This window comes from Rhinolophus ferrumequinum (assembly GCF_004115265.2).
Source record: "Rhinolophus ferrumequinum isolate MPI-CBG mRhiFer1 chromosome 15 unlocalized genomic scaffold, mRhiFer1_v1.p scaffold_54_arrow_ctg1_1, whole genome shotgun sequence".
Classification (NCBI taxonomy): Eukaryota; Metazoa; Chordata; class Mammalia; order Chiroptera; family Rhinolophidae; genus Rhinolophus; species Rhinolophus ferrumequinum.
This window is the reverse complement of record NW_022680357.1, coordinates 18855476-18998112: the sequence shown is the minus strand read 5'-3', so window position 1 is coordinate 18998112 and position 142637 is coordinate 18855476. Positions and strand designations below refer to the sequence as shown.

Here is a 142637-nt window from a genome sequence, read left to right as displayed (position 1 = left end):
CAGGTAACCCACATCCCAGTCAAGACCGAGGGCAGTGCCACCTTTCGGAAGGTTTCCTCATGCCCCTTCCAGCCAGCTTTGACCCCTGCTCCAGGAAGCAGCCACTGCAGTGGTTTTCATCACCATCGACTTTGTTCCTGAACTTGATGGAGGTGCAGTCGCCTGGTGTGAACTGTCCCGTGTGAACTGTCCTCTTTCAGTCGGTGTGAGCCCTGTGGATTCAGACATGCTCCCAGTGTCCGTCCCTTTTCATTGTTGAATACTGTTCCCTGGTGTGGCTATGTCAGGACTTGTTCATTTACCCTCTCTCGGTGGACACTTGGGTTGTTTTTAGTTTGGGGCTGTTGTAAGGAGTTGGACAGCTCTTTGGGCATGTTTTCATTTCTTGTGGGTGACGCCCAGGGGTAGAATTGCTGGGTTGTAGGCTGGTCTGTGTTGAACTGTAAGACAGGCCACCCGAGGGGCTGCACCGGCTTAGCCCTCCGCTGCAGTGGGTGACACTCCTGCCGCCCCACACGCTCGCTAACACCAGTGGAATAAAAGCAGAAGTGATCGGCAGGAGGAGGGTGAGTCTGATGAGAGGGACTGGCTGAGGTCAGGAGGGGCCTGTGGGGGCTTCAGAGATGCAGGCGATGTGTGATTCTCCCGCGGAGTGTTTGGTGCACAGACGTCGGTGGCGTCGCTCCCGGTCTCACCCATGCAGCTGCCAGAAGGGTGCTGACAGAGCTGGACAGCCACATTGCCCGGTGGGCGAAGCCCACGGGAGGCCAGGCACCCAGGACTGGCGGGAGAGGCAGTGGGTGGACATCCAGCCTGGAATCAGAGCAGAGGTACCAGGCTGCCTGCTTTTGTGTGGGCCACCATTTAAAAATGGGGTTTCCACTTTTAAGTGGCTGAAAAAATCCAAAAAAGAATAATAATTTGTGACGTGAAAATTGGATGCAATTCAAATGTCAGCATCCATAGATTCCGCCCCATTCATTGGTTTATGTCTGTGGCTGCTTCTGAGATACATGGCAGGGTGGGCCAGTTGTGACAGAGACTATAGGCCACAGAACCTACAATACTTACTCTCTGGCCCTTTGCGGAAAAGGAGGTTCTAAGGACGCTGTGCAGAGTGGAAATGAGGACTGAAGGAGCTAATGGGTGCAAAGTGCTTATTTTTAGCACACAGCAAGTTGAGCCATGAAACTGTGAAACCGTTACTAGCCTGGACCGTATGTCAGACGCGAGGCTAGCTTTTGGGGTGCTAGAGATGAATAAGGCATAGTTATGACTTCAAGGCGATCCCAGCCTGATAGTGGTGAGGGAGGGGTAAGTCAGAAGGGGAAAGCAATGTGGCTCCTGCGTATTAACACCCCACTGTTTGCCCTTGCTGTGCTGGCTGCGGGGCGGGGGCCACGGGAGCAAGTCCTGTGTTGGGCCTGGGGTGTGGTCCCGCCATGGCCACCCAGAGACTGCTGGGGACCTCTGTGCCCAGGACCCTGTGTGTCCTCCAGCCGAGTGGCCGTGTCCATAACTGCAGATGCTGTACTAACACATAGTTGACAGTAGGCCTCATAGTATGTTTTTTCCATGACTGAATGGACAAAATGGGGAGCAGCAATGGTACATTCAGAAGGCACGGCCCACTTAACCCGGTCTCTTCACACGGAGAAACTGGGTTTCAAAGAGCATGTGCAACTCGCCCTCGGGATGGTCGGATGAGAGAAAACTCTGCCCTTCTCAGGGCGGATGCAGCCCCGTGCCAGGCCGCAGCTCAGTGGGCGGAGCTTAGGCCGGAATTTCAGGGGGGTCTTGCGCAGTGCACAACCTGTGCAACCCTGTGGGGCAGCCCACCTGCCCGCCTCACCCCTCTCCGGTGTCTGCCCACCTGTACCCATGAGCCTCTATGCTCAGTTCCTGCACCTTTTCCAGAACGTCTGGGGTACAGCTGGGTGGGGATGAGGTATCTACAGTGTGGGGTTTGACAAAGATCCGTTGCTGAGGGAGACCCTCAGTCTTCCCGCTCTGAGTAGCCGACTGTGTCAGTATTAACAAGGACCAGCCGCCTGGGGCCTCGTTTCCCACTAGTTAGGCTCTGGCTTTGCTGTGCGGCATCCAGGATGCTTCGCGCCGTCACAAGCCTTTGGCGGTTACCTGCGAGCGATACTCATCGCTCCCATGTGGACGCTTGTCGGCGGCTCTGTTCACAGTGTGATTAAGGAACTAATTGATTTGGATGGGGTTGGCCATGCGCTGTGACACGGAGGGCGTGCTGCAGCTCTCCAGGCTGGGCGGCCACGGCTCAGCCCTGGGCGTTGGGGACCAGGCCCAGGTCCCAGTGACGCTCGGCTCGGGCCGGGCAAACCTGTAGGTCCTCCCAGAGGTCCAGAGCACAGCTTTGCCTTCCTCCTCCCCTCCCTGAAGTTTGACCCCAGCCCATGTGCACCCAGGCCCTGACTTCCAGGTGCCCCCACTCACGAGTCTGAGCTGCTTGCCGGGTGGGAATGGCGGGTTTCCCGGAACAGAGGCTGGAGGGCTCACATGGGCTGTGTGACTAAGGCAGACGTGGGCTTAAATGAGACCAGGACCCCCTGATTCTAGAACAGGGTCTCTCACGGGTCTGCCTTGGGGCACAGGCTGTGGAGACGCTGCCGTGTTTCCCCGAAAATAAGACCAGGTCTTATATTAATTCTTGCTCCAAAAGACGCATTAGGGCTTATGTTGAGGGGATGTCATCCTGAAAAGTCATGCTAGGGCTTCTTTTCCAGTTAGGTCTTATTTTCGGGGAAACACAATAGCAGTTCCCAGACGGAGGGGGGTGGAAAGAGCCGACAGCCTCTGCCCGCGTTTCCTGTCACTCCAAGCAGAAACGACAGCTGCTGACTGGATAACAGCGGATAAGAGGGGGATTTGGTGAGCGCGCTGGGGACGGGCTTTAATTAGTGCCAGCTAGTGCCAGCGTGAGAGGAGAGAGGACAGTCACTGACTCCCACTTCCTCCCTTCGTGTCACCCCTTTTATCAGGGATCTTTCGACACTGGTGGCAGGAACTCCAGCCCAAACTGGTGAAGGTCCGGTGAGGGGAGTAGAGCCTGGCTCCCGGAGCTCACACACGGGAGCTGGGAAAATTACTTAACTCGTTTGCAAAGTGGGGTTCGGCCCAATGGCTCTGGGGTGGTTGGAGGGAGCTCAGTGTGATGCGCGCCCCGCCCCGTTCCACAGTGAATGGGGGGCTTTCGGTTACTGGTGGCCTCTCCTGGGAGTGAGGGGCAGGGCCAGACCTTGACCTCCTGACGTCCGTTCCTCAGATTCCTGCTTTCAGACAGAGAGCTGCCCTGAGGTGGTCGTAGTGCTTCGGAGCCTCCGTGCGGCGACACAGACTTTCAGAGACGTTCACGTGGTGATGCATTCAATTCTTTTCTCCATTGATTTTAATTAAGTTCCCGAGCTGTCTCTGAGCCCGGGGAGCAGGAACAAAACATGAGACCCTGAGAGCCAACTGCTTTTCTTTTGCAATTGAGTTTTTCCCAGTTCTTCAAGTGCTTTGCCGGAGAGGACGAGAGTGGGGTCTGGAGGCTGAGTGAGGCATGTCCTCCGCTCCAGCAGTCCCCAAATAATAAACATAAAAATTAAAATTGGTTAAGAAAGACCGCAGAAGTCATTACAGCTTGGCGGCTGGTGGGGCGGGCCTTTGATCCAATCTTTTATGCAATTTCACAGTTTCTGGGGGATGGCCGAGCTGTATCGATTGCGTTCTGACCGGGCAGAGTGTCTTCTCCCAGCAGATGCAGCGCGGAGAGCATGGGACCTGCCCCTCCCGAACCAATTCCATCTTTTGATCTCAGTTCAGTCATGCTTTTTAAAGGAAATGCCATGTGGCTTCTGGACCTGTTACTTGGATGGCCGTCAGGCCCTGCCCGAGGTCTGGAAGGCCAGCGAGATCCCAGAGCCAGTCTCTGACCCTTGGGCCACAGAGGCCACTCAGCAGGTGGCTGACCGCAGGCCTGCACTGCCCTTCATGGAAATCATAAGGTGCAAAGGTCAAGTGCCTGGGGGGCCAGCCTGCACCCTTATAAGAAAAACGCAAGGTGGTGACCACAGCCCCGGACAGGAGTTCATGTGGGAACTGTGGCCGTGGCCATGTCAGAAGCCAGAAACTATGATACTTTTAGTGAAACAACCAAAATCTTATATTTAAGAATTGGCCACCAGTTCAGGGAATTGAAGGCTCTCTGTGGGGCAGACAAAACACACCTGCAGGCTGGGCTTTAGCACTGGACACCGGTTAGTGGTCGCAGGCGTGTCGGCCGAGAGTGAACGTCCAGGTACCGCCGCCTGCCCAGTGCGTGAGGTGGGCGAGACTGAGTTCTGAGCACTGGTAGCATGTGTATCATGGTGCACAGGCCGCGGGAAGGGCCTGGAGACAGTGTGTGACCCACAAAAGCTGCGACTGTCGGTGTCATTCTCACCATCTTTGTCATTGTGACACTGGTTTTTATAATAAGATACCTGTGTTGGTCTTAGCTCCATTCCTGGCCCAGTGCTCCCCAAACCCTTGGAACTGCCTGTGATGAGAGTGGTAAAGGTGTGTTATGCCAATGAGCTGACTTCTGGAAAGCCCCCCCATGAATATGGACTATGTGAGCTGACGGGGGTGCTGACTGACCTTATTGTACTCATTTCACAATATAATTGTACATTCAGTCATCACGTTTCATGCCTTATACGTATGTTGAGCGTGTGTCAGTACCGCTGGAGAAAAGCAACGTGATGAAACAATGCATTTTCTACATCAGACCTACTGAATCGGGGGTGGGGCCCAGAAGTCTGTTTCTGTTCGAAGCTAATTCTAAATTCACACACAGGTGTAAGGAATAACACAGAGCAACCTGCTGCACGCATTTCGTCAGTTTTCTCACAATAGTAACGTTTGGCATTGATCATGGAACAACCGCCTGCTCTCATCAGATTTCCTGTCTCACTTGCACTCACCCATGTGTGTAGGGTGTGAACTCTGCACTTTCATCCCGTGTGCCGTCCGTGTCCACCGCCGCACGCGAGGTACTCAGCAGTTCCCACGCGGAAGGGTCCCCAGGGACCTTTTATAACCACACCCACAGCTGTTTCTCCCCTGCTCTGTTGAGATACAGCTGACATCTAACATCGTGTAAGTTTAAAGTGTGTAATGTGTGTATTCGGTTCACCTGTAAATTGTGGAAGGGTTCCGTCCATCCATCATGTCACGTAACTAACAATTCTCTTTCCTGGTGGGATCATGACCAGCACACAGTATTTTTAGCACACTCTCCAGTTGATTCGGGTGGGCTGGAGTTTGAAACACAGGGATGCCTTGTTCTTTAAACCATGATGGTTGCCAGGCTTTTGCACGAGCGTCGTGCCAGGCACCGAGCTAAAGCACCTTACGTGTGTCACCTGATTTGGTCCTTGGGGCAGCCGATGGGGTAGGTGCCACCATTATCCTCACTCACAGGAAGCGAGTGTCCACTACAGGGCAGGAGAGGTGATGGCAAAGAAGACAGAAATAATAGTTGCACAGTTAATAACTGGCAAGATCCTGACTTGAATCCAGGTCTGTCTTACTCCAGGAACCAGGCTGGATTCTACCCAGGAGCCCCTGCACAGTGGGTGGTTCTGCCATCGCCGGCTCTCAGCCAGGCCCCTTTGAGCATTTCCTCACTGCTGCTCATGAAATTTCATCCCGTGAAGTGTGATCCTCTAGGACCCTGGTGAGTGTTTCAGAGCTTAACGACCGTTTTAATAATTCTCCCAGCCGAGCAGCTCCTTTGATAGATGGCAGACACAGACCCCGGAGGGCCTGTGACCTGTCCTGGGGTGGGACGCTGGGGCACTGGGCAGGTGAAGAGGGCTGAAGCTGCGAGGGTGGCCCAGGCCAGCGTGGGGAGGAGCAAGTGCAGCGCCCTTGAGGATCTGCCTTCAGCAAGGAGACTCTGGCATCTGGAAGCCCCTGGCCCCTGAGTGTAAGTTAGTGCCATCAATTCATTGTAGGCTGCAACCAGGTGTTGGAATTAATTGCCGAGATACTCCTAGACGTGGACAGGAGAGCTTGAGCCTTTAGGAGACCCTCTTCCCCCAGTTTAACTATGGGTGTGTTGTCAGCTTTGTGCTTGGTTCAGCTGGGAAGGGGCTGAGGGCTCCGGGAACAGGAACGTAAGTCCTTTCTGGGGATGGACTCACTTCACACACGGCACATCCTGTCCTCTCCGATGGACAGCAGCCGGTACACATTGTCTCGGTATCCCGTGCGATACACATTTTGGGGCCGAGATTCCCACTTTTTGGGTTGGGGTCCACATGTGACCCACTGAGCCTAAAGAGCCAGGGGAGGCTGAAGAATATTCTTTGCTTCTTTGTAGAAGTCAAATCATTGAGTTTCGAGGTCCCCTGAGTGGGGTTATTTCCTGCAAGTAAACACTGTTAGCACCGGTGGCAGATACTTCCAATTTACTGGGGACACAGTCGTCCTGCCGTCCCACCCAGGCCGGCCCCTTCTCTAAAGGGATGTCCTTTTCAAATAACTTATTGTGCTGTGACGCCCATCAGTGCTCCCATTTATTAATAATAGATAAGGTAGCTGGGGCCCGGAGAGGGCCGGTGACGTGCCCAGGCTCACACAGCGGGAGCACCACAGCCAGGATTGGGACCTGGGTAGACAAACCCTGGAAGCATAGTTTGCTCTCACGACCACCTGCCCCTCTCCTTGTTAGAAACACAATGTAATGAAGTGCCTTGGGCTTGCTGTAATTCAGAATATACTTGACAGCACAATCTCCTCAAGACTAGGAAACTGAGGCTCATGGAGATTCAGTGCCTGCCCTGAGTCACACAGCCACTAAAGGGCTGGACGGGACGGCCCCCAGCTTCCAAGCCTTTGGCCTCTCCGGTGCACTGCCTCCTGGTGAGACAAAGGAACGTGCAGTGGTTTGGGGGTGAGGGATGCATTGTGGGAGAAGGGACACATGACATGAGATGTAAGGAACCCTGGGGAGAGCATGTGCAAAAGCCACGTGGCCAGAGGCCACGGGCACAGTAGGGAACCCGGTGGGAAGCGAGGGTGGTGGGGGCGGGGCGAGCAAGGCCACAGGCTGGCCGTGCAGGACGGTGGGCGGCTGGTCCCACATGGTTGCTGAAGACCCCCAGTGGCTGCTGAGGGCAGAGAGGGCTGCTGGGGCCTCAGGAGAGGGAGGGGCAGGAGGGAACTGCAGCGCTGGGACAGCTGGCAAAGGTGGGGCCCAGTGGGCAGAGGTGGAAGTCCTTCGGAGGAGCTGGGGCAGGTGCTGGGGAGCGCTGGTCCTGACGTCTGGGGAACTAACCCAAAGGCTGTTCAGGGACAACCCCGGAGGCCGCTGGCCCCACCCACCCCACCCTGAGCCGCTGCCATCTCTGCTCACAGTCCCAGCTGCAAAGCACAGGAGCAGTGCTGCCGCCGCTGGGCTCTGCTGACAGTCCTCTGTTTGTGTTCTCAGATGTTCTAACTCGCAGATAATTAATGTCAGCCGGCTGTCACCGCACCCCAGCTAATCACAGCGCGTGGGGGAGGCACACTGGTCGATGAGCAGCCCTGGGATCTGTCAGACCCAGGAAAGGGCGCGTCACTTGTCCCGTCGCTAGAGTGCCATGCGTTTTAGCGCGTGTCTGTCTGCTTTGCACGCCTGACAGTCTCCGTCCCGTGGGAGCAGACGCTCAAGGTCAAGGCTGCAGGTCCAGAGACGCAGGCTGGACAGAGGGCGGGGGATGGGAGGGCTCTGCTCCCGAGGGTGTGGACGCGGCCCCTCCCCACCCATTGCCGCCAGCCCCGCTGGTCCTATTGCAGACTCAGGCTGTGCTCCAAATGCAGGTAATTTCGTGCGTTTGCCCAGAACTGAAGTGCTTTCGGCAGCCGCACGGTAACACCTGTAGCTCCCGAATTTCCGTCTTTACCAGGTCCCTGCCTTTGTCTGTGTGGTCCCTTCTGCTGGGTTGCGTGTCCCCATCTCAGTGTCCACACCCACTGGCAGCTGCCTCATGAGGTTAGATGTGTTGTCCAACACCCACTGTCCCAGGCAGCTGGCATGTGCCTCTGTTCCAGCAACACCACGTTGGGTAGACCTCTAGGAAGCTCACTCACTCATTCATTCATTCATTCACTCATTCATTTGCTTACTCTTTTATTCACCTGCCCGGCACTGCGCTCCCACAGGCACTGGCTACGTGGAAGGGGAACTGCCCAACGAGGCAGACACGGGCGGCCGAGCACACAGGTTCTGGGCGTGGCGGCATTAAATGAGGAGCGATGCAAAGAACTACTGAGTTGTAGTGTGACCAGTCCCCGCTACTGGCATTTTTGTTGTGTTTCCACTTCTGTGGCCCTGAGTGCATGGGACTCTCTCTGTGGTCAGGGACTGATTTATGTCTGGGTATTCAGTGCCCAGCAGGTTATATTCACAGTGAGTATTTGATGGAAGGAAGAGCAAATGGAGTGAATGCCAGCTGGATTCACTCGCCCAGGGTGGTGCGTCTCTGCTCATCCAAGGAGCCGTCTGCCCACCCGGCCACACAAGGGAACCTGTGTTTAAAGGGACATTCAGCTGCACCTGATACAATCGGGGCCGAGCAGAGGGCCCCTCCTTCAGCGGTCTGGCTGCCCAGGCTGCGCCCGGAGCTGGCCGTATTGAGTGAGCATCTATTACGTGCCTAGCACGGTGCCAGGCTGGTCTCTGTGGTGGGAGGTGGGGGCAGCAGTTACCCACCTGACTTGGGAGCTCCGAGGAGCATCAGCTTGCTTACCAGGGTGGTGAAAGCGAACTAGAGGGGAAGAGGTGGCGAGAGAGTGAGCTCCCCGTCCGGGGAGGAATTCAGAGAGGTCGTAGGACATGTGTTGCCCAGGATGCTGCATTCCCAGGTTGGAGCAGGCAACCTGACAGCTATTAGGATGGGTGAGGCATTGTTGTGGGTGAGCCGGTGCCACAGGTGTCATAGCTTGGGGTTCACATCCCAGGTCTTGGGATCAGACGGACCTGGCTTTGGCCTCTTCACAGCCGTGCGGTAGTGGGAATGTCACTGAACTTCTCTCGTCCTTGGTTTTGCTCTTTGTAAAATGTCACACTTGTGAAGTGTTGGGTCCAGGCTGGACAAACAGGGACTGCACATCTTTTTTGTGAGAGATGGAAGCCCAGTGCAGTGAACTGGGCCGATGTCAGGCGCCGGGGAAGAGGGACAGTGTAAGGCTGTGTGTGCCCAGACTGGGACAGGGTGGCACCCAGGGGCAAGCCACACCAGGAGAGGGATGCTGGGGCCGAAGGCTGGTGAGCAGAGGGTCGAGGCCAGCACCGGCCTCTAGGAGGAGGTGGTGGGTGAGGGCTGCCCGAGCAGGGTCACAGAGGACACGGGTGCTGAGCTCTGGCTCAGCTTCTGAACTCATCTGAGTCCCCACTAGGGGTCTGCTGCAGGATGGACGTGTGGCCTCTGGTGTCATTCAGCTCTGGGAGCTTTGCGTTGCCCAGGTTGCAGTCATCAGCAAGAGTGGCGCCTGGCTGCTCTGCCTACTCCGTTTCCTCTGGCAGAAGGCTCCTCACTCATTTGCTTCCGCTTCTGAGAAGGTCAACACACCTTCTCAGAATGGCTTTCTTGCTGGTTTCCAGCCCAGGGCTGGCACTGCAGGAATATAACAGAGATGGACACAGAAGGGTGGCGGTCAGTTGTCACATAGTGTGACAACCATGGCCACAAATGCAATCACATTGCTAACACTGCATGTTCACTGCACACAGGTACCTTACTCCATCCCCTGTGGGGGAGGAATTGGGTCTCAGAGAGGTTAGTTCACATTTCCAAGGTCACACAGCCCCATCAGTTCTGCCTGACACCAGCGTCCCTGCTCTTAACCACTGTTACACACCTTATGGCTCCTCATGCACTCGCCACACATTTTATCGAGCACCTACTGTGTGTTGGGCACCATGTTGGGTCTGGTCTACAACAGAGAACAAGGTCACAGGGCGTTCCACGCTGCCCAGGGAGGGCGGGGGACTCCAAAGGCACATTGTCAACGTCTCCCTCCATCCCCTGCACGTAACCACTTCTTCGTCTCCAAGGTCCCTCTAGACTTGCTTTATGCAGATGCCAGCATACGTGAAGATGTTTCCTGTGCCCCCCTTTTATTTCAGAGACAGCAGCAGCTCAGAGGACCTGGGCAGCAGGGCGTGGTGTATTGTGACGCGTGAGGGACCTTTGGAGTGGGGGCACATTTGGGTAATTTCTCAGACATTTCTCCAAGTCATGACACTTTCAAGGAAAGTGCAGACCCAGCCCGAGTTACCAGGCGCTGTCTGACTGACTTCATTAGAAACAAAACAACAGCCACACCCGCCCCATCTCCTACCCCAAATTAAGAAAAATGAAACTGGGGGTGACAGTGGCACCCGGAATCTGTGTCACAGTGGCAGTTAGCTGCCTCTCCTGTTTTCTCCTTAATTTATCTTCCGGAAGACAGTCACCGACTCACAGAATGGCTCCTGTGCCTTTGTCAGCAACCAGCCCTCGGAACCAAATTGCAGGCTAAAAATAATATATTTTTATTAAAAATCACTTTAGATTGGTGCATATTTCTAAGACAGAGTCACATATGGATAACCATCCAGTATTGCTTGGATAAGTGATGAATTATTTTAATCAGAAATGGATTTAACAGCACTGCAAAAATAAATTTGGGAGATTTTTCACAATCTGGTTGTCTTTCCCGATCCTTCATATTTATATTTAGTATTCAATGAAGACTAATAGTGATGAGTGGACATTCGGTCCGACTGCCCCAAAGCGGCCACATGCCCTCCCGCCGCTCTGGGGCACGTGCCCAGAGCGAAAGGGACGTGCACACAGGAGCGTCCGCCCCAAGCACGGTGGGCGTCCTGGACTGTGTCTGAGAGGAGCACAGTGCTGCGTTTGGTCAGTCGTCACCAACAACTGTGGACGGGCGCCTACTGTGGCCATCGGGAAGGTAGAAGCCACTGTGTTGGAAAGGGCTCAGCCTCGCCCCCGCCCCGACCCACTGCCCTCGATGCAAGAAAGATCTCTGGCTACTTGGGGGGCCGAGCCTTGTTTTACCTCATGTCCCAGAGTGGAGCTGCTCTGTGACATTTGGGAACAGAAGAGGCAGTGCCTGGGAGTTGGGGAGAGCCGAGAACCAGGAGTGCATCGGTTAGGGGACTTGGCGTGGAAGCCACAGAAGCAGAAGGGCCGCGTTGGGGCACAGGTCCTGGCACAGTGGCTGGGAGTTAGATGTGGACGTCTCAGTGGGTCCTGTGCATTGTTACATGTCCCTAACTTCCGCCCGCTGTAACGGACAGAGCTAGCGCGTGTCAGACTTTTACGGCTGGTGACATTTCGCTGCAGCAGCAAAGTTTTCATTGTTGTCCTTATGGTGACTTTTTGCTGGAGGCAAGTAATACCAGTTTTTCAAGTACAGTAGTGACCTCAAGAGTCCTCTAAAAGTTTTTTTTGCGATAATGAATGAATCAAATTAAAGATAATATATTAAGTTAATAATAGAACAAGGAGTGAAAGAATGGCAGAAACCCCGAAGATGTATTCAGTGGAGTGAAGAGGCCTTATTCGCATTGGTTGCCGGGGCCAGGAGGGCATCGAAAGGCTGTGCAAGGAACGGAAACTTTGCACAGGCGTCTGTTGTGTTCTAAGGGTTCCAGGCACCTTCCAGGAAGTACTTGGACTCCAGCTTTAGCTTATCAGCAAGTGGGCTCAGTCTCCCCCGACACGCTCCACGTCACTGAGGGACAGGTCGCTTGGGACAGGACCGAGAGCCGAGCCCAGTGACACTGCACAGCCCCCAGCTTGATGCCAATCAGTTATTATCACCTTTGGCCATGTGGGTACAACTTGTCCCCATTCTAGGGGCTTGGAGAGGGAAGAGCTGCTTTCTGAGGGTCTGGCTGAATCTGGAGCCCTAGGTTCGGCTGTCCTACCCGCCATCCCCACCCAGCAGACCAGTACGGCCAGCTTGTACTGACGGAGACGTCGCCTGAGTTTCTGCCGCTGACATTGGCAGCTGGATTAATATGCTTCCCCCTTCCATTTATTTGGAGAATCTCATTAAGGCAGGTTTCCTTCAGGAAATTGATGCTTTAATATTCTGCATTGTCAGCTGAGGGCCTGGATTTTATTTCTCAAATAACATTTAATTAAACGTGCAGACTCCCTCTCGGTGGCGTCAGTGACCAGCACTGGGCCTGCCTCCACTGCTCTGCAAAATCATGAAAAGCTGAGCTGGGGGCGAGCGTCCTGCAGGACGACGAAGCCTGTGGCCTGTACCCAGAGGCCTGACCCAGGGGCGACCTCTTGGCAAGCGCTGGCCTGGGTTGTCACCTGCGTTCTGTCCCAGAGGTGTCCCCGAGGGGCCGCTCATGGACCAGGCTCTGTGGGTCGACCCAGCCATTCTGTGCAGAGAGCCTTGTTGGAACCCAGCCACGCCCGCCCCTGATGCGTGGTCTGTGACCTCTTTCGTGATGTCACCGTAGTCTGAGACCCTGGGGCAGGGCAGCAAGGGTAGACCAGAGCTTCCTCCAGCTGCCCAGGCTTGTTTCACAGGCTCTGCGTTGGGCATTCTAGGTGCTTCACCCCTCTGCCAGTGTTCTTTCCACACATATTTACTGAGCACCTTTCCCCTCATGTTCCAGGTGTTAGGATAAAATGCTGCACGACACAGGGGAGGCCCCGCTTTATCGGCCAAAGGAGAAAGAAAGACAGTTACCAGGTGCCCACATACGTGTGTAGACAGGAGAGTTCCAGGCAGTGACACAGACCTGGGAAAACAGGATAAGTGTGCTGACAACATGCAGTGGCGTGTGTGGCCGCGTTTGGAAAGGTGGTCAGGGAGGGCTTCTCTGAGGAGGTGGCATTTGAGCTGAGCTGTGAATGAAGCGTGGGAGTCAGATAGAGAAAGATCTGCAGGGAGAACATCCCAGGAGGGGGGTCAGCTAGAGCAAAGGGCTGGCGGCCTGAGGACAGTAGGAGAGAGGGCAGGGACCTGGTGGGAAATGAGGTCAGGCGGGGAGAGGCCCTGGCTGTGCAGTGGTGTTCGAACTTCATTGTAAGCGTGATGGCACGTCTGGGAATATAGGCCTCACTTACTTTTAAAAATTCCCCTTACTTTCCAGGATGTATTAATGAGATCCATATTTTTATTATATATGTCCTGCCTCTGATTTTTTTTTTTTTTTTTTTTTTTAGTGGTTGAAAAGCTTTCTGTTTTGTTTCAGAGAAGCTCTGAGTTGTCAGAAATGATCCTTGCCCAGGATCAGCCTGTGAAGCACGTGGCAGAGCTGGCACTGGAACCAGGCTCTGTGGGACACTAAGGCGGGGACAGGACAGGGGACGGGCCATGCTGGTCCTGGGGACACGGGGACTCCTGCGTGATCCCGAGTTGGCGTGGTCCGACCTCTTGGCCCCCAAACCTGGGCTGGGCCCCTCTGAGCAAGTCAGAACATCTCTGAACCCCAGTTTCTTCAGTCTGTGAAATGTGTGGGTACTGGCTCCCCCTGGCAGGGGGTGAAATGTGTCAGTGCACCCAGGGCATGTGAGGAGTGTGTGTGTACAGGCCACATGCATCGTGTCGTCTCTCCCTGATTGTGGAAGGAGCCAGAGGCAGGCGAGGGGGAAGCCCGGGGTACCCAGAGACCCCCCAGCGCGGTGCAGTCGGGGGCAGAGGCCTTTGGGCGGTTTTGCCTGGGCTTGTTAGGGAAACAACCCCTCCCAGTCCAACCAGCAAATGAAATGGCGAATGTGGTGGGTGGGATCTGGGGACGGGTGAAAAGAATCTGCCGATAAGAAGACCTGGCCAGACAGGGAGGCTCCTAGCCCCGTCCCCAGTCTCCAGCCCTCCACCGAGCTCCAGCTTGGGAATGTGACAGCAGGAGGGAACCAGCACCACGCTTTCCTCTCCTTTGTGGGTGCATGCTCGGGGCGTGTTACTGAGTCACCCTCTGAGGCAGCGTCTGCCCTGTCCCACCGGGCAGCACCCAGGAGAACCCCCGGGAGCCTTCAGGTACACCTGATGGTGAGGCCTGGGCGTTCCTATCTTCAAAGGCTCTCTGGTATTTCCAGCATGCAGTGGCCTCACAGGCAAGTCTCTGCTGCAAAACTGGGACACGAATGGTAAAGACAGGAGGCCCTGTGGACCAGAATTTCCATGACTCCCTGCTGCCTGCCCGCCATTTCTACATCTACACATCAGAAAAGCAAGTGAGTGTAATGCTGACTTCCTTCCACCACTGACATGCAGTCGTTTCTTAGAAGCAAACGCAGGCTTTATTCTACTTCAGTTTGCAGCCAGGACTTACAACTGGGGCATCATTGTAACACGGCCTTCAGAGGGTCTCAGGCAATATTTTGATGATTTTTCCAAGACCCTCCCAGGTGAAGAGGAAACAGAGGGTGGAAGAGCATCCTAGAAGGTAAGAGCAGCATGTGCAGAGGTCCTGGGGCAGGTGGAATCGTGGCACATTCATGGAGCAGACGGAAGCCAGCAGGGCTGGAGCTCAGGGAGCAGAGGCGAGAGGGTGCAACCTGAAGCTGGGAAGTAGACAGAGCCTGTGCAACCCGGAGGTCCTCCCTGACACCACTCCCCTGTCCGTGTGCCTCTCAGCCACCCCGATGCTTCTACAGCAACTGGGGGACGAGGGAAAACCTTCACCTGCTTCTCAGACACAGGCCTGGGAGCGTGTGAGGCAGTGCCACAATCAGAGGCACACTCTCCCAGACCATAGCACTGGGGACCCCCCCATCCCGGGACAAACACGGAGGAAGGCAGTCCGGGAATGTAGAACGTGAGCTGCTTCCGAGCAAGGGCACAGCCCACCGCGGGCGTGGGGTGTTACCCAGGGACAATGACAAGTTCCCTGCCCCATCTCCACAGCGAGGGTGGCAGGCAGCATCGCTCACAGGTCCTGGGCACCCTGTAGGCTTTGCACTCTAGGGAGACGACACAGGTTAGCGTGGTGGTGGCTGCTTGGCCGGTAGCCGAACGGGGCTCGGTCCTGCTCCAATCCCCCTTCGAGAAAGGAGTTTGCTGTGCAGCCATGAGCCGTGTGGTCAGCCGTTAGCGCCTTACATTTCTTCTGGGGCAGGCGCTAGCGCTGGGCATGGCCATTTCCTCCCACGGGGGACTCCTGTGACGGGTGACCTTTGCTCTGGAGCTCGCACTGGATGACAGATAACTTGTGAGGCCAGCAAAGCCCTGAAGGCTGCAGCAGCCATCCCTTCTCCTCTCAGGTATTACTGCCTGCAACCCGCTCGCACCCCAATTCTGCCTAGCATCTGGTTTTGGAGGACCCCTCGGCCTCAGTGTGCTCATCTCATAACTGGGCCAACAATGCCCATCGCCCGAGACAGCGAGGACAGTGTGATCACACATGGAGACCAGGTGTCACAGTCTCTGCTGTGGGAGCACGCGTGTGAGGTCTTTGTAGCAGCTCGTTACATGTTTTAGTAAGACGATAACTTCACTGCATCTGAGAACCCAGAGAAGCTCGTGTTGGATTTTGCGGAGTTGCCTCTCCCATGGGGCCTGTGTAGGAGTGTCTTGTGTTCCGGGCCGGACCTGCCACTAAGTCCGTCCTGCAGGGCATGGCGGCCCAGAGGCCCAAAGTGGGCGGTGAGGGTGGGCTGGGGAGGCTGGGCCGAGCATGTTCAGGATGATGTATGAGGCCGGTCCCGGGACCGATGGCTTCAATTGTCCTGGAAGCGTGGCCGAGCCCTGCTGCCATCCGTCTCCCGGGCTGTCAGGCATGTCACAGGCGTGCGCCTGGCCTGGAGACAGTCTGTAGGCTGCGTCTCTGCCTTGTTGCTCTGGCATTTTGAGTTGTCGCCCTGCTGGGGGCCACAGTGCATCTGTAACTGCAGGGGTGAGGCCAGGCAGGGGAGGGAGGAGGACCACCTGGAGAGAACGGGGTGTCACAGAAAGAGCACTGTGCCCTGAGATGTTGGTGCTGAGGCCCCTGCATGACGTGGGCCTGGCCCTGGGAGTGTGCACGTGTGTATGAATAAGGGCAGCTAGGTGTGTGCTTCCTCACCGGGGGGAGGACGGGGGACAAAAAGGGGGTCACGGTTCAATTTGAGAACCTAACGAAGGCTGTGGCCCCGAGGAGACACACCCAGAGTCCTTCTCCGCAGACCTTGTCCCCACTGGCTGGCTTCCTTCCTGTCATGTCAGGTGTCCGCTCACCTGTCACCTCAGTGAGGCTGTCCTGACCTGCCTGACTGTTGTCTGGAGTAGCATGCTGCTTCTCCCTTGAAGGCAGTTATCACTGTTTGTGATGATACATGCATGTGGCTGTTCCATTTTTTTATTATTAAATTTATTGGAGTGACATTGATTAGTAAAATTACACGTATGTAAGTTTCAAGTGTACACTTGTATAATACATATCTGTATATCACATTGTGTATTGACCACCCAGAATCAGTTCTCCTTCTGTCACCATATATTTGACCCCCTTTACCCTTTTCTACCAGCCTAACAGAAAATAATCAATAATGGGACTTCATAAGCACCATCCGTAAAAGAGAATAATCAGTGATGGGACTTCATAAAAATTGCAACATAGGTCTTTGCAATACATTGTTAAGAGAATAAGAAGACAATTCACAAATGGGTTGGGAATAGTTGCAAATAACACATCTGAAAGGGACCGCATCTAGAATAAACATGAAACTCTCAGATTTTAATAATAAGAAACAATTGCATACTAAGGAGCACACGCCTCGTCAAAGAAGACAGATGGCAAGTAAGCACATGAGAAGGCGCACATCACTAGTCGGGGGAGGAAATCAAACACCTACACTTAAAAAGACTCACCGTGCCAAATACTGGTAACGGCAGAGAGCAATCAGAGCTCCCAGACACTGCTGGGCGAATGCGAGGAGGTGCGACCACTTTGGAAACAGTTTGGCAATTTCTTCAAAAGTTCAACATCCCTTACCACCCGTTCTTTCCATTCCTGTGTATTTCCTAACAAGCCTGTGCCCGTAGAAAGGCCTTCTACATAAGCATTCGTAGGTAGCATCTCTATCTGTTATAGCCATGAACTGGGAACAACCCAAGTGTCCATCCCCAGGTGAATGGGAAAACAAACAGTGGTCTGTCCACTTAATGGAATACTATTCGGCAATAAAAAGGAATGATTGATACCTGTAACAATGCAGGTAAATATAAAAGACAATCGTATTGAGTGAAAGAAGGCAGGCCAAAAGAGTATATACTACATGATTCCATTTTTATAAAATAATTGAAATGTGTATCCACCTCTAGTGACAGAAAGCAAATCGGTGGTTGTTTGGGGATAGATGTGGGGAGGGATGTCACTTTTGGAGGTGTTGGGTCTGCTCAGAGCTGTGATTCGGGTCCGTTTCATAGGTGTGCACATGTCACACATCAGCTCATATGCTTTGAATATGTACAGTTTGTTACATGCCAGTTATGTCCCAATGAAAATATTAAACAATACAAAAAATGCCACGCAGAATATTTGACCCAGAAAGTTCTCGAAAGGATTTGCATGCAAGGGTATTTACATGCCAGGATATCTACTTCAACATTGTAATGTCAAACTAGCTCAATGTTACAACATAAATACATATTCATAGCACACGTGTTAAATATAATGAATAGTGTGTCCATGTCATGGACCATGGTGTTCTGTTTAAAAGTTCTCTGTGCTAAAAGTAGGATGGTCGTTAAAATCCATGGTTACAATGGTGGTGAAAAAGATAATATACACAATCTAACATTAGACAAAGAAATGGGGGGTATATATATTGTATATTTGTATAGATGTAGACTATTTCTGTAAGAATATCCAAGAATTTAGTGATTGTGGTTGTTCCTGGGAATGGAAGCTGGGAACTGGGGTTAGGGACAGAAACTCAGTTTTTACTGCATGTAGACTTATAATTCTGATATTTTTACTTTATGCAAGTATGCCGATTTTTTACAGTACCCCCCAAGATACCTAAACCATAAAAGTTAAAAAATAAAAGATGAAAGGCTCCAAACTAGAAGTTCCCGGCACGTTTCCGGCTTAGCTCGCGCAGCCGCGTTGTAGTAACACAGGGACCACACGCGTAGTGGTCACACATCAGGTGCGTTTTCTCTCGTGCACAACAGACCTGAGTGCGTGTCCCGACGAGCAGGGCAGCGGTCCGTACAGACTCATTCCTCCCGCGGCCCTTCCATCCTTCCTCCTGTTCCTTAGGCCTTAGAACGTGGAAGGGGAAACGAGGACGAGAAGCAGTACGGAGCGGGGCTTAGGGGCCGGGGCGGGGCTTAGGGGCCGGAACCGGAAGTGGCTCTGCGCACGCCGCTCCCGCTCCCCGGGCGCTAACTTACCACGTGGCCGCACCACGTGCCGGGACTCTGGGAATGGCCGCGCACCTCCCTGGTGCCTGGAGGGAAGAAGAATGGACTTCGGGGGTGACCGGAAGTCTCTGGCGGTGATGGTACGTCACAGGCTCGCAGCCTCGTGTCCTTCCCCAGCGTCTGCGCCTCAGCCCCGCGTTCTGCCCTTTCGGTGGGGCCCGTGCGGACGGACGGACGGACGGACGGACGCAGCACCGGGAGGCCGGGGCTCTCGTCGCCGTCGTGACTGGGGGAAGCCTCAGTCTTGCTCCCTTGTCTGCGAAATGGGGTGAGGGCGGTTTCGTTCCTGGAAGTATCCGAGCTGGTGGGTGAGGGGAGAGAGAATGCGGGGAGGGAAGGGGAGGCTAAGAGACGGAGGCGGGGAGGAAAAAAACCTTATATTTTTGTGAGAACTTGCGTGTGGCAGAGATTCAGCGAGTTGCTTTATGTGCCTTCGTGCTTTTAATTCGAAAGACTGCGCCGTGAACTGTCACTATTATAAACCTGTGGACAAACCTGTGGCGGCCGAGGGGTGACGTGGCCGGGTCCCTCCACTTCTGGGGTCGCGCAGCTGGCACAGGACAGCGCTGGGCGAGAGCCCAGATATTTATGTCTGCGAACCCCACGCTCCGAGCCAGTGAAATGCGGCCCTCGGGCTTCCTAGTAAATCCACTTTTCTTGCCAGACCTTTGAGTTATGATCCCCTCTCTGCTCATAAACACATCGGCCCAGAGAGGTGGAGGGTCCTCCTGCTGTTGATTTAATATTTTGGAAGAAATAGGTTTATGACCTAAATATATTTCTCCCTGTTAAACGTTACGACTTCTTTGAGCTTCACGTTTGGCTTGCCACGGCTTTATGGGTGGTGTGGAGTTTCTGCTGCGGGTTTGGCTGGGGTCCCTCCGGGGCACGGCTGCCCCTTCTCAACTCCCCTGCCACCATTCGTCCTAAGTCTTGTTCTGTATCTGGATTAATGAGGGGGTGCATTTTGGAGCACGTAACAGAAAACTCAATCACGTGGACCTGGAAACAAAGAAGAGGTTGATTTTTTTCAACTAACAAGAAATATGGAGGATGACGCCAGGTTCAGAGCTCTGTGATACGGTCAGCGCGCCAGGCTCTCTCGTCCTTTCCTCTCTTCCGTTCCTAGCGTATGGCATTTGGCAGTATGCTTATCACCTCGTGGCCCAAGATGGCTGCGACACCTCCTGGCATTGCATCCAGATTCCATGCAGGACGAGGGGCAAAGCATGAAGGGAAAGTGCAGACATTGAAGGCAGTCAAATCTGTTTCCTTTTCAAAAGCCCAGGAACCTCACCCAGTGTCTTCTTATATTTTTTTGGTCATGACTGAATTACATGGTCTCCTGCATCTGCAAGGGAGATCAGAAAGTCAATATTTTTAAACACACACTTTTCCCACCAGAATGTATCTGGGTTTTATTAGTAATAAAGAGAGTGGGTAGTGGACTAGGCAAGTATTGGTATGTGTGACAATCTTCTAAATGCCTTTCGGACGTGTCCGTTCCCCTTCATCTGCGCTGACACTCCAGGCTGTTGTTAGTTCTCCCTTGGATTCTGCAATAGCTTCCTCTTTGTATTTCCACATTCCCTCTTGACACCCTCTTCCCCCACATAATCTATTTTCTACACTGAGGCCAGAGAGGTCTTTAGAGAACGTAAATCTGACCATGTCACTCCCCTGCAGGATAATGTATTGAGTTAGCGCGGTGTGTTTTATTTTTTCCTGCTGTTAAAGAGAAAATGAGAACTATCTGCCTCCCTTCTCCTCAGATGGATGTGCATGCAGGGTCTTAACTGAGTCTTAGCTACCTGGAGCGTCTGGTGCCCGAGGGAAGATGTGGGAGCTGCAGCGCTGCTCAGTGCGTGGAGATGTGGTCCTGAGTTGGGGAACGTTCCCCAAAGATACGGTTGAGGACAGGTTTGGCTACTGCTGCATTAGAACCGTGAGCCCTGATTCCTTGCAGTGCTCTGGGGAACTGCCTGACTTAGGAGGAGAATGGGCACGTGGGACATCTGGGGCGTTAGCCTTGGCAAAGGTGCTGTGCCAGAGGGCAGGCAGGCAGGATGAACGTGCGGCTTCGAGGGACCACACGGAATTGTGAAAGTATCGTATGGTAGGCAAGGCCAGCCTGTGGGCGTGCGACCTGCACATTCACGAGAAGAGCCCTGCGCGGCTCACTGCCTTTCTGCCACCGTCTTCAAATGCTTAATAATCGTGGAACAAGGGACCTTGCGTTTTCATTTTGCACAAATTATGTAGCGGGTCTTGATGCCAGGAGACAGGTGTAATCCAGAAGCATTTGGGGAACTGGACAAGAAGCCCCAATAATAAGTGAGACTGAGTTTCCTTCCAGGCGAGGGGTCAGAGTCAGATTTAATTGGATTGTTGGGACAAAGAGGAAATAAGACGATATTGCTTGTGCCTGACTATGGTGGAGTAAAATTCGAACCTGTTCCACCTGCAGAGGGTCCTCATGAAGCTCATGACATGCTGTACTTCCCCAGAGTCTACACAGAGCAGAGTCTGTACAGAGTGACACAAACAAAGATCCTTTCGATACAAACATGACATCTCGTGGCTGGGAGGACCCTGAGGGAGACGGGGATCCTCCCAGAGGAAGAGGCTGAGAGATGAAGAGAGGGGAAGTGGGATGCGGGGACACAATGTGCACCCCTTGCCCCACAGGAAGCCCAGTAGGAGAGAGCAAATGTCCTCAGACAGATTGCGGGGAAAAGATGCTTCCCATCTCCTCTGTCTGATTGGGTCACGGGCACGTGTTGAAAGCAGTCGCTGTGGCCAGGGGACTAAGATGTACTGAATGGCTCTTAAAGCCGTGCACACTCGGGGTGGGTGTATGAACCAATCAATCATCTTCTTGCATTCACTGCTTTGTGTTGGGTTTTCTGTTTGCAGCAGACAGGGTTTCACCTGGAATTCAGGTCTCAGGAGTCCTAGTTCTTTGCACTGAGCCCCATAAGAATGGCACTCTCCTCCCCATGCCCACCTGCGCTGGATGAGACAGACCCAGCAAAGAGTTGAAGGGCAGCACTCCTGGCCTGTCCTCTCCCCGCACCCCCAAGCGTCCTGCAGGAAAGGGAGGCGTGGGTTTTCTCAGCTTTGAACAGCCTATTCCAATGAACATTATTTCCCCTTCACTTTAACACTTAATAGAAAATAGTTTAAAAGATTTAAAACATTTAAGTAGGTTGATTATTTTCAAAAAGGACAGCAAAGTTTTCAAACTTGCTTCTGTCAGTAAGTTTAAAATACAATAAATAATTTAGGGTCCAATTTTCCCTCCACAGTGAAGAATTAAGAAGCTTCAGTGTCTCAAATATTCTCTTTAAAAAAAGCCATAAATTTGTCCTCTCCTTTCCTGACCTCAGAACTTGGCAGGATAGTAACCCACTAAGACTTGGGGGTGGGCTGATTAGCATGTTTTGGCAGCTGAAATTCCAGTAAGAAACAATTCTTTTCAGTTGGGGTGTGTGGGCAAAACAGATGAGCTATTTGAGGCCATTTTGCAGATGCAAAAGCTGAGACTCAGTGAGGCGATGTGACTTCACCAGGCACGGACGACAATCTGAGTAAATCCACTTCTGAGAATCAGATTTCTTTTTTCTGAGAGAGAAGGTTCTAGCCTCATTCTAAAGGGCCCAGCAGTCAGGGTTCACTCTGGGAGAAAGGCACACAGGAGTGAAGGGGTTTTTAAGAGCAGGTACAGGCACAGATGGGAGCAGTAAGGGACAGTGAGGCAACCAGGGTCTTGCTACAGTGAGAAGCCCTTAGCCTCCTGGCATTGAAGACACAGGTGGAGGAAATGGGGTAACGGGCCCAGAAAGACGTGGAGTCGGGGCAGCCCCAGCAGGAGCAGTGGTGTGGTGTGAAGGGGCACCGACTCCGTCCAGAGGCCTCGGTTGGCCAAACCCACTAGAGGGCGGAGGGCAGAGGAGCAGGTGAGGTGGCCACAGGGGACACCTCCTGGGACGCGGAGCAGGGCATAGATGTAGAGAAAGGTCAGAGAGGTGGGGGGCAGAAAGACAGTGCTGATGCATTCACCCTTAAAAATGTTACTGTCATTCAGACTCAGCTGAAGTGCATTGCTTCTCATGGTACAAACATGTTTCTACTATGATCAGACGTTCTTAGCACATGGCTCTTTCTCAAACCAAGTCTTGTATAAACCCATAAAATGTGGAGTCATTGCGGCTGTGACTTGCCCTCATCCCATCTTGGAGCCCTCGGCTTCTGCAGGACACCGGGCTTCTGTGGTCCGCAGAGCAACCCAGGGTGACACACACCCATTTTACAGGTGAGAAAACTGAGGCTGGAGAGTTGGCGCTTCCCCCAGTTATACAGACAGTGACGGCAGGGGAAGGGCTAGAAAGGCCTCGTGGTGACCAGCAGCAGTCAGCACCCCTGTGAGGCAGGAGGAGGAAACGGGGGTCGTGCTTACAGCCCATGCTGCTTGTGGGAGACGCCAGCCTCGGGCATGGCCCCTCTCCTCAGTGACGTTCCGCCTGTGGCAAGGGGCCTCTCCCTTTTGCCCCAGAGTATGCCCACACGGAGGCTGTGTCAGACGTCCTGACTTTCTAGCCCATCGATCATTTGTCTAAAAGCTGTCTTCATTCCCTAATTACTGTGACAAGTTTAGATTTTGATGCCGGCCAGACTAGGGCCCAAGATAGCAGGACACTTTGGATTGCTTCTGTCAGACCGTGGCCTTTGTCCTTGGGAAGAGCACCAGCCTGCACCCATCGCCATCATTCCCACCTCACCCACGCAGCCGTCTCCTTCCCACCAGCCACGCTGCCAAAGTCCCAGCATGCTTTGCTCACCTGGATCCTAAAAGGTCATTAATACTAAACAGGCGTAACTGTCACCCTGGCTCCAGCTGGTTTTGTTGCCATGGAATTCTGCGAAGTGCAAACCAGGCAAGGACTCTCCTTCCTGGGCTGAGCCCCGCTGAGTTGGTCAGCTTCGCATCAGTGCTGGGAAAGAAGACCACGCCCCTCCAGCCGGCAAACACCGCTTTTTGTTGGCTTTTATTACTGAGACTGTTGTAAGCAAGAGGGGGTGTTGGGAGGAGGAAGGCCAGGTGATTGAGAATCCTGAGCGTCATTTCTGTCACTGATCGGGGCTTTTGAGCTGGAAAAGAACAAAGGCAGGGAGAACGGCCTCTGAAAGCTCGAGTCACTTGGCATTTACCACTTGGACAGCGCAAGTGGTACGAGATCAAGTTCTTTTCCAGATGGAAAATGACGGATACAAGGACAGAAACGCATGAGTTGCTGATTTTTGCAAGTTATTAGATAGAGTTCGTTAGCTGACTATGACCCACCCCTGCCGTTTGCAGAAGAAACTAGGTTCAGCGAGAGGAATAGAATTTTGTCCATTCATTCTTTCATTAGTTGAACCAGTCCACCATTCATTGGTACCCAGTGTGTGACATTCCTGGTTGGTGGGGAGACAGAGGAAAGTCACAAATGCCACCCCCAAACAGTTGCTTTTCCGACTTGGGAGGCTGGCCAGCAGTGTGGCGGTGCAGTCAATACACAGGATTTGTGGCCAGACATGCCTGGGTCCGACCCCAGTCGGGCTTTGTCCTGGCTCCCAAATCCAAGCAACTGACTCAGCATTCTGCTCTGACTTCCCTCATCTTCAGAATGGGCATACGGACGTCTTCCTTTGAGGACCTGTCATGAGCATTAAAGATCATTTGTTCAAAAAGCTTACTACATAGGAAACTCAGTAACCAGTGATTTTCAGTGACAAGTGGTCTGCGCTGGGAGTGGTCCACGTGGGGGCGTCGGGGAGGGCTTCCAGGAGCAGGGGACACGAAGGCCCTCCAAGCAGAGCTGGGAGCACATGGGGGGGGCTGCACGCTGGGTGAGGATGGAGAACAGAGTGCGTGGCAGAGGGAGAAGGGTGTAGAGTGAGGGCGACAAGGCCTCGTGGTGGTGGAGACCAGACGTCACGGATGAGAAACAAGGCCTGAGGGAGGGTGGTGCCATTTCCTGATCCGAGCCCTGGTGGGTGACAGTGCCGTCCACCTGACTAGGATTGCAGGGGACACACAGGTAGAGGGAAGTGAGGAGTGTAGCCTGGGCTTTGTGGTTGTAGTGGGACTTGGCGTTGGAGATGCCTGGTGGGCCTTGGTGACATCTGGGCAGAGGGGAAGCCTGAGGGCAGTCCTCAGCACCTGGGTGGTGACAGGACAGAGGTGAGGGCAGGACCTCACTGAGGATGGGAGGAGAGACAGGGGCACCTACCCTCGCGAGAACCCTGAGGAACAAGGTATTCAGGGCTTGGCTGACGACAACCAAAGGGGGAGAAGGAGGAGGTGACCCTCAAACCAGAAGAAAATTTGTTCACCTATGATACTGAAAAGCTGTGCCATTACCAGGCTGTCAGAATGGCTGGGACCAGGGTCTCAAACAATGTAACGATGCGATATAATAACCTACAGAACAGAATGTACGGTTTCCTCCTCTGTCCTCTCCTCCTCGCCTTTGATCCCTCCTGCTAGCCGTCCTCCACCTCCTGTGCTGACCATGTCTCAGGCAGATTTCATCCTTGGGGTGGCAGAGATAGCCTCAGGCAGCTGCAGGTTTTCGTCATCCCACGTCCCACCCTGGCTGACGAGAGTCGGATGCGTTGGCCCCACAGCGTTCTGGGCTGACCACTGGGTCTCTGCCCACGTGGCTAATCAGGCCAGACCTGGAACTGGATGAGCAGGTCCTGCCCCACCCAATGCTGAAAGTGAGCGGGGACAATTTGTTCTCTGAGAAGAAAGGATGCTGGCCAGTCAAAAACACAGGTGTCTTCTGGAAAAGTAGGAAAGACAGAATCTTAAAATGAAATACTGGCTGAATTAGCATTAGGAAAATCTGAGCACATGCGCCTTTGTTTTCTCATGTTGCTCCAGACAGTGAATAACTCTGTCACAAACGAGTCTGGGTGTTAGGAGACCAAAGGGCAGTGCAAGGACCAGGTTCTTCCAGGAGAGAGTGCTCGTCACTTTTCTGTTTTCATACAGAGAGAAAAAATCTGCGAGTTTGTACACTGCTGCAGAACAAACATAACTGACTCAGGCTTTACAATTTCTGTAGCCGACTTCACATAGCTGATGGTTCCATCATGTTCTAGATACTGCGAGATCTTTGTTTCCTCCGTGAAGCTGGGGTGGCAACGACCCACCTGTTTCCCGACTCCTGACATTCTGGGCTATGGTTTGCCAGCCTCTGCCCTACCGACCTTTGGGGCTGTGGGAGGGTGGGTGTCCTGTGCATCGTAGGCTGTTCAGACACAGCTCTGGCTTCTACCCACTGGGTGCCAGTAGCAAGCCCCCAGTTGTGACAACCAGAAGGTCTCCAGACATCATCAAGTGTCCCCTGGTTGCAGAATTGGCCTTGGTTGAGAGTCACTGCTCTTCAGTGTGGTTTGCAGCTGTGTCCTCCGTGGGACGAGGACTGGCTGGTGGGTGAGAGCGGGCACCACACAGGGACGTCTCTGTCCCTTTGCCGAAGTTGACCTTGATGTGGGGCAGCTGCCATAGCCCTGACTTTCCTCTCTCGGATCTCAGGAGAAGGAAGACACAGCGGGAGGATAATTACAGTCTAGGTCTAAAATGAGATCCTCAGAATTGGAGCCAGTTGGAGCTCTTCAGTCAGCGACTGGAAGCGCCTGCCACCTATAAATAGCACAATTGGCAGCCAAAACCTCTGAAACACACTCAACATGCCAGTGTCAGAGGGAGATGTGTCCGATGCTTTACAGACTGAAAATAAATACCGGGAGTCGACAATAAATGGCATTATTAGCATAAAGGGAGTTCCTAATTAACTAGCAATCGTCCATTACTGCAGCCCTCAATTCATTAAACTGCATAATTACATAAAAACTCAGTTGACGCTCCATTCAGTCAGCGTATCTGGTATTGTCTCCTCAATAATTACTTCTGTAATTGTCAGCTTGACAGGGCAATTAAAAATGTTTGAAGACATTGTGTCAGTGTCGCCGTGGGAAGCTGTGCTCGTAGGACGCGTCTTGGAGAAGCCGTCATCTGGGCTGCGAGATGGTTCCAGCTCCTGGACGAAGGGGAGCGCAGGGACTAGGGGGTCAGAAAACATCATGTGCAGCTTTGTGGGGAAAAGCATTCGATTTGGGTGAATCGCGTGTGTGTGTTTGAGGGGCCTCAGCTTTCACCGCTGCGACGTAGAAGGGGGAGCTGGCGGACGCCAGCAGTGGGTCCTGTGCAAAAGCCTGATTCTGGGTCTGACGGAGTGGATGCCCATATGCGGTGTTGGGTCCTGGGAGTCTGGACCCGCGTGGGGTTTCCTAGGTCAGGCTGGCTGACTGTGTCCTGTCCTGGGGTTTCAGTACAGTTAGGGTCAGAAGCTCTGTGGGTGCCCAGCACTGTGGAAATGGCATCCCTCGTCGGAAGGGGATGGCCACAAAGGCTGTGTGGGTGTGGGTGTGTGTGTGTGTGCATGGACATGTGTGTGCATGTATGTGTGTGTGCATGTGTGCGTGTGTGCATGCACACGTCTTGGGGCTCCAGGCGGTCAGACGGCTTCAGCGTTCCCAGGTGTGTGTGTGTGTGTGAGGGAGACCACGGCTAGGTGCTTGGTGCTCAGGACCCACTCCAGGTGCAGAGATACCAGACCTATGACCACAAAGCTGACTCTCGGCCCCACGTCACTGGGAAAGCTGTCCCCGTGGCCCCTCCCCTGGTCACAATCGGCTCAGCAGTGAGGGGGCACAGCTGTTCGAGAGGCAGACCCCCAGGCCCCCTCCCTCCCTCCCTCCCTCCTGTCTCCTCTTTCTCTCCCCCCTGCTTAGCTATTTCTATGCAAGACACAGATCCCGACGTTTAGAGGGAGAAAAGACAGGAGTCTGTCACCACAGGTTATGGAATGAAGGGCCTTTATGATAGAAATTACCTTTAACTCACATCTTGGTGAATGGATTGTCTTTCTTGGAGGGAACAATTGCACTGGTTCTGTGGATCAGACTAAGTTTCGATCTTGGCTCAGAACCTTTCTTTTTTTTTTTAAAGATTTTATTGGGGAAGGGGTGGCATCATTTTTGATTGTGAGTCATTCATGCCATAGTCCAGTCTCCTCATTGTAAACCTGGAACTAGTTCATTCTCTCGACAAGTGGTCGTTGACTCCCTTATGAGCCTTGGCTCCGTTTCTGAATAAAGCAAGCCCACGTTTCCAGTCTCTTGGAAATTACATACCTGGTGCATGGAGATAGGTAATGAGTCACAAAGGTAATAAATTGTAAGTTAAGGGCTATAGGAAAGGAGAGCAAAGGAAAGGGCGTGAGGAAGCCGGGCGGTGGCCGCCATGTGAATATAGAATGTTCACTGAATTATTTAAAAGAGGGATTGGAATTGGCCTCTTCAGAAGGTGAGGTGTGAGCACGTGGATTGTACGAGGGGAGTGAGTTAGCCATGTGGTACCTGGGGGTCGGGGGGCTCCCTTCTGGTGGGGACGCCATTCTCAGAACACCGAGCAGGCCAGCGCGGCTGGAGCGGAAAGCCAGGAGGAGGGGACTGAGAGGGACACGGGGAGTGGGATCGTACAGGCTTTGTAGGCCAGAGGACGGGCTGAGCACAGACGGGCTGTTGGAGGGTTCAGAGCAGAGGGGGACATGCTGTGTTGTACGTTTCGGGGAGGTCCTTCTGTGTGACGCACCCTCAGAAAATTCTAGGAGGGCATGAGTGACATCAGGGAGACCCGTGAGAAGCCCATCACAGCAGTTCAGGCAGGAGGGGACAGGTGGTTAGGGCCAAGTGTCATAACAGTGCCTGTCTCACAGGTTTATGGCAGGATTCAATGAGATAAGGTCGGCATGAGCTCGGCAGGTTGGCTTACGTAATGTCAGCACGCAGTGAATGGCAACTCCTACTATCTAAACGTGACCTCGTGTCGAGGTGGAGCCACATGGAGCCCTAGATTTTGTTCAGGTTTTAACTCCTCCTTTTTAATTTTGGAAAAATTTCCCAGGTGATTCTGCTCTGCGTCTCAAAGTCATACTAATGGTCCAATATGTTTGTACAAATTATCCTCAGCTACGTATCCATGCAGATTCTCCAGAGAGAGTTATATAATGTTCTTGAAATAATAGAGTGGCCCAGTTATTCTAGAATATTAGCAGCATAGAATGTGCTCAGTATTTCTTTGGTTTATTAAAGCTACCACTACCCATCTCTTCCTTTTCCAAAGCACTCTGTTCCCACAGAAGCATCAAAGATGCAAATAATACAGAGCCAGTTCTCGTAACTCCTAACCTTCTTATTCTGCCCAAGGTGCCTCACGCTGGCACCTGGGAAGATGCTGACTGCCTGACGGGGCAGCTTTCATTCCTTTAGCCGCTTCAAGTTAGACACTTCAAGACCCATGTCTCTCATACAGCCCATCTTTGCAAAGTTTTAAAACTATCAGAACTATAGGGGGGACACAGGTTTCCTTGTACAATACCATCGCCCCCACCCCCACGAAAAATATTTCCAGACAGACTCCAAATGCTTCTTACAGTTTCCATCTGACTGCTGTTACCAACCACAGACTGTTAACAGTCCTGCTTTCATTTGAGGGAAGTTAGGGAAAGCAGAGCGAACGCAAACAGGAGGGCATTTCGGTTTCAGAGCGTTTGGGTCACTTGTCCATGCTGGCTAACGCCCAGTTAGACACCTCCAGTCGCAGCCTGAGGGTGGCGTCATGCGTCTCAAATCCCAGAGAGAGCCGTCACTGCGGTTGGCCTTTCCTGCTGACATGTAGATGAAGTGCTGTCACCTCTGCCCGGCTGACTTGTGCCCCTGGCCCCCGTCACCCTCGCCACTCAGTCCTGTTCCAGCCGAGGTCGGACACGTGCAGCGGGGTGCCTCCAGGGTCCCGTCTCTTTATTGACCCCTATTTCTCACATTTAAAACGCTCTGTTCCCTGAACTCGTCCCGACGCCGGGCTGTGTGTGAGCTCCGTCCTGGGTCCTTAGCCTCCAGGTCTGCAGGTGTCAAGAATGGGGCTGCTGTCAGGTGACACTTCCCAGGTCCGTGTGTTCTTGGGTTTCCTGAAAGGCACTTTTCTCCATCACTTGCTTCTCCTTACTGATTCGTTTCTCTCTGCCTCTGAGTTTCTCAGACCTTGGGGAACCTTCCTAGCTTAGATGTGAGCACAAACACTTCCTGTGGCCGTGGCTGTTCCTGCTGCACGGAGGCTGTTCTCCACAGCCTCTGATGTTCCTTGTCAGCCTCCCTCTGGCATCCCCTCCTCCTTTCATGCGGATGCTGCCAGGATCTCAGAACTGAAAGCTGCCTCTCAAATTGGCCCCAGACTTCCTCTCCCACAGGCAGGGCTGAGGTGGTTTACTGGGCCCTATTGGCATCTGCCTCACCGCCTGTACTTTTATTTCTCTTTCCTGCTGTTTGCGTTCTAACTACAAAATAACACCTTGTTTTTGTTTTTTGTTTTAAATCCCATTCATTAGAAGTTCTCCTTTCAACGTCCAAGCTGAACTTGCCTTTGTCTCTGTTTCCTCCCTTGGGTTTGAGATTAGTCTGCTGAGCCACCAGCAGTCGCGCCCCGACAGCAGGGTCCATCTGTTGCTTTTCACGAGCCAAGCCCAAGGCTTTGTCTGGGTGGCCATGGCCCTACTTTACAGGTGGGGACACGGAGGCCACACTGGTGGGGCAAGGTGCCCTCTCTACGGTAGCACCCCTCTCCTAGCTGTTCTCTGTTTCTGCAATTTCCCACCCTTTGTGCTTGAACCTACCCTCTGGGTCACCCCCGGTTTGCCCCCCCATTCTGAATAGGCCTTAGTAGTGTGTTAGCTGCTCAGATGTGCATCAAGTCAAAACAGAAACAAGAGGAGGAGAACCCGAGGTAGGGGTCCCCGTACCGTGCCCCGAACCTCTGGTTCCAGCCACAGCCCCAGCTGGACTGAAGCGAGCCATCCTCGGAAGGAATGGGCTTAGCACCCCACAGGCAGTGGACCAGGTCTCCCTCTCTTCAGGGGACTTGGTCTAGGACACAGCTCAGGGACCAAGCCCTCCCGCCTGCGGACCTGCCCCCAGGTCAGCAGAGGCGTCTTGGCAGCCAGCCAGAATTGCCGGGTCGAGTCATCTGTGTCCTGTGCATGATGACGTGCTTCCCAGTCCCCTAAGAGGCAGGTCTGCGGTTCACACAGCCCAGCTGGCCGAGGGCTGGGGGCTGGCCCGTGCTGTCACAGAGATGGGTGCCCACAGGGCTCGGCTTGGGGCCGTGTGCCTGGCTGTTGCTGTCATGGTCATGCTGCCTCCTCTCAGGGCTCCTGAGACGTCGTTACACAAAGAACAGAAGCGTCACTGCTTTCGGGCCCAGTGGGCGCCTTGGTCGGTGCCCAGCACATGGATCTGAGGGAGAGCACGTGGTCCCCAGAGGTCGGCATGAAGCACCATCATGCTCTTGTGGGTGGGGGGCGGGCCCACAGCATGGAGGCTGCCGGCAGGAGACACACGTCCGGTTTGCAGACGTTGGTGTGTGACACTGAAAACACACCCATCAGAGAGGCAGTCTAGAACGACCGCACTGGAATCCGTAGTTTTCAGTCCAGGCGATTCTGACACAGCGAAGCTTGAGAACAATTAATGTTTGCGACGCCTTGTGTGCAGTCCCTTCTGTGTCCTGGGATCCGACTCAGGCCCCTTGGCAGCCCCCTTTACTCAGTATGAGGCAGGAGGCAGGGACAAAAAAGCGTCCCCTCCAGCTTCTTCATGCGTGAGGACTCCTTAGGTTGGAGGGGACCAGGCAGCCTGCCTCTCCTCCTGGTCCGACCTGTTCTTTATTCGAACTGCTGCGTGGCTGTCCTCCAGGTTTGTGGGAAGCCACTTCCAATAGGGAGAAAAAGAGAGACCTTCTGAAGCAGAAAACGCCTTTTTAAGTAAGTGAGCCTCTGAGAAGAAGAATGTTTCACCTATTGGATCCTCCCATAGGAGGTCCACCCCATATCCCATGGCCCAGGGGTTCCCGGGGCCACATTCCACATGCACGGGATGGGTCGGGTCCCTCCTGGTGTGTGTCGGTGGCAGGAAGCTGTGTCCTCTGCTGGGCCGTGCCCAGTGCCCGGTGCAGGACCAGCTTGGTCGGTTCGGTGAGCACCAGCTGGCCGAGGGGATGGCCTGGGGCGCATGTCCTCAGCCTGTCACATGAGCCCAGCTCTGAGGCCCAGATCTCGGCGTGTCCCCTGACCACTGCGGCTCTCAGGCTGCTCCCCTGGAAGGACGAGTAATGATCGGCCGACCTCAGAGGGCGGCTCTGAAGGTCGGTTATTACAAGCTCCGTGCGTAGTGTGGGTTAGGATCCAGTGTCCATTAGTGTTAAACTTAAAAAATAAAACTATAAAATGTTATCAATTTTTAATTTTGCTGAATAGGCCATTAGAAGGATAGAAGAAGTAGCATTTATTATCATTAGTTAATGTAGAAAGGACATCTTCACATAAAAAATAGAGGAAGGGCATATGTCAGAGTCATGACATTCCTTTAAGATTTTGATAAATGTAACTTTATAAAAATTATCCACACTGTCTTGATTTAAAAAAACAACCATCAAGGACTAATGGAAATGTTTCCCTGTGGTTTGTGTATGTTTTCTCGTAAAACCTCTGGACCTGACTGCGGCTCTGTGTGAGGGGCTGACACACGAGTGCTTCCTCCTGGTCTCAGAGGGCCTGGGCCACGTGGTCCTGGCCGTGGTGGGGGGGAGGGCATGGTCACTGCTGCCTTGTGGGGGGGGCCTCTGCACAGGACTCTGTCTTGACTCAACCAGGAGAGTTCTTTGTCCCTAATTGTGACACTTGGCCACACTTACCTCCTCTTGAGGTCTTGTTCAGTCAGCGCTTTCTGGAATAAACTCCCTTTATTCTTAGCACTGCGCTGGGTACCACGGAGGCTCTCAGGGTCAGCTGGTGGCTTCATGGGGACTGGATGCCACAGGCCTAGGGGCTGTGTCCACGTGGGCTGGGGTGCTGAGCGTGTGTTGTCATCGAGCAGGCTAGTCGGGACTCATTCATATCACGACCATGAGGGGTCCGAGTGCAGCAGGTGAGGACAAGTGCCACCACCCAGGCACCTTCAGGTTTGTGACGGCGTCATCCTGGCCCTGGTTCTGGGGCCACAGCCAGTCGCACACCCAAGCTCAGAGGCGTGTGGGAGGGGACAGCCGAGGGCCTGGGAACAAACAGGCGTGAACAGACTGCAGGTCGCCGTGAGAACATACTCGCCGGTTAACGCAGGACGCTGTCTTGAAGTGGCACGGCCACCCCCCAGGTGCAAACAGCCTGTTCAGGGCAGACTTCGGGCGAACTGCAAACCCAGTGAGGTCTCTAAGATGACACGATGTGTAAGACCCGGGGCCCTGTGTCTGCCCTCCTGCGTTCGAACCCCAGCGCCCACAGTTACTGGATCGGTTTCCTTGGATACATTTGACCTTGCCCGACTCCTCGTCCCCCGTTCTTCAGTGTCGTCCTCTGTCATAAAAAGATACTGAGACCACCGGCATGCTGTGGGTATTACACGTAATGCGTGCACGGTGCTAAAACTGCTTGGCACGTAGCATAAGCGACAGCTAAAAGTATTGCCACCAAGGTTCCAGTGCCACGTCGTGTCCCCAACCCCGCGCTTTCCTGCCACGAATCACGCGTGAGCGCACTCACCACACAGGTGTGCGACGGCCCTGCGGGTGCCGCCTTCCTCAGCCCCTTGCAGGGCCATTGGAGCACAGGTTGGTGATCCTTCTGTCACTGCAGAGCATGGCCCGTGTGGGAGGGGCTCAGACTTCCCTACAAGAGCCCATGCCTCTGGCATGTCCTTCAGACGTAGATTCTCGTCACGTTGGAAGGTGACGATGGGGAGACTGTGGCCAGAGGAAGGGAGCTGTGGGCGTGTCTGCAACGCAAACTGGGGTGCTGGTGCCCCAAAAGGGCCAAGGGCCCGTGCTCCCACCTGTTTATGTCCCCTCCCAGACAAATGCTGCTTCTGGCCGGAACCCACACCTGTCCCACGCCCCCTGCCTCTCCCTGGGGGCTGCCTTTCCCGTGGCAGGGGCTGGGACACACGGCTTGAACGGAATCCTGTGTAGCCAAGCCCTTTCTTTATTCTCAGGATCCTTTTGCAGAAGGAAATGCTTGCTCCAGCTCTCCCTTCCAACAAATAAGTCTTTGCGGGGAAGGCAACGCCTTCAGAGCTTGGACAGTTCTGGCTTTTATGGTTAACATTAGAAGTTGAACAAAATTAATGAACGTGTCAAAATTTCTGAGGGTTTGAAGACTCAGACTCATTGGGCAGAGGTTTCCATGAATGAGCCAGCTCTTCCCACTGATCATAACTGCTGGTCATTGAGCAGACGAGGCAGGTTGGGGCTCCTGTGGGGACAGAATGCTGACGTGGGGGGAGCCGGAGGGCAGCAGAGGTTTTCCAGCATCTGCAAAGTTCGGGGCTCAGAAAGGTTAATTAGAAGTACGGTGTGAAATTCAAGCAAGTTTTTGTTTTGGAGACTTGGGCTCAGCTAAGGACAGCTGAAGTCGGACCACAGGTTCTGGTTTAGGTGAGGGAGTCTGCTTCCTTGGGGGGATTAACCAGCAGGTTAAAGAGAAACCCTGACCCTATTTGGGGATAACTCTTAAATTCAAACACCTAAGAAGAGCTAGACAAATTTACGGAGTTCCGACTGTCCAGTGTCACCCCAATAAATTTGATTAAAAATACGTATTTCTGGACTCACTCTTGATATTCGGATTCAATACGTAACTGGTGTAGGATGCAGAAAGCGGCGTTTGAAAGGTTCCCTGGGGAATCCAGGTGTGAGAGCCTCTGCCTGGGCTCACCTGCTGTATCAGTGCATGCTGGTTAAGAGCTGAGCTCCTGCAGTTGGCCGGGGGGGAGTGAGAACTGCACCTCTGCTCCCCGCTACCCCCGGGCTGGGAAAGCTCGGGCAGTGAGACACTTAAACTCTCCGATGCTTAGAAACCAGTGAAGACGAGCACAGTGGTCACCCCACAGGGTCATGTGAGGTGACATGTGCAGGGCCCGTAGCAGACGGCCTGGGGTCGCTCACGGCCAGGGGTGAGTTACTACCGCCAGCGTCCACCTGCTACAGACACGGGTGTGTCTCACTTTGTACAGCTGGCTCTAGAGGAGAAATGAGCCATCACGCCTTAACGACAACAACAAAAAGAATGTACAGAGCGCTTGTGAGGCCCAGTTCTCAGTGCTGTCCAACCCTCTGCCCATTTATTCTTACAACAGTCCCGCGAGCCAGGAGCATTATTCCCATTACACAGATGAGGAAAGTGAGGCCTGCCGAGGTTATGAGGCTCCGCCCTGGGCAGATGACTTCTCCACAGGAGCCGTATGCAGGGCAAATGTTTATTTGACCTCTGCCCAGAGTGAATGTCATTCTATTTAGCAGAATTGGGCGCAAGCACAGTGGTGACTTTTAAAGCTGCCTTGTCCTAGGGTCGTGCCGCCTAAAGGGTTAGGTGACGATTTCTGCTTTTCCTCCTCAATTCCCACGGGAGGCGCTGCTTGGAACGTCCTGCCCTGAGATAATGTGGGTACCTGCTCCCAGCTCCAGCGTCTCCCCCCTGCTGGGTGGTCTCCCCACTGAGCTGTTGACATGTCAGGTCACGGCCACTGTCCTTCTCAGAACCTACCCATGGCTCCCGTGGTTCTCAGAGTAAAAGCTGACATCTCATGACGGTTTTTTTTTTTTTTTTTTTAAAGATTTTATTGGGGAAGGGGAACAGGACTTTATTGGGGAACAGTGTGTACTTCCAGGACTTTTTTCCAAGTCAAGTTATTGTCCTTTCAGTCTTAGTTGTGGAGGGCGCAGCTCAGCTCCAGGTCCAGTTGCTGTTGCTAGTTGCCGGGGGTGCAGCCCACCATCCCTTGCGGGACTCGAGGAGTTGAACCGGCAACCTTGTGGTTGAGAGCCCACTGGCCCATGTGGGAATCGAACCGGCAGCCTTCAGAGTTAGGAACATGGAGCTCTAACTGCCTGAGCCACCGGGCCGGCCCCTCATGACAGTTTTTACGGCCCTGTGTGGTTTTGTCCTCCTCGCTTACTGAACCTCACCTTTTGTCGTTTCATTATCATTTTTTTTTATTGTCCCCGTCCCACTGCTGGAGTGTGAGCTTCCTGAGGGCAAGGGCTGACTGCCTACAGTCGGCACAGAACTGGAAACAGGAAGTCTTTGCTGAGTTAATGAGAAATGCAGCGCCCAGCAGATACGTGAGATTTCTTCCTTATTGACCCGTAGGAGTTTCTGGATCTCTGCTGAACTTCATCTTGAATTGTATTCTGCTTTGCTGGGAGCTTCCTCTGGTTTGTTCAGCAGCCGACCAGTGCACTCCTTAAGTGGGAAGGCTCCTGGTCGCTTTTAGGGCCCCAGAGCCTTTTCCTGCTACTGTTTCTGGATCAGACCCATTTGGTGAAATGGGCCACGTGATGCAAAACACCAGATTTCAGTAGCCGACACCTTCCTATGTCATTTGCATAAATAACTTTGCTCCGTGAAAGAGAAGGTTAGGTCCCCCACACAGCACAGTGGGGAAGGAAGCAGGTTGGTGCGAGGCGCCCTGGTGAGGGCGGCCTGAGGGGCATCTGTGCGATTCAGCGCCTCTGAGCAGACCGAAGAGGTTAATGTGGTGAGACCATGTCAGGATGCTTTGGGCACAGGACCTGCTACGCGGTAGCCACCGACTTAATAGCAGCAGTTACTTAGTTTCTCTCTTGGTTCCACATCACTTTCCTCTCACAGCCAGAAAAAAATGAGATGGAAAGTCTTTTTTTTTTTTGTGAGGGTGATTTGGGACTCTGCATTTGCCAAAAATTTGTTTTATGTTATTTGTTCAATCAAAAAAGAATGTCTTTGTCCATAAGCTGATTCCAGTGGAAACAGTGTTGCTTTTCACTCAGGCTACAACTGAATGATGTTTTTCCATCCTGAGCACGTGTGGGGCTGTGAACGCAGGTCTACATTATCTTTATTCTCAGAAAATGGCATCTTGAGAGAGTTGACCTTTCGGGACATATCGAGTCCCTATTCGGCGTTTAGTCATGCATACCGGCAATTTGATTTCTGCAAATACATTTCGGAGCTGTCTCTTAATGACTGTGTGCTGTGCAAATACCCTCCAGGCAGTAGGACTGTTGTGTGCATCTGTGCAGGCTGCTGCTGGGGAGATTCCTGGTCGAGGGCCAGGGCGCTGAGTCGTGAGCACTCGTTAGGGAGATGGCTGGTATGGGAGCAGTGACCAGTGCTTCTGTCTGTGATACGCGGGACAGCTACAACATAATTTCAAGAGAAATCCCAGCTTTACCCTTAATCCATTTACAAGCACTAGTGTACACGAGGTCTCTAGCTATGTGCTAGGGACACGGGCAGCAGAAGCAGCGGCCATAACACAGCTGCCAGTTTCTCGGCCTGGGCACCTGTGGTGGACCAGGGGTCTCGCCAGGGCCTCCATGGCCATCAGCTCAGACGTGGCAGCGATTGCATTTCTGCAGCAGCTGCTTGTTTCTGTGGGTCTGTGTCTCACCGGAGCACATTATTTTTATCGCACTGGGGAAGGGAGGAAATTGGAAGCCCAAGGACAGTGATACTGGGTTGATTGATGGGATGGAAGGAGAAGCCACAGGTGAGAGATCTGGGCCTGTCACAGGCCCGTCTCTGGAAGGTGAGGGAAGAGCGGTGAGCAGGTGTCTCTGGTCGTGTGAGCCGGCCACAGGCGAGCGTCCTTAGGGCAGTGACAGTGGCTTATTGATTAGCAGGGGCCGTCATCCTCTGGTCTTGCCATGCTGACCGGCCGTCTCATTCCCTCATATAACAAAATGTGTCGGTTTTGCTGAGGTGCTTCTCAGGGAATTGGGGAACATCTGGGGCTGCTGCCATTGGAATCTGAGCACCCACAACCATCTTTCCGCATTTGGAGCTCCCGAATTCAGCACACGGAGCCTCGAGTCGACCGTGGTGCATGGCTGGACTCCACAGGCGCAAAAACCGAGAAGGGGAAGCCCTGGGAGAGGAGAGTTTTTCCTCCGTTTTGGAAAAGTGTGGCTTCCAAGGCGAGCAGGGTGGGGCACTGAGCTGGCAGCTCGGGACTGGAGGAAGCGGGAGGCAGGACGGGGGCAGGTTTCTGAGGCTCAGGTCGTGGGGTGTCCTCACTTCCTGTGCCGGGGGGGGGGGGGGGGGGGGGGGGGGGGGGGGCGGGGGGGTGAAAGGAGCCACGGCTCACACTCGACCTTCCATTCATTTGTCGACTGCTTGCTCAGCCCCTGTGATGAGTGTTGGGTACGGTGACAATAAAACCAGGGTTCTTGGCATCATGGGACTAACATTTTGGTGCAGGGAACAGAGAATGAGCAAAACATAAATAAATAAGACAATCAGTGACTGCGATAAGTTCCAGGAAGGAAATAAAGCTCCTGCTGGCATGAGATGAGGTGTGTGGACGGGCGACGACAAGGGGCCACGTGCCAGGACGGGTGGGGGCAGAGGGGGGCACAAGCCCCCGGGCTTGGACTTCAGAGCAGCGAGGCCCCCACCCCGGGCTGCACGTTGGGATCTCCTGGGAGCTGTAGAGTTTCCTGGTGCCTGGTTCCCTCTCCAGGAGATTGTGATTTCATCGGTCTGGGGTTTGACCCAAAATTTTACGTATTTTAAATGCTCCCCAGTGACTCTCCCCAGTGATCCACGGTTTGGAACCCTACCTCAGAGGAACAGGAAGGGGCTGCATGGCTGGGACCCATGGGGCGGGGATTCAAGACGAGGTGACCTGAGGTCTTTCAGGGCCTTGGAGGACATTCTAAGGAGTTAGGCTTTGCTTTTAATCGGTAAAATCAATTAATTAGTTTCTACTGTGCAGTGTGTATGTGTGTGCGTGTTGTGTGTGTGTGTTGGGGGGGCCTCAGCCTCGTGTCTCCTCACGTTTTTAGTGGCCCCCCCGCCCTCTCCCCTTCCACGTCTCCTGACTGAGCTGTGTCTGTCCTCTTTTCGTGGGTCCACAGGACCCGGCAAGACCCTGCACGCACACCGTCTAGCTGATTCTTCAGCAGCTTCGCTCCTCCCCACTTTACAGATGAGCCCACTGAGGCTGGGGGAGATTCAGCCCTTGCTCAAGGTCACTCACTGTTCAGTGGGGGTCGCGGATGGAGCCAAGCTCTGTGATTCTAGGACCTGTGCTCTTAGCAATGAAGAAACGCTGCCGTCTGCAGGAGCAGTTTTGCAGGTTTCTTACCGGATGTGCTCACTCCTCCCTGAGCCTTCCAGAGCGTTCTGTGTGGCAGGAGGACATTTATGAGATGTCAGCCACTGGAGCTCCCCTACTTCTCTTCTGTCCTCCACCTTCTCAGAATAAAGGAGGGCGGGAGGGAGAGAAGGAGACAGAGAGAGAGAGAGAGAGAGAGAGACTGACTCTCCGTCCTGGGCTAAATGCCTCAGGGTGACAAACAGAAATAATTTGCTGGTCTTGGCTTCTTGGGGAAGAAGGACTCAGAGGACCGGCCATGTGGGCAGGACGGGGGCCGGGGTGATGGCTGACGCACTCACTGTGCCCTGCCCTGGGCTGGGACGAGGACAAGACGACAGCCTGGAGGCCACCCCTGCGTCCCGTGGGTGTCAGTGGAGCACCAGTGAGGAGGGCGGTGTCCTCGGGAAGGTCTGGGGTCCGTCTGTGCAGTTGGGACCAGAAACAGTATAGACAGGACCCCCCTGCTCCTCTGTGCGCAGCAGAAACAGAGAAGCAGGTGGGCGTGAGCAGGAAGGTGAGGGTTCTGAGCAGCCGCCCTCGGCTGATGGCTGAGGGTCGGACGGGATGATGGATGAACCAGGAGGCACCTGCGGCCCCTGGAGAATCTCTAGCAGCCGGTTGCCCCCGGCTCTCAGCCTGTCTTGACGTCCGGAGCTCAGACACAACTCAGGGACAAGATTAAGATCCCGCTGTTGGGGAAGAAAGAGGACTCGCGACAGAAATTTAGTTGAGTTCTTTTTCAGCGAGGGTGGGGAGTGGAGCCCGCCATGGCCTCTGGGAGACCTGTGCTGTCTCCCCGGATCCTGCAGCTCTGGGACCCTGTCTGCAGCTCCTCCAAGCCCTGCCCTGGGCTCAGGGTGTTCAGGAAACAACCCGGGGTGTCCCCAGAGCCCTCCCTGCCTCGCTCTGGGGCATCGCACAGATGTCCCTGCTCCCCCGGGGAGGTGCCCCTCCCCTTGTGCCCCTGCATAATTGGGAAATTAAAAGGGTCATCAATCACCGTGCAGCCAGAGGCAGCTCTCTGGGACCTACTCTTCACGGTGATTAATGGCAGGCAGCCCCTCCCCACTCCCCAATCCATTTTCCTGCCACTGTTCACTCCCTCTCTCTGCCACGTCCTCTTCGTCCCTGTCCCAGGGAATCAGGGTTCCTGGGGACGACGGATGGACTCAGTGTTCAGCGTTTCCTTGCTGCCACTGGCTCAGGAGTGGACCCCGCGTGAGCCCCCAGGAGCACACGGGGCTCTGGTCCCGGCTCTGTCTTGTGCCAGCTGGTGCGCCGGGCACGTCACGTCAGCTTCCTGGTCAATAAAACGGGAGCCGAGCAGACGGCAGTGAGGCTGCCTGAATGCCACTGCCCCTCCCTCCTGTACTGTCACTGTCACTGCTCTGGTGAGCAGTGTCCTGCCCTTCAGTGTCCCTGCAGGAAGGGCTGAGGACCCAGCTGCAGGGTGTCACTGTTTCTGCCACTGAGTGACGCTGAGGATGGAGAAGAGGGTGACAGTCACTGGCGTGAGTGCCCGCATTGCACACCAGGGACCACAACGGCCCTCAGACCCACACCATCGCCCCGTGTGGCCGATGAGAACACTTGCTGAGAGAGGGACAGTGACCTGCTGCAAGTGACACAGCAAGTGCGAGGCAGAGGTGGGTGGGCCTGGTTTCCCAGAGATAAGTGTGTGGGCGTCGGGGGGGGGCGAACTGGTACAGAGGGGCCGAGGGCGCGGGTGTGTCCCACAGAGCTCAGCCGCAGCCAGAGGCACACGCCTCACGTGGCAGCAGGCGGAGGAGGCGACACGCTGGTCTCTGTCTCCTCGTGTCCCTCGCATGCGTGGCCCTACGGCCCCAGCTGGGAGACACGGAGACGGGGATTTGGGTAGAAACAGTGGGGCCACCATAGCACACTTAGAGGAATTCTCAAAAGAGGAGCTGTTTTGGGGGACTGTGACGAGAGGGACTGGGCGGCCCCTGGGTCCGCGCACTGCCTCTGCCTCCCGGAATCAGAGGGGCCCCACCAGGGAATGGCTGCAGGTGCCCTTCCCGAGAGGCTTTTCCCACAGCTCGGGTCACTGGGGGCTTTTTCCCGCCGGTACCGTGGGGGCCAGGCCGTCCACTTTTGCCTCAGACAGGAGACAGTTCCAGGAAGGCCGCGGGCAGGCCTGACAGCTCGGGCTGGCCGGTTCTAAGGGGACAGTGTCCACAGGGCCGAGGGAGGGGAGGGGTCCGGAAAGGCCTCACCAAGGAGACCTCACAGCAGAATTCTTGAGCATGAAGGACGCATTCACGTGCTCCTTCACGATGCTGCCTGTAGGGTCTGAGCAGGGCCACCTCTGTCCCCGGAATGTGTGCCCAGGCCCGGAGTGGGCACAAGGCAGGGGGGTGGGACACGCACAGCGGACGGCTCAGGCTTTGGGCCAGGCAGAAGGAGACTGTCCCTGAGCCAGCGGCACCCAGAAGGCCCGCGGCCAGGGTGGAGTTTGTCCCGAGCCCTGAGACAGGTTGATGTTGATTAGACTGTTGTGAACTGGAGGGTTGTGTTAGGGCTGTTCTGTTGCACACACGTGTGTGGGGAAAAGCGTGGAAGACACAGGCGCGCGCTGAACAAAGAGGAGCCCCCACAACCACGAGCCTCCTGACGTCCCAGTGCCTCCCTGTAACGTGCTCTCGTAGGATCTGCTCTGTCTTCAGTGATCAGTCTTGCAGCGATAAATACATACGTGCACCCCCATTCTAAACAGACGAATCACATTCTCGTCTATGGATACTCCTTGCTTTATTTAATCAACGCTCTATTGTCAGGTTTTTGCATTGCCTGCCATTTTGCGTCATTATAAATGCTGTTGTGATTACGGTCTTTGTACGTGAAGCTTTGTGCAGCCGTTCCGCAGGGAAAGCCGAGTGTGTTTTCAGCAGGTAGGCAGAGTCTGGGGGCACCAGCAGACCCGAGAAGCCACGGAGGGCAGTGTCTGCAGGCCTACTGTGTGCCAGGCACTGCACTCTGAGCTTCCTTTCACATAGGAGCCATTCACTTCAGGAGCCTTGGGCAAGGCCCATGTTTCCTGTGAGGAGCTGAAGCACAGAGAGGTTCAGCCACCTGCCCAGCGTTGTACAGTAAGCAGCCGAGTCAGGAGCGCGTCTCGGTCGGGGGAGCCCAGAGCTCAGGCTCGTCCAGGCAGTGTCAGTGCAGCAGGGGTGCTTGAGGCTCTCCCTGTGCCCTAATCCTCACGGCTTGGACATCATCACTTAGGGAGACGTGTGAAAAGAGACTAATGAGCACCCGGGAGCCTTCATTCCCTTCTCGTCGGGATGGGTGATGTCAGCAAAACTTCTTGCTTGGAAATATATTGTTTTGAACTTGGCAACCTGTAAGCTGGGTTGCCATGGTTACCAGAGAGCCCTAGGGAATGATGAACACAAAGGGTGGGCTTGAAACACAGTCAAGCCCGTCGCCTCCAGCCTCACCCTGAGCTGGTGACAGATCCTCCTGTGCCCAGGGAACCCCACACACAGTCTCCACACACGGCCAGGCAGACAAAGCACCCCAGCGATTTCGGTGTGGAGTGACTCCTGGTATTTATCGGGCACTTCATGAGGGTTACCTATTTAATCCTCCCCAAACCCTGCATGATACATGCTACTACGTTCCCATTTCACAGGGGAAGCCAGACACGCAGCGAATTTCAAAGACATGCTCAGCGTCACACAGCTGGCAAATGGCAGTCTGGGCCCAGAGCCAGTGCACGTATGTAGCCCAGCCCTGCGAGAGCCACAGCTCACGACAAGTCACAACAAACATCATCTGCGGGCATCTAGATGGGACCAGAAGGGCCTGGGTTCCTGGAAGGGCCACAGAGGCTGGGGACGAGGACGACAGGTGTCACTGCACGGCTGTCGTGAAGCAAGCAGGCACCTGGAGGTGATACGGACACGAGTCCTCCTTCCCACGTTCCCAGGCATCTGGCAGTTATGCCTTCAGGTGGCAGAGCCCCGAGCACGGTGCCAGGGTTCTAAGGGTCACCTGTTGGATTCGCCTTCGTTATTTAATGCCAAGATCCTCGGGCAGACCCACATCCCGATGCCTACGGGGTCCTGAGCTGGAGTGGGATGGGGGCTGAGCCGATGGGGGCACCCAGCTTCCTGTAGCCGGCAGCAGACCTCTCCACGCAGCAGTCACTCAGAGTTGCCAGATCTGATGATTTCAGAAGCTGAGGATCTGGGTGGTTCTGTGAATCTCCTGATTATAAAATGTTACAATCTTTTTTTTAAAAAAATGGAAGCTCTGCAGGCAAAATGAAACCGTGCTGTGGGCCCGACTCGAGCTGTGCTCGAACCGCACTGGTGTTTGAACACTGTGCTGGCTGAGCCCTGGTGGAGGCCTCTGGCTGAGCCGGGCTGGGCACCGGCCACACCGTGCCCAGTGGCCCTCCCTTTCTCAGGCCGCAGTCTGGCGTTTTACATTCTGTGAACCACCGTGATCGATTAGTGCATCTTGAAATCATTTAGCTGATGGCGACCAGCACTTAAAAATGATACAAAACAGAACACTTTGGAAAATATCAAAGCACTTTGTATGTAACAGAGGCAGGATTGAGTTGTAGAACATGTGTTGGTATTACCCGTACTGTGAGGCGTATGATAGAACGGCCCAAAAGTTTAAGGATTCACTTTTCAGGGGAGATTACCCAGCTTAGGGCCAGAGGAGCTGTGCACGTTGCACTTGTGTGACCCCGGTGACAGTGCGTGTCAGTCACCGTCGCATAGGCTGAGGAGCCTGAGCTCTGTCCCTGCCTCGCTGTGTGGCCTTGAGGACAGCACCAGACCTCTCTGTGCGCATTCCCTCATCTGTAAAAGAGGGTGAGGCTTCAAGGACTCAGTGCTTGGAAAGTACTCAGAACAGGGCCTGGCACATGGCAGTGTCATGGCTGTGACTTGCTGCGGCATCTGTGCCATCCTGCCTCCAGACGCATTTACTGTGGAGTCTGAGACAGGGCGTCCTCCTCCTCCCTTCTTATGAGTGACAGGAGCTCCTCAGTTACAGGGACCTGCTTCGGCGTTTATCCTGAGTCGTCTGGTTTGTCAGCAGTACGGCCCAGAGAGGGGCGGTGAATTGTGATGGACTTCCGTGGACGGCTGAGAACACCCTCCAGGGCCTCGTCATCACTGTGGGATCGTGGGGGTTCTAGGTCCCCACATCCGGCTCAGCTGAGGCTTTATGAATCCCTGCAGCCCGCCCTGCATTCCCCCAGGCAGCCCTCCTCACACGCCCAACACCGTGAGGACGCCCCATTCTGCCATGTGGAGGTGGGGACACACGTGTGCACGAAGGCCCAGTGACGTGACCGAGGTCCTGCAAGGGGGGGGCATGAGGTGCGGGTGGGTGCCTGGGGCCCTGGGATGACGGGCAGGAGAGAAGGCCACTTGTGGCCCCAGTGGCCAAAATCTCAGTCTGGAGCCAGGTTCTGGGGTGTCCGTTCTGGTGGGCAGCGGGGAACCCTCCGGGGCTGTGTTTCTGCTGCATCCTAATGCGTTAGGTAATGCGAGTGCCAGCTCGGTGAATACAGCACCTCCTTATTTGATCAAGTCTGGTTTCCCTGGATTTGGTTAAGCAGCCTCCCCATTCCTCAAAGATAAGTTTCCCAAGTTACTGTTGGAAATTCAAACACTATTTTCTCTTTAGCTGGGAAGTAACCACAGAGAGACAGTTTTACATAAGGTTGTCACTAAACCACTCAGTTACCTTAATTTTCTCACTTCCTCAACTGAATTTCAAAAGTCATGATCTCCAAGGAGCTGAGCAGTGACAGGGAGCTGTACTCACCGCGACAACCATAACAATGACGACTGTGTTCCGAGCGCGCTCCGTGTGTCGGGCTGGGGCTCTGCCGGCTGCGTCCCCTTCGGTCTGCACAGTGACCCTGAGTGGGGGTGGTTTCCATTTTACACAGGAGGAAACTAGGCTCCCGCGCTGGGGCTTCTTACTGAAGCTGACGGGCAGTAAGCGGTGAAGACGGGAGCTGGACACAGGGCCACCTGACTCCTGCTCTCGGGTGCGGGGAGGACGCGCGCTCCGCTGGCATTCGGGACACCGCAGTTCAGGCTCCGCCTCTTGGCTTTGGACACACTGCTTCCCTTTTTTCACATCTCCATGTGAGCGCTCCTCAGCCCCATCTTCCCTTCATCTGTCTCCTTCTAGCTGAAAAAGATGAGAGGAAAAAGTTCAACACCCTGCCCCCAATCCAGGGGGGGCAAATAGTTGTCACTCGATGGCCGGGTGGTGCCACCCGGGACCAGTAGACGAGAATGCCGGGCGCTGGCAATGGGGGTGTCGCCTGCCGTGAGCACAGGAAGGGCTGTGATGACGAGGCCACTGCACATGTGACACCCCTGCTCCAGTCTGTTCACACAAACCCACATTTTCTTCAGAAGCACAAACAAACGACGTAAACGCATATGTGTGTGTAGTGTGCACATATGGTAGTTTTGCCTGCCTGGGACTTCTCCTCCTCCTCTGGGAAAACAACACAACCGCAACCCCCACAACAAAACAAATGAGGGAGGACCATAACAATGTAAAGCACACACACGTGAGTGCACCCCCCCCCTCTGGCTCTCCTTGGGGAGCTGTCCCTTTCCCGCCATCAGGCTGTAACCCCCCACTCCCCCACCCCAGTAACAGACCCAAGACCAGGTCTGTCCAATCAGAGATCAGAGCATCCCACCTTAGCCACCGTGATTGGTTCAGGGATGTGCACCTCACTCAGAGCAGGCCAATGAGACTCAAGCCTGAAGGCTCCTGCCCCCTGGCAGGGCTCACCTGATAGGCTGCAAGACCGGAGATGGTGGTGGCCCTCTTTGTCCTGGGTTGGGGAGCTCTTGGTGCTGAATGGAGCCAATGAGAGAAAAGCAGAGTTAGGATGGAGGGAACCGTGTCCCAAGGAGGTCGCTTCAGCCCCTGATCCTGGCTCAGCTCGTCCAGAGCATATCTGGTCTGAATTCGTCCAGAGCGAGCTCTACCACGGGAAGTCCCGACCCACCAGCCATCTGTTTTGCTTAAGAGCCAGTTCGACTCGTGTTTCTGGCCTAATGCCTGTGTCCCCTCGCCTGTCCCCCAATGAGATGCATTAGGAGTTGGGGCCTTTGGGAGCTGAGGAGCACCCTGTGATACAGGGGACCCCACGGAGGCCCCCTGTTCTCCTTCCTACATGTGCGCGCCCAGAGAGGAGCTGCAGCCTCCAACCAGAAGCTGGCCGTGCTGACACCTGATCTCGGACACTCAGAAACACACAGGTCCCCCGGTCTGGGGCACTTGTCACAGCAGCCTGCACGGGCTGAGACGCTCCATCACGCACATCCACATTCACCTGCCATCCTTCCCCATGTTCCAGGCTCTTTGTAGCAAAGGACTCGCCATCCTCGGCCCACTGTGGCCTTTCTTCTCACAGCAAGGCCCAGTGTATCTGTTGAGACCTTACGCGTGTCCATCAGTCAGTGGACAAGCCCATACTTTTTAGCGTGGCGTACACAGTGTGGCATTCTCTGGCCTCTGCGTGTTGACAGCAGCCAGCACGCTCAGCCAGCCACCATCCTGCGCACGTCACCTGCATTAACTCATCTAACGGCACGACCAGCCTCAGGGTGCTGGGCTCACCACCGGTTTACTAGTGGGGCCACAGAGGCACCGAATGGGTGAGCAGCTTCCTGGGTCAGACACTCCTGACCCAGCGCCGAGCTCTTAGCCTCAGGCCGCACCGGCCTCCTCACCTGCCCCCACCGCCAGGACGTGCTCTCGCACCTTTCTGCTTTTTACTTCTCCCCTCCGTGCTATAAAGGGTTAAGAGAATTTGCAACTCTTTCGTGGAGCAGAAAAGGCCAAAGCGCAGATGATGATAATTGGGCTTGTTTTGTGGGGAGGAAATGCCTGTCTTGGTGTCAGGACACCATGTAGAAACGTGTTTTATGCCACATAAATTAGTCTGTGTGCTCACCCCACGCTGATGGCGGCCTGGGCATCAGCTTGGCCTGGGGGTGGTTCGTTTGCAGCCGCCGGCTGCATCCGCCTTTGTGTCTCCCCAGGGCAGACTGCACAGCAGTGGGTGAGCCTCGTCCACACTTGCAGAGGGGTGAGCCAGGGTGGGTCAGGCTGCCCTGAAATTAGGAGGCAGAGGCTCAGACACGTGTTTCTGGGACCCTGTGAAACTCGATTCCGAGAATCTCAGTAACAGCTGAGTCATGGACGCTTAGAATCCCGGGGTCCTAGAATCGCCCTTCTTAGAATCCTGGAAATACAGATGCAGCCCACACAGTGCCGCGTCTCAGCGAGGTGGCAGCCCCCATTTCCACGGCTGGGCCTGTTCCCCTCCTTCCGCCAGCCCCCACCCCCTCTGTGTGTGGCTGGTTCATGTCATTTGTGTCTCAGCTGAGTCACTGTGTCCATCTTTGCTGACATGGGCCCCTGGGAGGTGAGAGCTGAGCCCCCAGCTTCTCTCATCGTGGTCCTCTCACTGACCCGCCTCCGTGCTCCCACTCTCCCCCCACGGTTTGCAAGGTCTTTAATGAGGGGCATCCATGCTACAGCGTGTGTCAATGCTGCATTTCCTTTTATTGCCAAATAATATTCCATTGTATGACTGTATCTAATTTTATTTATCCTTCAGTCGGTTGATGGACGTTTTGGCTGTTTCTGTCTTTCGGCTGTTATGAGCAATGCTGCTTTGACCATTCGTGTACAAGTGTCTGTGTGGACTCGTGTTTCCAGGTCTCTTGGGTCTGTGCTGAGGAGTGGGATTGCTGAGCGAATGGTAATTCTGTGTTTACCGTTTGGAGGAATCCCCAGACTGTTTCCACAGCAGTTGCACCATGTGACAGCCCCACCAGCCATGTGTGTGGGTTCCATGCTCTCTGCATCCTTGCAAACGCTTGTTATTGTCCATCTTTTTTATTACGGTCCCCTTCGTGTATGAAGTGTTGTTTTTGAATGGCATTCCTGCAGTGACTAGTGACTTTATGCATCTTTTCATCGGCTTGTTGGACATTTGTGTATCTTCTTTGGGGAAGGAAAGAGCTATTCAGCACTTTGCCCCATTTTTAATTGGATCACAGGTGTTTTTAGTGAGTTGTAAGAATACTTTACATGCTCTGGATGTAAGTTCCTTATCAGATACATTATCTTCAACTACTTTCTCCCACTCTGTGATCTATCTTTCCACCTTTTTATTTTTCATTTAAGTCTAGTTGACATACAATATTATGTTAGTTTCAGGTGTGCAATGTAGTGATTGGGCACGCACGTACCTTACAGTGTGACCCCCCACGTCACCACCTGTCACCACGCAGTTATCACAGTATAGACTGTGACCCCCTTCACGTTCTTGACAGCACCCTTTGCAGCACAAAGTTTTTAAATTTAATGTAGGCCAATTTATCTTTTTTTTTTAATCACTGATTATTGTCATAGCTAAGAAAACATTGTCTAAAAAGTCATAAAGCATGAAGATTTACTTCTGTGTTTTTGTTGAAGAGCTTTACAATTTTAGGTCTTTTTTATGTCATGTTACTTTTTTTTTTTTGGTCATGTTACTTTTTAAAGAATTAAATTAAAAAAAATTTTCCCCAGCTTTATTAAGGAATAATAAACAAATAAAATTATATATATTTAAGTTGTATAATGTGCTGTTTTGATACATGTATACACTGTGGAATGACTACCACAATTAAGCTAATTAACATCTGTCACCTCACAGAATTTTTTTGTGGTGAGAGCACTTAAGATTTAACTCTCAGCAAATTTCAAATATATGATCAGCCTTATTAACTGTCGTCACCACGCCGCACATTAGCTCTCTAGGACTGAATAATTTTGCATAATTGAACCTTTGTAAACTCTGACCAACATCCCTGCCTGTCCCCCACCTCCCGGACCCGGCTGCCACCAGGAGGCAGGTTGGGCAGGTGCAATGCTTGGGACCACGGCAGCACCGCCCGCAGGCTCTGGGGAGCCGGTGTGCGGAAAGCCCTGCTTGGGAGGTCAGGCTGCGGAGAAGTGGGTTCCGTGGCCTCTGGCGTGGCCCTCTGGCCAGGCTTCCCTTTACGTGAGATGAATGATGCGCCTTGATTGGATTTTGAGGTTGTTTGCAGCTGAAGTCATTCGCATAGACCCATCCACCTGTCAGCGTGGATCACAAGCAGACCAAAATCCAAATTTTGTTTTGTTTCCTGAAATTGAGGTTTGGTTAGTGCCAGGGCTTTCTGTAGGTTTGAGTTCGTGAAGCCAGCCAGCTCTCCAGCTCCCATTTATTTGGTCACAGGTGTATGGCCTTGGTCACCTGCCCCAGGTGACGAGAGTTTTCCAGACTCTGGGCATCTCCTGTAAACGGGTGAGTCTTCCCCATGGAAGCCGAAAAAGCAGGGGTTAACTTTCTTTTCCAATTAGCTCTGCATTTTCTATAAAGATATAATCCTTTATTAAGTTAATGAGGCATAATCATTATTAATTGCTAATTATTCATAGTTGCTTGGTCTATTTAAAAGAAATGATGCCATTTAGAGCAAGATTTAAAGATATGCAAATATCAAACGCTTCCTTCAAATATTCAGCTATTTCAAACATTCCTTGAATATTCAGCTGGGGTACCAAGCAAGCACAGTGACGTTTTTGTCAGGAACGTACTAATTTTGCTCCAAATTCCATGACACGGGAGGTCAGCGTGCCCCCCACGTGTCCTTGACCACCTTCCTTACCTTCCGAGTGGCGGTTCCCCCATCTGTGCAATGGGGGCTGTTCGCGCAGAGCTGAGCATGTTGAAAAAGCCAAGAAAAGTGCATCAGGAAAAGTTACCCTTGTTTCTCAGGCTCAGTGCGGGCACCGAACACCCTAACATAGAAACGTCAAACACTCGGCAGGGGCTCCCGCACTCCTGGTCTCCGTGGGTCGTGACGCTCTGGATACCAGTAACCCGTTCCGTTTTGGAGACCGTCTTACATTTAACAATGCATTGTTTTCTGATTATGGAACCATGTTTACTCGTAGAAAACCTAAGGGATTTTAGGAGCATATAAAAATAAAACAAAAATCTTCCATAAAGCCACCCACTAAAGATTTCACCTGTACGTATTGTGCTTCTCTCTTCACTCTCTCTCTGTGTAAAAATATTGGAGTCATCTTATATACATATTTTTCTACCTAACTTTTTTCAATATGTTATAAAAGTTCTTCTCCCTGCGGGTGTTTTACCTTCCATGTTTAACAACAGAAACATTTCAGACTTTGGAGTAGGGTCACTTGGGGCCGAGAATTCACAGCTTTGTCGTGTCTTAGGTATTTGTCCCTGGGAGAGCCTCCGTCTTCTCTCGTAGGGTGAGTGTGGGGTGTAAATGAAATAAGGCCGTTGGGCCACTGGGCACAGTGCCTGAAACGTCGTGGTCGGTGCCTGTGAATGGTGGTGGCTCTTAGGGACACGGATGGTCGGCTCGGTTGTGCTGCCGTGAGCGGCAGCTCTGGATGCAGTGACGTGACCGATGGGAGGTGGACGCCACTCTCCTGGGTAGCGGTCTTCATCTGCTGCTCCTTTCTGCCGCACACACCTTTCCCCGACTGCTAAGCCAGGGAAGAGAACTGGAAGATCTCACCCTTGCAGTTAAACGCTTTGATCCATCTGCTCACAGCCAATTGGCCAGAACTCACTGTGTGACCCCAACTTCAGGCTCTCTCAGGTACCTGGAGGAGGATACCCAGTGCAGCTCCACGGACTCGCCATTACAGGCCTGTCTGCTGTCCTGAAGTCAGTGCACGTGTGTGATGCATCCTCAGCCCTGACCTGATGTCCCGTCAGCCCGAAGCCAGGCTCCCTGTGTCCCCACGCCAGCGCTCTCTGCGTCTGAGTCACTGACCTGCAGCTTTGAGCAAATGGCCGGGCTGACCCCAGTGCAGCATTTCATCAGTGCCCTGTCATGTCACCACCCTGATCTACCGCTCGTCCGAGGGCCATCGGTCCGGAAAGGGACAGTGTCAGGCCCCGGTGTGGCTTCTGGGGGTCACTCAGTGGGCCGCTGAGCCGAGGGGTCGCCGGACCACCTGCAGGAAGGGGTGCTTTTTGGTGTCTGTTCCCTCTTCCTTCTTCCCAATGAATCTCACCCTCTCCTGTTCCCAGACCCTGGCAGAGGGTACGAGGGGAGAAGGTGTTAAGGGCCAGAAAATCACGGGCGTGCATTGTGGCTTTGCCCTCTACTGGCTCTGTGTCCTGGGGCAAGTGGCGTCCCACCTCTGGGCCCTCATCTTTTCATCCATGGGATGGGAACAGGATGAGCACTCTGACTACTGTCATTCTGTGGTTCTGCACCTCCATGTCCGAGCCAGGCCCAGAGCTGCACCCCAGCTGGACTCGGACGCTGGTGTTGGGGTGGTTGGCCGGGGAGCAGGAGAGCCTCGCAGAGCCAGGGAGAGGCTTTTTCATGGAGCATCACGTTTTCTGCTTGAAACGGGAGCTGAGAAATAGTGGGGGGACAACGCGGGGTGAGCAGAGGCTGCGTTACAGGCTCCCAAATCACTCAGTGAAACCCCACTATCCCTCGGGGGGGCATGACACCACACCACCTGCTGTCTGACGCTGGCTGTTTCCACATCTCTAAGATCTGTCTGTGTTTGTAAAAGCACTTCCTTCTCTTTGGATGTAAGAGGAAGCCGAGGCTCGTGGGAAGGGAGGCGAGGCCCACGGTCCCCTCTCCGGGGGGGTGGCAGGCGAGCAGAGGCAGCTCAGGGTCTGAGATGAGCAGTGGCCACTGGTCCCTGTGCCGCCCTCTGTGGAGCAGAGCAAGTTTTGTTCACTGCCTCTGGGCTGCACTGTGTCCCTGGCCTCTGGGGGCCGACCCCTCCGTGGGACGGACTGATTGTCATACCCACAGCCACACTCTGCAGAGAGTTTCATCTCATTAGTCAAATTAAATCTCACTTCTGAACCTGGACTATCTGTCTGATAGACTTCAAGTAAATTATCATTTTATTTATAGCTCCCCGTCTTCCAGAAACTTAAGTGGCAATATGTTATCTGGCTCATAAAAAAATAAAAATAAAATAAAATAAAATGACACCTCGAGCAGGGCTGTGACTAATTAGGGAGACTTCCAAACGGCTGCTAATTTGAGACGCTGAAATAAAATGTGTGCCAGCCGCAGCCCGCAGCCGCCCGAGCTCCAGGGGACCAGGCTCGCGCAGCTGCAGGCTCAGGTTTCACATTAAGTCAGACAATTATCTGACGGGCTGAGCTCGCTCGCAAAGTGCCATTATAATAAAATCCTTCAACTGCCTTGTGGGGGCCAAGACACCCACCGGGGAAGGTTGGTTGACGTCAGGGGTTCTGCCCGGGCACTAGGTGTTACCTGCACTCAGGTGAGGCAGGTGTGTATTGCAGAGGCTGCAATGGAGGCCTCGAGTTTGGGGGCCGGGCTTAGCAGGAGCACGCAGGCAAGGTCTGCATTTGTGGGAACCCACATTGTTTACTTTTTGCCCGCCAGAATTGTTAATTTTTATTTGAAATAATTTTAGATTTGCAGGATACAACAGAGCGTTAGAGTCCCCAGGTACCCGTCACCCAGCTTCCCGGGATGTGAGCCTCCCACGTAGCCACTGTTTATTTTTGTGCCTGGCATTCTGCAGGTGCCAAGGACATGGAAGCCGTCTGTGTCCTCAGGGAGCACAGTTCGGTTACACGAGTGGCCGTGATGCCCAGACGCTCTCAGACGCCGTGGAATTCGGCATCCATGGCTGACGACCAGTGGCCACTGCAGCAAACACTTGCCGTCGGCCACATGCGTGGCCCCGCGTGAGATGCACCCCTACTTGGGGCCAGGAGAGAAGGGAAGGCGCTGCGGGCGAATGGGGTGTGTGTGTGTGTGTGTGTGTGTGTGTGTGTGTGAGGACACGGCACCTAGAATCGGGAAGTGTGTGACAAGCCACCCTGCATGACACTGCAGAATGGGGTGACACCCTGCGGAGAATGGGTGGCGCAGGGAGTGAATGAATGATGGAGTGTGCATTTGTTCATCTGGACGCCGGCAGGCACGTCCTGACAACTCTGCGCGCCCCCGCCCGCTCCCCCCGCAACCCGACCTGTCCCCCCGGGTGTCTTCTCCATGTGGCAGCCAGACGGGCCTGTTGACAGCGTCAGTTGGGTCATGTCTCCTGTGTGTTCAGGACCCTCCTCGGCCTCCGAAAAGAAATCAAAATTCTCAGCAAGGAATGTGAGATCAAGAGGAGCCAAATGGACGTGTCAGCAGTAAAAACATGCAAAGGGTGAGATGAAGACCCAGGAGATGGGGAGGGTGGTGACCGTCAAGCAGGGATTATGCAATCGGAGCCTCTGGGAGCGCACGATAGAAGCAGGTGGGCAAAGCCTCAGGAACCTGCCGACTAACAGGTTCTGACTGTTGGGTCACAAGTCCCAGAGGACAGCGAAAAGGGCGGGGGTGAAAAACTACTTAACAAATGGCTGAAAATTCCACAAATGGACAGAATCCATAAATCTAAAGGTTCATGAAGCTGAGTGAACAAGACACCACCACCTTGAAAATGGCCAGAGTGAAATTCCACGTTACCTGCAGGGAAAACGAGGAGAACAACAGCAGATTTTAAAAACGAGAACCCATGAGGGACAGAAGGAAGAGGTTGAAGCATTGAAAGTAAAGAATTGGGAACCCATACATTATTCTACTTCAGCTTCACGTGTACAGTGCAGTGGACACTCCCTGTGAGGTGACCTCCCTGATGTGTAAAAAAGAAAAAAAATACAAAAATTAGGAAACCAGAATTTTGCATTCAGAGAAAATCTCCATCAGGAATGAAGGACAATCAAGACACATTCAGATGAAGGGAAACTTAGGAGAATGAGAGATGGACTTACCCTGAATGGCTGAAGGGAGTTCTCTGTGCAGAAAGGAAATGAGACGCAAAGGAGACTTGGAGCGTCAGGAGGGTTTAACCACGCAGGCTGTTCTGGGAACTCTGCTGCTCTGTTCTGGAACTCGCGTGTACTCGCCGGCTTCTCCTGGACCCTCAGACATGACTCACGTGGCCCTCCTCCGACCCCCCTCACCCCCCGCCAGCTGTTACAGCACCTGGTGTCCCCCCGCCCGCCTGCCCGCCCTCCCGCAGCACCTTTTCCCTGGAGGCAGAGTGTGAACCGATAGGAAGTGAGAGCTGGGGTGGACGAGACGTGTGGACGGAGGCAGGCAGGGCTCCACGCTATTGGCATAAAGGAGAAAGCTGGCTTGTGTGTGCATCTTACACGGCCATCTGCTTTACATGCATAAAATGTCTCTGGAAGACTTCCCAAGACTCTGATAACACTTGTTTAATTCCAGGAATGAGTTTAACTCTGAGAAAGGAGCCTGGGCTCTAAGCAAATACTGAGGGAGGAAGCTGGCGTGGTAGTGGTTTGGTTTCTGTTCCTCCAACACGACTGAGACCAGGACGCAGACGCAGGTGGTTTATTTGGAAGCACAATGAGGGCGAGGAGGTGAGACCGGAGGGAGGAGGGCCGTCCGGGTGCACTCCTGGGCTGAGCCTGTGGGCTCCCTCTGAGAAAGCCCCAGGGAGTCATCTGTCGGGGCCTGAGGAGGTCGGGCCGCTGGCTGTTTACACCCCGTGTTCGCACACGAGCGTGCATCCAGCTCAACCACCTGCGTCCAGGTGGGCTGAGGGGACCAGGAAACACACTGGTCACGATTTGAACTCGGGTAGTGTTCATTGGAAATACGTGGCGTATTTCTCCTACGTGACCTAAGCCTTGCAGCTAGAGCCGCTCACAGCAGGTGGGTCCAGGGACCCAGTACAATGAATGTCCCTTTCTCCAGCGGGCGGCTTTGTCTCTCACCGCCAAGCTCAGAAATGCTGGGTCCCTGCCACCTCGGCGAGGGCCACTGCGTGCTCCCCAGGTCTGAGCATTAGTTCGTGAACCGCAGCGTCTCCCTGCTCGCCAAGCACTGTTAGTCTTAATTAACCAGTTTGCAGGCAGCGTTTCGGCCTGTCAGGTAGTGAAATGAAATAATGAGCACGGCCAGAAGGGCAGGGAGGCCACGGTCAGCTCTCTGGGGCACCGCGCTTCGTTGCCGCTTGCTCTCAGGGTTAAGCTACCGAGGGTTTTTAGTTTGTTTTTGGCCACTTTCCTCCTCATTGTGCCTTCACGCCAGGGGAGCCATGTCAGGGTGTTAAGGAGGAAGATGCCTCCGTGTCCCCCTCGATGTACTTTACAATCACACCCAGTTAGGGTGCTGCCCTGACGCTCCTGTGCGCAGGCGAGTGCGTCATGCCCACCTCATCCTGTACCGCCTCTGAGGAGTTTCTCTGTTAGAAAACAAAATGTGAAAAACCCTATTCCTCCATTTCCAGCTGTGTATTTGGACTTTGACATCCTCCCATTTTGGTGACGAGTCAACGGGAAGTGTGAGGGAAGTGTGGTTACCTAGACTTGGGGGGCTCTTCTCTCGGTTCATAGTGTGGGCAGACCCCCCCTGTTAAAATCCCCAAGTTCTGTCCTGCGTGGTCTGGCCTTCCCGACTTTGCAGCTGGACTCGCGGCAGGTGCTCACCACCTGCGGCCCCGTCCGCGCCCCTCGGACACCTGGCCCCTGTGCACGAGCGTGTGTTCCTGGTCCCTCTGAGCCACGCTGAGACCGGCTGCCCTTCCATCAAGAGCATCAGTGAAGGCGCCTGTGGGTGGGGAGTAAGCGTGAGATGCCCCCCTTCCTGTGGTCCTCAGAGCACCAACCACGGGGGCCGAGGGCTCTGCCAAGTCGACATGGCCTCGGCTGGCCGGGCACAGCTCGGCTTGGCCTCTGAGCGTCCCGTGGGCACGTGGCCAGAGCTGCCTGTGCTCCGTGTGAAGGGGTGACCTGGGGGACACTTTGTCCCCTTCCTGGGACTGTATCGGGAAGCACCTGTCGCTGTCACTTTGCTCCAGAGCAGAGTTCCCAGGGGAGGTCCGGCCCCAGCAGCAGTGGCGTCACCTGGGAACTCATTAGAAATGCCAGTTCTCAGGCCGTCCCCGGGCCTTCGGAACCAGGAACTGCCGGCATCCCTGACGCGAGCTGAGAGTCAGCTGCCCCCTGCTCCCTGAGCCCAAAGGGCGTTGGCAGGGGGTGGGTGTGTGCAGCTCAGGTGGTTGGGACTGTTGGTTTCCCAGGGCGGCCCTGACATCTCCTCCATGCAGTGGTCAGACCACAGTTCAGGCCAGAACTCCAAATGCTCGGGGGGACACTCCCGTCCACGTCCCTCCCCTGCTCCTGGGGCTCTTGGTTTGTAGTCACGCCGCCCCCATCTCTGCTCTCTCCCCCTTCTCTTCTCGTCCAAGGCCACTTGTCACTGGGTGGGGGGCCTGCCCGAGCCCTGCCTGATCTCATCACCAGATCTGTAGCCTAATTACAATGGCAATGACCCTTTTCCAAAGACGGTCACTTTCGTAGGTTCCAGGTGGGCACTTTCTCTGGTGTGATGGGGGCGCCATTCAGCCCATGAAGGGAGTTTCCCAGGACTGGTTACCTAGACTTGGGGGGCTCTTCTCTCGGTCCAGGCTATGGAAGTTAAACATCTGCAAGGGTCCCCCCATATTCCTGGTGTGCTGGCGACTGCTTACCTGTGCAGACTTCGCACAGCAGCCTGTGGGGTGGGGAGACAGCTGGCCCCACACTTCCGGACGCGGAGCTTGTCAGCCCCAGAAGCAAGGTCTCTGTGGCCATGGGGGTGGGTGCTCTTCTCTCCAGGAAAACCGTGCCCTCTGAAGGACAGGCGAGCCGGGCACGGGCCAGCCTTTGATGGCAGTGTCGGGGAAGTCACGTGGGTGACCCTCAGCCCTCAGGAGGCCAACCACAGCCGTCCAGATGCCGGCCTCCATTTAGAAGGCGGGTGGCACGGTGGTTAAAACTCAGGTCTCAAAACGTCAGCCCCGCCTCCTAGCGGGGGCCTTGGCGGCTTCCCTGCCACCGTGTTGAGTACTCCCAGGAGGACGGGCGTTGTCCATGAGTCACGTCCCGTTCTTAGCCGTGTGGGCTGCAGGAATAATCAGTGCAGTCTAACCACGGGCTCTTTGCAGTTCGGCTCCGATTCTTATGAGGGCTTTTCCTTCTCACGACCCTGCAGGTTCTCCGCCCTCCCCCCCTGCCCCCGCCCTCAGAAGCACAGCACAAGCCAGTCCTGGGGCGCTGGCATTACCCCCTGGTTTGGCTCAGCTTTCCCAGGCGAAGTATCTTTATGTGACACTGCAGGGATGGGCTCTGAGCTTTTAAAATAATGACTCCATTTTTAAAACTATCCCTGCTCATTATAAGAAGTTCACACAGTGCCAAAGTAGGAAGAAGGAAGTAAAATAAATCACCGAATCTTTATACCTAAAAATAACCGTTGTCAACATGAACTGCATGTCATTCCAGACAGACAGAAAGAGATACTGGACTAAGTAGAGGTACAATAGGTGCTATGTAATAAAAATATAATGTGCTATTTAAATAAGTTATGAAATTTTCCCGCGTTCAACAGAAGAAACAATTTAAATAAAACTGAAGGATTTGCTAAACTATAATTCTTCACCATAACTACTGTTCCTTGTAAGAACTCTCTAACCTTAAGGAAAAAAAAAACTGACAGAAGTAGGAACCAGTATTTTTTTTAACTTCACGGTTTAATTTTGGGCAGTATTGAGTGACTCCTGATGTGAAAGATGAAAACCATTAGCACACGTACGTCCCAACCCTGCTGGTTTCTGTTAACTGCCTTTACTTCTACTTGATCACCGTGGATTCATTCATGCTTTGCTCTGGAACCCTCAAACCCAGACTATTGAGTCTGGAGACTATAATTAAATGACTCCATGCTCATGCGGTCACTTACTGAAGTTTGATCTTTGTTGGATCTTTTGATTATGTCATTCTTTCATTTCTGATTTGTTTCAGAACTAACGCAGGTTTGCCTGTTGCCTATATACTGAGTGACATGAAGGCATGTTCTAGAATTATAGCTCCTTTTCCTCGGACCTCTGTGAACGTGGCTCCCTTTTCCTCCTGACGTTTAAAGCTGTGGGGGGACGTCTGAGCCCCCGACATTCCCTCTCATGTGTGACCTGTGAGTTTCTCGCCTGCCCCATGGCGCTTCGGCAAGGTGTGGGCTCCGTACCTTCTCCCGGAGGAGCACGTGCACCTTCATTTGGAAGGTTCCGTTTTGCCTTCTGATCTCAGGTGGTCTGTCCACTAATTTGTTTGCATTTGTTCCTTTTGTATTTCATGCGTCCTCTGCTGCAGGGTCATCAGTGGTCTTCCCGTGGGATCCCTCTGCCCTCCCCAGCTGCCCCCCACCTGTCCAGACACTTTGATCTCATGGCCTTGTTTCCAGTGATAACAGTGTCAAGACTTCTGTGTTGGTAAACTCTTCTCAGCTCCGTCTGCTTTAGTCTCTGATGCTTCTACGTCACTAATTGTGCAGGATTATCACTGGGTCTCAGTTTCTCGCCCTCGCTCTGTAACCTCCCCCGATATCTTGTTTTTTTGAGAAAACCCTTTTGTCTTTGAATTCCCGACCTCCTGTTCTCATGAGGTGCTTCCCCAGGAAGCGCTTGTGCAGTATTTCTTCCTGCTCTTGGGGGTGTTTTCCTCCAGAAAGGGGTCCTCATCTTCAGCTGCTGTTTCCTGTGTCATCCTTTCTCTCCGTCCCCATAGTAGGTTTGCATTACGGCTGTTTTCTTTCTGTCTTGTTCTTATTCCCAGACTACGGCTGAATTTCCCCTCTTCTCTTTCCAGCCCCGTCTGGTTGCTTCACAAGCCACAGCTGGAAGGCGGAATCTGTGTCCTGGAAGCTTTTGTGTGGCATGGGCCAGGTGGGCGGAGCTCTGAGTCAGAACTGCAGACTGGGTCCTGTTCCTGGGGACACCTTCTGCCTTCCAGTTGTTCCCCAGCTCCAGGTGGCCAAAGGAGCCTCCGTCTTCATTGAAGGTGGCAGCCCCTACTGCTTGCTCCCTTCCCACCCGCCCCTCCCCGCGAGGCTCACAAGCCCGTAACCAGAGGAGGAAAGGAGCTGCCACCTCTGTCCACCCACCCGACTGACCCGGGGACGTTTCGGGAACTGGGCCCATCTGTCACTGCACCAGGACCACGCTGGGCAGTGGGTGGAGATGAGAGCGCAGGGTGAGCTGCCCCAAAGTCTGGTTTTCTTCCTCGGGAAAGCAGTTCAGACAGCGCAGCGTTCTGTGATTCTCCTCCCCGTCGTCTCACTGTTACCATCACTATTGTGACCCAGTAACTTTTGGGGTGTCCCTACCATTGTTTCCTGATTTCATTGGGGTTGAGGGACAGTGATTGTGTGACAGTTCACTTTTCTCACCTTTCCCAGGAAATCTTTTGACAAGGATTTTATGAAGCTAATGGAAGTGAGGGCGGACGTGGCCCTTGACACGAGTGGGCACAGCTTTGGCGCTGCGTTTACAGGCTCCTGCCACTGTGACGCGGACGTGCTTCTCCTCGCTGTGGTTATCCACTCCAGCTCCTTGCACGTCCTGGGGGCCCGCCCCTGGTGCACCCCTTTCCTTCCTGGGAATGGTGAAGGGTGGGTAGAAGCAGGGTCCATTGCCAGCTCCCTGCCCTGGCGGTGACACCCTGGAGGGTTATTAACCGTCTTCGGACTTCCTGTACCTGCTGTTGTGTTCCGGCTCTGTGCGCCTCTGACCCTCACTCAGGTGCTGTCACGGCCGTGGCGCTGTGTGGGCGGAGCCATCGTGCCTGCTGCTGCCTCCACCGTCCGTCCCCCGAGCAGTGGTCACGGTCAGGCCCCCGTTCTCCCCTGGGTGCTTCCAGGCTCCATGCCCAGGTCTGTGTGGGACCTTTCATGTGGGGTCTTCCAGCTTTGGCTCTGTGATTCCCTTTGTTCTGAACAGAGACTCCAGGTGACGTGCTAACTTGTCTGCAGCAGTCGTCCCACACAGTGCAGGCGTGTGCACCTTTTATTGTTTTAAGTGGCCTTCAAAGCCCAGGCAAAATACCCCTCCTGAACACTGTGCCTGGTCCTGCATGCGCTCGGACGCTGCTGTGGGTCTCCGTTCTCCAGCTCCACTCAGATGGTGCCAGCAGACTCCCCCAGCCCAGTTCCTGGGGTGCTGCTGCCAGAGTGGGGGCACCCCAGCTGCTCAGCTGCCAGCATGCTGTGTCACGCCTCGAAGTCTGGGCTCCTCCTGTTTACGTCGCTTTCCGGTTCCCGAGTAATACTGAGCTCCCACCCTGCTTGGCTGGGACCTTGTGTCAGTGACACAAGGCCTTTGTCCCCAGAGCCAGCCTGACTTGGTGCAGCCATCACCGCTCTCTGTCCCCTGGATCTGCGCCTGAGTGAGATGAGATTGTCATTCACCCACAGTCATGGCCTTACTCCTCCCACTAGGGTGACACATGCTTCTGAGCCCCCAGATCCAAGGCTGGGCCTTGTGACTTTGGCCTGAGGACCCAGCTGCATGCGTGAGGATACACGCTGTGGTGGTAAGACGCAGAGTTCTTGGTGACGCGCCTCATCGTGGCGATAGCTGGCTGATAGGTCCCCAGGCTGAGATGCAGACACTGGCCGTGTCCCACAGGCCACGCGGTGCTCAGCAGTCTGAGTTCTGTCCCTGCCCCCGCCTGCCATGCCTCAGCGAGCCTGCTCCGTGCCCAGGACAGGTACAGCTGTGCCCGCCCCAAGAGTCACCAGACATTCCGCCACCAGGTGTGAGCACAGGACGTGAGAGCCGTCAGGCAGGGACCCGCTGGAGGAAGGCACCAGAGAGAGGCTTCCGCTGGAAGCCTTGGAGGCTGCTTGTGTAATATCCTCATGCTTTTGTAGGTAGAGGTATAATTATTTCATTATGTTTTCCTGCGAAGTGTGAAAACTCTCTTTCCCAATCCTCTTAAATTAGTTAAATGTAATATTCAGTGAGACAGGAGACAGCAGTGTTAATTGGAAGTGGAGAGGTGTTTGTAGGTTGACACGGTGCAGCCGGCTCGGACGACGATTAGTGTGCGGCTCCGGTGTCAGCCTGAGACCCGCGGGCTGCTCTGTCCTGCAGCAGCTCCAGGCGCCCGGAGGCGTCAGCGAGCCCCAGCTCCAGCGTGCCCTGGAGCTTACTCTGAACTGAGTCAGAGAAGATGTGATTTTAATTACAATCGATGGGTGAGATTTTGCCTGGTAAGGTGTTAAGGACAATGGGACTTTTAAAAATTCATCTCTCGGGATAGGTCATTGGTAAAGGCGTCGGCAAGCCTGCCCCTGGTCTTACCTGCAACAGTCAGGCTTGGGATCTCTGCATGACGGACGCCACACCATGGCTGGACTCTTAGGGACTGCAGCACCATGGAAATGGCCGGACATTAAGACACAAAGACTGGTCATAAAGTTTAACTCGACCCCTTCTTTCTCTAGCACATGTCACGCCTCTTTCTGCGTGGCTCCTGCTGGGAAAGCAGCCCTCTGACCGTGGGGGCAGCCCTGGGCCCCCGTGTTAGGGGACTAAGCGCAGACCCCCACAGAGCATGACCAGTTGAGCATGTCAGAGGACCGAGTGGACGTATCTTGATGGCTTTCCTTCCCTCGTGGCAGAAATTGCAGCCACGCAGGCATGCAGGCACACCTGTCTTTGTTGATCTGGAACACCTAGGGTACGTGGCTAACTAGTCTTTTATGAAACAATCTGGCGAATGTTTGTGTGTTTTTTTAAAGATTTTATTGGGGAAGGGGAACAGGACTTTATTGGGGAACAGTGTGTACTTCCAGGACTTTTTTCCAAGTCAAGTTGTTGTCCTTTCAATCTTAGTTGTGGAGGGCGCAGCTCAGCTCCAGGTCCAGTTGCCGTTGCTAGTTGCAGGGGGCGCAGCCCACCATCCCTTGAGGGAGTCGAACCGGTAACCTTGTGGTTGAGAGCCCACTGGCCCATGTGGGAATCGAACTGGCAGCCTTCGGAGTTAGGAGCACGGAGCTCCAACCGCCTGAGATACCGGGCCGGCCCCGCAAATCTGGTTTCAATGAAAAAGAGGTTTTCATAGAAAATGGAAAGATGATTCAGTTTTTGTCCCTTTGTTAGATATGCAGGCCCTATTGTGGAAGATAAACAGAGGCATCAGAATAGCTTACTTTGGAACAAGTAACAATACCACTTGTTTTATGCCATTTATTCACCGCTGTGACACAGGTATCCTTGGGTCCCAGGCTCATGTGGGACGTTTCCCAAAAGACACCACGACCACTCATCTCTAGCTTTCTGGTAGCTATGGCTTCAGCGTCGGGTCAGGGCTGTGTGTCCCTCTGTGCCTGTCACAGACATGTGGGTGTCCTCGTGGGTCACTGCATGCTGAACATCAGGATATCTTTTTAGCAAAAACCTGTTTTTGAAGATTTTTTTGCATCTTACGGCTCAGGAATCAATCCATCCTGGCTCCGTGTAATTCATTAAGGAGTTTGGTTCTTCATAAAGCTTTCTTTAATCACCTGACTTCAAATAGCCCCTCCCTCCTACTGTGACCACGTTGCTTTATTTGCTTAATTTTATAACTGTGTACACCTATGGCTTTCATTCTTTTGTGTGTTTTGGTTTCACTGGAATGTGAATTCCGTGAGGTCAGGGTCCTGTCTTATTCACGGCTGCCTCCCTGGTACCTGCATGGGTGTTGGCACATAGTAGGTGTTCAATAAAATGTTGAAAGACTCGATGGCTGAGTGAACTGGGTTCCTCTCGTCAGGACCATTTCCAACTGCCGTCCTCTGCAGACAGAGGTATCATTTTCTTTTGTCCACACGTCTCCCTTCCCCTCAGCCCCTCACATCGCCATACCTTCCCCCTCCAGCCCCCTGTCTAGTCCATGCATTTCTTCAGGTCAGACCTAGTGCCCCAGATCCACGTGCCCCAAGAGATGATGAGGCCGCAGGCGAGTCCAATGCTGTCCTGTCCCCCCGACAGGTTCCGATGTTCCTGAGGTGGAGGAGGGAGACTGCCACGCGATGAAGAATTCCCGACCACCTGCTTCTTGTCCCGTGCGCCCCTCGAGCCACCTGCTGCGGGAGGACCTGGCTGCTGGCCTCTTCCCTGTGCGGTCCCACGTGTCTGGCCTGTGGACACACCAGAGCTGGTGCTGGGGTATGTTCCAAGCCCCATTTAAAATCACCTCTGAGCTCCAGGTTTCTGGACTGTGCCTAACGTGTTGCTCCTAAGTCCTGCCTCTGTTCAGGCCTGGATGTGGCACCGATGGGGACGGTTCCAGAGGGAGGGGCCCTGAGATCACAGATGGGCCTGGAGGGTGGGACCTCGAGACGAGCAAACAAAGGGGTGCGTTGAGGGTAATGAACCCCCGCCTTTTACCTCCCAGGACGAGTACCAGGGCCTCTCCCCTGGTCAAAGGGGGGCGGGTCTCAGTGCTGCCCGGCTTCGCACGCCACAGGACCGTCACTTATCCCTGAAGACGCCCATGTAGCGTGGTTGGCGTGCACTGTCTGTGCCCCACCTTCACGTCCAGGCTTCTTCTCCCATCACCCCCGAGGTGCATCCACACCCCACCTCCCTGCACGCACAGCCCGGCAGGTCTCCCTGTGCACGCACGCGCTTTCTCTGCCCTGCGTCCCCCCGCCCACCCCTTGCAGACACGCACTCCTCTGCAGGAGACCCGCTGCGTGAAGACATAGCTCGTGTCCCCTCCCGGTGTCTCCTCAGTTCTGAGCAGACCGTCGCCTGTTGCACTTAGTGTGTTGATCATAATGGCTACTTCAGTATAATTGTTACTCTGCAGGGAGTTCCGGCCCTCAAACTGTCACTGCTCGGCACAGAAGAGTGATTTTCCTTTGGGGCTGACTGGCCCTGACCTTTCCCGCCCTTACCAGCTGCGTCCCCAAGACCTTCTCCTGTAGGCCAGTCTGACCAGGGAAGGGGCCCCTGTGGAGACGGGCCACTAGATGGCATCTCGCTTCCGTCCAGCTGCCTCCGTGGGAGCCCAGGGCCTGTGTGCGCAGGTCTGTGGCCACAGGCCACCTCTGGGCCGCGTTTGCACAGGTGGGCCCGTGTCTCTCCCCCTCCGGGCTCTGTCCTGTCTGCTGCCCTGACACTTGCCCCTCCCCCGACCCCTCACTGCCCCCAGGCTTGTTCCAACACCACTCACCCCCCAGACCACATCCCCTCTGCCCTCCTGACTTAGGGACTCCCCTCAGGCTTGGGAAGCTGCCCAGAAGTGGCCCTGCTGCCCCAGACTGGGCGTTTCGGGACGTGGTTGCAAGGAGGGGCATGGCAGCCGTGGAGCTGTGGTGTGTGTGGTCGTGGGAAGGCGGTCTGGGCCTCAGTGTCCTCATGTGGAGCGTGGGCAGCACCTCGGTGCAGCCTCGTGGGTTTGAGGCAGGGACTGAGTGACATGAATACTTAACACGGTGACAGCCCTGAGCGGGGCTCAGAATGGAGGTGGTGCTGCTGCGGGGGACGGTGCCAGTGAGCTGTGTCCTTCGGCCACCGCCCACGTGGGACCCGCAGCTCGTGGCCGTGTCGGTCTGCCCGTTTCTCTCCCCACTTTTCTGATGCTCAGCCCTCTTCCTCGGGTCATTGTCCGTTGTGCTCCGTGGCCCGTGGGCCCTCGGGTGGACTCTGTCCGAGACGAGGCACACAGGTTGGCCGGCTCAGGGCCAGGGCATTTTGCGTGGGGAGCTGGGTGCCATCCAGCCATGGCACCGGCATTCACGTCTCCTTGTAGACACAATGAGGGTGTCAGGCTTCGCAACAGGGCGAGTTCAAGGTCAGAACAAAGAAACAGAGCTTCCGTCTTTCTTACCCGGGGCACTGGCTCCTTCACAGAGGGCACTGCCCTCCACCCAGGGCTTCCCCGGGAGCCACTGCAGGGGGCGTCGGTCGTGTCCTGTCCTGCTGCCTGCGTCTTTCCTTTTGCTTCTCTCGTTGCTCCTCCTCTGGTTTCCGGAGTCCGTCTCTCCACTACCCCCGTCTCATCTGTCCCCTCCGTCCGCCCCGCTCTCTCTGGGCTTCCCTTTGATCACTGCTGTCCCTTCGGCTCTCGTTTTCAATGTGCCCCCCATCTCTTTCTGCTTTTTTTTTGTCCTCAGTCTTCCTAATTGTCTCCCTGTCTCTTTCATTTCTGTCTCCACAGGGTGGTTTTTCATTTGAGACACGTCTAATTAGGTCTCTCTTTCCACAAAATGCAGGAGGAGCCTGTGGCTTCCCTCTGTCCAAGGTGGGGGTGACCTGGGCGGCTTTGTCTATGGAGCAGGGCTGCCTGAGGAACCTGCTGGTTGTACGAGGAGGAAGGCTTGTCCTTGGGAGGGGGCCAGCCAAGGCCACAGGGCCCTGGGGGCGCTGGGGGCGCTGGGGGCGCAGGGCACAGTGGGTCTGAGTGTGAGCTGTGCTTCTGTGTGAATCACGGCCAGCACGAGTGCCTGTCCCCTGCTGTGGCACGGAGCCGGCTGTATCCCTAACTCACGGTATTTTAGAAACGAGAATTCCATGAAATAATGCACAAGAAGTTCCCGGAACAGTGTGGGACAACAGGTAGGCGCTCATTAAGTATTTGTTGGGTGAAAGAACAAACAGATTCATGACGGACTTGCTGGGTCCACGGGAAGGGCCCTCGGATGCTGTGGTCTCAGCGCAGGGCGATCGGCACCGGGTGCTCTGTGGGGTGGGAACGGGCGTGGGGCCCTTTCTGTGATCAGGACCCCCCGCCAGCATCATCGCAACCTGTGCCCACCAGGAGCGACGCTGACTCAGTGACCAGGAACAAGCTTGTCTCAGAGACGCTGTGCTTTTCCTCGTGTGGTGCCCTGACATCGGCCTGTTTCCTGGTACTGAAATGCCCTCTGGCTCCAAGCAAGAGCCGCACAGCTTTGCGATGATGCATCCTTTGACTCAGTTTCCCCCCCAGCAGCTAACGTGCTCCTTGTTCCTACCCACCGAGAGCTATCCAGATACGCACCTAGAGACAGCCGTAGGTATGGCACAGATGTGTGGTATACACGTAGCCACCGATGGCATCTAGACATAGATACAGACGCAGACAGACACAGATAGACAGGATGGTATAGACAGCTTTCTCTCCAGGAAGAGATTTATGATAATACATTGATCGGCTCTCACCATTCTGGGGGCTGAGAAGTCCCACCATCTGCTGTCTGCAGGCTGCAGACCCAGGAGAGCGTCAGTGCGTTTCTGAGGCCTGAGGTGGAGGGTGTAGTTTGTGGGCTGGTCCGTGTGAAGGCCTGAGAACCAGGACAAGGGCAGGAGCCGGCCGTTCCTGCCCAGGCAGGCAGAGGAGCCTGTAACCTTCTTCCTCCTTTTGTTCCACCCAGAACTCTGGGCTGGTGATGCCATCTGCTTCACCCTCTACTGATTCAAAGCCATGTCTTCCAGAGACACCCTCACAGTGCGCCCAGAGGTGATGTTTCAGCAGCCTCCCTTGGCATCCCTTGGTCCAGCCAAGACGAGGCACAAAACTAACCATCGGCACAGCACCCAGCAGCGCTTCTCAGGCTCCAAGGTGCACGGGAGCCCCCTGGAGAGATGCAGGGCCTGAGCCAGGAGGTCTGCATCGCCAGCAAGCTCCCAGGGGACCACACTGTGGGTGGCCAGGTGACAGCCGGGTGACAGCCAGGTGACAGCTGAGGGTCCCTCAGGCCATGAGAGCCTCCTCAGAGCTGCAGTGAAACGGTCTGCTTGCTTCCTACAAGGCCGCGAGACCCTGCTGTCCCCAGGAGTCCTCGAGGTGACCGTCATGCTCTAAGGGGGCTCTCCTCACCCCGCACCCCCCAGCCCTCCCTTTCCAGCCCACCACCCTTACCTGGGCCCATCTGGAGGGCTCTCCAAGGGCCTGGGGATGGGTCACGGGGCTCTAACACCCAATGTCACCTTCACTCTTGTTCCCACACCGGTAAGGAGGTTCCAGCCTGACGCCAGGTCCTGCTGTCCCTTCAGAAGCACGGGGCTACCGGCCTGTCTTCTTGTGCCCTGTGGCTGCATGGGGACAGAGAGGCGGAGCTCTGGGCTCTACTGCTGTACAGACACAGGGTAAGGTCAGCGGTGTCTGTGGGAAGGGAGACAGCGCCTTCCAGGGCCATTAATTTTTCAGTTTGTGTTCAGATGTGCGGCCGCTTCAGACTGACAGGCTGGGCTGCAGGCCCGTCAGCCGCAGAACTCAAGGATGCCTGTGGGTCTGTAATTTCATTGCAAACAGGGCTGGCCCGACTGGGGCCGCCGAGAGTGGGTGGGTGGGTGCGCAGGGAGGCGCCGGCACTGAAGGCTCCCCAGTACTAGGTACACGGGCACAGGATGTTACTTACTTCGTCTCTTCTCTGAGGGTGACCGTGTTGTCCCGACACAGGTGAGAACACGAGGGCTGCGTAGGTTACAGCCAGTGTTGTACGGTATCCCCACTCATCCCACAAATATCTGAAACTACTTGGTTCTGGGAAGTGCTCTGGGGCCTGTGGGGCCACATAGTCTAGCTAGGGGACTAAAAATGGAATGAGATGACACCTGTGGGGCCGAGAAGGAGGCTACGAGGTGGCGAGTCCCTTTGGACAGAAGGTTCCGCATGCTAGGGGCCCCGTGCGGAATGTGGGCAGAGGCGGGAGGTGAGGGACGCGGCAGGAAGACGCCCAGACCACAGGTCCGTGGTGACCATCGTGGGCTTGGACTGCACTTGGCTGAACACCCATTCAAGGGTGGCATTTCACCCAGGTCTTCAGAATTTCAGAGCCTCGGTTTTTATCCCAGTACAGCCATGGTGTCCAAAGATAAAGCAGCAGCAAAACATTTCTCTCAAGTGAAATCTTGTGTCTTCCCCAGCAAACATGAGGCTTAAGCAGGGGCTTGGGGACCCCTGGACTGACCAGTGTTGCCTCCTCACCCCCTGTAACGAGACTCAGAGCCCGGAGCTTGCAGCATGTAGCAGATGTATTAATTCACTCAGTTGTTTACTTACCTGTTCATCTGACCGGTAGTTATCAGGTGCACGGTGGGCGCCAGGCACTGTCCAGGCACCAGGACAGACGGATGGACGAGAGGGCACCGTCCTTGCTCTCGTGGGCCCTGTTCTGGCAGAGGCCTCATAGGGGACGTGCAGAAAGAACCTGGAATCCAGGAGGGAACCAAAGATTCTTACCACTGCCTCAGAACTCGTCTCCTCCCGTGACACCAGTACCCAGTTTCCAGCCTCATCCTTTTAGGGACGTTGGTCTCCTGCCCGACTGGCTGTACCCACAGTGACCGCAGTAGGGACAAACGTATTATGCAGGCCCATAGGGCTGACCGGTTGCATTGGGGGCATTTGTTTGAAATACCAAGAAAGTGGATTTGAACCTGGACGTCATCTTGTGACCCAGAGAAGGCTGCTGTAAGAGTAACAGGTAAATAAGAAGTGAGGCGACACCGTCCTGCGGTGCTTCAGACCTGCTCAATCAAGTGTACGTGCGGCTGACTAAATAAACCTCTGGGAGTTTTTGTCACATAACTTACAATTTAAAAAAATTAGTGTGATTTGGATTTCTGTTATTTGTAGCCAAATCGTCTAAAAATACAAGCTGGCCTAGTTTGGAGAGAGGAAGGGTAAGGCTCCTGGAGGGAGCTACCTTTAAGGGGTCCACAGACAGTAAGAAAACATTATGGAAATGGAGACATCAGGAAAGGGGTATTTTGGGCAAAGGAAAAAAACAGATTTCTCCCTGAGCTTCACAGTTTGGTGAGGAAGCACTTTGCACTTCCCTCATAATCTTACCTTTTTCTGAAACGCAGTCCGTGCTTGATTGGGTCATTATACCCCAAGGAACGTAGATGCTGTACTGAAACGCTGGCGAGAGCGCAGCGAGGCCGCGGGTCTGTCCTGACTTGCTTTGCAGGTTTGCCTGTGGTTTAAATAACATTAGGCACCTAACAATGCTTGGCACACGTAGGTGTTGGCAAAAGGCGTTTGCTACTTTGAAGAGTGGATGCTTTTGAACTTGTGAATCTAAGGCTTCGGAATGGATGTGGTCGGTGGGTGGGTGGCTAAGGGACCGAGCGCTGGAGAAGTGGCTTTGTGTGGACAGCGAGGGTCCCGTGAGTGGCAGCCGCTTTTCAGAGTCTCAGCTCCCTGGAGGTGGGCCGGGCACAGGGATGACATAAGGGGACAAGGGGGAGGGTCTGAGAGAGAGACCTGCGGGTGTAAAGCTGCGGCTGCTTGTCGGTGATGTGGCCTGAGCCCCATGGACGTGGGGGGGGGGTAGAGGAAGAGCTGGACAGACACACAGGGTCCAGAGGACAAAGGGTGACCCAGCTGAGGGAAAGGGCCTCTGACCACATGGCTGGGTCCCCCATCCTGCAGCGTCACCTCAGCATAACTCAGGTGTGGCCTCAAGTCCTTCAACGTGGGTGACAATGCCCATCACTCAGGAAGTCCCAAGGGTTTTAGATCAGTGCCAGGAACCGGGCACAAAAACGAGTGTATATTCCTTATTTTCACACGGAGGGAGACTGTCGGGTCAGGAAAGGGACCGTGGGCAGAAGCCCCGTCCCGCAGCCTGGCCCACACCGATACCAAGCGCATGCGCGGGGCTGCTAACGACGGGGCGGCACCGGCCGCCTGGCGCCCGGATCTGATTGGCTGCCGAGGAGCCTGGGCGGGGCTGGGTTACGACTGGCGGTCCCCCTCGTCCTTCACGTCCCTTTCCAGAGAACTGGCTTCCTTCCTACCCCCAGATGCCCATCTAATCAGAAATGACCCAGGTGGTGGGATAATCGGAACAGTGGGCGGGGCCAGCAAGTAACTGACAGTCTGAACCCGTTCACAGCAGTGGAGGCTCAGGGGCCCGGAGTCGACGCACCTGGGACACAGACGCGGAGGTGCCTGCGAGGCCAGCTCACTTTGCTCTGCTTCCCTCTGCGCTGCCACCCAGTGTCACCCAGCTTCCGTCCTCCTGGCTTCCGAGACCTCGTGAAGGGTGAGGGCTTCATTCCTGCGGACGCCCGAGGTGCGGGGAACCCACCTTGTGCCGCTGCCATCATGCTTCTTCTACTCCCATCCAATGACCTGGCTGGGGACAAACACCAGGCTGTGGGTCCTCTTCCTCCTGTCTTTCCCGCTCCTCTTGTCACGTGCAAGCAGATGTCCCTGCAAGTAGGTCCGAGGGGGTGGCCTCTGGCCCTGGCAGCTCGTCGTTTACAGGGAAACAAGTCTGGGTCCTTGCTTAGGAGGTGGTGCTGCAACAACAGGTAAACGCAGGTGCTGGTGTGTAGACGCACACACGTGCACACACACAGCCAGAGGCGAGTGTGGCTCTTAGCCAATCACGTGTGAAATGTCAGCCAGGCCTTCCTGTGAGTGTTCAGAAAAAGGCTGGGGAGCCCTTGAGACGCTGTTGGGGGCCTGTTTTCTGTAAAAAGTGCTGCCAGCACGTCTGGCACATTAGCTCCCCCGCCCCCCCAGACAACGGAGGAGACTCCTGGCTGCAGAGGGAGGAAGCACCGGCTGCCCGTTGGGTATGTGGGTAATGCACCTGCGGGCCTATTGCGTTTGGGGCACCAGCTTGGCTTCGCCGCAGGCCACCCAGCTGGTGCCAGACTCTCCTGGCCCCGTCTCCCTGTGCACAGGGCTAAGGGGCAGCCTTCGTTCTTTTCCGATGCTGAGACGCCTGCCTGCATACCCCAGCGTCCCCACATTTGGTGGCACCAGCGCTGCACGTAACGGGCTCACAGCTGTGTGAACTGTGCCCTGCTGACCCAGCTCATCCTGCAGCTGCCCCATCACGTGGGCTGTTATTAGAAATCCTTTTGCACCTGAAGAAACCAAAGCACAGACCGGTTCCCTACCTTTGCCCACTACACACAGGCTGTAAATGGCAACCCACCCTGCCTGGCTTGGGGTGGGGGGTAGGGGTCTCCTCCCACTACGTGGGGAATGGAGATGCATCGCCCGTGAATGACGCGCCTACTGGCATTTCTGGCAGGTTCGGTAAGAGGGGCACCTGTGGACACGTAGGTGCAGCTAAATCGGCCGTGGGAGCAGCGAATGGTCTCCCTCCTGAGCCGCTTCTTGTCTCTTGCCCTAGCACAGCTCCAGAGACATCCCTGCACCTCCGTGCGTGCCTGTCGGCGCCCCCTAACTGCCTGTTTCCTAATCCTGGCATTTCCGCCCCGTCGCCAGACGCTGGGTTGTTAGCGAGTAGTGTTGCTTTGGGAGCGGAGGATGGAGTGCCCTCCTCCCCATGAATGTTTCAGCCTCACCTGGACGCTGAGAGCAGGGCAAGGGCCTGTGTTCTACTGATCAGGGGCCCACTTTGTATCCCTGCACCGTGTGGGGAGCCCAGCCCGACCCTCCGTGAATCGGATTCACAGACCCAGCCCTGAGGTGGGAGGGCCTGAGGGTCCCCCTGCCCGACATTTCATTCCTGTCAAAGAGAACTATCAATAGTTGGAGCTATTTTTCCAAGCAAATTTTACGTACAATCAATACAAGCAATGTCCTTCAGGTGATGGGTGCCTTGCTCAGCTGCAGGTACCATCCTCCCCGTTGGGCCCGAAGCCCCCCAGGTACCGCCCTGGAGCTCTGCCCAGACCACACAGTGGACAGTGGCTTCCCATCACACAGCTTCAGCTTGCAGCTGCCAGCACCATGACGACCCCTGGTTCTGCTAATACAGCCTCCCCTTAACCAGCTCTGTCCCCATTCTTGGCCCCATGTTCGCTAGGGACATGGGGGTCCTTTTACACTAACTGCCCACGTCACACACCTGTTTATAACTCCCTTTCCGGCCATTTCTCACTGACCTGGGGATGAAGGCCAGTCTCCTCCTCATGTGAGGGGCTGCCCTTTTGTCAGCCGTCCTGCATTCAGCTGGACGAGACCTTGAGCTGGACCTTTAATGCACCATGCTGGCTGTGCTTCGGGGCTTTGTTCCAGTCAGCGCTCGGCCATGGCACCCACCACACGCCCAGTCCCGGCACCACGACGCCCTTCAGCTCCTCTGTCCCAGCAGGAGCCTGGCTCTCTGCTCCCAGGGCCCTGTGGGCCGTCTCAGGCCCCTGGGCACCGGCCTTATTTCTTTGTCTGCTGCCCTCGCCAACTGTAGTCTCTCGGGCTGGGACCATGCCCCTTGGTCCTGTGTGTATGCCCTACACCTAAGGCTCCGTGCAGACGGCACTGAGCAGGGGCCTGCTGACCCATGACGGCGGGCACGCTCCCTGACCATCCAGTGGGTTCTAGTCCCGCTCCATCTTCCCGCAGTGCCTAAGCCAGCTTGCCCACTGCTCTTGACCCCTCTGTCTGCAGACCTCACCTGTAGGTGCCACCGCTGCCTTTCCTCCCGGCCCCGGCTTCCAGCTGTGCCCCGTGGCTCTTTCCGTGTGTGAACACGGCCCAGCTCCACGAGCGCGGGCCCGTCTGTCTGGCCCACTGGGTTCTCACTAGTCCCTCGATAGACATGTGTGGAGCCAGCGGCACAACCAGCCCCGTGATCCTGGGAGAGTGCGGGTCCCCACGCTGTGCCCACGGGCGCCTGAGCTGGTCGCTGCCCAACGGGAATGAGCAGTGTGCCTGGCGGCCCTGGGCCACTCGTGGAAGTGCAGTCTGGGCTGACGCTTTTCTAGGGCATAATTGCTTGTCTTGGACACTCTTCTGATGCCATTTAGTCCTGGCGCTGAGTGCCTGGGCCTGGGCAAGCGTCGCTCCTGCCTTCACTGCTGTGTCCCTCTCAGGCCGCTCAAGGAGCCCCACTTCCTGCCCAAGGAGCAATCACAGCTCTCAGGAGAGCTTGTCGCGGGGCTAGACACTGCCAAGCCTCTGATACTGGCTCCGCTAACCGCAGGCTCGGGGATGGGAATGAAACCCAAGCTGTCCCTTTAGAAGGCTCTTGCCAGCTTCAGGAAGCTGCTGCCTGGGCATTTGGTGACAAGGCACATCTTTGCCAAGTGGCTCCAAATAGCCCAGGAAAAGCTGCCACCGCTGCTACAGATTGGGGGTCCTCGTCTTAAAAACTCCCTAGTGCCCACTTACCATCAAGGCCGTTTTATGAAGCGATAACATCATGCAACAAAGCTAAAGGTATCATTTTTAAAAGCAGCAAAAAAGTATAATGCATGCATCAACTTTAGATAAAAAATTAGAGAAAACTGATGAACTAATACATACCTAGAAGGTAAGTAAGCAAGTTCACTTTAAGATGCTTAAATGGAGTAAAAACATGTCACAGGAGGGGGAGCCCTAAGAGGTCGTCAGGAGGAAGTCTCATGGGACACGAGGGACGTGACTTTGGTGGAGGACAGGCCTGGGCCCTGAGCACAACCTGACTGCTTTCCAGGGGACCCCACACCCCGGGTCCTGGCCGAGTCCGTCTGCCCATCTGTACAGTGGGGCTGGACTGAGTGCACTTACGTTGTTTTGCACGTCACTGTTAGTCCATCTCACGCGTCCTCTCAGAAGTTCACTGTCCCATCTCAGCTCAGGGATGGGTGCAGCTCAGGATGGTGAGAGCCGGAAGAAGGGCTGCCCAGGTTGCCAGCCCTCCACCCTCCCTGCTCGCAGCCGCTGCGGCCTTCCTGCCAACGGGCCTGTTCTCCGCCCGCTGGCGTGTGTTTGGCCAGTTGGTTGAAGTCGTGAGGCTCCTGCTCGCGGGAGAACACACCTGCGGGAGGGGGACACACATGGGGAACAGAGCTGAGCCACCCCAGACAGGTGACCTAGGCTACCCAAGGTCACAGAGCCACCAAAGGGCCCCAACGACCCCAAATGCATTAAGAGTAAGTGCGATTTTCTACGTTACTGAGGCTTCCTGGTGCTCAGCCCTCTCGTGGGCGGAGATGACTGACAGCCCGTGGCCGCACTGGGCCGGTCGGAGTTGGGAGGACACTGTCCCTGCAGCATGTGGCACAGGGCATGTGCTTGTATTCTGATAACAAGACACAAGGCCAGAGCAGTGGACGGTCCCACTGCCAGCCTAGGGGGGACTCCCGAGACCGCCACCAATGCAGAAGAACCTGCATTTGAAATGGCCTTTGGAGCCCGGATCCGGCCTCTTGCTCCCCATTCTGGATCATCTGGAAGCAAATCCCCGACCTGACACACTTTCCTCTGTAAACAGTTCAGTCTGACTTTATGAAACATAAGGTGTCTTTTAAAACTGTAGTCACGAGGCCACTGTCATACCGACAATAACGAACCCTTTCTGAACATCACCTGATGCAGGCTCAGTGTTCAAATCCCTCCATTCCGCCCCCGCGCCTGTGTCTGTGGGGTGCTGTCCTCGAGCTGGGATTCAGACGGTGTTTGGCTGATAATTGTTTTGAGTCCCTGGGTTTCCTCTTCCTGTGTTTGGTTCTGTTCCTTGTTCTCCCCGGTGTAATGTACTGAGAAAAATCTGGGCCATCTCTCTTGTATTTTCCCACATTCTGGACTTGGCCGCACAGCTCCTCCTCCGTTCCTTGTCTGTTCCTCCAGGTTGGGCTGCAGACTTCCTGTCATCTTTTGTCCTGACCGTGGAGCTAAGCTGCTGGCTTTCAATGTGGCCTTTGTCTGCTCAGCTGGATAGGACGTTACACATGTCCTTTCAATCTTGTTTACATGTTTTATTTGCTTTGAAAGCGCTTATTGTTATCATGATTTACAGGGACGGTGAATAACCAGGAACTCCAGAACAAGAATGAACGGGAGACCTACTCGTCACTGTATATCCTTGTGTATTTTTAAAATTTGGGGCCATATAACTCCTTTTTGAAGTGCACATATGAGCGTGAGCCAGGCGTTTCAGCTGTTTCTGGGGCAGGGACGTCCTGTGATGCACGAGTGCGTCTCAGGCCCCAGCACCGGCTGGAAATGCAGCTCAGACCGACCGACCAGTGACGGGTTACTGTCTGGCCATGAGCGGGCTCTTCGTTTCCCCAGGCCTCAGGCTCTTCGTTCTGACGTGGACCCTGGGCTCGCTGGAAGGACTACCCGACACAGCGGCTGCCAATGTGGCTTCTTGCTTAGCCCAGCGCCTGACACGACTGACGCCTCCATAAACAGGGCGCTGAGGAAATAGTTCTGTGTTCCTGCTGAACCCAACGGGCAGGTCCTGTGCAAAATACAGTAGAAAAATAGATGCCACAGTGTCCACGCCACCTGCATCAGTGCTGCTGAAGTTAGTCTGTCTCCACTGGTTCTGACTGTAACACCGTCAGACCGGCCAGAGCAGTGAGCTCAGCGCCTGTTCCCTTACGCTGGCCTTCCCGTCCCATCTGGCGACTATTGACAGCCATTTAGAAATCATGTTTACTTTCTATGCAGTCGCGTTTTCAGAAACAGAGAACAAGGAGGGGTGTCTGGTGAGCAGGAAATTGTATTAAGTGATGATTTAATGTCACTCATACATCGCACGCGGGATTGCCCCAATCAATAGGTGTCCACATCGACGTTTCATCTGCTTCTAGCCCGTCGCCAGCGTATTTAAGTAGCTCGTGCTTTGGAAACTGCACAGAAGGCAACAGGCGATGAACATTCTGGAGCTAAAGACAGAAGTGATCGTCCTGCTTCCCGGCTCTTATGAGTGAGAACGGCGGGAAAACGCCGGTCGTGCCAGAGCTCAGAACGGGTGAGCTGCAGGCAAGGGAACTCTGGAAGGAACGCTCGCCTGGGGCTCATCCTCACGCACACGCGCGTTTGTCGTGGGGAGATCTCAGGCCCACCCTGCGGCAGGTGGCTGCTGTCCGTGCTCTGCACACGAGGAAATAAAGCTGGTTTCGGGGTGGTCAGAGGCTTGCTTGGTGTTCGCGCTGGTCACTGCTCTGCCTGTCAGTGTCACTGACCTTGACACCTGCAAGGTTCCCTCCTTTCCCCTTCGCCCCAGGGGCCACGGGAGTCAGGAGTACTGTGCTGGCCACTCTGTCGGCTGGGTGACGTGACAGGCAGAACACGGGCCTCCCACACTGCTTACGTCACAGTCCCTGGGACCTGTGAACACGTTAGGTCACATGGCAAAAGGTAAAAAACTGAAAACGTAACTCAGGTTGCTAATCAGCTGCCTGAGATGGGAGACGAGCCGGCGTTTTCCACGTGAGCCTATTGTGGTTACAAGGTTCTCGTTAAGTGGAAGAGGGTGTAGCACGGGACGGAGGAGGGGCCACGAGCCCAGGAGTGCGGCCTCCTGTGCAGGACAAAGCCAGGGACAGGCTGTCCCCGGAGTCCCCAGCAGGCACCAGCCCTGCACACACAGGTGCAGCCCAGTGAGGCCACGTCACGACTGCAGTGAATAACTGTGCAGTGGCTGAAGTCGCTATGTTTTGGTCATCTGTGGTGGCAGGCGTGGCAGCCTCCTACAGGCACTGCCGAGTCCCCGTCACACAGCCCGCCCTTCTCTCTGAAGGAGACAGTTCCAATCCGACTGGGAACTCGTGTGGGACAGTGGCTGGGCCAGTAGTAAGATGCAGTAACGCACGGTCCTTTCTGCTTTCCACTCACTGAATGCAGGCCTGAAGCTGCAGTCCTGCCTGGGAGAAGGTCCGCCCAGCGTTCTGCACACGTGCACTCACGCCCCTCAGGTCTGCCGTCCCGTGTGGACGGCCAGCTGCTGCGTCGTCCAGCTGGAGGCAGACGGAGGGGCCTGAGCTGCACGCTCCAGCCAGCTCACCCACATGCTCCCCTGACACTGGGTTCACGTCCAAGTTGCACTGAACAGTGAATACACCTGGACTTCCTACTTAGCCTTGTGTTCGCCTCCCCATGGGGAGAGATCAGGGGAGGTGTTGAGGCATCTGCCGCAAAACTGCTGGAATTCCACGGATTCCACTGAAGTCTGAGACGAGCCCACCATCCTTTGTGGGAGTTGAGGAATCGAACCGGCAACCTTGTGGTCGAGAGCCCAATGGCCCATGTGGGAATCGAACTGGCAGCCTTCGGAGTTAGGAGCACGGAGCTCCAACCGCCTGAGCCACCGGGCCGGCCCCCAAAATACATTTTTTTATAGATTTGTATTGGACTATAGCTAACATACAATATTATATTAGTTTCAGGTATACACCATAGTTATTCAACATTTATATGCCTAAGGAAATGATCACCATGATAAGTTCAGCAACCATCTGACACTGTATCACGGTATCACAATACTACTGACTATATTCCCTATACTGTGCATTACGTCCCCAAGATTTAATTGTTTTATACCTGCGCCCCTTCCTTCCCGGCCCCCAGCTCATGGAGGGGCCGCCGAGTGTCAGGGCTTCCCCTGCCCTCAGGCCACTCGTGCCTTCCCGGGGACCCTGTGGGCTTGACTTTGCCCAGGGGCTGATAGACAATGGAACACGGAGGGGAAGCCGGGAGAGGAGAGGACGGCGAGGCGACCGCACTGATTTTAAGGACGGCCCAGTGGATCAGGGAACACGTTCCCACCAGGCTGGGTGGCTTTCAAACGACCACATATGCAGGCACATATGCTTCACTGCGCTTCCCATTTTTTACGCATTGAAGACAAGTCCCTCCACCAGCCGAAAGATGACGACTCGCTGAAGCTCGGAGGGTGGTCCGCACATTTAGCACGTTTCAATTAAGGTCATTACTTTTTAGACTTAATGCTACCTTGTTTCCCCGAAAATAAGACCTAGCCAGACCATCATCAGCTCTAGTGCGTCTTTGGGAGCAAAAATTAACATAAGACCCGGTCTTACAGTAAAAGAAGACTGGATATTATATAATATAGTGTAAGAACTGGTCTTCTTTTACTGTAAGACCGGGTCTTATGTTAATTTTTGCTCCCAAAGACGCACTAGAGCTGATGATGGTCTGGCTAGGTCTTATTTTCGGGGAAACGATACTGCCCAGTTAAAAGACGACAGTGGAGTGTGAACAACTTTTATATGCACTGGGACCAAACATTTCGTGTGACTCGCTTTACTAAGACACTGGCTTATTCGCGACAGTCTCTCTGGGGTCCCAGGTGCTGTGGCTCAGGCTCAGCTAGGCCTCTGGCTTTGGGGTTCTTACAAGACTGTCATCAAGGAGCGGCTGGGGCTGCAGCCAGCATGACGGGTCCTGCTCCAAGTTCCCAGGTGTGTGTGGCTTGGCCAGGGCTCAGTCCCTCCAAGCTTCTGGGATGAGGCCTCAGCCCCGCTGCCCGTCAGCTCCCAGCCCCCTGCCGCCTGGGTATCTCGACCGGGCAGCTCGGAACACAGCAGGCTGGCTCACCAAATGCAGCCAAGAAGCACCAGGCTCACCACACCGTCACAGTCCTGGACTTCCTCACCTCGGCAGTGACATGCCATCGTTTTTGTAGAAGCAAGTTGCTGGGTACAGTGGCACTTGGGTGGGCAGGGGCCATGGGGCCAGGCTGCAAGGTGTCTGCCGCCCTGCCACACCCAGCGTACCAGCCAGAGCAGCAGGCCCCTGAGGACATGTAAGACGGACGGGATGTGGACGTACAGACGAGTGTAGACATACAGACACAGACGATGCACAGACAGACCAGACACACGGGCTTACCACGCGGGCCTGGCTCACGTCAGAAGTCGCACTGTGTGCCCTCCGCAGTGGGAGGCCCAGGGGCCAGTGGTGTGCAAGTCGAGTCTGAAAGCCCGAGAACCAGGGGCTGCTGTGCAGATCTCATCCACGGCAGGAGGATGAGACGGGAGGTCCCAGCTCACTGAAGGAGACAGAAAAACAGGCGCAAATCCTCCTCCCTCTGCCTTTTGTTCTCTTCAGGCCTCAGTGGATTGTGAGCGGCCCACCCTCCCAGGGGAGCCCCCGATTTAAATGCTAATCTCTAGAAACACCCTCACAGATGGGCCCAGAAATAACAGTCTGGGCACCCCGTGGTCAGTCAAGCTGACACGTACAATTAACTGTCACACTCGGCTTCCCGGACGGGGGTCCAGGTGACAGTGACACGTCTTGTGATCTTCATAGACTTGGCAGGACAGTAACTTCCATCACCAGCTGTTCAAATCTCACATGTCCTTCACGAGCCAACTACCGCGTTTCCTCTAGAAGCTTCCCGGCTCCTCTGCCCTGGAGACCGCCCAGCCCCAGCCCCAGCCCCAGCCCCAGCCCCAGCCCCAGCCCCAGCCCCAGCCTCTGACTCCGTGTGCCCTGGGAAGCTTGCTGACTGCCCGTCACCCTAGCGGAAACAGTGCCACATGCCCACAAAGCTCAGTGCCCGGCCCGCAGGCCGGGTCGTGACAGCACACGTCACAGTCTAAACTGTGTACTGCCCCTGCCCCAGAGCCTGGCGCCTGGTTAGCACCCAACGCCATGTTTTTACTGAATGGACGAGTGGATGTACCCAGTGTGACATCATGGGCACCCTCGTGTTCCTGGGCGCTCGCTCCAGGCCCCCATCCCCCTGGGCTCCTGGCTCGGCCCCTTGGTCATGGAGCACCCTCTGTTCCTCCTCAGGTGGCCCTGCCGCTGGCTGCAGGGCTGAGGTCTGTGATGCAGGTGGTCCCATCACTGCGGGGACACGCCCTGTCCCCCACAGTTGTCGGGAGGGTTTGCGGGGCTGGATGTGTCCTCGGAGACGCCAGTGTCTTCCCTCGGCACAGGTCCCGACCCCGCAGGCCCCACGTGTCGCGAGGCGGCCCTGAGTGTGCACCTATAACCTGCTGCTCGCGGGAGTCGGGGGCGGAGAAGCTGCGGCCTGGTTTGCTTGGGCGGCGGAAATGTCTGAGCCGCCTTGGGAACGAGCCTTTTTCCCATTCATGGTTCTTCGCAGCTGACATATGGTGGCGGGAGCCGAGGAAATAGGCCCATCCTGTGTCCCCAAAGAATTGAGCCATCTTTTTCCTGGTTGCTGCCTGCCACCCCTGCTGAAAGGTTAATCTGGCTCCTCTCAACGAGCGCATTCATCACCAGGAAGAGGCCTGTTGTGGGAAATATCGATCAGCGGCCTCCCGGCCTCTGCTCGGCGGGAACCGAGTGTCGGTCAGTCCAGGTCTTGGTGCTGGGTAGTGGGAGGAAGCCGTGGCCTCCGCAGCTGAAGGACAAGGATGGACACAGGGCATCTTCCTTCCAAGGGCCTGTCCTGCTGGCTCAAAGGGCAGGTGGGGTCAGTGTGGCTGGGCCAGGATTGAGACTCTCGGGGGTGTGACCCACAGGTGGGGGCTGGCACATGAGAACGGTGTCCACAGCGCAGCTGGCCCGTCTGTTGGAGTAACTCCTGGATGTAGACCCGGCACTCAGAGGATGAAATTCAGCGGAGACGCTGATGTGGGCTCGCCTCTCCTCCCTACAACTCAGTTGCTTCCAGCCCCTGCCAGCCCCTTGCACACACTGTGCCGTAATTTAGCATGAAGTCTACTGCCCGCCTGCCTGCCAGGCCCTGGGCTGAGCGTCGGGAAGGAGAGAGGGCCCAGTGCACCCGACTGGCCCCCACTCTCGTGCGGAGAAAGACTCTTCAGCAGGAAACTGCTTCACGGTTCAGTAAACTCTCTGGCTGGAGGACCAAGGTGACTCACTGTGAGCGGAAGACATGCTCTGATTCGGGGAAGAGACAGGAGGGCTTCAAGGAGGAGGTGTCTGTGGAGCAGTGTCTTGGGAAGGACTGGGCTGTCATGGAAGGTGCTGGCGTGGAGACAGGCGTGTGCGTCCAGAAGGTCGCCTGTGCACAGAGGACACAGGTTAACAAGTGTTGGCAGGTTTAAACACCACTGGGCCAGAGCGGTCACCGAGCCTCGTTACGGGGTCCTGTGTGACGCGCGGGGGGGCCCCTGAGAAGTGGAAGGACGTAACACGATGCCGGCCATAAAGAGGGCAATTGGAATATTTCATTTCCCAAAATAACTGGGATTATTGGTTGTGACAGGACACTGTCTGGAGCAGTCGGGTCTCAGCTGGAAGCTGACGGAACGTTCAATTGGGGAACACGCTGCCGTTTAATAAAGGAACAGTTTACACCGTGTGAAGGGCGCCACCAGCATAGGTCTGCACCCCAGGGCACAGTGGGGATGAAGGGACAGAGAAAGGGGCTGTCCCCAGCCCCCCTCAGTGACGTGGGGTCAGGGGTCAGCGCAGCAGCCTCTGCTTCTCTCTTCCCGCCCTTTGGCCCCCGCCAGCCTGCCCGGTGGGCTAAATTCTGCTGGAGGCAGAAGCCTGGGAGCTGGTGATGGCTGCCAGCCCCACTGGCCAGCACCCACGTCTGTCACTGCAGGTGGCACACAGCACAGGCAGCTGCTAGCCCGGCCTGAATTCAGCAGAGGACTGGTAGCAGAGCTACCAATGGCTGCAGAGCTGGTGGCAGGCACTGCTGAGGACAAACTCCTCGGGCTCTGCTTCCCGGGCGGCTCCATTTTCACACTGCACAGCCCCACGCGTGGGTGACCGAGACCCGTCTGGGCCACCACATGCAGAGGGCGGGGCCGCCCAGGAGCCCCTCGCTGGGCCCCACCTGTGCGGACCCATGAACATCCTGAGCCCCGTTTTCTCATCTTTAAAATGGGAAACCGCCGCCGTCACTCAGGTGTGGAGAGGGGGAGGCAGAACAACAGCCCAAACCTTGGACTTGGGAGCCACACGGCTGGGACAGGCCTTGGCCGGACCTCGCCGTCCAGTGCGGGCGGGTGGGCGGGTGGGCGGCACGTCAGGCAGGATGAAGCGGGGCCTCGGCTGCACAGAGACCTGTGTGTGTGTCGTGGGTTCTCATCGTCACTGTGACTTGCGGCAACAGCCGTCCCTTCTGAGTTGTCAGGGGGTCCTTCGAGCTGCGGCTCTGCTGTGCGAGGACTGGCCCCTCCTTCCTGGAACAGAACGTGCGGCCGGCCTCCTCTGTCCCTGAGCGCACCTCCTATGGACCCCACGTCCCCACGTTGTCCAGAAGAACCGTCGGCCAGTGGCTGGTTCCTCTGCTCGTGCAGAGGTGGCTGTGACCTGCCCACAGGCTCACCCACCGTTCACTGAGAGCAGCAGGCCCTGGACAATGTGACTGGCACGCCAGCGTCCTCAGGGATGGGACACGGCGCCCAGGCCGGCCTCCCACACTGGAGGGACCTCCTCTCGCTGGGAAAGGAGCAGGCTGGGCAGAAGGGGACACACGCGTCTTTATTTCTTCTGCTTTGTGACAGAACCACTTGTCCATGAAATCAAATCGAGGTGAGATGCCTATTAAACACTGGGCCTCCTAAACGCGGCTAGGTGGGAAGGCGCCGCTGCAGGGTCGCGTCCGGCCGTGTCACACTGCTCCTAGTTCCTACAGAAAGTGCGTGAGCTCACATGTCATCTGGGCCCCGTGCTGCGCTGCTCACACACACATACACACACACGCACGCACACACTCGTCAGGTGGCCAGACGGCAGCGGCACCCACCCCGCTCCTCGCGCCGGGTCCCAGCCCTGGACAGCCATGCGGTGACAGGGCACTCACTCGAGGAACAGGCTGGCCGCCTCTCTCACTCTTTCTTGTTGAGAAGGTTCCGTAGGATCGTCTCTCTTGGAAATGCAGTGCTGGACGAGGCCAGCGGAGCACCTGCCCGCCCATCGTCCTCGTACCTCCGCTGGGTCCCCAAGCCTCTGACGTGCAGTAGGCTGGTGGCTCCCGTCTGTCCCGGCAAAGGGAACCGATGAGGCTGCCTTTGCAGGCTGCACACCGTGGGGGGGAGGGCGGGTCCTCACTGACCTGCCCCTCAGGTGCCCGGCCACCCCCATCTCCTTGTCCCTCACTGGGGGCAGCTGACTGTCCACACAGAGCGAAGCTGGCCATTCACTGAATAACGGAGCAACTGGACACCAAGCCTGACAGACGGGCAGTGGCCACTGCACGCTGCCCTCACCAGCGCCCTCCTGAGGCCCACCCACTGGACACTGGACGCTGGGCCGGGCTCTGCCCCCGCTGAGGGGAGGTGGGGGCACGTTCTCTCCATGGGACCCCAGGTCGTGCTTTCCTTCCCGAGCTCTTCTTACATCCCCTGAATTAGTGGCCGTTGCTGCTGTCGTGCTGGAGGTGATGACACTCCTCACGGCCGCAGTCGGGGTCACTGGGGGGCGTGCCCTCGGCAGACGGTGGGAGGGGGAGCTCCGTGGCCTCGTCTCACTTCCAGAGCCGCCTTCTTTCGAGTCTCACGGCCCCTTGCCCCACGTCAGGCCCATGGACACGTGACCCTGACTGCGCTTCCATCGGGGAGTCTCCTCTCTGACCCCGGCCCTCCCCGCCTTCCACGGACCCTTGTGACGACACTACAACCACCCAGATAATCCAGGTCCATTTCCCATCTCAGGATCTTGAACTCAGTTACTGCCGCAGTCCCTTTACCAGGAAGGGATTAGGACATGGACACCTGGTGGCCGTCACTCTGCCAATCACACCCCCAGCCCAGTCTCTCATCTTTGTCCCCTCTCCTCAGTTCTGGAATCTTCTATCTGCTTGGATGTTTGGGTGAAAAAGTTATTCGGATCTGACAGTCTCCAAAAGCATTTTCTCTGCTTTTTCTTCTCTAAATCCCGTCCCCAAGGCTCCTGGTTCACCGTCTGAGTTTGAGGCAGAAGGGATAGTTACAACACCGACCGTCACACCGACCGTCACACCCACCAGAGTGGCTGACACAGAGGACACTAGCACTGGTGAGGAGGCAGGACCGGAGGCCACTGCAGGGGGCGTGCGTTTTCACAACAAACACTAAAGCAGGAAGGAGCTTGCTTTTTCATTTGTTCCCAGAGAAGAAATCCTGTCTGTCCCCACTGGTTAAAGGGGGTCACATGCACATTTCTGAACCAACTGAAATGGCTGGGGCTAGAACATGCTGGCTGGCAGGCCCGTGTCACGTGACTGGTCCTGGATGTAGGAGTGGGGTCACTGATGCCCAAATATCGCTCTGACTGGGGGACGATGCTCTCCAAGGGAGAGGTACCATCCCGGGACAGGAGAGGCACACGGACAGGTACCTGTGACAGACTTGAGCCCAACCGGTTCCATCTGCGAAGGTCCGACATGACAGCTGCAGGTTTTACTCCTGACGCGGAGGCTCGTGCTGGTGGGCGCTGTGGTTTGCTGAACCAAGCGATTCAACTTGGATGCTCCCTGGTCTTTCAATCAACCTCCAGCGGTTCCAGAGTCAGATGGGAAGACAAAGCCTGGAGAGGGAGGGAGAGACACGTTATCTTCCCCGGTCTTCACACCTTCTGTTTTAGTATATGTGCTGCCGAAGCGAGCGGACACCTTCTGTTTTAAAGACGATGAAAAGTGAGGTTCAGAGAAGCTAAGTCACTTTCCCCAAATCTCACAGTGATGTCAGGCCATGTAAGATCTGCTCTTTCTGACTCTCTCAGGGTTTTAAGTCTTGGTTCGGCACAATTGACATTTTGGGCCAAACAACTGTGCAGTGGGGCTGTCCTCCCCTGGGGGCTCAGCAGCACCTCTGCCCCCAGCTCTAGCAGCCAGGACTCCTCCATCCTCAGCTGTGACCAAAGCCGTCTAGACTTTGCCCAGTGTCCCAAGGGACCTGGCTGAGGACCTGCTCTAAGTGCCGTGATGGAAACCCGGACCTCGTCCCGTAGCAGCCGTGTCCCCGCCGAGAGCCCCGGTTTTCCTGGCTAGGACACGGGGTCACCGTGTCACATGTCAGGTACCGAGCCCCTGGCCGCCCTTCGCCAGCTTCCTCAACAGTAGTGGAGGTGTCTCTCTCACCAACCTGGGCATAATTTTAGAGAGGGTGGGGTTTTTATTTATTTATGGCAAATTAAAGACACTGAATTTGCAAATGAGGACAGACATTGGCGGCCACTCCCGTTGCCTAATTAGTACAATTGCATGACTGCCCTGGGACGTGGGCCTCTGTGGAGCTGGTTGGGGATGTGGCACAGGGTCAAATGTCCAACATCAAATGTTTCAAAGCTCAGAAATGAGGCTTCTGTGTGAATGTTCCCGAGCCTATTAAATTCCCTCACGTGGCTGGTGACGGCCACACGGCCTTGTCGCCGTCTTTCTCCAGGATGGTCCTTCAGGATAGCTCACGGACTCTCCTGCCACCGCTCTCCTGCCCTGAGCCAGGGCTAGTCAGTAGCCTCGCTTCCGGCCCGAAGGCACTTGGAAAGGAGCCCCCCACCCCCAGGCCACATTCACCACTGTCCGTCCGTGTCACGTGTGAGTCCTCACTGCCCAGCACGTGGCTGGAGCAGAGCCTCTGGTCAGTGTGTTGAGTAAATCAACGACTCTTGTCCACTGCACCTTGTGATGGCCGCTGGATGCAGGACCCAGGGCCACAGATACAAAGCCTGGGGACCGAGTGGCCTCCAAACTGCAAATTGCGCTGCGTCTGCCAAACGTCCCGCGTCACCAGAGCCCAGCTGCTCACTCACAGTGCTTTAAACAAACAAGGGGCAGAGGTGTGTTCTTCCACGTCAAAGCAATCCAGACATACGTGTCCAGGGCTGACGTGACGGTTCCCAGAGCCGTCAGGGACCTTCCCTTTTCCATCTCACCGCCCTCAAAGTCATGCGTTGGCTGCTGCAGCTCCGGCCTTCACAGCACATCCCCAGAGAAGAAAGAGCAAGGGGAAAACACCAATTCCTCCTCAATAACCCCCTTTAGAGGGACTTCCCAGAAGCCCCACTCCATGATTTCTGCTAATAGCCCATTGGACAAGTGTAGCTGCACAGGGAGGCTTGGAAAAGAGTATTTTCACTGAGCACATAGTTACCCCAAGTAAGAAGGGCGCTCACTTGAAAAGGAGGAGGTGAGGACTGATGTTAAGTGAGCAAACAGCTCCCCGGGCTGGGACTGCCCACAGGACCCGCTCCCGACGGCCACGCCTCCCCAGGGACTGCCGCTGTCCTGCTGTGACCGCCCGCCCGCCCGTGTGCACTCGTACACCGGGGTTCAGACACGCGCCCTCCTGGGCGCCCAGAACTCAGTTCCTCAGGTTTCCCATCTACCAGGGATCTCACTTCATCCCAAATGCGGTTTAGGTCCTAAACGCCTGTCTGGACCCTGGCTGGCGTCGTATGAATGGTCTGAGTCCTGCTCTGGCGACAGACCCTGGCCTGCCCTCTGGTATCTTTGCTGCCGTCCACCTGACTCAGCTCTGGCCCCCAACCCGCCTGGACCCTGCCCTGAGTTCCAGCTCAGAGGACCCCCATGCAGACCACCAGCTCTTCTTAGAAAAGTGTTTTCACTGTGTGGGGAGCCTGATTATTTTTACTTAGATGAAACTATAACATATTCACTCTAGGCAATTTGGGAAACACAGGTAGAGCCTGTAAGAGGAGAATGCCCGCTTACACTCCCTCCCTGTGCTCAAACCAACGCTGTTAACACTAAAAACGACACTCACTCGGGACTCCTGGAAACACGCTTCCCCATGCCTGGGGCCCTCCCCGCGTGGGGCTGGGACACACTGCCGCCCTTGTGCAGTCTTCTCCCCGTGCATCTGGGCCAGTCCTGTGACTTGCTTTGACCAACAGAACGTGGCCAAACGAGTCTGTGTCAGTTCCAGGCCTGAGGCGTCTGGGCAGCTTCCGCGGTGGCTTCTGGGAGCTCAAAGTACCCGGATGCTGCTGGGCGCCACGTGGACACAGAGGCCCCGCCTGTCCAGCCTGCCCGCCCCGCCCTGCCCAAGTGCACCCAGGAGAGACCACCGCAGGCCACGGACAAGTCCCTAGCGGGGCCCGGCCTGCCTTGCAGAATGGCAAAAATGCTAGAAATTGCAATAAAAACGGTGGGTCTTTAAGCCGCTACATTTTGGGGTGGTTGGTTACAAAGTCACAGGTAACTAACTGATAACCACAGTTCGGTTTAACATGAAACTGTACTCCTACGTAATTATGTTGTGGTGAAAAGTGAGTTCCGGACTTCCACATATTAGCTATGACTCTGGGCAAGTTACTTTATTTCATCTATAAAATGGACTTGATAAAAACCTCACAGATTTCGGGGAAAATAAACGAGTAACAGAGTTTGTAAAGCACAGTGTCTGAAACGTAGTTCAACACCAAACAGATGGGCATTTCCCCAGAGCACCGCTTACTGGCCACGATGTGTCACCATGAAGAGTCCCCGTGTCGTGTGTCATGAGTCAGCCCCTGCTGCCGTTGGGCACTGATGCTCTTCCCTGTTCCTTCACAGACGCAGAGCAAAGCCTCTCGTTTCCACTCTTCCCAGGAGGAAGCAGTGAGGCTGAGAAGGACCGAGCCACTCGCTACGGCCACACAATGGAGCTGAGGGTGCACACCTGGCCTGTCACCTGAGGGTCACGCTGGCTGCTGGGCCCGGCTCGGGCACCGTGGAGGTGAGGCCGCCTCTGGCATCACAGCACAACCGTCTCCCTGGAGACCAGCCATCCCTGGCCAGGAGAGGCTTTCTGACAGGCTGAGTTTTGCAGGAGGGTGAATGCTCGCAGCTTCTGCACACGTCTGCCCAGCCTCTGCCTCCTCTGCTGTGACTGTCACCTCAGATGGCAGGAGGGTCTCCTGGGAGGACTGACAGCAGGCGGGGGAGGTGCTGGTGTGCAGACTCGACTGGACGGCCCCGCGCGGGCATCTCAGGCTGCCGGTGCCAACTACAGGCTCCACGGGGAGCCACTCACCCTCGGAGCCCGTTTCCCGTCTGTGCAATTGTGGCCTTTACGGCTCTCCCCCCACACTCCCCATCGTGAGGCTTAGGGCGATAATGGGTGTCAGTGCCCGATCCGAGTGCCCATTACGGGAAGCTCTCTGCGCCTTCTTGGCACTGGCAGCGAAGCTCTAAGGATGGAGGCAGTCCTTTCTCATCGTCCTGGCCTGGACGAAGTACGGCCCTGGGAACAGAGAAACATTTGCACTGGAAACCTGCACTTCTCCCGGTGCTCTCCGAGGTGTCAGGACAGATGAAAGGAAAAAGTAAAAATCACGTGCACAAATGGGAGGTGATTCGTGCCAAATCGTCAGCAAATGGAGCGCTGACGTCTCACACGCTTCCTGCCCATTATGAACCTGCTCACCACGTCCACGGACCTTCTGCACGTGGCGCAGTGTCACAGCCGCGGAGGGCAGGGCGACGAGGGCAGCAGGAGCCACCTCCGTGGCGGTCGCCGGTATGGCTCCACAGCTCTGTCCAGTGTCCTCTGTCAGCCGCGGCTCGGAGTCGTGGGATTGGCCAGCCTCAAGGGCGGGGAGGTATCCTATCTCCATTCCTTCTGAAACAAATGTGGGTTGACAAGTGGTCATTTTGATAACTTTTCATCTCATTTCTTCCTGACATTTCCTTAGCATGGGGCTTAACCATTAAATTCAGGTGTCAATAAAAGGTAGTTTTAACAAAGGCTTTTGTGCTGAGAATATCCCTCTTTTCTTTCTTCCTCCTTTCCTCTCTCTTGCTTTTCCTCCCTCCTTTCCTTACCTTTCCTCCTTTCTTTCTTCAAACGCACACTAAGCATTTTTTATGTGCAAATTGTAGGGTGGACTTGAGCGACGCAGGTTTCTGTGTAAGGGACAGTCCCTGCCCTTCAGTTGTTCAGTTTCAAAGAGCGGAAAGCAGGCGAAAAACAAAGATCTGTCATCTGTCGCCAGAGAGTGCAGCGGAACGCCCCGCTGGCTTGCTCATGGCCGCTCAGGGCTGGGCTCGTAGGGCATCCACGCTGCAGGTGGCCCGTTGGCTGCGCGTAGCTCCAGGCTGAGGGCTGGCCTCAGTCTGCCCAGTGTATCCCCTGGCGCCGCTGTGCAGGGTCAGCAGGCGTCCCCCCCCCCGGTGGGTCAGGAGCTCAAGGGCACAATCACCCCTCTGCCTGATCGTTGGCCAGAGGTCACGAGGACAAGTCCAGCGCTGATAAGCAGGGCCCTGAACGCCTACACACACGGGACGGAAGGCAGGAGACAGCTGCTTAAGAGCATTTCCGGCTGGCACGGGAGGGACGAGGGGCAGAGCACCCACTGCTCAGCGGGATGACGAGGAGAGACGTCCTGGAGGAGGCAAACCTTCAGCGGAGCATTTAGAGCTTCCAGAAATGAAGTAGGTGGAGAGACGAGACTGGCCTGTTCAGGCAGCGCACAAGGGCGAGTCGTCCCAGGACCTGCTTGGCAGCTTGCGTTTCATCACCGTGAGGGGGAGGAGGAGATGTTCTTGGAAAAAGGGGAAGGAACAGATCCCCAGGCAGGATGGACGCTGAAGGGATCCAACAGTCAGAGGAGGCAAGGCAGAGGCGGGTGGTCAGAAGGGGAAGGACGAGCCATCACCGCACCTGCAAAGTGCACCTGGAAGCTGGTGTGACTGAGGAATGGGGAGGGCACCTGAAGGAGGGAGACTGTCAGGGCCCCCGCAGACCTGCAGGGAGGGAGGATGAAGATGAGGGCGAGCGAGACGGGATGACAGGGTGAGACACTGCAGAGACGGGTGCGCAGGACACACAGGGCGGAGGGGAAGGGACTGACAGCACTTGGAGGCGTGTACAGCTATTACAGCTACTCTAATAAATGTCACTGTACTACTTGTCTCACGAGGACCTCGTGAGATGCCAGCAAACAGAATACGGACAGAAAAGGAACAAAGCACATTTTTACAAACGATAGTCTGGGAAATTGATTTTGTTCAAAGGAAGTGAATGCTAGAAAGGAAAGCAGCGATCACCACGAGACATCATAGAAGACTCAGCCTCCTTTTTTTAGGAGCGAGTGGGGGGAGGGACTGCGGTTTTGGAGGCAGACACTCAGGTCCCGAATCTCCACTTGCACACCTCCTGGTCTGAGACTTTCAACAAAGTCACTCCCACTACCAAGCAGCCCGGGACCTCACCCCTGGGCCTCAGCGTCCCCCTCTATACAACGTGACAAGTCCACTTACTGTGGTCACATGAAATTAAACAGGACAGGGGACGCAGAGCCCCAGCTCGCGGACTGACAGAGTTAGCTCCCAGCTGACGGGTGGAGTAACTCATTTATTTTCCCCCCAAAACAACGCTCTGCGATAGGAACTGTTGTGATCAGCACCCTGGTTTTACAGGGTAAGAAACGAAGCCCAGGGAAGTGACAAGACTTGCCCGAGACCAGAGAGCCTGACCCGGCGAGGGTGCATTCAGCCACCTGCCCCACGGCCATCCTGGTGTTCCCGCCGCCCGGCAACACGTGAGGGAGAGCAGCCACTGCAGGCCGCGCGGTGGGCAGGCTTAACACCCCGTCCTCCCCAGGCCCCACCTCACACCCCTCATGCAGCCCGGGAGCCTTTGGCCTTTAACCAGTCAGCAGAATGGGCTGCCATCAGTCAGGGTTTGATGAACGATTGTGGGAGACGACACAGGAAGGCCCTGAAAGTTCCAGAAACTCATCCTGGGTCAGAGGTGCTGGAGCTGGGCTTTGACCCCAGGTCTGTGTGGTCAGCACCTTGACAGCTCACAACGTGGGAGTTTCTGGTGTTGCCGTGGTTTCCACAGAATCTCTATGACGGTTTTACTGTGAATCACAGGGTATTTACACCATCGAGGAGAAAGAGCTTTGCAAACATGGGGCCTTGACAGAGTTTCCAGAACCTTTCAGACTTCTCTGCTCATGTGTGTGGCAGAGACAGGCAGACAATTCCTTTGGATTCACACCTCTGACGGGACTTTCCCCTGGAACGTGAGGCTCTACACGCCTCCTCTTCTCTGAGGACACAGACGAACAGCCTGAGGACGAAAGTCCCCTGGACTCGCCGGGGCAGTTCTATTTCCTGTGACATAAGGACATACTTGCTGTGGCATCATCCGGGTGATGATCTGCCCACCTCCTGGGAGGCCGGCGAATGTGTGTCATGTGCCGCACAGGGCGGGGGTCGGGAGGGGCTGCCGCGCCCCAGTTCCCTACCTCCCCTCAGGGAGCATGAGCACAGCTCAGGCCACCAGTTGGTTCCTGGGCCTGGAGCCTGGAGCCCAGGCTGCAGCTGCTCACGCACGTTTGTTTGCCTACGACCCCACCTGCGCGCCCCTGCTCCACGGCACGCGGCCTCGTCTGGTGACGCCGTGACCTGCACCGCGTCCAGCACTTCCCTGATTCTTGTTCGTTTACTTGGCTGCCCACTGCCTCCACTAGAATGTGAGGTCCATGGGCCTGAGGGCATGAGCCAGGCCGTGTCATCCTTGCTGCGTCCCCAGCATTAACACATAGGAGGTGTGTGATCAACGCTTGTGGGATTAATACATTCTTATTGGGGTGAGGACGGGGGACCACGGACATTCACGGTTCTCTTCAGGTGTGGCTATTCCAGAATCTTCTGCCCACTGAACTGAGTCCTGCGCATGGATGGCTGCCTTGGTTTCTCTACTTAGATCCCGAGTCCATGGCCAGGCCAGAACCTGCAGCTGGGTTGGCCGGGGCTCTGACACTCTGCCCAGGTCGCGCCACATTCTGTCCTCAGGGAGCTGGTTCCTGAGCCCTGACCCCTCACCCCGCCGTCTGAGACCCTACAACAGCCGGGGTGACTGACTGGAACAGCCTGGTGCCCTCTTGAGTGTTTACAGCCATGACTTGTCTGCGTCTGTTCCTTGACAGACGGCAACTATGGCCAGAAATCACACTCGGGTTTGGACTCTGTGCATCACGTTTGCCAATTACTTTGACAGGACCAGCCCTAGGAGCGGGTTCGTGCCTCTCGTTTCTCTTCTGTCTGTGACATTATGGTCACCACCACCATCATCAGCATCCAAACCACAATTTATGCCATTATAACCATCACCACCATCTCCGTCCCCACCATCTCCCTCACCACCATCTCCGTCACCATCTGTGTCACCACCATCTGTGTCACCACCATCTGTGTCACCACCATCTGTGTCACCACCATCTCCATCACCTCCATCTGTGTCACCATCACCAGCACCTCCGTCACCACCGTCACCACCACGTTTGTCACCGTCACCAGCAGCAGCAGCACATTTGTACAGCACACAGCCTCAGAACCCGGCTCTTCATACGGATGCGAATCCCGGGCCCTCCCAGCTCTGTAGACTTGGCCCCCACTGAGCCCTCAGAGCCCCACGCTCTGATCTACAAAGGACGATGATGATTTGACCTCAAGCATCATGATGAAGACCCAGGAGAAAAGGCAGGCCAGGCAGCGAGCTGAGTGGGTGCAGTGAACACCGACGCGTGCTGTCAGTAAGACTATTATCAATGTTCCCTCCCACCATTGATTACATGGGAGCTTTTACTAGAAATCAGCTACCGAGCTCTGCTTAGCTGTTTGTTCGCTCTTTCTCCTGCACACACAGGACGGCTGCCATGTGTAGTTGTTGTTCTGGATGCCAGCAGTTTAGGGGTGAACGCGACAGACAAGGCCTCGGCTCTCATGCGACTTCCACCTCGTGAGGAGGACAGACGAGGAACCACCCCACACGGCACCTTTATCTAGAACGATCACTCCCACGTCACAGACTAAAAAGGCGCCGGAGCGGTTGGGGGTGTGGCGTCTAGCCCCTCCCAGCCACTGCTGGCATCTGCCCTCATCCTGCCAAGCCACGAGGCTCACGGCCCAGCGTCCCCCCCCTTTCTGAATGCGCCTAGAGACCCCTCCGCTCGGCCGCTTGGTCTCTCACGCACCGTCCTGGCCCCGAAGGCTCTCCTGCTGTGTCTCGATGGTATCTTGCTTTCCTTGGCAACACACCAGGCTGGATTCCCTCCCTCAGCGGGAACAGCGTGTCTCCTCGGTGAATTTCAGCTGAGTGCATTTTATTTAAGCTTCCAAGGACGGCCGTTAAGTAAAAGCAGGGAGAAACGTCTGTGGAAACCGCCCCGCGAGAGCCAGTGGCTCACCGCTGTGCAGTCACAGTGGCAGCCAGGCCGGGGCCAGAGGCTTCGGGGCTTCATTTGCTCCCATCGATTTCCTTCATAGATCAGTTTGATACTAGACGTTATAAGGTTAATTTTGGATGATTAACTTCTCCGTATCGGGATATCTGATTTAGTTTTCCTCTCAGACACTTTCTCTCCATTGATTTTCAATATTGCACTTTCCAAGAGGGAGGTAAAAGGCTTCCAAAGGGTCTGTCAAGCACAGGCTCCCCACGGCACCTCAGTCTCCCACCCAAATACCTGCCCAGGGCGGGAGGAACAAGGTGCAGGCAGCTGGGGCCTTCCCTGGCCTGTGCCCGCTGGGGACGCTGGTGCGACTCCTGACCCTGGGGACACCAGAGCAGGTCCAGGAGGCGGTGAACAAGAGCGTTACCCCTGGGTCTGACGTCCAGCCTGCCGTTTACTTGGGACCTGGCCCTGACAGCCGTGTAGACTCTGAGCCTCAGTTTCCTCTCTGAGCACAGTGGGTGCTTGCCCTTGTGGAGCCAGCATCCAGTTCCTCCTGTTCTGGTCCCAGGAGCCTCACCTCCTCAGCGTGCCCGCTCCCGCTCACCCCCGGCCCTTTGCACATGCTGTTTCCCTGGCTCGTTTCATACTCTCCTCTGCAGAGGAGAAGGATTTGGTTAACCCAGCAATCCTTCTAGGGGTCAAGGAGAGACTCTTTCTGGTCAAGAATGTGTGCATGACATGTCACAGGGCCCCCGAGCCAGGCCAGAGCACACACGCATGCTTCAGGCCTCTTTTTACGTCTCATCTGCGTACCTCCTGGGGCAAAGGAAGTCACCTAGCCGAGTCCAAAACCAGTGGCGTGGAGGAAATATGCTCCTCCTACAGCACTTCTAAGAGTCCACGTTCCTACACGACGGATGTGAACGAGAACGCTGACTCTCCCTCTGAGCCTGTTTCCTCCTGTGAAAGCCTGTCTCTGACTCACTGTGCCCTGTGACGTTTCAGGGGGACGAATGGCACGCCCCTAGCTGATGTCCGGTTAGTGCCTCTCCCCGGCCTGTTACCTGTAGTGGGATCCACTGGCAGAGAATTCCAGAACTATTGTTCGCTGAAGCTTTAGCACGTTGGGGATAAGGTGAGAAATGGGAAGAACAATCTGTCTTCCAGTGAGGGACGGTTCTGCAATGGAAACCCTCATCCTGCGGCTGCGATTTAATTAAACCTGTCAAGGTTTCCCCAGCGAGGCAAGGTGGCGGGAGGAGGCAGCTGCGCTCTCGCGAGGGAGGACATGGCCGCAGAGATAAGAACTGCAGAATCGCGGGCCAGTCCGAGGCCGCGGTGGGGTCATAGGTCCCCAGGTGCCACTCCCAGAAGTGTGGCTCAGCCGCGCCTCTAGTGCCGGCTCCATGTCTGGGACGTGTCTTCAGGGCAGCTGAGCCGTGGCGCCAGTTAGCTGAGACTGGCACTAAGAGAGGGTTGTCCTGCTTGAAGCCGGAACCAGCGGGCCTGGGGCATCCACTTCGGAATCACGAGGGGCTGGAGTCTGGAGACCAGCCGCCGTTCTGTCTGCGGGGCGGCAGAGACGTCAGTCAGTGGCGATTCCAGGTCTCTGATTTTGTCGTCCACTGTGGTGCGATGGCCGATTCAGGCAGAACCGGGCTTTGAGAGTTGTTACAAAGACGTTCAGACTGGTCTGAAGGCACGTAAGTGCCACCTCCGGCCGCAAGACACCCAGCTGCAGTGAAGGTGGACGGCGTTTCAGGTCGGGTTGCCAGGCAAAGTACAGAATGCCCAGGAAAATTTCAAGTTCCAGGAAACAGCCATCTTTTTAGTAATTGGCCATTTTGTACTAAAAATACGTGTCGCTTATGTGAACTTCAAAGTGCCCCGGGTGCTCTTGAGTATTTATTTGGTAAACCCAGCAATCCTTCTAGGGGGAGGCGGCCCCGAGGGAGAGGGAGAACCGGGCAGCTGGCCAGACACTGGGCTGGCGGATGGGGCTTGAGGGGCACGGCAGGGCCACCCAGGTGGCCGAGGACAGTCAGGGAAGACTCTGGAGGGACGCCAGTTTTGGAGGGGTCCAAACGAGGCAGAAGTGCTCCAGGGAAAGGAGGGTGTGTGGGTCCCGTGCACAACTGGCACGCACAGTCATGGAAATAAGAGCCAGCCCGACTTCTTTAAGACCTGGGGATCATTGTGGTGTGGACGGATTGTGGGGTGCAGGAGGGGAGTGCTGGGAGGCAGAGATGGGCGGGGCCAGACCCAAGGGCGTTCTTCTAGGATTTAAAGAGGAGACACTCAGAGATCACACAGCTTGTTGCCAATGGGTTTGAAGGACTCAAAGGGTCATAACGTGCAAGAAGAACCCCGAGGTCACGCGGTTCCCAGCCTCCCTGCTTCTCCCTAGGAAGCCTGCGGGGTGGGTGGCTGCTGGGGATGGTGAACCAGGGAGTTTGCACAGCCTGCTCGTTCCCTGCACCACTTAGTGGTGCCGTTGCTGTGGACCATCTCCACTGGGCTGAGTCTGCACTGGCACCTCAGAGGCCGCAGGACTCGGCCACGAGTGGCTGACATTGGCCAGGACACCGTATTTCCAAGGTCGTGCTGAGGACCAAGCCCCTGTGGGCGGACTGGACTGCATTCTGTGAGATTCCTCACAACAGTGTGAAGACCGGGGCTCCTGCGTCCAGCGTCCAGCGGAGGGAGGAGATTCTCTGGAATGAGGATGCATAAGCCAAACTCAGTCCCATTTCCCGACACCTCTGAGAACCAAACCACTGCTGAGGACGGGGGTGGGGGCGGCAGGGACTCAAACCCAGTGCCCGTACTTCCTATGACAAGCAAATCTTTTGTCTGTGTCGGCCACCAGAAGACTGGCCATCCCGCATCTTCCCCAGTCAGGCGGTCTGCTGTGACTGATACATTCACGCAGGAGGGTTATCTGGCCAGGTGCTCTAAAGTACTTTGAACAAATACACAATCATGAATGAGGTGGGGACGTGGTCTGGGAGGGAACAAGGAAACGGGGAGGTAACTTTGGTCTGAGGTAGCTGACCTCAAATAAACTACTGTCCAATAGCTTTTGCTGAACTTGACCTTGATCCGAGGTAGGGTCAGGTCAGTAAGGGGGAGGGGGGTGTTTGACAGCACTGTGGTTGGGGCTCCAAAAGGAACAGATTTCTCATTTCTTAACGTGGGAACCTGCAACCTTGGGAAAAGTAAGTCATTACATACACGGCCTGGCCTTCAGTTTCCATAAATAAAATGGGGATGATAATATGGGTCATTCCACAAGCTGGTTCTCAAACTGACTTTGCTCAAAGAGCTCTGGGCAGTGAAGATGCGGCAAAGGGCAGACGGTGACGCCCTGCTTCCCCCCCAGCTGCGGACTCCTCCTGTGGGAGACGGCGTGAGGCACTAAACACGGTCAGCGGGGCAGCGAGGTCGACGGCTGCAGCACGGGAGGGGTACAGGGCTGTGCCCACGAGGGCTGGCGCCACCAGGGAAGCCTTCTCTGAAGAGACGGGATTTAGCGTGAGGCTCGGACGGAGATATGAGGCCACCTTTGGAAGAGCTGGGCACAGCACATTCCAGGGGGCTGGTGCCCACACCCTGACGATGGCAGAATTCGCATGCTTCAGGGATAAATGAAAATACGCACACGCAGCATTCAGCACAGTGCTCAGGACGCAATAAACGTCAGACGAATAGGGGTAACGACGGGGGGGGGGGGGTAGGGGGGCAGGGGGTGTGAGGAGGATGGGGGAGGGGTCACCAGGCATCACTGGGGTCGCCGTGGTGACAGGCAATCGCTCGCCCTGGAAAGAGACCAGAAGACCAGGCTGGTGTGGGTTGTTTGGAGCAGATGCAAGTGCAGCTTGGCTGAGGCGGATGGGAAGGCTTCCCTGGGCTCATGAGAGCCTCAGCTCTGCACCACCAGGCCCTTCCCATGATGCTCAGTGCTGCCTCTGGAGCCGTGGGGCTGACGCTGCCAACTGGAAGCGACGCCTCCTTCACCCGAGCAGAGCTGGGGCGGCAGGACAGGAGCTGCCCTGCACTCGGCTGCCCAGGGAACCTTCATTCCATACCCATCAGGCTCCGGCGGCCCAGCGCCAGGCCACCAGCTCAGAGGGGTCGCCACTGCACCCACAGAGAGGCTGGTGGGTGGGTACTCATCCACCAAGATGAGAGGTACTCATCCTGGGTACCTGTGGGGGAGAACCGCAGTGCCAGGCTCGCCAACAGTCTTTGCAAGGAAGGCTTCTCTGCCAGCATCTCCCTGTCTGGGCTCAGACTGGCCCCCGCTCCACTTCCCCGACTCTGGGGCATTCATATTTGATGCTGTTGGGATGAATTATGTGCACACCCCACTGAACACAGATTTAATGAGGGGATTTCTTTTTCTGCTTCTTGCTTTGGCTTTTAATGGATTCTAGCCTTTGAATTAAGCATGGGCTCCACAGCCTGACGTGCAGGGGTGCAGAGAAGCTGTCCTCCAACCAGGACTCGGGCAATCAGCTCCATCTCTAGGTTTCTGCCATCCGGGTCCTGTTCCTGGGGCTCGGGGAAACCAGTGACGAGGTCCTCCGCTAGGGTTAGAGGGCAAAGACCATGCTGGGCCAGGGGAGAGGAAGCTGGAGCTCCAGGAAGACGGCCACCCAGAGGCCACGGGTGAGCCAGAGCTGAAGACACAACATGGGGCTGCAAACAGAAAAGGTGTCATGGGTTCAGGAACCACGGTGGTCACTCCGGCGTTGGTTCCCTTTTATTCCATTATTACTAGCTTGACTTTCTTATTGGGAAATAACTTCTCTGTTTTAAATTGATACAAGGAGGGGTGGACTAGCCAATCAGAGACTCCCCTCCCTTTGGCTAAATAATTGGTTCAAGGGTGAGCATCTGACCCAAACTAGAATCAGTGCGGGATGTTTGCCAGGAAGGATGGAAACAGGATGGGTTTTCTGCTCTCTGCAGCTGCGAGGTGGCAGGACAGACGGCACCGGGGCTGCTGTGGGCCACCCCACTCAGGCCACGGAGTGACTGATCAAGATGATGATCAACAGAGCCTGTCGCAGAGACACAGGGCGATACTGAAGGTGCAGAAAACTATTCCAGCGCCTGGATCCAGCCACACCTGAAGCCACGCACAAACTAATGCACTGCAACTTTCAGGAAGCTATTTTGAGTTTATTCCTTTAAAAAACAAAGAATCTTGACTTACGTGAAACCAGAGAAGAAACCAAACAGATTAGGAAAACAGCATAAAGAATTTCAAGGAGAAATGGGTCAGGGCATAGTAGGGAATGAAGAACTCTTTTTATGGGGTGCTGGGTTCTGCATGAAGATAAATCCCCTGCTTGTGGATAAAGGACTGGCCTGGCCATGACTAAGTTCCTGTGTCATTCTTGTCCCCGAGTTTGGAACTATAATAAGAGCTAAATCTTTGCTGTGAAATTGATTCATACAAAAATAATTTCAGTAAAATAAAAATAGAAAAATACTGGAAGCAGTTTAACTATACTGTACAGAAAATTGATCCAAGAGTTAAACCGGTTTGAAAACACAGTTCCAGAAATAATTTCACCATGAAAACATAGCAAGTTTATTAGAATTTTGATTAAAATAGTTGTCACTCCCTTGTTTTAATAGTTATGATGGCTTCAATCACATTTAGAAAGAGTCCTGAACTCTGTACTAAATACTACACAATCTGACTATTTGGTTTACATTTCCTTTCTGCCTAAAAACCTCAAGTCACGATGGCTTCTCTCTGTTCCTATCCTCTGCGCGTGCTGTTCCCTCTGGCTGGAATGCTGTTCCTCATCCCTTATTCTGCTCTCAATGCAAACACCACCTCCTCAGGGAAGCCCTCCCTGAACACCCCAGCTAACATGACTCCCAGTCACTCCCTGTTCTACTGGGGTATCTCCGTAGTGTTTTCCATTCCTGAAATCTCCTTGTTTATTTCTATACTTGCTTATTTCTGTCTTTCTCAAAAACGGTGAGGCGCCCTGTATCCTCCCCCACGGCCGAGCCCAGCAGGTGTTCAGCAAATGAATTCCTGTCCCACACTGCACTCATCCACCAGTGTCCATTCTCTGAGTTTGTTCCCCGGCAGTGGCCACGTGGGTGGACACTGAGATGGCTGCACGGACGCTTTCCAAGCAGGAGCTTGGTGCCCAGCTGTGGGAAGGGCGGTCGGCAGGCAGGTTTCATCTACCAGCTCTTTCCACGTTTTGCTGACCTCACCTCAGGTGGTGCCCTTCTGGGGCAGGGACAGCTAGCGACTGAGGGAGGCGGGCACAGAAGGTGCAGCCCTCTCAGCCCGGTGTGGGGCGACTCTGAGGGGCGCGTCCCAGGGCGGGTTCTACACGCAGCCATTCAGGAGGCCGCTCGGCCCCCCGCACATGCTGTGTCCCCCTGTCCATGCCAGTCCTGCTCCATCCCCACGGCCCAGGAGATGAGCAAGCACAGAGGGTGTGGAGGGAGGCCCTGCGTCACCAGCCTGACCGGTGGGGACCTCACTGCCGTGTGGCCCCATCTGGATCCAGGGCGGGGGAGCAGCGCAGTCCCTGTGTCGGTGACACACCAGTCCCGTGGTCACCTGCACTCACTGCACCCACACACGGCACACGCCCCACGCTCACACTGCCCTTTCACCTGGGTGTTCTTCCAATCCCGTCTGCCTTTCGCCTCCCCTGCGCTGCCATGCTGCCCAACCCCCGCCTGGACCCCCACGGGGGCGTGGGGAGACATGTCGCGGGACAGCTCCGGGCCAGCCACTACAGCCCACCGGAGTCCTTTCTCCCGCAGGGGCCCCAAAACCAGAATAATTGGATCAGCGTTTCTGCGGCGATGGAGATTCGGTGATACTGTTCGGCGGAATGTGAAATGTTTCCTCTGAAACCACCCCCCCTCCAATCTCTTTGATCATTACATTTGCTCTCCACCTCACACAAGACATTCCGATTTTTTTCCTTCTTGGCAGGTTAATTAAACCTGTCTTTAATTTTTTCTTTTTCCAATTCTGTCTGAGTGCTGGGGGAAAGATCTGAGTCTCTAATCTCTAGTGGCATTTGTCATGGAATATTCCAGACATTCAGAGCCATAAAGCATCCCTGCATTGAACCTGAGCCTCCGGTGGCCAGAACCCACACCTCAGTGCTTCTTCAGCGGCTCTGCCTGGGGGAACGAAGGCCCACACTACAAGAGAATTGAACAATACAAATCTCAGGAAATTGGATATTTAAGCATTCAAAGTAATTGCTATTGAAGAAAAAGCACGAAAGACTGGAATCACAGTCATGCAAGCTGCGGCCCATTAGTCGGGCGCCCACATACCCTCGTCTAAAATCGGGGGGCTCAGCAGATGCAGCGGCCTTCTCTCCATACATCCAGGTCCACATGCTCAGACCTCCAGTCCTCGTGCCCCTACATTCCTGAAGCAGAAGGTTAAGATCTGTTTTTTTTTCCATACTAGCCAATTTCTAGGGGATTGTGCCCTAGAAAGTCCACATTAAATACACGACTTAGAAAAATATAAAAAAGGTTGAAATACCACCTAGACAGTTGGAAGTAAAAATATGAAAAGTGATGCCCCTAAAGGACGAAAAAGAAAAAAAAGGTTTCAGCAAAAAAAGAAAGCAGCCTCCATATTTATGGCTGGCGGGAGCTGCTAGAAACTTCCCCCCAGCTCAGACACACCATCACGGCTCACAACGGCCCTGGGAGGCGGTGTTTGCCTCGTGGCAACAGGAACCTCAGGTAACACAGAGGAAACAAACAAAAACAACGGCAGCACAGGCTCCGGGCCAGAGAAGCCTGGACTCATGCACCGTCCAGCCCCAGGGGGCCCTTGTCACCCTGACCTCATCCTGCCTCGCCCACCCCTGCCTGCTCTCATCTGGAGGTCCCCGAACCCCACGCAGGGACAAGCCCTCTGAATTTTATACCCTTTTCTGGTGCCTCCTCAGCATGCTTTTCACGGGAGGACCTATGGCTTCTATCTGCACGCCAATGGCTCCTGGCTGTTAGGGTCCCCACACCTCCCTCCACGCCCCCCGTGAGAGGTGGGCCTGGCGCACATAATTACATGTAATCGCAGAGCACACGACATGACTGGACTGAATGCAAGCCATGCATTCACCGCGCGTGTTACTGCACAGAAACTTGTAAAGCACCGCGTGTGGGCCCCTCCCCTCCACGTCCAGTCCCTGATTTTCAACCTGTGCGTTTCAACCCAGCAGCAGGTGACGAAATCATTTCAGTAGGTTGCAAGTTGCAATAAGAAGAATAAAATGAAATAGGAGAGGATAGGACAGACCAGGCTAGACTGGGCTAGGACACAACATGTCACAGAGCACTTCACAGCATTAAACATCATTGCCTGAGCGACACAGACTGTGTCTATCTGTGCATACGTAACACTGTAACCACAGACACACACGCACACGGACCTCTGGGGTGGCGTGGGGGCCGTTCCGGGTCACAGCTTGAGCATGTGAGCTCCCCGACTTAGGTGCTGGTCTGTGCTAAGGCCGGCCGGGGAGCAGACGTGGGACAATGACAGTCGATTTTGTCACACTTCCAGGACCGCCAAGAAGTTCAAACTTTCAGCAACAACAGGGCAAGTGAATTAGCTTCTTGGGCGGCTTACCTGTGCTCTTGTTAGCCGTGGATTCGACTTTTTCTCTCAACTTGTATTTCCCATGGTTTAGAGACACACTTCAGTGTGGAGCTGTTAAAACCCACTCTAACAGAATCAGCTGTTTTCAACTGCGCAGCAACCCATCTTCTAGGATCAGCATGTTGATTTACGCAGGGAACCGCTGGTCCCCCTTCTCAGCCCACACCTGCCCCCCAGGACCCAGGCGCCCTCAGGTGCTAAGCACTGTGAGCAGATGGGCCGTGGTGGCCATGGCCTGCTGTAGACAGGGGCGCCAGGGGAGGTGTGTGTGTGTGGGGGCAGCTGACTGCCGAGGGCCGCGTGGCTGGCAGAGCAGAGTCAGTGCAGGAAGTGCTCGTGTTGACCAAGGCTGAGCCCCCTCGTCCCCGTGCACGCACGTGGCCGGACAGTGCCCGGTGGCTACGTCCCTGAGTCTGGCCAGTCGCACGGCTGGAAACGACGTCCACTCTCTCCGGGTCTGGCCCCTCCCCGAGTCACCTGCCAGCGCAGCCCCTTGGAACCATGTGGTGAAGACACCCGAGCCTGGCAGGACCCAAAGCCCCGAAGGAGCCCCACCTCCACTGACCTGCACTGGGCTGAGACGCGTGTGAGCTGGAAATGAACTCATGGGTCAGGCCATGGGGCTGTCGGGGTGTCTGTTACAGCAGCTGGGGGTCATTATCCTCTCTCACTGACCCTGGGGCAGGACAGAGCTTCCCGCGGCCTCTGAATAGAGAGAAAGGCTGTGTGGCCCCTAGAAAGTCTGCCCTCCCCTCACGCTCGAGCAAGGACATGTCCTCAGTGTCTGCTTCCTCTACCTTCTCGGCCCCTTCACTGTGCAAACCGGCCACGGACGTCACTTGAGGCTATGACACAAGTCAACAAACCCATGTCGGGTGAACAAATTGAGTCCCAGAAACAAAATCTGGGTTTCCAGCTTCTCAAACTTGAAGACACTTGGCCACACACACACACACACACTCACAGCCACACAGCTATTTCACAGGTGGTTAGAACAGGGGTCAGAAGTAAACTTTCCCAGGTTGGAAAGTGCGGGACCTGCATTCTGACCCAGACAGCAGCTCTGGCATGCAGCCGGCCCTTCGTGAAAACAGAACCTGTGTCCGCAGGAACCCTCCCCCATCTCAGCTCAATCCAGGAAACACCCAGCGGGGAGGGGACTGGCGTCCCTTGGTCTTCTCCTCAGCCCGCTGGCCGATCCACACTGAAAACCCCTCCAAGTGAGTTCTCAGCCTGCGCCCCACCTCAAAGGAGCGGCACTGGGCACCCAGTAAAAGTCTGGACGCCCTGCCAATGCCGCTCCATCCCCACAGCATGCCCTGGGATTCTGGGACACAGCAGGCATTTTCTCCAAACAGCACTGGTTAGTCCCCTGGGGACGAGGACGGGAGCCAGAGGAAACCCTGCCTCCCAGCCCGACTGCGCCCTCTTGGGCACAAGCAATGACCCAGGCCCAGAGCCTGGACGCTGCTGCTTCACAAGTGCCCTAGGCATGGGGGTGGGGGGGGAGACTCGGGCCAACAGCGCCCCCCAAGTCTCACTCATTGTGCACTGCTGATGTATGTTGCCATGGTGACCTCTGATTGTTTGGAACTAGGAGAATTAGTCCTATTGAAGTTGCTATTCCAGTAACTTAAGAAACAATTTTCCATATTATAAAATTTGAATGCACAGCCTCATGAACTTGCGTTTAGCAAGTTAAACTAATCCATCCACTTGCATTCTGGGCTCTGAAACACTGTTTTCCAGATGGGAAATGGTAGGGCCTGGCAGCCGACTGATCGCTGGCTCTTGAATCATGAAAAGCTGAGGCTCTTGTAGAATTGTTAGAGTCTTCCAGAAAGCTGGAGGCGTGCTGTCCCGCCTGCACACACACCACACATGCAGACCCTCTCAGCTTCAAAGCCCCTTGCAGGTTTGGGTACAAAAATCCAGGCTTCTCTTCCATAAACACAGGGGTTTGCAGCCCTCTGGGTGGCATGTGGAAATGGGGACTGGGGCCGTTCTGAGTATCGTGTGAGCTGTGTGTGCTACAACATTTAGTGTCTGTGCTCACAGGATGGAATGCTCACCGAGTACTTACAGCCTCAGCCCGAACGAGCCCGCCCGACACCTACTGCAGCCCCACCCACAGAGACTGAAGAAAAGCACAGGCCAGGCGGGCGCACCGTTAGAATCCCGTAAACACAGGACGGCTGCCCTCACGCCGTCATCTGAACGTACGGACAGCAGGACCCAATCAACACCACACAGGCACCAGCCAGGTGAGGAAACTACAGGACACACGTGCAAACAATGAAGCCACACACGCGTGTGGTGACAAGTGCAAACTAAAGGGAATGTAACAGATTGTTACAGACTAGACGCAAATCATATTTAAAAACAAACTATACGGCATGAAACGAAACCCTGCCCACAGGTGGACAGTGGCGGGCTCCCAGTGACGAGCCCGACGCCGCTCGCAGCCTCTGTGCCGGCTGCTGTGGCCCAGCCCAGCCTCCTCAGCAGGCAGCTCTCTGGGCACTTCGTGTGTGCCACATGGTCGCACCCCCGGGGGTTTTGCACCGTGCTCTGGCCTCTGAACTGCCTGTCACCGTCCCTGCATGTGGGAAATCCGTTCTCCAGTGTCACCTGTCCTGCCTCCATGACAGGATTAACTATTACTCCTTGGGTGCTGCCTCTGGTCCTTTGGCGAATCTGGTATAACCCACTGTCACCATGTCACAGGTGCAGGGGCTCCCATGCAGTCTGGAGCGCCCTGAGGGTGGAGACGACGCGTTACTCACGGGCTGCAGGGTGGCATCAGGGACAGTCTGACGGGAGCGGGCTCTGATGTCGCCTCTGCTTCTGCCGAGCGGGAGCCGCTGCGTGCCTTGGTTTCCTCCGTGACTCTGCGAAGGAGAACAGAGGCTGGTGAGGCCCGCGTGGGAACGGCTGTGGGTGCGTAGGTGACCGAGTGGCCGGGCTCAGCACGTCACCTCTGCACCGTTAGCCCTTGGCCTTGACGCTATTCCCTGACTCAAGGCCATTCCACGTGCCCGGCCTGGAGCATCAAAACTGGGAACCACCACATATTGGGGACTGCAGCAGCCACTGGGAAATGAAGGGAAAACTGTGACTAGTAACAGAAAGGTGTGGGCACCTGCGACCCTGTGACCTCACGTCTGGGAAGGTGGGCCGAGGAACGGCACCAGCGTCCAAGGCGGCGTGCGCAGACGCCCATGGTCAAACCCGTGTTAGCAAAAGGACACCCAGTAAGGCTTCCTGCTGACCGAGCCCTGGGCCGGTCAAGCGCGTGACGGACGGCACACCCCCAAGCCACAGCGGCCGGCTCCATACAGACGCAGCGCACAAGATCCGTAGACACGGAGGGAAAGGCTATGTCCCACCATTAAACTTAAAAAGACAAATACAAAATGATACAGTGGGATGACTACTGATCTGAATCTCATCGGCTGGTGGAAAATACTTAAAGGGAGTGTGTGGAGAGGAAGTAAGTTGTGCTTATGTTTTACGGTTATGTATTTCTTGTTTTCGGCTCCGCGCTCTAAAAAGAACTTATTTTGAAGTCTGTTTTTTACAAAGCCGTTCTTCCTTTCCCTGGGCACACACGGTGCACTCTGGCCGTCTGTGCCAAGTGCTGACACGGGTAAGAACTGGGCGTATACTTAGGAGACCAGCCTCCAGGAGCGGCTGTCTCATCTCGGGGGACACACACAGAAACTTACACTGACGTGTGAGGAGGGAGAAGGAGGTAGCAGGACTGAACAAGGGAAAACGCAGGGGCCTCAGCGTGCACAGGCACGAGTGCCGGGAGCAGGCTAGGGGTCAGGTCACCCCGCTGTTCTGCCAAACCTGAGGCCTCCCTCTCGCTCCATAAAAGCCCAAACCTCACCATGGTCCCCAGAGCCCATGTGACTGGACCATTGGTTCCCAACATCGTCACACAGAAGGCCTTGCTCACGCTCCAGCCGCTCTGGTCTCTGCTGTCCTTCCACTTGCTCAGCATGCCACTGGCCCCAGGGCCTTTGCAGGTAAGGTTTCTCTGTCTAACAAGACCCCTTCCCCTCTCCAGATGTCAGCAGCTCTCCCTTCCCTCAAGTCTACACTCGAATGCTGTCACATCCTTGCCCATTCTCCATGAAACTACAGCCCAAGTCTCCCAATGTACTTTTCTGCTTTATTTTTACCCCACAGCACTCAGAACTGTCAGATGTAATGTGTGGTTACCGTTTGAATTCTGCCTCACTCCACAAAAACTCATGCTCCTTCTGGGTAGGGCTTGCGTCTGTTTTATGCATTGCTGCACTGCCAGAGCCCAGCATAATGCCCGGCACACAGTAGGTCCTCCACAAATGCTTGCTGTGTCCAGGAATGACAGAATGAGCGAGCCTCAGTGTCTTCATCCATCTACCAAAGTGGGCACGGTGACATTTCTCCCTTCACTAGTCACTGTGTCAGAGCAGCGAGCACCCGAGAGGGCGGCTGTGCAGTGGGCTCGGCCTTGGCGGGGCCAGCAGAGCCCACCCATTGGGATCCCCCCCACTTGCCTCAGAGGCTCAGTGCTTTAAATAAGGAAACAGCCTTCATTTCTGTAGTCAGCTGTACAGGCTGTCAACAGCCGGGGGAGAAAGGAAAAAAAAACAAAAATGAAAGAAAATGAAATGTGCCTCAGCTCTTTTTGCATCCAAGAAAAGTATACAGATTTTTTTTTTTAATAATAAAACCGGAAAAACAAAAGCAACCAGTTTAACAAATGAGATTTTGCTCTTGTCAAAGGAAATGTTTTTTAAGCCAATTCTAAACAACCCTCCCAACCTGTAAAAGTCTCCCAACGTGAAACTCTTGGAGCTTGAAAAGGTCTCTCGCCGGCAAGAGTGCTTCCAACAGTACCTGGAAACGAGGTTCATTAAAAGCTATCTTTAGCATTATCAGCGTTTTTGTTATTATCCCACATCCTTCAAGAAGTGTGTGGCACGTCTGCAAGCGGAATTACAAAAGGAAGAGCAGGGAGGGACGGAAGGAAAGCTGCCCTGGCCCTGGGGATCTCTCACTGTGCCCACAGCCTGAAAGAAAACAGGAGAAAAAGATCCAGGACTTGAAAAGATAAATCAAACTAGGACCCGCAGGGCCTTTAAAAATACTAGTGACACGCCGCTGGGATACATTTCATGAGTGCAAGAGTTTCGCGTGTCTTCCAGATGTCGAGAAGTGACACTTAAAAAGTTTCAATAGTATTTGAGAGGAGAGCTAAAAACAGAGGTCAAGGGGACCGCTGGGGATTGTGGGAAGGACGGGACGTCCCTCGCATGGAGGCAGCACCCTATTAGTATTTGCTGAATAAGTGAACGGAAGGACATAAAAATGAAGCAATGAGCTGCCAACACTCCCGCTGATACACAACATTACTCTTCTATCTGAAATGACACGGGCTCCCCCAAAGTCCCCTCCTCATATGGGGAAGAGAGTCCAGGCAGCTGAATCCATAGGGTGCAGTTAATGACCCAAAAGAAAGAGGGCTCAGCATCCAACCAGAGGGCAGAGCAGGTGCAGGGGTTCAAATCTCAGAGTATCCGCTCCGCCAGCCGGATTCCCAAGGAATAAAATCAGCAGGTAAAGCTGCTGAAAATCCTGCCTGGAGGGCCGGGACTGCCTGCCCACCCGCCTTTCCGGGGAGTCACTTACCTGTCAGCATCTACCGCGGGCAGGGCCAGCTCTGTACTAGGCCTTCCCTGGTGCGACCTGTAATCGTCCTCTCAGCCTAGGAGGGGAATCTCGTGCCACGTGGTCAGGAGCCAGGGCTGTGCCAGGAGGTGGGGGAGGGGTGCCGGCTCCAACGTCCTGAGGCTTCAATTCTCTCTGCAACCTGACTCCCTTACAGAATGACCACCAACACCCAGAGCAGGCTGACCCAGTGGAACCAGAACCGCAGACCCAGCTCAGCACAGTCCCGTCCTGTGTGACGAAAGGCTGAGATGCTTTTCAGAGACAACGGCCCCAAACTGCAGGTCACCCAGCGGAAGCATGCACGCAGGAGAGACCTGTGACCTCCAGCTGCACCTGCAACCAAAGTGTCCCCCTACACACACACGGAGCCAAAGGACCCGTCACGACCAGAACTTGCACGCCGGAACCTTTCAGGCCCCAACATGACGGCGGGTCCTGCAGGTCCACCTGCCAGCAAAACGACGACGGTGCAGAATGTTTCTGTCACTTCAGGTCGTTTGCTACGAGCCTTTGAGGGCTCCCGACCTCACATCCTGGGCCATCGCTGGCCTGATTCCTGTCCGGAATCCTATGTCTGTGTGTCTGATATCTTTGCTCAGCATGTTTTTGAGTTTCGTCCATGTCATCATGCGAATCCGTCCTTCAGTCCTTTAGGTTGCTGAAAAGCACCGCGTGCAACACGTCTCATGTCTAATGTGTTCCCATTGACGGGCACTTGGTTGTTTCCAGGTTTTGGTTATTATGAGAAATGCTGACGTACCAGGACTTTTGTGAACATATTTGTCTTGGGAATTGCTAGTTCACACAGAAGTGCGTATTTAACTTGATAAAAAAAACCCTCCAAATCTTTCTCCAAAGTGGCTGCAAAGTGTGACGGTTCTAATTGCACCATTGGGGAAATTCCAATTAAAAAAACTCTTTTGTCTGGATTTTTCACTCACCATAATAGTTTTGAGATGCACCTATGTTTCCACATGCACTGATATTTTGTCATTTGTTTTTGCAGAATAGTGCGGATGAACCCCAATTTGTTTATGAATTGACTTGCACATTTATTTCCAGTCTGTGGCTTCGTAAACACACTGCTATAAACTTTCTTTTACAAGTACTTGTGTGGACATATGCTCCCATTTTTCTTGAGTAAACACCTACGAGAGGAAGAGCTGGGCCAGACGGTCGGTGCACGATTAACTATTTAAGATTGTTTTCAAATGGGTTACACGAGTTTGCATTCCCACTGTAGCACATGAGACGTTTACACATTTCCTATCCTTCCCAGTACTTGCCATGACTAGTCTTTTTAATTTTAGGCATTCTAGTAGGCACAGAATATTATCTTATTATGGTTTTAACTTGATTTTTACCAATGGCGAATGATGTATATCTTTGTGTGTGTGTGTGAAATGTCTGCTTAAACCTGCTTAAACTTTTTTTCAAAACGGGGTTTCTGTCTTCTTATTACTGAGTTATCAGAATTCTTCATATTTTTTAGATATGAGCCCTTTGATAGCTATATGGTTTACAAATATTTTCTACCAGTCTGTGTATTGCCTTTTTACATTTGTAGTATGCAGAGGGACAAAAACTAAATTATGATGAAGTCAAATTTATCATTTTTCTCTTATGAATTGAATTTTGGGTGTCATTTATAAGCAATATTTCAATAATACAAGAATGCAAAAATTTTCACCTGTGTCACCGTCTAAAAGTATTACAGTTTTAAAATTTATATTTAAGCTTATGGTCCATTTTTGAGCTCGTTCTGATGTGGTGGGGACGGTTCAGCTTTTGGCATAAGGATATCCAACTGTTCCAGGACAATTTCTTGAAAAAACTATCATGTTTCACTGAATTTCTTTTGAATCATTTCTGAAAATCGACTGAGCACACAGGCGTGGACCCACTGTGTCCCATCCCACTGAGGGACTCGGGGCCAGTGGTTTCATGACTCCCACGTTGCCTGTATCTGGGACATTATTTTTAAACTCAGGAAGTATAAGTTCTTCAACTTGCTCAATGTGCTTGAAAATACTTGGATTGTCTTTGCTTTTCCTCCCTCTAAAGACATAAACTTTAGAATCAACTTGCTGATTTTCACGAAACATACTGCTGGGGATTAGATGTGAATTGCACTGAATCTCAGTTCGGGAAGATGTCACGTCTTCCAATCTATGAACAGAGAATTTCTCTCCATTTACTTAAGTCTCCTTGGATTCTTTCATTAATGTTTTGTACTTTTCAGGATACCGATATTGCACATATTTTGTTTAGGTTTCTACTTATTTCATGTTTTTTCTTACTACTGTAAAGTGAACCATCTGTTAAATTTCACTTTCCAATTGTTCATTTCTAATATAAATACAGGTTTTTCTGTTGACCCGTTGTCCTGTACTCTTGCTATCTCACTTATGAGTTCTAGTAACTTTTATGTAGCTTCCTTAAGATTTTCTAAGTAGACAATCATGAAATTTTGGATAGATAAAATTTTATCTTTTCATTTCCAATGTGCATGATTTTATTTATTTATTTGCCTATAACACTGGCTAGGACTTCACTGTACTTGTGGATACGAAGGTGAGAGTAAAAATAAACTTGCTTTGTTCCTGATATTAAAAGAGAAAGCACCTGTTTATTCACCATTAACTACGATGCTATTTGCGGGGTTTTTTGGTGGTGTTGTGTTCTGCTCTGCTTTGTACATGCCCTTTGGAAAGCTGAGGAAGTTCCCTTCTATTTCTAATTTGCTGAGGGTTTTTATCATGTATGGTTGTCATATTTTGTCAAACACTTTCTGTTTTGCATCTATTGTGATAATCATAGGATTTTTTGGTTTTTTAACCTGTTAATACACTGATTGGCTTCTGAATGTTGAACAAGCACTGCATTCTTTGGATAAACTGCACTTGGTCACTGAATGGTTAATTTTATGTGCCCATTTGGCTGGGCTGAGGTACGCCCAGGTAGCTGGTAAGACACTGTCTCTGGGTGTGTCTGTGAAGGTGTTTCTAGAAGAGATGAGCTTCGGTCAGTAGACAGAGACCTGCCCCCACCCACGTGGGTGGGCATCCCCACTCCACGGAGGGTCTGGGCAGAATCGGGGGGAAGGGCAAGTTCTCTCACCTGAGCTGGCACCTGCTCCTGCCGACAGACATCGGTGCTCTGGTTGTCCAGCCTCTGGGCTTGAATTAGGACTTGACGCCTTTGGCGCCCGTGGGCTCAGTCCTTCAATTTTGCTCTGGAACTAAAGTACCAGTTTCCCGGGGCCTCCAGCTGCAGACACCACATCCTGGGACCCCTCAGCCCACCCCTCACAATAAACCCCTTTCTACTGTACATATCTTATTGTTCTGTTTCTCTGGAGAACCTGACCAATATAATCATTCTACATTTTTTTTATATTTCTTATATTTTCATGTATTTCAGAATTCATCTTGCGAACATTTAGTTGAAATTTTCATGGCTATGTTCACAATGGATAGTGATGTGTACTTCCCTTTGCAAGCCTGTTGAGGTCAATGCCTTTTCCTCCATAGACACGGGATTGCTGCTGTTTCTAAGAATCTCTGCCTTGTGCGAGGACTAGATTTCCCCCCATGCTGTCTACTGAAATGCTACTGTTTTAACTCTTACATGTACATATATACACACTTGTTTTCTGGCTGCTTTCAAGATTATTTTGTTATTCTTGGACTTCAGCAATTTGACATGATGTGCTTAGGTGTGCTTTTCTTTGCATTCATTCTGCTTAGTTTTGCTGGAATTTGTGGATCTATTAGTCAATGTGTTTTTTTTAATAAGTTTCAGGAAATTTCTAACATTATTTCTTCATCTGTTTTTTTTGTATTGTTCTCACTCCCACTTCTGGGACTCCAATTATTTGTATGTTAAATATATTGTTTCACAGTCCTTAGGGCTTTATTTTCTTCAATATTTTGTTCTCTTTTTCGTTCTTTGAATGTCTAGCAATTTTTGACTGAAAATTGTAAAGAACTTGTAGAATCTTGGGGTTCTATTTGCTTCCTCTAAAGACTGTTGCTTTGTTCTTGCTGGATAATTCAGTCACTGCCCTGCCGTCCTGACTTGTGAGGCTGCTTTCTTTTGTTAGAGCAGATGGTGGGATGCTCGGGGGTCTCCAGGCCCCTCACTCGTAAGAGCAAAACCACCCGCAACAGTCCTGTCAGTGCACCATTACGGGGCTTGTTAGGGCAGGTCCAGAGAAGAGCTCACTCTAGGTGGTGTCATTACCCTGAAACTACGTCCTTTCTGATGCCTCTTACTAAAAGGCTGGTGCAGGGGCGAGTAACAAGTTCTTAATGAACGGAGTCTTTATCCTGACCAGGCTGGCATTCGAACGTCCCCTCCATATCGTGACCTCTTTTTTTTCTGTTTCCCTTGCATCCCTGCAGTAGCCACTTCCTTGTAAGGCTCGTGTTGTCTCACCCTTTGTATGTGCAGCCCAGCATTAGGCGAAGCACCCATGGAGCCCCTTGCATAGACTTCTGGGCACTCCCCTGTCATTTACTTATGCTGTCACAGCTTCCAGCTCCCTGAGCTACCCCCAGAGGCCATTGTCTGCTCCTTGGTGCAGGTCACCATACGTGCTCTGCCTGGACCACGGCTTCTCCATTTAATTGGGAAATTACCCCTGACAGAGAGCGAGGGCAAGTGTGGGGCTCACCCTGTGGATTTTCCTTTTTCAGGGATTGTAGCTGAAAAGGGTGCCTCATTTATGTTGCTTAGTTTCACAGCTGGTTATATTGGTAGGTCTGCTACCACTCTGTCATAGCTGGAAGCAGAAATTCTCTCTCTCTCTCTCTTTTTTTTTTTTTTTTGATAAACAAGAACAAAGAGGACAGATCAGTTGATCTGAGCTGACAACCCTAATTGGCTGGTCATGCTGGTGGCACTGAGAAGGATCTGGGGTCTGGGTCCTACGTTTTGGGAATGATTAGTAAGGTCTTCCGTAGGTGACGTGACTAAAGTGGAGAGTTGTGTCACTGACCTGCTAACAGCCCTTTGCTTGAATCTTAGCCTCAAAAGAAGAAAGGTCCTCAATGATCATCTTGTTTAAATTCCCTACAGGACACTGAGGACTTCTGGATAAGGGAAGATGCACTTTATTTTGGCCCAAACATTCCCATGGTCTGAAAGTCACACTGAGACTTCAGTCCTTGGCTTTCTCTGCCCCACGCTTTGTGCAGGTATAATGACTGCGCGTGGTCTTGGAAACACTGAAAGACTGATTTCCAGCACACGGCCAGCCATCAGGCAGGACCACAGGACTAGAGCTGGGTAGGGACACCGAGCGGAAGAGGTAGGTGTCATTTACGAGCTGAAGCAATGAAGGGCCAACGTGCCACCCTGTGCTCCTTCTTTTCAGCCACGGCGATCTTGGAAGTCACTTGTCAAAGTGGTAGCAAGACACGGGGAAGAGGGCTGCGTGCCTGCGCCACTGGATGAGGCAGGACTCCGCCAATCCAAACTGGCCCTTTGGAAAGTAAGCCATAAACTTGCATTATGCTGAGCTACAGAGATTTGTGGGTTTGTCTGTCACAGTAGCTACTTAGTAGTTATTTAGCTTAAAGAAAAAAGTAGTTATTTAGCTTAAAAAGACAGAATCTTATTCCTTCACAGATTCTGTCTTTGGTTTTGTTAAAGCATCAGCATTCATCCTTTCTTTCTCATCGTCCTTCAGTTAAAATTCTAAACCCTTAAGGTCACATTTGAAAAGGGCTGCACTTCTCCCACAATGAATGACGTGTTAGGCTGTGCGGTCCTGTACAGGCACGATGAGCCCTGGGGCGCAGGCAGCCTGTCCCTGTGCTTCCAGGGCCTTGTTTCTAAGCTGAGCTGTTACTCAGGCTGGATCGCCAAAGGGAGAGATGGACATTCTGAAGAAAGGAACGAATGCTTTGAACGCCAGAGGCAAATCCCGAGTGTTTTGGCCTGGCTTTCTTAAATTTGGAGCTTCTATAGCTCATCAGATTTATGTGAGTCAAATCCAGGTGGGGACAGGGTCCTAGCCCCAAAGGCCAAGGGCTGACATGTTTGCCAGTAATCTTCGTTAGGCCAAACCGTCCCTGCCCGATTTAGCTTTTCCCAAGAAAATGCATCTAAAAGTTTTGGCAAATGCATTCACCGGCACCGCCTCTGCCATGCTCCTCAGCTGCACTGCCGTCACCACCATCAACACGAATGTGCCAATCACTGCACTTAACACAGGGCCCCATCTTCATAACTGCTGTAAATGCCTTCACGCATGTGACAGTCACTTCTGTGGCTGTACCCACCGCCACCACCTTTGCAACGATCACCTTTAGAATCAATCATCATGACATCCTTTGTATAAGGAATTGCCACTGTTGCCTTTATCAGTTCATCCTTCGTTAAATAAGCATTTACTGCCCATCTAACATGGCACCATACTAGATGTTTAAGGGACAGAGGTGAACACGTCGGAAATTACCATTGTCGACGCGTGAAGACAGGTAATTTATACACATATTTACAGAAAGTATGCTTAATGTTGTCATATAGCAGGTATAGGTGCTATGACAGGCATAGGGACAATTTTTCCCTGTTGAGTCAGGGACGATCTCTGGGAAGAAATTATTCTAAACTGAGTCTTAAAGGGTATGTGAGAGCCAGACAGAGATGGTACAGAGACAGGAAATTTCAGGCCTTCACCGGGGAAACCAAAGGCAAATGGCCAATAAATGATGCTTTGGCCTCATTACTAATAAACATTTCATTAAAAGGAAGTATGATAGTCATCTATCAGGTTGGCAAAGATGATTTAAATACCAATGCCTATTTTTGTCAGAAATGCCACAGCCGTTGACTGCAGGACATGCAGAACTGGCAGAACTTTCTGGAAGGCACTGTAGAAACATATCAAACAACTTTTTTTAAATGTTACAATTTTAAAAATTATCTTCTAAGAATTTATCCTAATGAAAAGAGAAAAACCCACAGATAGGGAAACAGTAAAAAACATCTGGGGCAGCCACATAATGAGTGAATAAATGAATATTGCACAACCATTAAAATCCGTTTGACGGAGCATGTGTTGCCAGGACATGGCATGTGACACAATGTGCAACATCTGGAACGAGACCATGATTCGGTGCACACAGCGCGTCTGCCGGGACCGGCTGAGGCTGGCTGACCTTCCGGCCTCAGACCTCTGCTGCCCGCGGCAGCAGATTCATCTCTTACTCGTATCCCAGGCGGGGCAGGCCCCCCGCCACCGCGCCTGTAGGTGTCTCCTCTGAGTCCCAGGGACTCAAGGATGGTTCCTCCAGCACAAGACAAAGGAGCTGAGAGCCGGTGCTGACTGTCAGGACTCCTGACGCCAGGAATGGAGATGGACACCAGCACCCACCCCATTCTTCTGACCACACCCAGCTTCGTGGCCCAAGTAACGGAAATGCAGCTGAAGAAATGTAGATGAACGTATGGAGATTTGTGAGAATTAGGAAGCGCTGACAATGTTTGGAAAACCAATCTGCGTGTCTGTTCATGTATCTCTTTACCCCCAGTCCTTCCACCTGTTCACCAGCCACGCACGTCTCCACCCGCCCGTCTAGCTCTAGGTTGTACTTAGAGGCGATGGGAGGACACGCCTGGATGTGCTTACAGCGATTATACACAGGTGGAATGGACGATTTTTTTCCCCCTTATCTTGTTCTGAAGCTTTAAAATTTATTACATTTGTAGGTGTGCTTGTATAATCAGAAAAAGAGATGTTCTATTTAATTTTAAAAAGAGCCAGCCAATGCACTTGAGGAAGCTGCTTGACTGAGGGGGAAGCACATTTGAATCAGTGGCCCCCTGAGCTAGACTGTTTGCAAAGACGAACAGCTTGACCGTGTTTCCCCAAAAATAAGACCTAGCTGGGCCATCAGCTCTAATGTGTCCTTTGGAGCAAAAATTAATGTTAAGACCTGGTCTTATTTTATTATAAGACCCGGTCATATATAATATAATATAAGACTGGGTCTTATATTAATTTTTGTTCCAAAAGGTGCATTAGAGCTGATTGTCCAGGTAGGTTTTCTTTTTGAGGAAATACGGTATTATTCTCAATACCATCGTGGACCTGCTTTAATGAATAGGAGGGATGAGTTACGGTTGGCCTTATAATTGTGTGTATCAGGGAACCCTGTGGGACACGTGACATTTGATTCGGTCCATCTGTGAACATGTGGAGATGAGCAGTGGCAGGTAGGCAAACACAGGGCACAGAACCGGCAAAAGCCTGGCAGCAGTCAAGTGCAGGGCACGGGGAGCACGGTCAGGGGCCAATAAGTGAACCCAGAATGCAGACAGCATCTCTTGATGGGTCATCCATGGAGCCAAAGAAAGAGAAGCATGTGATGTGACTTGGGCAGAGGGCAGGCACGGCAGAAGAAATGGGTGGAAGAGGTACATCTCCAAAGCTTACTCAGTGCCAGGGATGGAGACAGGGACACTCAGGACATGGGGACAGAGGATGAGCAGGGGGCAGGCAGGCAGATGGAAGTTATTTTTACAGGAGGCAGCGACACAGTCATGGGAGGAGAATGCTATCAGCATGGAGCTCTGGAGCTACAGGTGGGACAGGGCCTGGGCGTGCCGTGGAGCAAAACGCCAGTCTGCACTGCCGACCTGGACCACTGCCCTGGGAAGAAAGAGCTCCTCTGAGACCACAGGAAAGCTGATCCCAGGAGCCCCTCCCGTTTCCCAGGCCCCAGGCCCAGGAATAGAGCAGCATTGCCACGTCAGGAAACAGTTTTCCAGGGACAGAAAACTACCCTTGAACTGGTTTAAACAGAGGGGAAGCTCAAGTGGTTCACAAAATTGCAGAGTCCTAGACAGGGTGCAACTTCAGACAGCCTGCTTCTGAGTGCTGAGACAGTCTCACCAGCATTCCTGATTTCCCTAAGTTTCGTTTCCTCAGTGTTAGTTTCATTGTGAAGCAAGTCCTTCCTGGTGCCAGGTGGCAGCTATCACCTCTGGCTTGCATCCTATGCTCCCATTGTTCTTATTGAAAGAGGGCACCTTTCTCTGGGTCACTCCAGCAAGAGTCCTGGGATTTTCTTGGCCTGGTATGCAAACACATTCCAGAATTGATCACGGTGGCAAGGCTCGCCAACAATTTTCTGATTGGCCAGGTTTGGGTCACGTGATTAACCCCAGACCACAGATGGAATCAGTTCCACTTGAACTACAAGAACTGAATGGAAGAAAAAAAAAGTAATTTTATGAGTAAAAATGATGGTGCTTAAGATGGAGGAAAAATAGGGGCAGGCAAACGAGAAATGCCCCCAATTTTCCGACACACTAGTGACCCCGCCGTGAGCACCACCTGCACCACCAGCTTTGTGCTGCGCCGTCAGCAGGTTCATCTTCAGACTGGTGGGAGCTCCAAGACCCGTGCTGTCCGGAAGCCACAACTTTCAGCCCTACCTAGGAGCACTGGCTTCCCAGAGGAGCCCAAATCTTTCTTTGAAGCCCAGGACAATGGCTAAGAGCTTGGAAGCACATTTATTTGTTCCTTGCTCCATAACCCCAAGATCTACACACCTTTTCCTAAGATACTGGCCTGAATGTTGTTCTATGTTAGACAGACAACCCAGAATCAAGACATGTAACTGAAATGATGGAGTGTGACTTCAGAGGCAAAATGCAGTCTTATTTGGACAAGAGACTTAGAAATGTCCCTCAGAGAATGGGGACTTTCCTCTCCTTGTTGAACCCAGTATGACACAAACTAAGTCGTGCAGAATCTGGAGTGAAACAGGCATCTCATGTGGGACCATCCCTTGTCTCCTGGCACACCTACACTAGTTTCAAACGTGCCGTGTTCTGAGCCCTCACCAGCTTCCCTAGAAGCAATTCACCGTTTCCCTTCACCTCGGCCCCACAAAGCATGGATCACATCCGTGACAGCCCTGGAGCTGAGGTCAATCTTTCTTATTCATTCTGGTATCATCAGTTCCCTGCTGGTAGGTAGATACTTAATAAAAATATGATGGATGAATGAATGGATTATGCAGATTGAGTTGGAAGAAACATTAAGAATTTATAAAGTCCAAACCATTGATTATATAGATGAAGAAACTGTCAGCAAATGAGGGCAAACAGCTCACACAAAACACATGGAAAATTCAGAGCAATGTGAGAACTGAGACGCCCACTAATCCTCAACCCAGAGCTGCCCTGCAGGGGGCACTCAATCAGCATTTTGCACACATTGTTTCATTCACGCTCGCGCCCTGGTAAGCCTTATTATCCTTATTTTAATGATAAGGAAACCGAGGATCAGGACAAATGATGGCTAAAGTGTTCTCCCAACTCTGGGAATGCTTCTGGAGCCGACTGTCCAAACCTGTCCTGACCCTCCGGGCTGGCAGACAACCTGAGGATCATCGGGAACCCTACCTGCCTAGTAGAAAGCGCGTCCTTTTCTGTCTCACTCCTTCCCTCACTGGTCGCCTAGTCATCTGAAATAGAAACGCTTCAGTACGAACGATGCCCACGGCCCGCAAGCCTCCTTCTGGACTGAGAGAGAGTGGGAGGGCTTTGGAGGTGGACACAACTGCATCTGTCGTGCTGGCAGAACCTGACCCTGAATACACTTTCCTGTAGCTCCCAATCTAGGCCTATTAGAGAAGGGGAAGAAATAGAGGCTTAACTCCAAATAGATAGATAAGAAATAGAGGCTTAACTCCAAATAGATAGATAGATTTATGCTGAAATTTTCCACGAAGTTCCTTTATCTTCTTCCCTGGAAACCCAGTAACTAAGACAGAATGTATCCATTCTCGATCATAATAAGAACATCTTACGTGTTACCTGCCATATGTGCACTATATATAATCTCACTTGATCCTCACAACAACCTCACAAGGAAAGCGCTATAATTATCCCCACTTTACTGATGAGCAAAAAATAAGTCATACTATGTTAAGCAACTTGGCTAAAGTCACCCACGTAGGAACTGGCAGGGGACAGAGTGAGGCCCAGGCAGTGTCTCCAGAGCCCACAGACTCAGACACTGAATAAAAGTGTCTCGTGATAAAATTAAAATATTAGAATTCATACCCTGTTTTGAGATCTCTCTACCTGTATGACTCTGTGCAAGCCTTGGTTTTCTCACCTATGAAATGGAACTAAAAACTGCCTATTTGATAAAGTATATGATTATCCAATAAAGTTATGTACCTGGGTATGTATTATGAAATACAATTTTTACAGAGATAACAAAGAAAGCTTTGGAATGAGGACATGGTTTCATATCGAATCACCCCAATGTACTAGTTTTTTGCCCATAGACAAATTATTTAAGCTTTGTGAACCTCAGCCTTGAAACTGGATATGAAACATTTTTGTCTGTTAAATAGGAACAATAATTGTCACTTGTTAAGGATGGTGGTGAGCACTGAATGGGGGAAACATCTAGCATAGTGACTTGTGTACAGTCAGCTCTCAGCAAAGCTGGTTTTTGTTCTCCTTTGCCAGCCGATGGCCTGTCACTTCTTTATTATTCAGTTGGCACCTCACTATGGGAAGGTCTTAATCCAAGCTCCAAGCTGTCAGATGCAGACTGGAAGCTTGAACCCCAAATGTGGATTTCAGATTTGGAAGGGCACACGTATGAATGGAATCCATCACATATTTCATAAGTCAGAAACTCCTAAGACATGCAGAAGTTAAGTCAATGAGAGCTGGAGACAATTTATCTAACCTTTGCTGCTCTCAGCAGCTCAGGGACTGTCTGGGGGGCAGAAGTGGAGAATTCTGGCTGCAGTCATCACTTGCAATGGCTCACAGAGCTGAGCTGCAATTCCACTGCTGAACAGCAGGTGTCAGTGTTGGCCACAATGCACAACACCATGAAAATGCACTACGTGCTACTTGTTGGTTCTGGAAAATAAATTACAGAAGTCAAAAAGGCGGTTATTTGAATATGGACTTCCCCATGCTCTTTACCTTGAGTGTTACATGTGCTCGTGGAGGAAGAGAGTCCAGTCTTCTCACAACTCCTCAAAAATGGCTATTCTGGTTGTGGATTGAAACACCGAAATTCTTATACAGCCTAGCCATGGAAAGTGAGCCCACAAATGCTGCACCAGAGACTGGGTGGAAAGGGACAGAAAAGGAAGTTGGGGGAAGGAGAGCATTAAAGAACTTCCAAGGGGGGGGCAGCCAGATGGCTCAGTGGGTTAGAGCTCAAGCTTTGAACACCAGGGTTGCCTGTTTGATTCCCACATGGGCCAGGGAGCTGAACCCTCCACAATTAGAGTGAAGACAATGAGCTGCTGCTGAACTGCCAGAGAGGCGGCCTGATGGCTCAGCTGATTAGAGCGCGAGCTCTCAACAAGGCTGCCGGTTCAATTCCCGCAGGGGATGGTGGGCTGCGCCCCCTGCAACTAAAGACTGAAAATGGCAACTGGACTCAGAACTGAGCTGCGCCCTCCACAACTACATTGAAGGACAACGATCAAGCTGATGGGCCCTGGAGAAACACACTGTTCTCCAATATTCCCTAATAAAATTAAAAAAAAAAAAACTTCCAAGTGGACAATTTTACTACTTATTAGACTCTTAAGCCTAGATTCATGGGGATAAAAGCGTGACTATCACCTGGGAAAATCACAGATACACGTTATGAAATATGGAAAGGATTGTTTCATTTCTATAAAAATACGGGCAGGTGACAGCACATTCAGCGTGGTAGTTAAGAGTGACAGCTCTGGCCGAAGTGTCTGGTGTTGAATGTCAAGGCCATTGTGTGCCAGAGGAGAGAACGGACACATTTGTTAATCTCTGCACATCAGTTACCTGATCTGTAAAATGTGGTTCTAAAGCACCGGCACCAGAAGCGTGGGAGGGTGAAATCGTCCGTGTAAGTGCTGAACAAGCGGCCTAACATGTAGTGAGTGTGCAGGACATCAGCTACTGTGTTTGCATGTAAACTCGCATCTAGTTTTGCAGGGAGATTCAGAACGTACACACAAATGTGTCCACAACAGCCACCAGAATTTTCTGTTTTGTTTACCATTAGCTTGCGTGTTACCTAACAGCCTCCAGAAAACACTTACTATTTTATCATATTAATTATTTAAGGGGGAACAAATAACTGGTCAGAAGTTATTTTGTTGAAAAATGGTACCAACAATTTAAAGAGCTGACCTTCAAAGTGTGTCCCTTATTTCCGTCTAGACCAGGGTGATTTCTCCAAACCTGAGGCTTCTGATGCCAGACCCGCCTCTGCCGCTTCTAGAGCTGATGAACAGGTTTACCAAGATCACAGGATGCAAGACCAATACACAAAAATCTACTGTAATTTCTCTATTTCTGCAAGAACCACTCCCCAAAAATGAAGAAAATAATTCCATTCACAACAGCATCAAAAAGAATAAAGTACTTAGGAGTGAATTTAACAAAATACATCGAAGTCTTATCCACTGAAAACTACAAAACATCGCTGAGAGAAATTAAAATGACTTAAGTAAGTAGTGAGATATGCCATGTTTGCGGATCAGAAGAGTCAATATTGTTAAGATCTCAATTCTCCCCATATTGACCTCTAGACTTTGGTCCAAAAATCTAACTTCCCTGTGACTGTTTCCTACGTGGAAACACATGGATGATAGGACTTTATACGATAAGACCTGCAGAGTTAACTTAGTCCCAGAGGTAACCGGCAGAAACACAGCCCAGAGCCCGACATACAAAAGGCATTTCCATAAATACCCATTAGAGGAAACGATACAGGAGTTGTCCAAGGTGGCATGATTTTCTCAATTTTACTCTGTCCCAGAGTTTCTAGCTCAGCAAGGAGGGCCCATGTGAGACGTGCAAGGCCTGGTGAAGGGGATGAGTGCTATGCAAGACTGAGCGAGTCACACGCGTGTGCATGTGTGTGCGTGTATACACGCATGTGTGTGCGTGTATCTAGGTGCACACAGTATGCGCTTATGTATATTCACAATACGTATATTCTGATTGGCTGGGGAAGTAATAGTGAGCACGTGAGGGATTATTCTAGTGTCCCGCTGTGAATACCGATCAGTGGTAGAACCTTTACTGGGAAGACGGAGCCCAGAGAGAACTAGCTTTGTATCTGTCAGCACATTTAACTATGAAGAGCTGGGGACGAAGAAACGTGTGGAGGCTCCAGGAGGGCGAGCTGACCCATCTCATCTTAGTCTTCCCATTTCCTGATGCCTCATCTGGCACGGGGCCACGTCAGTTGCCATCCCCTGCCCGCCAGTCCCCTGGCTGCTGAGCTTTCTCGGGTGGTCACCTGCCCAGGAGGACCATCGGTGCCTTCGCAGACCACCCCCAACCACTATCTCGGGGAAGTCGACTGGGAAGAGAACGCCAAATTAGAGAACTGACAGAAAAAGGAACAACAGCTGCAGCTTCCCAATACCTAAAAAATCATCTTCCACTTTGAATCTGGGTCCCCGACATGAAGCTGAGTGTCCTTGGTCCCACGTGTGTTCTTGTCAGATGCTGTGATCTGTTAAGCAGCTTCTGTTTACTAAGAGGCCAGGATAGCAGGTGGGGTCTGCGTAAAACAGGGGCCAATTCTCAAACACGAAGGTGCTAAATGAACAGATTTTCCCTCAGATGCTGAGCAAACATCAGCCCAGCAAACCAACGTAAAGATATAATCGTGATTAATCTCTTGATTAAAATAATTAATCTCGGTTAATTCTGCATTTAATCATTTCTTTTTATCAATGTCTAGCACGCAGCTTTGTAGAAATATTCATTTAGACTAATGGATGTTTCATTTCTCCAATTAGCCTGTTTACTCGGAGCTTCCAAATGTCTCCGGTTCCAGCCGCATCACTCACTCCAGCATGTTCTCGGAGCCCCGGGCGGAGAAGCCTTCTCATGCCCGCCGGGTCCCTGCCATGCTTGGTGGAGCCCAGAAAGGGGTACCTGGGAGGGTAGGAAAGAGGCTCGCGGGCTTCGGGGCCTGGTGAGGGTGTGGACGACCCCAGCAACATTTGCTCAGGGACCCAGAGTTGTACTTTATGGCCACGAATTGTCTGTGCCAGTAGTAAGATCCCGCCACGCGCGTCACAGGAACTTACGATTCATTCTTTCACGCCTGACGCCTGAGTTCACGCCTGCCAAGCGAGGTTCTGCTCTCCCACTTTACTGACGAGAACACACAAGTCTAGAGTGCTGTGTGGCTCCCTCAGACTCTCACGGCTCATGACAAAGGTCCCAGCAGGTCCCAGCCTCTCCTCCAGTGTCAGCATGTCATGCAAACCACCACCAAGGGCTGTGCTGCTCACGCAGCTGCCCAGCAGACGCCGTGGGAGCTGGACGAGCACTGTCCCATCATGTGGACAAGCAGTGGGTCATCACCCCTCGGACCCCGGGCTCCTCCACTCGGGGACTATTACTGAGCATGTACGCTACACCCAGGAGGACGCCCAAGACGAGGGAAAGCAAAGGACTGGAGCTGTGACTTCCATGCTCAGGAAACCACGTGGCTCAAGGCCTGAGCCAGAGGCAAAGCCTGTCCTCCCAGGGGCACAGGAACATCTGCCAGGAGAGGGTCAGGGAAGAGCGGAGGGGACAGGAGCAGGTGGGGGGCCGCCTGGGGAGACGGGGGGTCACTGTAACACCACCCTCTCCTCCGCCTTCCTCTCCCGCCCGCGGCTACTTTCATCAGATTATGTGGGCCGCCTGAACTTCTCGGGTTTCCTTACTGTCGTCCTTCTGTCTGTCTCCTCACCAGAAGCTAAGCCTGGGGACAGAGCTGTATCCTGTTCCTGCCTTAGGCTCAGTGCTGACTCAGCAGACCCGGAGTGAACCCCTGCTGAGAACCCGAGGTCCAGCATGGTGTCTGGGTGACGGGAGGTCACACAGCTACACAGTGCGTTCCGTGCATTATTACGTTTCACCCGCACAGAGTCCCTTGCTTTGGCTGCCCCATGTCACAGATGGGGACAGGGAGGCACACAGCCGTGGTCAGCAGCTTATGCAAGGTCGCGGGGCTGCCAGACCCAACAATGAGCGGCTGGCTTGGGGTGGCCCTCCCTCGGCACACCCTTTGGTCTGAAGGCCAGGTAGGCCGCCAGGTAGACTAGCCAGGGGTCCCGGGTGGCACCAAGCGTATGGCGGGGTACACTCATTACCAGAGGGAGCAGGTGAGGTGAGCGGGCCCCCGACACTGCCCTGTAGCATAGGGACTCATGTTCCAAACAGTCTGGGGCTCGGGAGGGGAGAAGGCTTGGAGAGCGATGACGTGACGGCACGCACTCAGACCTGAAGGGCCTTTGAGCCCCTGCCCAGGGCCGCCCCAGCCCAGAGAATGCCCGGCTTCTGCTTCCGTGAGGCCCAGCTTAGTGTGTCCGGTCCTTCCTCTGGAGTCAGGAGAAGGGCCGAGGGAGGGCGGGGATGACTGTCACCTCCCCCCACACAACGAAAGTCCTCGGCCTGGCCTGGCACCTCCAATTAATGTCACAACCTTCCTTGTGCGGGACGTAGCATTGCAACTTTCACAACCATCATATAAAGGAGCCGGGGTGTCCCTGCCGTGCAGACAGAGCCCGTGTGCTGTGGATGACCGCACTTGGGGTCTGGCCGCACGGCAGGAGGCAGCTGCACTAGAAGGCGTGGTGCCATTTACAGTGTCAAAACCGGAACGACACACTCAGGCGGGGACCCCCACAAGCACCGCCCCCCCCCCCCCCCCCCGGCTCTGACAGTCGGCTGATTAATCAATAAGCGGGTACTCGGGACCCGCTGTGTGCTGTGCACTGGGCTGCAGGGGTTTGCTCCCACTGCTGCGGTCCTACTGTGCGTGGGACCCTGGGCCGGGGTTCATTCGTTCACGGGTGCTTCGCAGCCTCTGCAGTGGGAACTAGAGCCCGAAGTGACGCTGAGTTCTGCCGGGTGCTGTTCTAACCGCCTCATGTATATTTAAGGTACTTGATCGTCCCAGCAACCCCGTAAGTCAGATGTTGTCATCACTCCCTTTTGCAGATGAGAAAACCAAAGCCTGGGGGGGGTCACAGGGCTGGTGACTGGGGAAGTCAGCGGCTGAGGCCAGCCTGTGTGACACAACAGCGCCCACTATCAGCAGCCCAGCGGGCGGGCTGTTAGGTCCCCATGGCGACACAGGAGCCAGGACACAGGGTGCTCAGGGTCAGGACGGCAGAGCTCACGCCGCCCTCTGAGCTGTGTCCACTGCTTGCGGCCCACTTACAAGTCACTGACACACTGTGCCTCAGCTTCCTCATCTGTAAGAGGGGCCGTAGCTCTGACGTCCCGAGTTACTGTGAGGACGGCGCCGCAGCTAAGTGCGTGGCACCAGCCAGTCCCGGCTGCGGTGCGTGCCCACAAATCAGTTCCCATCGGCGATGGCGACGGTTAGAGCCAGTACGTAATACAGTCACGTCATGTGCTGGAACGGCACACACTAACGCAGGTCTGCTCTTGAAAACTGTCTAGTCGAAGAGAAAGGGTTCCATGAAATGTTTTGCTTTCTTGCTAATTTTACGTGCGAGTTGGGGACAGACTCACACAGGTGGTTCCCAGTCGGTCCCTCAGGGCAATGGGCTGTTGCCGCTACGTCCTCAGACCTACCATGTCTCACAAAGCTGGAGCGACCTCAGCATTACACACGAGTCCCTCGACGGGCTCATGAATCAACGGATGAAAAGAGATAGCATCTGATCTCCGTCAGAGTACCGGGGGGCCCTCATCTCCATGCTGGGGTTCAGGAAGAGGAGAGAGTCTGAGGGATCTTAGAGTACAGACCTAAGGGCTATCAGACCGCTCAGGGGGGAAGGAAGGTGGGCATGGAGGGGGAAGGGAACGACAGACATTAGAGGTGGAGACGTGTGTGGGGACAGGGACAGAGCAGCGGGGCTCAGACTAAGCGTGCCAGTCATGTGACCAGTGGGGTGCGTGTGCAACGCACACTCACAGCTCAGGGTGAAGGGCTGGGAGGAGTCTGGACTTCATCCGGTCATCGTGGAAGATTTCCCCTGGCTGTGACCCCTGAGCAGGCCTGGGAACAGCCAGATGGGAAGAGGCATGACTGGAGCCTGGGAAATTGAACAGTCCCTTGGAATAACCCAAGTGACAGGCAATGAGACCCAGGACGGGGCAGAGCCAACAGGACAAAGACCGTTCGTCCATAGCTGGGATCTGCCAGTCAGAAGGATGGGAGACGCAGGGGACAGACGACTGGCAGGGTGTGGCCCGAGCTGCCGCCACCTCTGGGAGCTACCGCTGCACCAGACGGTTCTGGGGTGGGACGCAGCTCACCCCCTGGTGGCGGGACAAGCACGGGTGGGTTCAGTGTTCTCGGGAGCTCTGTGCTCTCATCTCTAGGAAATGGGCTGGGGTGGCTACGTGTGCACGGCGCGTGTGCAAATCACGATGCCTGGCCTGTGCAAAGGGTCCTACACGTGTAGGGTGGGTTCCACCTTCTTTGCCATTTCTTACTACACAACTGGAAAACAAAGGCTGTGGTACTGGCCGGGTACTGCCTGAAGGCAGAATCGGGTTTAGGAAAAGGTAACTGGGAACAAATCCGTGAGTGTCCCTGGGCCTGAGTCTGTTATCTGTAACATGAGACGTGGTCTCCACAGCGCAGTGTGGCTGAAACTGTAAGCGCGACACCAGAGCCTGAATCACCTCTTATCGTGTCTGGTACGTAGCAGTTACACAAGACACACAAAAAAACTAAACGCCGTTTCCCGTGCTGGCCTCGTAGAACCGACGTGAAAGCACTGGCAAGTGGCTGGGGGCACAGAGCAGCTGGTGAGAAACACCTGTGAGAACACTCATCGGGGTGGGGGACACGCCGGCGCTCCACTCAGAGCCTTAGGATATTCTTGTGACCTGCCAGACCTATTACAGGTTTTCAGCAACAAGAACTGATACATTTGACCGAACAAAAATGCTAGTGAACATTTCCCAATTTCCCTCTGGAATTGAGATTTTCTCCTGGTTTTTCACAAAGCTGCAGCAACACAGGTAGCAGCCTATTTTTTTGGCGGGGGGAAGCCCCAATTCCTTTTTATTGCAGATGTCTGCTTCAAAGGAGCAGTTCCCCCCACCTGCTGCCTCTTAGCCCCAGAACCAATCACAAGTCATTTCAGTACCTGCGTGCCTTTCCTGCCCCAAATATAGACGCAAATATTGTTTTCTATGACCAAGCACCTCCCGCGCTCACGTGGTGACTGAGCAGCACCTGTTTCCTGTGCTGGTGGCAAATCCCCTGTCTTCTGTCAAAGGGGCTGCCCTTTATCTAGCTCACCATCCAGGGGGGGCGGGGGGTGGGGGGGAGCAGGGCAAGTGGCCGCTGTCCCCGGTGCTGAAATGAGCTCCGTGCCGCTCCCTGCCGCCCCCACCCGCCCACTGCTGGGGAGTGACACACAGAGAAGGAGAAGGAGCCGTAGCTCTGATCCCTGACCCCCCATACTGGCAGGCCCCGTTTTTCTCCAGAACACACAGTCTTATCTACGGAGGGGACTCGTCTGCTCTGCGGGTTCAGGCCTGAGTCAAAACTGCTGTGAGCGTTAGCGAAAGCTGCAGTGAGGCTTTGGAGCAGCCAGTCAGACCAGGACGCCAGGGGAAAGCAGACGTCCACACAGGCTCCCGTCTACTTCGTGTGGGTGCGACCGACAGACGGGACTTTCGTTCCCGTTTATCCATGTTTCTCTGCCTTGCGGGCTGCCTCCCTTCCTCTCCTCACTCGTTTACTCGACAGACACGGCTCTTGGCCAGGTCACTGGGCGTGTGGAGGATAAATGAATCAGGCCCGATCCCCTCGTCTGGGGCTTGCACTGCAGCACGATCGCTGCTAGGGAGACGGATCTACATACCCATAATTACGTCACAACCACAAAGCACAATGTGCGTGTGTCAACTCTGTAGAGTTATGCTCAGGACAGGATGGGGCAGCTACAACTGCCAGACGTGAGGACCAGGGAAGTCTCTCCAGAGACTCACCCTTGCGCTTGGGATCTGAAGGACGAGTAGGAACTCAACACATCGGCCGGCTGGCAAAGGCCTCCTTGGATGTGCAGAAGCGGACGTGGACAGGAGGCTAACAGGGGACCTGGGCGGCAGTGAGTGCTCCCAGGAGAGTGGGCCGAGCAAAAGCGCCTCCGGCTGTGAAAGGACAGCGTGAGAACAGGCAGCAGCGAGGGGCTAGGATCAGAAGGCAGGGCTACGCCCACGGGTGGAGGTCCTGGAGGCCACGGAAAGCCTCCTTCAGTGACCGTGTGGCCCATTATTGGGCACAACGTGAGCCCCAACACAAGACTTGGTTCCAGTAAGTTATGCACAGCCTGGAGGTCAAGGAAGAGCATGTGGAGGAGATGTTCCGGCAAATTCTGCAGGATGAGCTGCTATTTCTATGCATTTTATGGTGTATTAATTATTCCTCAATAAAGTCGATTTAAAAACTACGTAACATTTCCCTTACAAATGAGCTTTTGCATCGTTTACACTTCTTAGAATCATTTGCACTGTTTCTGCCGTGTACTCTCTACTCATGTGTTTACCCACATTTTTCCCTTTGGAAACGTTACGTCCTTTTTTCTTGTTGATACCTAGAGGCTCTTGGTATATTTAAAGCTTTTTGGTGTTGTGTGCTGTACTGTTGTAACCTAGCTTTGCCATTAATCTTTTCACTTAATCTGGTGATTTTAAAAACACATTTTAGATCATGTCATGCTCCTGATTCAAAGTAGCCAATGCCTCTCCTTTCCACACTGCGTGAGGGCTGAAAACTACACATCGTCACCTTACAGGTTTAGGCTTAGAATCAGAAAGAGCTGAGTGCAAATCCCAATCCCACAACTTTCTAGGACCTTCTCCTTAGGAAAGTTTTGCGGCTTTTCTAAAATTCCATCTTGTCACTTGCATATTGGGGATAAGACCTCATGAGTGTTCTTTAGAAATAATATGGGTTGGTTCATAGGAATTTTTTATGTTCGTATTTTAAAGCAGTCAAATATTGGCAATTACACGAGTCAATTATAATCTCTCTCTCTCTCTCTCTCTCCATATATATATATATATATATATATATATATATATATATATATGTATTTCATGCTATAAACATGGTGAATTCATTTGTTAGCTCTAGTAGTTTGGGGTGTGGATGTATTCTTTGGAACTTTCTACATACAGGATCATGTCATCTGTGAATAGAGATAGTTTTGTTTTTTTCTTTCTAATTTAGAATTTAAAAATTTCTTCTTGCCTAATTCTTCTGGCTAGAACTTCTACACAGTTGGGAGGAAGAGCAGTGAAAGCAGACATGCTGTCTTTTTCCTGATCTTAGGGAGTGAGTTTACAGTCTTTCGGCACTGAATGTGCTGCAGCTCATTTCCTTTCCCACTGAGTAATATTCCATTGTCTGACTTATTTTCAACTTAACATATTTGCTTTGTCTGGGATGTATTTATTGTAAGGAGTGAAGCCGGGATACAGTTATTTCCATATGGCTTCTAATTTTCTCAATAAGATTGATCGTCATTCATCTTTTTCCTCACTCATATGTGTTCCCTTCATCATTTCTCAAATTTATTTCTGTATTTGCTTCGGTTTTTACACTCTCTATTTTCTTCTATTGATCTATCTCTGTGCTAAAACCTCACTGCTGTAATTACTACAGCTTTACAAGATTTCCTTCTATCTGGTAACAATCCTCGTCAAAACCCTTATTTTTCTTGGATATTTTTAATGTAAATTTTAATATCAATTTCTTTGGTTCAAAAACAAGTCTGTTGGTCCATTTTGTCAAAATTATATTGAAAGTACAGACTAATTTAGAGAGAATTAATAATTTGTGATATTAGTCTTATAATCCAAGAAAAGCATGTGCCTTTCCGTTTGTTTATGCTACGTCTCTGTCCTCTACTGTCTTTTAAATATTTCCTTCATGCATGTCATGTACATGATTTTTAAAAATGTATTTCTAGGCAAACAGTCATTTCTCACGGAAAAGCTTTCATCTTCATTTGATTCTGAGGTTTGGAAAATCCCGACAGCACCCACTTACCACCTTTGGATTATGCAGGACGCATCAGGGCAGCAGCCACCCCTGTCTGCTCGAAGCACCGGGTCTGGGAGACAGACAGGGCCGCCCGACGGTCAGTGGTCCCCAGACAGGTCGGCACCCCCTCCCCACAGCTGCATGCAGGACTGCTAAGCGTGGCTAACAGACAGACACAGGGAGCCACTCCTGGGCCACTGGCGTGGGGAGCGTCTCCAGCCATGAGGCCCACCCCTTGCCAGACCCCGCCCCCAGCAGGGACTCAGGTGGGCTCAGCACCTAGTAGGCCTGGGTGGGAAGACAGTTCCCTGTGCTGGTGAAGGAAGTGTGGACGGGGACAGTCATTGAGCTGAGGTGAGCTGAGGCTCCAGGATGCCAGAATGTACAGAGGCAGCGGCTGGGACACCTGCACTCCCAGATTTTTAGTAACTTAGATCTCGTTCCTCAAAACTACTGTGTGTGCAGTCGGAAGCGTGAGTCAGTCAGTATGAGGACGTGGGAAGCTATGAAGGAAAAATGGCAAAATTTCTTGGATAGTCAACTTTACTGGAAATATGTGAAAAAAACTTTTTTTCTAAATTCATATCCACATTCTGAAATTTTTGCATCAGCAACACAGCAAACAGGCTTTGCCTGCACACCAGATACAGGATGAGGAGTCATGGCTCTTCACTGCAGTGGCATTTTAAAGAAAATGCGTTAAAAATAAAACAGGAATTTCTGCATGTGGTGGGACACTTCCGGTCATGCTCTTACCGCCTGGAGACAGGCTCCGTCTCTAAGCGTTTTCGAAAATCTTCACTGTGTGACGCTCCTATCAAGAAGTAAGTAATGCTGGCACTGCCACCTTTCCTCTCCATGTGAGTGTGTGCGCGTGTGTGCACGCACATGTGTGTTTGTGTGTTGAGGTCACGCGGCAGCCCTCTTCAGTTTTTATACAACAGTACATGTCCTATTAGCAAACATTACAAAATAGCATTTCACTGGTCTGTAGCATTCCGTATTATTAACACACCGCGCTTTTCTCCTCGTTTAATGTGGGGTGATGTTTATTAACAATGAGGCTGTGAACAACTTACGTTGTGCTCATCTCTACAGACGAAAACTCGCCAACAGTCATTTATTGCCCCAACCTCAAAATCCAGGACAAAGGCACCAACCCGAGGTCCACGTGGGCCCACGCAGGCCAGTGGCTTTGCTCCGTACACTGTGAGATAAACCAACTGACAAATACTTCCGGTGGAAACGCGGGCTTCCAGAAAGATACACTAGAGAGAAAACAGAGTAACAACACCAACTAGCACTTGTACAGCACAAAGCATATTCCAGGCTTTACCCCGAACACTTTCTGAATGGAGCGGTTCGATCTCCACACGCACTGACATCCATCTTGTCACCACACAACAGGCGAATCGCCCACGGCGGCACAGAAGTAACCAGGCAGAACTGGGGCTCGAACCCAGGGGTCTGGCCTCTGAGTCTGTACCTTGTAGCAGCAGCAACCTCTGATGAGCTCGTGAAAGGGATGCAAATGGCTGATGAGACAGACACGGGGTGAGTCGGGGGAGCCTACAAAGACGCACGGCCACCGTGTCTTATTTAAGCCTCCGAATGAAACTGGCTGGTGGGGACATTTATCCCGACCTGCAGGTCGGGAAATGGAGTTGCTGGTTTCCTGCCTGGAGACACAGGGCTCACCAGGGACCCGCCTGCTCCCCGGAGCCAGTGCCCCAGCAGAGGCACAAAGGGAGCCTCTGGGGTTCAGGCTTGGCTGTTGTTTGGGTGCATCTTCAGGTCCCCTCACAGAGCACCTTCCAGGCTTACACGGCAACGACACATTTGTCATCAGAAATGACTCTCCAGCCACCCAGCCTTTCTGCGGAGACCAAACATGCTGAAGAATAGCTTACCACCCGGTTTTATTGACTGTAACCCCAAATCATCTCTCTTGAAACGGGTGTTTTCCAAGGGTGAGTGCAGAGAGAAATGACATTCCACTGCACAGTCGACAAGACAAATCATCAAAGGGGCTGGCAGCCGGGAAGAAAACCCTTCCCGCAGTTACAGATGTGGGATTAACCTTTCCATCTATCCCACACAGTGGAAAGACACAGGCAAGTGAGATGTGACTGCAGAAATGAAGAGAAGCTTCTTCCCCAGGCTCGGGCATAACGCAGACCGTGCAGAGGAATCCCCAGCGGTGCTGGGCGGGCGTCTCAGGACGTCAGACTGGCCACAGGCCTGGCTTCCACACACCTTCCATCTCCCAGCTCTTTACAAGCTCCCGTCACTTAGTGCTGCTGAGTTGCCACCAGCCGGAGACAACGTCAGGGCCACCAGTGCCACCCTCCAGCATCTAACATCCCACGCCCTCTCAAAGCATGGTCCTCTCTACCGTGTCACTTGCTTGGTGTCCTCGCAGAACTTGCTGGCATGTACGCCCCCTCCTGCTGTGTTTTCTTTGTTGCCGCCCGTGACCCCATCAGACAGCAGCTCCGCAGAAGCCCTGTCCCTCCTGTTTCCCCAACTCCTAACACCCAGCAGAGTAACATGCATTTGGATGAATGACTCTGTGAACTCCTTAAAAATACTAAGTAGCTCCCCTTCTGCATGCTGCGGCCAAGGCCATTTCTCTGGGTTAGTTCCCAGAAGTGGGAACCATTTATGGAAAGAGCGTAGGTATGGCGAGCACGCACCAGAACCGGAATTAAAACAACAGATTCCAAGTCGGATCTCTGCTCCCAAGTACTGAGTATATTAGAGAAATGCCATCTCTCAGAACATGAGTTTCCAATGTTTTAAATAAGGAAATTAAAGGAGCTTCTGAGCAAAGTAGCACGCTCCAGTGGGCGCACACATGTCCCTGCCCCACCCATGGAATTAATAAAAGTGGCAAAAGCCACAAAGAATTGCTAGCCTACAATGAAAAGAGTGCAAGTTAATGTTAAAACCTTAAAACAGGATGATGAAAAGAAACAGGGTATGTGTCAGAGAGCCAAGGAGCTTCTAAGGCAGCGGCCTCCGCCAGGAGAGCAGGGCTGGGGCAGGGGCGTGAGAGAACCATGCTGATCAATACGCCTCATTTAGGCCACGTGCCTGAGGAGCTGCCCATTAGGTAGAGAACAGCTTTCAATCTTGGCTACTCACCAGGAAACTCTTTTGCTGAGACAGGTGGAACCATTAAGCTCTGCCCTTTTTTTCAGCCCCCTAGACCTAATTAAGCATAATATCCAAAGTGTGAATTAATTTTCTCAAGTCATTGCAATACAGATGCAACTAAGGGGAAAAGAACCTAGATCTCGGGCATTTAACAAGAAAGAGACAGGGAGGGGCTGGGGAGAGATGGAGATGGAGAGAGAGAGAGAGAGAGAGAGAGAGAGAGAGAGAGCGCGCGCGCCAGTCTTGGTGATCTAACCATGTCCACAGCTGAGCTTTCTCCCCGCCCCACCTCACACCCATATTCTTCACGTGTGTGCACGTGTGAGTGTATACCACGGCATGCAAGCAAGGTCCTGACTCCAGCTCTTGCTCCTCAGAAAGATAAGCCGTTTTCAGATAAGGATCAAAACAGGCAAAGCAAATTCACTCATTTTTTATATACTTCAAATAAAAGGTGTGGAAAGAGCAGCCATGGTTAGTATGAACAAGAGGCGTACAAAAGCACTGCAACACTGAAAATCTACTAGTGCAATTAAAAGGCAAGAAATAGAGAAACATGCACTATAGCTCACAGAAGACAGGTGAAGAACCCTGTGGGAGAGAAAACAGCTCCCAGAATTGCATGAGGGGTACCTTAAGCAATAGAATAAACACTAATTAGGACAAGATTTCAGTAATATGAAAGGTCAAAGTTGAGGTACTAAAACTACAAAATGGGACGAAGGAGGGCATTGCAAAGTTCCAGAAACAAACTGAGAACCCAAATATCATTATAAAATTAAAGAATTAAATAGAAACCACAAGAATAAAACAGACTCGGCTACTGGCAAAATAACTGTACAGAAAAACAGTTTTGGGCAACCTCATGAATTTAGAGGTAAATAGACCAGAAGGTCAAAACTTAAGAAGAAGGTCTCAGTATATTTCCTATTTCTCCACCACGTGGGAAGAGCCTATTTCCGTGTAAGACCCTCCGAGAACGCACGGGGCCAAGAGAACGAAGACAGGTTCCAGGCAGCACCTCTTCAACAGCTGGTCCGACTGAACCTGAAGCCAGAAATGCCCCCTTTGGAGTTTCTAGTGGCCGGAGAATAAACCCTCCAGTTCTCTGCAACAGGCAGTTTTCCTTTTATTTTTCCCTTGCACCTAAAAACAGGGTTCTTAATAAAAATACGTAAAGCTGAATGATCTGAGGTACGTGGTGACTTTCCGGGTCCTGTTTCCTCACCTGCAAATGGAGACGAGCCCGTAGGGTTCCGTGGGGTTGCCGGTCCTGGCGGCGGCTGGTACGCGGGACGCATGGGTGATGCCCTCAGAAGCCACGGTGAACGGGCTCCGCGGGAATTCCACCTCGCTATGCTCCCTGCACTGGAGAATAACCTGTGGATTCTCACTGTTTATCGACTATCTTACATGGCACTTAACATGTGACAGGGGTTTGCTAAGCATTTTTAATACGTTAGTTCATCTAACCCTTACAACACCTATGCAGTATCTATATTGTTATTCCCATTCATTCTCATTTTATAGGGGCACGAGGAGGTTAAGTCACCTGCCCAAGGTCACACAGCCAGTTAGTGATGGAGGGGGGATGGCTGCAGAAGCCACGCTCTTTGACACATGCTGTCACAAAGACAGCTGGAAGAGCTTGTTGCAGCAGGAAAGATTTCTGAGCCAAGAAACAGGAATGAGGTACGGATTCCACATAACATAATTCAGAACTTCCAAGTGAGGTGCTACTGTCTGCCAAGCATGTCTGTGACTGGGCATCTCCTCCACGCTCTCAGAGGGGATCACGCGAAGACACCCCGTGAGGCCTGGTGTCAGCACCACGGACAGGGCCGCAGGCGCCACCGGGCTCCCCCCCACCTCCAGCATCAGAACTGTCCTTTGACAAAGATCATTAAAACGCACATCGAACAAATATGCCTGTATTGAGAAAAATGTCTGAAGTTCAGGAAATGTGAGTCTTTTCTCTTGTGATATATAGTCAATCATCCCAACAATATAACAAGGTCCCATTGTGCAGCTCAAATGAAGAAGGAACAGTGAAAAGCCAAGGAAGGGCTGTTAGTGGTTTGAATAAAGGCAGCTGTCGTACCGAGCTGCGGGGGTGTTGAAGGTGCTGATACAAACCTGACAGCAAAAAGAGGGGGGTGGATGGCAGAGGGCGGGCACCACCGAGCTACCTGAGCAGGGAAACAGGAGCGAGGGGGGAGGGGCTCAAAGGAACACGAAGGGGAAGAACATCTGTTATTCATTAAGAGCTGACTATATCCGGGCAACGTTAGGAGTCTTAAATATGTTTTCCTAAACCTTCTAACAGTCATGATGATACATAATTTTTACCCTGAAGTTACTGATGTGGGAATAGGAAGAAAGAAAGGGCATCATGTGGACAGAAGGAATGTGGAAAGCAAGATGGCGGGAGAGAGAGGTGGAAGAGAAAAGAGAAGCACAGGAGCAACATACGTATCAACCGGGAGGCTGAAAAAAGAGAGAGGAGGGAGTATTCTTACAGCGGTACTAGCAAAAAAGAGAAAGAAACAAACACAAATCTAAACCTCAGTGACCTAATGACAGGACAAGTTGAGCTTTTTCCAGAGAAGTTTCCATGGGAAGAGACTGTCCCAATTCTTGTCTGCAGACAGGACACAGAGGGAAGAAGAGACGGCGTGCTAGTTAAGACGGAGACAGAGGTTTGCAATGTTCCCAAGAAAAAGGTACCAGTGGATCTGCACCTGGCTGCTGGGGGCCTGGGGGCCTGTCTTCTTCCCGCAGTGACCTGCTCACCGCCTGTCTCGACGGAGAAGAACAGGCAGTGCCGAGGACCAGCCACCCACTCACGCCTCACAACAAACAACCTCAGGAGGCAGACATTCCATCAACACCAGCACAAAGCCAGTAAGCCGCTGAGAGGGACTCAGATCTGTGTGCTTAACTAGAAACCTGAAGCTGTAAACTGCCTTATTTACTGTTGGCAGAGCGGAAAGAAAAGTATCCTTATTTACTCATCCTATGAGAACATTGGGGCAAAAGCGCTCAGCGGTCCTCTGTTTTGGTTCTGCTCAGGCCAGTCTGGATGACCAGTTCACGGGCTGGTCAGAAGGCAGGCCTTGCTGAAACGTTTATGCCAGAGTTTACCAAACTACCGCTCGCTGGTTACAACCACCCAGCAGATATGTTTTGTTTAGACCAAAGAGTATTTACTTTAAAACTGAACTGTTTATAAATGTTAAAGTATTGGCAGCTTTCACGTAAAAACCCAGAGAAGCCCCTCTTTATATGGTGGACCTTGGAGGCCACAGAAGACCCTGGTGGGCAGGACGCTTCTCTTTTATAATCGGACCAGCAAACTCCAGAGGCTGGTGTCTGCTGACTCTCAGCCAAGCAGTGCTTTCTTGTGGATCAAATGCCCTCATTCACCGCAGTCACACGTCCACCATCCCTATAACTGGGGTTGTGGCCATTCCCATGAAAACCACAGGAGGTGAGTGGGGTAGAAGTGGCTTCTCAAAATAAAACAGGACACTGTCACAAGAAGAGGAGGAAATGGATGTTGTAAAAAACACAGTTCTCCTACAATTCTTACTAAGCAACCTCTGCGATTAAAACTTTTAAATGAATAAATAAAAACAGAACACCAAGCAGGCCCATCACAGGTCCACTCGTGGAGATCTTGAGAGGTGTCTGTTAACCACTCACAACAGACACGATCCAGGCAGCTCAGGACCACCCAGCCTCTTCAAGGGCCCAGCAAGAAGGCGTCCGTGGAGCTAAGGGCGTGTGGCGTCCATCAGGAGGCATCTCTCCGTGAGGCCTGTTCAACACCAGAGCCTGCTCACTCTGAGGGTAAAACCGTCCGAGGTGAGGTGGGAGCAGGTCTGCAAAATGCTCCCCCCACCCAGCCTGCCCAGTAGAGAAGAAGCGGCTCAGGAAGAACAAGTCAAAGGTACCTGCTTCTAGCAGGATCTTACTACGTATTTTCCAGGCACTGCGATACATCATTTATATTTACTATCTCATTCAATCCTCACAACCCTGTAAGCTAGAGATGTTTTAACACTGATCAAAGATGTGGAAACCAAGTCTAGAAGTTTCTATGCACTGTGGCCAAGGTCACATATCTAGGGACTTATGGGGTCTGAATACGAACATAGATACCGATCTCCCACTTCCATCACGGCGAACTTAACTCCCCCTCTTCTGAAATGTTCCCATTACGGCATTTATCACACGGTTGTGTTTGCTCATTTACTCACACCCAACAAACAACACGTCGGACTGCAAGCTGCCTGCTAAGCGCAAATCGTTTCCATCTAGATCACCACTTTATCACCTAGCAAGGTGTTTGGCTCAAAGATAACTTGAATGAATAGATGGATGAATGATTTAACTCATGCTTATAAAATCCATGACATTTATTTTATTCTACAATTATGTTGTGCATTTGCTTAAAAAGCCTCTTGGCTCCTTCAACCACTGGAATACACTGTTCATACCCCTCCTCACATAACCATATGTGAACCTGCACACAGAACAATGCTTTGTGGCAATTATTTTACAAAATTAGGCAATACTCCAATCCGTTCTTACACCTCGTTTTCCCCACTTCACAATACATTGTAAAATACTTCTAGAATAACATGTATAAATCTAATTCAGTCTTTATTTTTCCAACTGCGTAATATTTCATGGAACAAATATCCTGAGATTTGTTCCACTCTTCCTTTATTGGTCAACACTCAGGATTTTCCTAGCTTTTATCTCGTCATTTTAAACATACTTCAATAACATCTCTGTACACATTTTTATTTCCTCATACATTTGTATTTATGGGATAGAATTCCTGAAGTGGGATTTCTGCGTTGGAGACGACAGGGGATGCGACTTTTCAGTGGTGATATTGCCAGACAGCTCCCCAAAGAGGCTGCAGCATCTTATTTGTACTGGAAACCAATGAGGGCATCCCGCCCTGTCCCATCTTTGCGTACTTGTGTGTTAATGCTTTCATTACTTCTTTATCCACTGAAGGAAAGGTGATGTTTGAATTTGCTTTTCTCTAGTAAGTCAAGGAGCTTGTCCAGTGTTTAATGGCCACTGATTTCTGCTCCTGTGAACTGCCAACCGGGGCAGAGTCTCCCACTGACCATCAAACGCCCTTTCCTCTTCTTCTTGAGCATGTGACTAGACTACATTTCCCAGGCTCCTTTGCAGTTCAGCATGATCACGTGACAGTTCTGGCCAGTAGAATGTGAGCAGGAGTGATGTCTTTCTTCGCTCCCAGGCCTATCCCTCCAAATCCTCCCACGTGAGATCCTTCCTTTCTTTCCCCCAGTGTCATCCTAACACAGAGGATCTGAGGCCCTCGAGGAGGGCAGAGCTGCAAGACGGAAGGAGCCTGGGCCTATAAACAGCCACATGAATGACACCCACTGCACAGAAAGACCCTGCTGGCCTTCAGGCTCTGCTGCAGACACCCCCATCGTGTTACACTGTGGAGATGGGGGGGTCATAGAGCTCCAACCCTGTCTTTACTGTCGTGACGCTCCACTGGTGTCGTTTGTCCGTGGTAGGGGCTTTTGTTCTTATTTCTGAGATGCTTGATTCTCTTAACTTTTTTTTCTGAATAACCAACATATAGGTGTTAACCTTTCATTTGCAATGTCCCAAATTTATATTTCCCCCCATCTATCCTTTGTCCTTTGATTTTATAATATCTTTTTCCTCTGTTTATTTTTTTCAGTAGTGGTTTCTGAACATTCTAAAAATATGAAAAGTTTTCCTTTAACCTGAGGTCTTACAAGTATTTTCCTTAAGTGTGTATTCATACTTTACTATGAATTATTTTTATTTTACATTTTTTTGTCCAGCTGGAGATTATTTCTATATGTTCTGTATAGTAGGGATTAAGCACTGAATCTTCCCAGACAGATACTGTGTTATGCCAGAACCTCGTCTCAAATAAACCTTTTTCTTGTCTCGATTAAAATACCATCTCTATCAGATATTAATTTATTTCTACACCAGGATCTATTCTGTATTTTCTATTGTATTCGACATAACAGCATCTTTAGTGTCTTTTACAGGTGGCAGGAAATTTCTTCTCTGCCATTCTTCTTTTTCAGTAAAATCCAAAATTGTTATTTAATAAACTTATTTTGTCCCATTCCTGTAAAAAAAAGGCAAAAAAGAAAAAAATTAAATAAAACATGGGAATTATGATGATAGAAATTTTGGTAAATAGTTTTATTAATTTGGAAAGCGTGGATATTTTGATACAATGTCTTCCATTCAGGAGCACGCTATGTCTCTCATTAATTCAGATCATGTTTTATGCTCGTCAGTAAAATTTTATAGTTTGATTCGGAGAAGTACCATGCTTGCTAAATTTATTCATAGATATTTTATAGTTTTTATGACTATTGTGAATGGGCCGCCGCTCCTCCCACTTTCGTTTCTACCTGGATGCTTCTGTATCGAGTGGTCTTTGATCTGCTCTGGTTCCCCGCCCACTAGGGAGCTTGCCTCGTAATCACTGGCCTAGAGAATATGAAGGAACGCACGCTTCCAATGGTTTTGGTTCTTTTCCTGACAAAGCACAGAGCTTCACAATCTCTGCATTCTCACTGGGATACTCTGGAAGCCAGATTTAAAAACTGCTGTCCTACAAATGTCCAGGGAACGGATGAATAACAAGGGTGTGGGCAGAGGCTGAGCTAAACCACATTATCGGTGGCAGCTGAGCTGTGCCCCCAGAAAGGGCACGGTAGTTGTGTGGGGCAGGTTGCCCTTTGGGTAGGAGTTGACACCTCCAAGTACGGAATCCTACATGACCAGCTCAGGGGGAGCTGAGCCTTCATGATGAAGACATGAAAACAGGACCAAGAACGTCATGCCCGGGCCCAGAAGGGGGTTGAGTCTAAGCCAAGTAATAACAACTCAAACGCTTGAAGAGCAAATGAGAACAAGAACTGGAGACCGACAGGGACGCAAAGAGTGTCAGAGCGCTGCTGTGAAGGGGCAGGTTCAATTGTACTTCTTTATACTCATCATTAGCATTTGGAAAGTTCTTAAAAAATGAAATACTAGGGAAAATTTTGCTAAAAGATACACAATACGTGAACAGTGAAAAAGATTTTTTCAACTGCCAAGATGAATTAAAGACTTAAAAAATGTAGAGATATATTGTGTTTGTGGATTAAGAAAACGCAATATTTTTAAGATGCCTGTTCTCCTCAAACTCCAGTGAAAATCCCAGGAAGCTCTCTTCTTGTTGTAATTGATAAGCTGGATCTCAAATTTATTTGGAAATGCAAAGGATTTCGAATACTCAAAGCAACTTTGAGGAACAGAGTTGAATAACTTTTACTCTCTGAAATCCAGACTTAGTACGAAGCTGGAGGAATGAAGACAGTAAAAATAACACCACAGAATAACAAGTGCAGAAATAAGTAGACCCACACATACATGGTCAACTGAGTTTTCACAAACGTGCTGAAGCAATTCACCTGGGGAAGGGTTAATCCTTTCAAAAGTAATTGATTAGCCATATGCAAATACCAAAACAGAACCTCAACACTTACATACAAAATGTAACTCAAATGGATTAATGGAGCTAAATGTAAGAGCTAAAATATAAAACTTATAGGAGAGAATCTCAGAGACCTTAAGATTATCCGATATTTCTTAAAGCACACAAAAAAGGGGAGATTATGTGACAAAAAACCTTACATCTAGAACATACAAAGAACTGATAACTGGAAATTAAGAACACGGTCTGACTTGGAAGGGACATGAGAGAACTTTCCAGGTTGTGGGAATGTCTATGTGTTCGAGCGGTGATTACAGGGGTGACGTCACGCTGCACGCGTGAGATCTGTGCACTGTACTGCATGTAAATCATATCAGACGTCAATCAAAATACAAGCAACAAGTGAAGAGCAGTGAAGCGATTATTATCAGTACAGAAGCTACCAGGTATTTAGTTCTCACCCAATTATCTCAATGAATCCTTAAATGCAAAGTAGGTACACACCCCCTTTCCTAGTTGGGGAAACTGAGGCTCAGAGGGCATGGGACACGGCTAAGGTCACACACTAGTAAGTAGCAGAGCTGGAATCCAAAGCGTGAACTTCATCAGCCCGTGCCCCCGCCCACGTCTGCCGTGGTGGACCTCTGCCTCAGGTTAGGCTGGGCACATCCCATCACTCTCAGCACGTCAAGCCTCGCAGAAGGCATCTCTGAGACCCCCCCTTCTCCCGGAGGCTGAGGCAGTGGGCCACGGCCCCTTCCTTCACGGGCCGGCTGGGACCGCACCCCAAGCTCTTGCCGTTTGGCCCTGCGCCTGCTCCTGGAGGCTCAGAGAGCCAGCGTTTGACGGGATTAACATCTGACTCGACATCCTCTTGGGGCACCGCTCAGAAACCTGACTGCACCGAGCAGCGGAGGAGCTCGTACGGGTTACAGAGGGGATGGAAGCAACACAAGCAACCTCTGTTCTCTGCAGCCCAGACATGGCAGCGCTCTGCGGCCTCTCACAGCTGCTGACCCCGGGCGGCCAGGCGGCGCTCCCTGGAACAAGCCCACCCACGTCGGTCCAGCACATCGAGGAGAAAGTGCCTGCACAGACCAGTCAAAACCCGTTCTGTGGACCAGCCTTCTAACTCCTGTCTTTTCTCAGGGAAGGCCGGGGGAAGCTGGGAGACAGCAGTTGTCCAGCCTGGGGGCATAAAAGACAGGGAGGACAGGGTGACTTTCTTTGCTGAGAACACAGCGCAAGCTGCAGGGCAAGTGAAAAGCCCTGGAGACCCAAAGGGAGCGAGAGGTAACTCAGAAATTTCAATTGAGACCAAGTCGGGGGCAGCCTTCTCCAGGCCAGAAGAAGCACCTGTACAAATTTACTTTCCAGAGTCCGAGGGCAAATGACAAAGGAAAACACCACCGCCACTAACACACACAGTTCTGTGCAGGCAGCACGATATCCAGGCTGTGACAGCTCCTGCTACAAGGACCGCCCCAAACTCCCTGGTCTCCGCCCTTTTCAAATGTCTCCTCCTGTCTTCCCGTTGACTTAGTGCTCTGGAGAAACCTGGGGTGCCGGGGGGTAACAGGGTACGGGCACAGGTGCTAGTGTACAGTGGGTGACCAGAGCGCCCTCCAGAGCTCTGATGACGGATGTCTCGTGCAGGAGCAGCAGCAGCAGCGAAGGCTGAGGTTGGAAGGAGTGCGGCAGGTGTGACAGCAGCAGTAAGGTCAGTGAGACTCGGAGGAGAGGGGACGCCCGTGTCGGGGACCTCGGCGGCGCTGGGGCAGCCGTGGGCGCGACCGTGGGCTCTGGAGTCAGCCTGCGCCTTTCACAGTCGCTGTCTCCAGCTGCGTGCCATGGGTCAGCTACTTGATTTTTCTATTCGTCAGTGTCCCTGTCTGTTAAATGGGGCTTATAACAGAACCCAGCCCACAAGGTTGCTGTGACACGTGAACACATGGCAGGCACTCAGAAAATGCCTGGTACATAAGTGCTCGATACATGTGCGTTATTGTTGAAAATCACGATGATTTTAATTCTCCAGGAAATGAAAAAAGTCCTCAGAGAATGTTAAGCAAAGGTGGGACATGGGCTGATTCGAGGTTAAAATGACTGCCCCGCCACTGTACTGAGAAGAGACAGACGAGATTAAATTGGGCAAGTGGAGAGGCAGAGGTCCAGGCACGTGACCGAGCTGGTCACTTGTCTGGTGACAGGGCGGGCTGTTCCCACCCTGCTTCCGTTAGTTGGAACCACTTCCTGCTGCTCCCAAACAGACCCTCAGGGTGAGAGAAGGAAGGGCAGCACCGGTGTGGTCGGCCAGCACAGGCCTTCCACGGGGTTCCAAGGAGGCCGGCCTCTGGGGGAGGCAGTGGGGCGTCTTTGGAGGGAAGAAGGATGAAATCAGATTAGCATTTTCCAAAGACCCCCTGGTGCAATGCAGGAGATCCACAGGAGGGGAGAGACACAGAGCTCCGGCCGGAGGTGGGCCGGGGGCAGGAGGCTGAGGGAGAAGGTCGCGGTGCGGACACGGACACCCGTGAGTGACGACTGAGCCTATCCTTGCTCCTCTCAGTGCTGCGCTGGGACTTCTAACAGGGGCTGCAAGTCCCAGGGTGGCAGTGGGCTGAGTCTGCCAGAACGTGGAGAAATACCATCACAGATTGATTGGTTTGAAGCCGCGCTGGGAGAAATCGATAAGGCAAAACCGGCAGGATTTAATCAAAGCTACTGGAAATAATCTCAGATTCCAGCCTCCAGGCCAGGGGTTATAACAAGGCAACACGAGAGCCAAAAACGACACAGACCTGCTCTGCTGACCCTGTCACTGTTTAAAGATGTGAATTCGTTGCTATGGAGATTTCGTATTAAAATCTGAATTTTCTATACAAACAATCTGGCTGCCCAGGCAGGCCCGTCCATCCCCAGTGGCAGGAGGTGGGGGAGGTGGTGCCTGGTACCCAGGGTGCCGCAGCCCCCACCTGGCCCATCTACCCTGGGGAGGGTGTTGGGATGGGGACTGGGTTCTGTGCTCAGAGAACGACGGGAACTGTGCTGGCGCCCAGTGCCCCCTGTGAATAGGAGGCCCAGGCTGAGTTACCTGTTCACCCATCAGACATGCTCAGCCCCTATCGACACCCAGCGG

General features: G+C 53.2%; 3 long non-coding RNA genes across 3 annotated transcripts; all 3 read right to left on the bottom strand.

Annotated features, from left to right (window-relative positions):
• Window positions 1-52199: 52199 nt before the first annotated feature.
• LOC117019808 (uncharacterized) lies at window positions 52200-56478 on the bottom strand. The gene is made up of 4 exons (XR_004422568.1): window positions 56350-56478; window positions 53621-53961; window positions 53422-53481; window positions 52200-53315 (listed from the first exon to the last, which is right to left on the bottom strand). It is a non-coding gene; the product is annotated as an uncharacterized LOC117019808 (long non-coding RNA).
• A 13748-nt stretch (window positions 56479-70226) lies between these two features.
• Window positions 70227-78322, bottom strand: LOC117019809 (uncharacterized). The gene is made up of 3 exons (XR_004422569.1): window positions 78170-78322; window positions 73094-73343; window positions 70227-70500 (listed from the first exon to the last, which is right to left on the bottom strand). It is a non-coding gene; the product is annotated as an uncharacterized LOC117019809 (long non-coding RNA).
• A 1477-nt stretch (window positions 78323-79799) lies between these two features.
• Window positions 79800-103936, bottom strand: LOC117019810 (uncharacterized). Its single transcript, XR_004422570.1, has 3 exons — window positions 103820-103936; window positions 83555-83743; window positions 79800-80282 (listed from the first exon to the last, which is right to left on the bottom strand). It is a non-coding gene; the product is annotated as an uncharacterized LOC117019810 (long non-coding RNA).
• Window positions 103937-142637: the final 38701 nt, after the last annotated feature.